Here is a 144,179-nt window from a genome sequence, read left to right as displayed (position 1 = left end):
TATTTATTTCTTTTTGGGTTTAAATTGCTTTTGTGTCAAATGGGGTCCATCATAATTAGTGATGAATTTTTTTCGCCAGGCAAAATTCCGCATTTTTATCATTTTCGATAAATCGGCACAAAAATTCATTGCAGCATTTCTTTTTGTCCCTCTTTGCATTTTGCATATGTTGAGTGGAAGCAGGAAAGTCTCTCTGTGAGTCCCAATCAAATTCCTCCATGTGTCCCAGGGCGGCCATATATGTAATCATAGAGAGCAAGCAGAAATGAAGCAGAAAAAAGCACATCCAATAACAGAGAGAATGCATATTATACACATACATACTGTACTTACATAAATTTATTTGCAAATTTTGACACAACTTGTTTTTGACATGCAGCAAATTTTAGCGGAAGTTTCAAAAATGTATTCCCCAATGATGGAAAAATTTGCTCATTACTAGACATAACTGTTCAATTAGTTTGCCTTTGAATCTGACCTGTGGGCTCACAAACTAACTGACAGTTATGTCCCATGTGCCCCCCCCTAAAGTCACTGACTAACTAAGAGGTTAGAGAGCTGAAAGCAGGAAGTAGTGTTCTGGCTATTATGTTAGAAATCTGCCCACTCCAGCCTTTATAGATTACATTTTGCCTAACTAACGATACTAACTTACAAATAGTTTTTATATTGCGCAGTCTGTCTATTTTACCCACTTTCAGTTTTACACTGAACTGTTCCTTTAATGCTGAGTTGACAATTAGGGCGACAGTACCCACAAGTACCAGCAGAAAGTGGACCTGGGCCGGCAGGGACCATCAGGGTTTTTTCCTGGTGTCCATCGGCCCACTCTGCTACTATGAATTCAAACTTGTGTTCTAATTGCAAATTGTGTTAATAGCATTTAAAATTGTGAAGTTTTGGGGGAACACAGAGGGGTTGCAGCACAAATGCAGGCCGCTCCAAACTTCAGGAAAAAGTCTGTTCATTTTTTTCAACTCAAAAGGCTTTTCAAGAGCAGCAAAAGGGCAACGGAAAACAGCTTGTAGTCAGCAACAGAGGTTCAACAGAAAGGAATTGGCTTACTATAGCTACAAAGTGTCCCACATTCAGTCCAACCATAACCAGATAAAGGCAGTCCAACCATAACCAGATAAAGGCAGTCCAACCACAACCAGATAGAGGCAGTCCAACCACAATCAGATAAAGGCAGTCCAACCACAATCAGATAAAGGCAGTCCAACCACAACCAGATAGAGGCAGTCCAACCACAACCAGATAGAGGCAGTCCAACCACAACCAGATAGAGGCAGTCCAACCACAATCAGATAGAGGCAGTCCAACCACAATCAGATAGAGGCATTCCAACCATAACAAGATAAAGGCAGTCCAACCACAACCAGCTTAAGGCAGTCCAACCACAACCAGATAGAGGCAGTCCAACCACAACCAGATAGAGGCGTCACACGTACGCACGGGCGCAACCTTATAAAAGGTCCTGTCGCCGCCATACGAGGAGCCAAATAAGGAGCAGGAGCCCAAGGCCTTTTGTGCAACTGCAGTTGGGGCAGATTAACTCAAACTCCATAATTTGTCATTTTCTTTATTTTTAAATTCGACTAAACTTGTTTTCCCGAATGTTTAATAATTACTAATAAAAGCAGCATCGAGAAAATTCGCGAATAAACTCGACTTTTTCGAACTGTCGTCGCAAAAAACCTGACTTTTTCGAAAAGTTGCAGCAACAATTCGAAAAAGTCGAGTTTTAAGACAAAACTCAGCATCAAACAAATGGATTCTGTAAAATTTTGAGAAAAAAGAAAGAACTTTAAGAAAATGGAAGGGACCTCTGCCATTGACTTCTGCATGGTCTTGACAAGTTAAACTCAGACAGTTGCTGACAGTTCATGCCTGTGGGGAGAAAATATATGTTTATATTTTACCTAAATGTGTAAGGAACTCAGAGACATGGAGAAAGGAAATCCATTCAATCCCTGTGCAGATCCCTGTACTTCCTTTCCTTTCCCCATACAAATTTCTATCTCTCCCAACCAGGTCCCCATGAGGAAACTGTAGCCTTGGGATCTCTTGTCATCTAAACAACCAGGTCCCCATGAGGAAATTGTAGCCTTGGCATCTCCTGTCATCTAAAAAACCAGGTCCCCATGAGGAAATTGTAGCCTTGGCATCTCCTGCCATCTAAACAACCAGGTCCCCATGAGGAAATTGTAGCCCTGGCATCTTCTGTCATCTAAACAACCAGGTCCCCATAAGAAATTGTAGCCTTGGCATTGCCTGTCATCTAAACAACCAGGTCCCAATGAGGAAATTGTAACCCTGGCATTTCCTGTCATCTAAACAACCAGGTTCCCATGAGGAAATTGTAGCCTTGGCATCTCCTGTCATCTAAACAACCAGGTCCCCATGAGGAAACTGTTGCCTTTGCATCTCTTGTCATCTAAACAACAAGGTCCCCATGAGGAAACTGTAGCCTTGGCATCTCCTGTCATCTAAACAACCAGGTCCCCATGAGGAAACTGTCGCCTTGGCATCTCCTGTCATCTAAACAACCAGGTCCCCATGAGGAAATTGTAGCCTTGGCATCTCCTGTCATCTAAACAACCAGGTCCCCATGAGGAAATTGTAGCCTTGGCATCTCCTGTCATCTAAACAACCAGGTCCCCATGAGGAAATTGTAGTCTTGACATCTACTGTCATCTAAACAACCAGGTCCCCATGAGGAAACTGTCGCCTTGGCATCTCCTGTCATCTAAACAACCAGGTCCCCATGAGGAAATTGAACTAGAGGTACCTGCAGGGGTGGCAGGCAATTGCACTGAAAAGGTCTTTAAGTCTTCTAATTAGTAAGTACTCTACTGATCTTAAAGCATGAAAAGGTTGTTGATGCTAAGGCTCATGATGTGCATGAAGTATTATCCACTGGGGGGGTTATTTGCCAAATAAGCTCCAGAACCTGGAAAGAAATAGCCTTGTTGGCTGCAGAGATTTATATTTTATTTTTTATTAATTTATTCTATAGAATTTTTTTGTGTTAAATTGTTTTTGCTTTACATCTAACCCTGATATATGGGTTATTCATTATGGGATGTTTGAGATATTTTTTGAGTATAGTGTCTTTGATGCTGCCTAGTAAATGGACAATCAGTTGGAATCTCAGCCTAGGGACAGGTTTATAGTGGGCACATGTATTTTTCTTTAAAATGTTCCTTCTTATCTCTGATTTTTTTTTTGTATATCGCATATTAAAGGTGCAATATTGAGCCTTTTTCAGAGTGGGACTATAACACTATTCTGGCATGGGATGCAGAATGCTAAGGACCTGGGGTTTTCTGAATAAGGGACCTTTCCATAATTTGGATCTCCATACCTTAAGTCTACTGAAAAAAGAATTTAAACATGCAAGAAACCCAATAGGATTGTTTTGCAACCAATATGGATTCATACAGCTTAGAGTAAAATAAATTGAAATTATTTGATTAAAATGTAGTCTATTGGAGACGAACATTCTGTAATTCTGAGATTTCTTGATAGCAGGTTCCCAAATAACAGATCCCATACCTGTACCAGCTATTTTTAAACACAGGCAATGTTGGCACCAGCATTGTAACCCAAAGCAACCAATCAACAGTGACTTTTCCTGGCTAGTGCTGTGGATTAAGGCGCCCATGTTTGTGCATAAGTCTGAATGCTGCTCTTGAGTAAAATGTGTAGGTGCTCAAGTCTTTAAAATAAAAACGTCTTATCATAAAAGAACCGTTTGCTAGATATGTTCCTTTACTCTTGTATGTGAAATTCCTAGCATGTGAATACAGTATTCCTATTCATGAAGCAATAAACAATGTCACATACTCACCCTTCCACAGGAAGACTAGAACTGTGAGGTATGGCCAAAGGAACCAGAACCCACTGGACCTCATCCTGATGGTTACTGTGGTTGGCTCTCTGCTTACTAAAGGGATTACATAAGGGGGCTAATGGAAACAAATATGTATAATAATACAGATATATTTAAATTACACATTTGTGTTTTTAAATAGATACCTTGTACTGGGATTTAACCAGTTTCTTGCATCTTGCATCAGTAACTTAAGCTTTAAGTAGTGATGGGCAAAATAATTCGCCAGGCATGGATTTGCAGCGAAATTCCACTTTCCCCATTGGTGGATTATTTTGTGAAATGGGGGACAAAATTTGCTGCATAAAATGTTTTTGATGCGCAACATTTTCGCCGTCTCGTGGATTTTTTGCCGAAAAGAAAATGGGACAGATTCGCTCATCACTAGCTATAAGTTTATGGTTATTTTTTACAGATAGTGGTTTAGTACAGGTATAGGACCTGTTATCCAGAATGCTCGGGACCAAGGGTATTCCAGATAAGGGGTCTTTCCATAATTTGGATCTCCATACCTTAAGTCTACTAAAAAATCAATAAAACATTAATTAAACCCAACAGGATAGTTTTGCATCCAATAAGGATTAATTATATCTTAGTTGGGATCAGTTACAAGGTACTGTTTTATTATTACAGAGAAAAGGGAATCATTTAACCATTACATAAACCCAATAGGGCTGTTCTGCCCCCAATAAGGGGTAATTATATCTTAGTTGGGATCAAGTACAGGTACTGGTTTGTTATTACAGAGAAAAGGGAATCATTTAACCATGAAATAAACCCAATAGGGCTGTTCTGCCCCCAATAAGGGGTAATTATATCTTAGTTGGGATCAGTTACAAGGTACTGTTTTATTATTACAGGGAAAAGGGAATCATTTAACCATTAAATAAACCCAATAGGGCTGTTCTGCCCCCAATAAGGGGTAATTATATCTTAGTTGGGATCAATTACAGGTACTGTTTTATTATTACAGAGAAAAGGGAATCATTTAACCATGAAATAAACCCAATAGGGCTGTTCTGTCCCCAATAAGGGGTAATTATATCATAGTTGGGATCAAGTACAGATACTGTTTTATTACTACAGAGAAAAAGGAAATCAGTTTTAAAATTCTGAATTATTTGATTAAAATGGAGTCTATGGGAGATGGGCTTTCCGTAATTCGGAGCTTTCTGGATAATGGGTTTCCGGATAAGGGATCCCATACCTGTAGTAATAGTTAAGTCGATACCCAACAAATATAACTAATTCAAACCACAGCACTGGAAGGAAATTGTCAATAGTGATGAGCGAATCTGTCCCTTTTTGCTTCTCAAATCTTTTGAAAGATTTGTGAAACAGCCAAAAATTTGCGAAAAACAGGAAAAAATTGCGCTTGTGACTTTTTTTCATGCGCACAAGTCTTTTTTTTGACACGTGGCATTTTTTTGGTCGCACAGCAATTATTCCAAGCCAAATTTTTTTACCCATTTCGCAAAAAAAAATTGTGAAATGCGGAAATTCGAACAATGATGCCCGAATTATTTTGCCCATCATTACTTGTGAAGCATTATTGATCTGACCATCCGTGACTTTGCAATGAGCTTACAACAGAACAGTGGATAAGCACTTACTTAATAAACAAATTAAAGAGAATTTTTTATAGCAGATAAAGCATGGTGAGTTTTCCAGTGATAACCATCTAAATTTTAACATGATTGTGTGTGTGTATTTATCACAAATCTCAAACGGGTTAATCGTGATTGCTTAAAGCCACAGCAAAGAACTTGATAGAAATAAAAAAAAGCACTTTTTCCTAATCATTTTTAATTAAGCTAAAAAAACAGTTTCTATTGACTTCTATGGCATCTCAGTGATTTCACGCAGAAAAAAGTTTAGGGCTGAAAACCATATATTTTGAAAAGTACACATTCTGCCGAAGCCAAAATGGGTAAATATTTCTTTCTGCTCCAAACTACCTAACTTCAGTGTTTTTTTTTCTAATAGTAGCCTCAAAGCTTGCAATCTACAGCATCGTATTTCCACCATGTCATTAGGTACTAAGAAAAAATATCCTAAATTTTAATTGCAGGGTCTTCAGCACCGTTTAAATATGCTTAGGTATTCCAAAGTATGTGCCATGTAGAGAGAGACTCAGATTAAAGCAATGCATACAAATTTCCATGGCTGTTGTTTCAGCTACTGTAAAATCAAAACAAAGCCTGCATTTTGTGTGTGATAAAAGCTGAATAAAGTCAGTTAATCCCAAAAAAACCATATCGTTTAGGAAAGAGAAAATTCTAACGAATCCAAAATTGTTAAATATGTATTTCTACTCCAAACTACCAAACTGTAAAGCTATGTTAACTTGTTTTTTATGAACACTATGTAGCATCTAAGCTCCCATATATCATTATGTGCAAAAAGAAAATATCCTAAATATAAACACCAGGGGACTTTGGAACAGTTTGATGTCCAATATGCTTTGGATTACCCAAGTATGTGGCAGTCAGAGACCCCAAAATGAATACAATACATATAAAATTGCATGTTTTATATTATAAAACCATTTTCAATGTAAGTGGACCCCAAAGCTATATTAAAGTTAGGTGCTTTTATGACATTTCTGTCACCTCAAAGCTTGCACTATACAGCACTAATCTCCCACATGTCCTACCTTACTCATACATAGAAAGTTAGACAATACAGACTTACAGTTAATGGACTGCTGTTTTGACTTCCTTCTGAGTAAATGAGTAAATATATTCTGCAAAACTTCCACACAGTTTATTAAAATGGGTGCTACACCCTTGGGTGTTTTTTTATAATGTGTTTCTTAAGGCCAGTGCTGTCATCGCACTTAGTATAAATATATGTTATGGCTGCTACAAGGAAATTAAATATCTCACACCTGTAAAAAGTGTTGCTTTTCTGCAAGATCAATACTGAGCTCCTACATGGGTAGAGAACCAAAAAGACTGGCCTTAGTAATGACAAGTGGCTAGCTGCAGTAGAAACCCCTAGATATGTATCCCTAACACTAATAACAAAAATATTATTTTTACAAGGCTTATGTATATTATCTATCAGTCTGCTACAATAAATAATAATATGTAACATAATAATTTTCTAATTTAATTTGAATTAAAAGAAACTATCAACCATTATAATAGACCTAATTCAATTAATTTCAGTATTGATGGCTGGCTGACTCAGGTGAACATTCAAAAGAGACAAGAACATTTGAAAGTTCTACATTATTAAGTTTTATGCAGAAGGTTGCTGCTTAGTTGATCAATTTAATTAAATTGGAAAACTGGGCAGCAAAATGGAAAATGAGGTTCAATGTTGACAAGTGCAAAGTTATGCGCTTTGGTAGAAATAATATAAATGCAAATTATACACTAAATAGTAGTGTGACTGGGTGGGGTCCTTAATTGTGAAATCTGGGAATTTTTGTGGATAACAAACTGTGCAACTCTAGGCAGTGTCAATGGCTACTAAAGCTAATAAAGTGTTACCTTGCATAAAAAGGGTATTAACTCATGGCAATATTAGACATGTATTTATATTACAATAAAGGATTAAAAACTACTTACCTGAATGAACTAGTTAAAAATAAACAAGTCACTCAAGAGAACCGCTTCTCATTAAATTTTTTTCGCAAAAAGGCGACAAAATTCGCCATGCGTCCAAAAATTCTCTTGTGTCAAAAGGAATTGTCTCTCTGATCACAAAAGAATTGTTGCACGTCATATATATATATCAGTAAATGTTGCCCTTCTACATCCTTTTTCACCCTTTTGTGATGGTCACATGACCAGAAATAACCATAACTGTAAGCTCTAGGAAGTAGTATGTGAGTAAAAGACAAAGCTCTGTCCATTCATTGGCTGATGGGGCCTAGCATGTATGTGTGCCTTGGCTTGTTTGTGTGCACTGTGAATCCTATGATCCCAGGGGGCGGCCCTTAGTACTTAAAATGGCAGTTTCCTATTTAGGATTACCCAATGGCACATACTACTAAAAAAGTATATTTTTATGAAAATGGTTTATTTAGATGAAGCAGGGTTTTACATATGAGCTGTTTATGCAATATATGTTTTATAGAGACCTACATTGTTTGGGGGTATAGTTTTGTTTAAGCAATCAGAAATAATTGGTCAAAGAAAGAACCATAATCAATACCCCTATTATAGGGGTGTTCATGGATCCCCATTTTATATAATAACACTCATTGGGTTCCATGATTCACTACTAGGATTTATAACTAAACTGTTGAAATCGAAACTGTTAAGGAAACTGTTAAGGAATAAACCATAGAAGACCCCTATAGTGTGTGTCTAACAATGTAATGGGTCTTTTAAGAAATGGGCTAATTGAACAAGTGGTACACTGTGGGGCAAATATGCTATTTATAATGTAAATTGTAAAGTAGCAGTTATTTCAGACAGATCTGGTAGAAACACTTATGACAATTAGAACTTGTTTTGGGGTGTTATTAATCAAAATTATTTTTTCAGAATAGGTAAGATTGTGTTACTCCATCTTTCTGATGTAAAAAAAAAACATTTTACTCCAGTTTCACCTTAACTCCCCTTGTGTGAACATGAGTACACTCTGCATAGTTCCAAACATGAATTAATTTGAAATATTTATTATTATAGTTTAAATATAAATCGCCAACATATTCTGTATTTCTCTAAATTCATAAATTCAGTAGGGCTGATGTAATAAAGGCACAAGATTGCACTGGTGCAGTTACCAGGAACAACAAATGAGCATTTGGTTTTGATTGGTCTTTTATAAGTAAGCAACCAAGATCTGATTGGTAGCTACTGGTTGCAATTTACCCTCCGTGTTAGTAGATCAGCTCCAATGTGTACATAATAGACCCAACCCAAGTAATTAGAAGAATTAGTGGTGGTACACATATTGGCATAAAGTAACAAGCATACAGCTGACATACTCAATGATAGGCAACAAAAATTCTATTGCTTTACAAATAATAATGAATGATTATTTTTCTAAATAAAACATTGCAAAAACTGTGATTGGGGGCATAGACCACTCAGTGGGATGTTTGATACAGTCACGGTGCTGTTCAAATCCACTGCGCCAACTTAGAGGTTCTAAAAAGAGATGGAGAGATTGTAAAGTGTGAGATTCAATATGGCAGTGAGAGATTCTAAACTTTACAAATATATATTAAAACAATGTGATAAAAATACTTATGCCCCATAGTAAAATCCTTACATACCTGTCAACCTCAGCAACATTTTCCTGGTGCCCCACTGCCTCCCACAATCCCAGTTTATTCCCCCATAACTGTGAGTGAAAATAAGAACTCCCAGCCTAGCCAAACTTGTAGGTTACTGGATTTACAGTTTTTCCCTAAACTGTAAAGTTTATTTTAGTATCCAATATCAGCTATAGATCTAATATAATATACATCTAAGTAGATGTACATTTTATTTGTACATCTACTGTATCTAACAGTCTCCTGTGGGACATGCCCTTTTCAATAAACTGGTATGCTGGGGTCCTCCTGCTGTCAGAGAGATACAACATCCTTCAACGTTAGACTGAGAAAACTTTGATCTAATCAGAGCTAAAGTGCCACCTAGTGATGGGTGAGAAAAACATTCTGCGAAACGGGTAACAAATTTTGTCGTGGAAAAGTTTGCAGTGCATCCAAAAATTGTTGTCCGCATCAAAAACGAATTGTCGTGCGGTAAAAACGAATTGTCTCTCATCAAAAGAATTGTCTCTCGTGTAAACAAGAATTGTCTCATCAAAAGAATTTTCTCTCACGTCAAAAAGAATTTTCTCTCACGTCAAAAGAATTGTCTGATGCCAAAAAGAATTGTCTGATGCCAAAAAGAATTGTCTCTCATCAAAAAAATTGTCTTTTCTGTCAAAAAGAATTGTCTTTAATCAAAAGAATTTTCTCGCGTAAAAAAGTATTGTCTCTCATCAAAAAAATTGTCTCTTGCGTAAAAAAGAATTGTCTCTCATCAAAATAATTGTCTCTCTCATCAAAAAAATTGCCTCTCATCAAAAAGGATTGTCTCTCATCAAAAGAAAAGAATTGTCTCTCTCATCAAAAGAATTGTCTGATGCCAAAAAGAATTGTCTCTCGTGTAAAAAAGAATTGTCTCTCATCAAAAGAATTGTCTCTCGTCCAAAAGAATTGTCTCTCTCATCAAAAAAATTGTCTCACATCAAAAAGAATTGTCTCTCTCATCAAAAGAATTGTCTGATGCCAAAAAGAATTGTCTCTCATCAAAAGAATTGTCTCTTGTGTAAAAAAGAATTGTCTCTCATCAAAAAAAATTTCTCTCACGTCAAAAAGATTTTTTTCTCATCAAAAGAATTGTCTGATGCCTAAAAGAATTGTCTCTCGTCAAAAAATTGTCTTTTATGTCAAAAAGAATTGTCTTTCATCAAAATAATTTTCTCACGTAAAAAAGTATTGTCTCTCATCAAAAAAATTGTCTCTTGCGTAAAAAAGAATTGTCTCTCATCAAAATAATTGTCTCTCTCATCAAAAAAATTGTCTCTCATCAAAAGAAAAGAATTGTCTCTCATCAAAAGAATTGTCTGATGCCAAAAAGAATTGTCTCTCGTGTAAAAAAGAATTGTCTCTCTCATCAAAAAATTGTCTCACGTCAAAAAGAATTGTCTCTCTCATCAAAAGAATTGTCTGATGCCAAAAAGAATTGTCTCTCAACAAAAGAATTGTCTCTCGTGTAAAAAAGAATTGTCTCTCATCAAAAAAAATTTCTCTCACGTCAAAAAGAATTGTTTCTCATCAAAAGAATTGTCTGATGCCAAAAAGAATTGTCTCTCATCAAAAAAATTGTCTTTTATGTCAAAAAGAATTGTCTTTCATCAAAATAATTTTCTCGCGTAAAAAAGTATTGTCTCTCATCAAAAAAATTGTCTCTTGCGTAGAAAAGAATAGTCTCTCATCAAAATAATTGTCTCTCTCATCAAAAAAATTGTCTCTCATCAAAAAGAATTGTCTCTCATCAAAAGAAAAGAATTGTCTCTCATCAAAAGAATTGTCTGATGCCAAAAAGAATTGTCTCTCGTGTAAAAAAGAATTGTCTCTCATCAAAAGAATTGTCTCGCGTCCAAAAGAATTGTCTCTCTCATCAAAAAAATTGTCTCACGTCAAAAAGAATTGTCTCTCTCATCAAAAGAATTGTCTCTCTCATCAAAAGAATTGTCTCTCTCATCAAAAGAATTGTCTGATGTCAAAAAGAATTGTCTCTCATCAAAAGAATTGTCTCTCGTGTAAAAAAGAATTGTCTCTTATCAAAAGAATTGTCTCGAGTCCAAAAGAATTGTTTCTCTCATCAAAAAAAGTGTCTCTCACGTCAAAAAGAAAAGAATTGTCTGATGCCAAAAAGAATTGTCTCTCATCAAAAGAATTGTCTCGCGTCCAAAAGAATTGTCTCTCTCATCAAAAAAATTGTCTCACGTCAAAAAGAATTGTCTCTCTCATCAAAAGAATTGTCTCTCTCATCAAAAGAATTGTCTGATGTCAAAAAGAATTGTCTCTCATCAAAAGAATTGTCTCTCGTGTAAAAAAGAATTGTCTCTCATCAAAAGAATTGTCTCATGTCAAAAAGAATTGTCTCTCATCACAAGAATTGTCTCTCATCACAAGAATTGTCTCTCGTGTAAAAAAGAATTGTCTCTCATCAAAAGAATTGTCTTGCGTCCAAAAGAATTGTCTCTCTCATCAAAAAAAATTGTCTCTCACGTCAAAAAGAATTGTCTCTCTCATCAAAAGAATTGTCTCTCTCATCAAAAAAATTGTCTCTCATGTGAAAAAGAATTGTCTCTCACGTCAAAAAGAATTTTATCTCTCATCAAAAGAATTGTCTGATGTCAAAAAGAATTGTCTCTCATCAAAAGAATTGTCTCTCGTGTAAATAAGAATTGTCTCTCATCAAAACAATTGTCTCGCGTCCAAATTGTCTCTCTCATCAAAAAAATTGTCTCTCACGTCAAAAAGAATTGTCTCTTATGTCCAAAAGAATTGTCTTTCATCAAAAGAATTGTCTCTGCTGTAAAAAAGAATTGTCTCTCATCAAATGAATTGTCTCGCGTCAAAAAGAATTGTCTCTCTCATCAAAAAAATTGTATCTCACGTCAAAAGAATAGTCTGATGCCAAAAAGAATTGTCTCTCATCAAACAAATTGTCTCACGCCAAAAAGAATTGCCTCTCTCATCAAAAAAATTATTGCGGGTCAAACGCAACAATTTTTTTTGACGTGCATCATTTTCCCCATTTCGCAAATTCATCTGCAAACTAACTGAACAGATTTATCCCATATGGCCCCCCTTCAAGTTGCTGACCGCTTTTAGCTAAGAGAAATATAAGTTAGATGTGAGAGAGATTCAAAGCAGGATGTAGTGTTCTGGCTATTATGTTACACATCTGCACACTCCAGCCTTTATGGATTATGTTTTTGCCCAACTAACTATATTGAAAACATTGTTTATGCACAGCCTATATATTTACCCAGCTTCACTGTTCTTTTAAAATGCGAAGAATCTTTTATTCAGTTGTGGAACACAATGAGTCTGTGGGTGCTCCTAGTGAGGCAGGGTGCAAAGTGTGAAACACATGGAGACTTGTGTCTGATTATTGCTCTTTGCACCCTGCCCTGCTATTTTTAAATGACCCCAAAATATGTCCTTGGATTTCCTTGGATAATCACTTTATTCAGGGCAAATATTTTGCCCAGCAGCCCCAGCTGCAAATGATAAAGAAACACTGAACTTACCATAAAGCACTAAAATACTTACCTGATATATAGACTTTTCCTTCATTGGGCTGACTCTTAATCCTTCTAAATAAATCAGAATACAGTTGCTAAGTCTTTTTATATATTATATACATTCAAATATAAATATTTATAGTCGTTAATCAGTGAGTGAAAGTTAGAGTTCACCATTTGATAAATATGCTTTTAACAATTTCATAGGAATGAATAGAAAGATGGTAAATTATTCTCTGGTGAGCTCTAATCTCACATTTTGTTAAATCTGCCCCTAACAGTTACATCTAGTTATATAAAGTGAAGCAAATAATCACTAACCCCAAACATTGGGGTAACAGTCACCCTGCTATAGTTCCAGGGGTACCCAGGGCACAAATAAGCACTCACCCCAAATCCCCCCCTAACTAGCCTTCAGGCTGGGCCCCCTTAGCCCATAACAAGGTTACAGATATATAGAAACATTGGGGTAACAGTCACCCTGCTATAGTTCCAGGGGTACCCAGGGCACAAATAAGCACTCACCCCAAATCCCCCCTAACTGGCCTTCAGGCTGGGCCCCCTTAGCCCATAACAAGGTTACAGATATATAGAAACATTGGGGTAACAGTCACCCTGCTATAGTTCCAGGGGTACCCAGGGCACAAATAATAGGGCACAAATAAGCACTCACCCCAAATCCCCCCCTAACTGGCTTTCAGGCTGGGCCCCCTTAGCCCATAACAAGGTTACAGATATATAGAAACATTGGGGTAACAGTCACCCTGCTATAGTTCCAGGGGTACCCAGGGCACAAATAAGCACTCACCCCAAATCCCCCCCTAACTAGCCTTCAGGCTGGGCCCCCTTAGCCCATAACAAGGTTGCAGATATATAGAAACATTGGGGTAACAGTCACCCTGCTATAGTTCCAGGGGTACCCAGGGCACAAATAAGCACTCACCCCAAATCCCCCCTAACTGGCCTTCAGGCTGGGCCCCCTTAGCCCATAACAAGGTTACAGATATATAGAAACATTGGGGTAACAGTCACCCTGCTATAGTTCCAGGGGTACCCAGGGCACAAATAAGCACTCACCCCAAATCCCCCCCTAACTAGCCTTCAGGCTGGGCCCCCTTAGCCCATAACAAGGTTGCAGATATATAGAAACATTGGGGTAACAGTCACCCTGCTATAGTTCCAGGGGTACCCAGGGCACAAATAAGCACTCACCCCAAATCCCCCCTAACTGGCCTTCAGGCTGGGCCCCCTTAGCCCATAACAAGGTTACAGATATATAGAAACATTGGGGTAACAGTCACCCTGCTATAGTTCCAGGGGTACCCAGGGCACAAATAATAGGGCACAAATAAGCACTCACCCCAAATCCCCCCCTAACTGGCTTTCAGGCTGGGCCCCCTTAGCCCATAACAAGGTTACAGATATATAGAAACATTGGGGTAACAGTCACCCTGCTATAGTTCCAGGGGTACCCAGGGCACAAATAAGCACTCACCCCAAATCCCCCCTAACTGGCCTTCAGGCTGGGCCCCCTTAGCCCATAATAAGGTTACAGATATATAGAAACATTGGGGTAACAGTCACCCTGCTATAGTTCCAGGGGTACCCAGGGCACAAATAAGCACTCACCCCAAATCCCCCACTAACTGGCCTTCAGGCTGGGCCCCCTTAGCCCATAACAAGGTTACAGATATATAGAAACATTGGGGTAACAGTCACCCTGCTATAGTTTCAGGGGTACCCAGGGCACAAATAACACTCACCCCAAATCCCCCACTAACTGGCCTTCAGGCTGGGCCCCCTTAGCCCATAACAAGGTTACAGATATATAGAAACATTGGGGTAACAGTCACCCTGCTATAGTTTCAGGGGTACCCAGGGCACAAATAAGCACTCACCCCAAATCCCCCCCTAACTGGCCTTCAGGCTGGGCCCCCTTAGCCCATAACAAGGTTACAGATATATAGAAACATTGGGGTAACAGTCACCCTGCTATAGTTCCAGGGGTACCCAAATAAGCACCTACCCTAATTAGTTTTTAGGCTATTGCTCAATCAAAAGAAGCTTAATGGAACACTAAATCTATCCCACTTTGGTCCCTGATTACATGCACTAAGTCCAAGACCCCCTTGACTCCAATGAGTCCCAGCTCAGACAAGATGTGCCTCTCAGCTACACAATGGTCCTACAGTAAAATTACATTTCAGCTTGCCGTGGTGACAGAATCTATCTTCCTTTTTTTTCCCTTCTTACACAAAAAATATTATACTTTTAATACTCATTAATTAATATTAAGTTTTAATACTCAATAATACCTCCATTTTGTTTTTCCATGGAGACTTTCTCTTCCATTTTCTTGTTTTTTTTCATGTACCAGCAGATTCCCAGGCCCATCAGAGTCACAATAATAATATTTTCAGCCACCACAGCAGGAATCACCATTGAATACAAACACGTTTCCTTGGGATCTAAAGAAGAACACGGCAAAGTAAATACATGTTGAATGAGTTATTAATTTAGCAACTGGGTATTTCTGAGGGGCAGGAGGGGGAGGCACATAGACATAACTCCTCCCATCCCCTTACTTGTGCCTCATTTTGATGTGCAAATTAAGGAGTAATGGAGGTCGCAGGCCGCAATGGAACCAGTACATACCTGTGTGTGTCAAATAGTCTTTGGTCAATACGGAAAGTAAGTTGAAAAGTTAGAAAAACAAATATGGACACTAACCAAAGAGAAATGGGGCACAAAAGGCAAAAGCGTAAGTCTAGATGCACCAACCCCAGACCCTCAGCACAGGGAGTGGCAAACATTATGGATATGTAACAAAAGTTGGACTTTCAGACATTCAATGGATTCCACAGAGCTACATTAGAATAGCCACCTTCTCCATTTTCCCTACATGTTTCCTGCCCTTTGTGTTCTCAGTAATGGCGTGAGTCTAAACAACAGGAAGTATGTATTTATTGGGTGCACAGCCAATAAGAAGCAACTTATTTTTACAAAATAAAAATGAAACCTAAATATAAAGACAGTAATATTAGTGAAGTCCCTTTTACTATCGCGGTTATATACAGTAAACAAGGAACCCATCAACAAACCATCTTACAAAAGTGCTTACTGCAGCCAGTTACAGAAGAAGACCTCCCTTGTGATAGCCACCACACTTTTATACAGACTCCATAAAACTTAAGTTGTGTCCAGCTTGAAGGGGTGTTGTTCAGAGAGTGATATTCTGAGACAAAAAGTCTTTGTGTGGCAGCTATACTTTGGGGACAGGTTTTTTATCGAGATTGTATCAATGTATTCCTGCCTTAGGATCTGAAAGACTATGGGGATGTTTAGGTTTACTCTTTTTCTCCCTTTTTATTTTACTGTTTGTATTTATTTATGTGTGTCCTTTTGTAAAAATTTAATTTTGTACGCATAAACTACCCACCTTTGTGGAACGTAAATATAAAATTGAATATGATGAAAGGAAGACTCACATACAACATTCAAGGTGATGCTTTTCTTAGTAGACTCTTGTTTATAAGTCACTGTACAGGATAAGGGGGAATTATGGTCCCTCGGTGATGGAGTGAAAGTGATATTGGACCAGTAGCTGAAGTTCCCATCTTGGTGCTGCAATGTATGGTTCTGTGTTCTTTCTGTATTTACACTTCCTTCCCATGTGAAGGTTGGAGAGAGCCCAGGGCAGTTTGTAGGAGCAGTGCAAGTCAGAGTCACTTCTTCCCCAGCGATCAGATCCTTGGTGGGAGATATATCAGGTTCCTTCAGGTCTGCAATATTATTGGCAAAGACTGAAACATTTTCAACAAAAGGAACTCATTTGGGGGATGTATATTGTGCTATTGCTGATGTATTTAAGGGTCACTAAAGCCTAACAAAGAATATGGCTAGAAATGTTTAACTACTGTATGTGTTTTTGGCCCTTGTACCAGCCCAAAGCCACCAAAGCTCTATAGAAATAAAGCCCCATGCCCCTGAAGATGCCCACAGTAGCTCTCCATCTTTTGCCTTGCCCAACTACTGCACATGCTCAGTCTGCTCTTGGCTGATGTCAGCAACCTGAGCTTAGGGATCGACAACATTCTTCTTTCCTATGCCAGCTTGCTCTAGTCACTGCCTGTTTACTATTAATCAGTGATAATCATAGTCCTGCCTATCTACTGAAGTCCTGCTCTGGCACTTTCAGCTTGGAGCAAGACATTAGCTGAATCCCTAGTTGTGTGACTTTTCTTTTCACCTCGTAATGGTCCCAAACGCTGAGCTGTGTTAGTGTTTCCCCCCTCACATGATCTAGGGCTCAGTTGCAGAATGAATGTATACAGGGAGAGAAGACCCATACATATACACACAAGACCCAAGTGCAGATCTTGGGGAGGAGCTGAGAAAACAGGTTGGAATACAGGTCATGGAACTCTGAGGTGATTTTACAACAGGGGGTACGTTATTTATTATAATATACATGTTTTAGTGAGTCATGTGACAGAAATGACATCACTAAGCTCTGATTGTAACTGATGTCAGCACTAAGCACCATTTATAGGGATATAATTTACAGTTTGGTCCCATAGGGAAATTACCAAACTGTATAATGTACAGGATATACCCCTTTCTTTATTCACATCTAGAGAATTTCTGAATATATATTGATATTTCACTCACCTGCCACAAATACAATTGGCTGTATATCAAGGTAGTTATATTTTAGAGGACCCTCAAGTCTGAATAGGTACCAGTCAGTATCTCCTGGTTGTGCATCACTGATAGAGAAGGAACAGTCTCCGGCACTCACTTTCCCAGTGAATATAAAGCGCCCGTTTGTTGTATCAGGGAACCGAGAGGAGTTAGTAGAAGCTCCAACTATGCCATTTTTATATCCATTAAATCCTTTATACCAGATTCCAATGGCATCTGTAGTTAAGGTATAACCAGGACCAACAGTAAAGTTACAGGGGATGCGCACACAGAGCCCCCTCTGCACTATTTTCTGTGCTGGTGCCTCTATGTTAAACCCAGACAGTTGCTGACAGTTCATGCCTGTGAGAAGAAAATATATGTTCATATTTTACCCATTAGTGATCTAATTCTTTATAGTTCTTTACAGATCATGGAAACAATCAGCGCACCAGAGGCCCCCCCTTTAGATTAGAGGAAAAAAACTTTTATTTGAAGCAGCGTAGGGGGTTCCTCACGGTGAGGGCAGTGAGGATGGGGAATGCCCTGCCGGGGGATGTTGGGTAGGGGGTTCCTCACGGTGAGGGCAGTGAGGTTGTGGAATGCCCTGCTGGGGGATGTTGGGTAGGGGGTTCCTCACAGTGAGGGCAGTGAGGGGGTTGGGGAATGCCCTGCCGGGGGATGTTGGGTAGGGGGTTCCTCACGGTGAGGGCAGTGAGGGGGTTGGGGAATGCCCTGCCGGGGGATGTTGGGTAGGGGGTTCCTCACAGTGAGGGCAGTGAGGTTGGGGAATGCGGAAATGTTGAGGAAAAGACACTTTGGCATTTTACACTGGGTGATAACTTAAGCACATTGGAAATACTGCACTATAAGAGTTCCTGATTTCTCTTTTGCTATAGGCGCTGATCTATTTTAGTATTCTGTGCTATTCAGTGCAGCTTGGTGACTGTGAGAAGATCGCCAAGCCTGAAAGACTAACACTCTCAAAAATATTTGCCGTGTACTTTTTCCAAATTGTCGCACTGATACCTCTACTTTTTCAATTGTCACACAAAAAAAAAACAAAACTGGTAGAAAGAGAAGCAATAACACCAAAACTACTGGCGAAGGCGGAAAGAACTTGGTCCTCCCATATTGTATGTAGCTGGGGTGTCCAAAAAACTTAGAAGTATTTTAAACAAACACCGCATCCCTATTTGCTTTAAACCCAGCAACACACAGAGGCAGCAACTAGTTCACCCAAAAGACCCAATCCCAAAGCATAAGAAAAATGACATCGTATATGCAGTACAGTGCAATGAGTGCTTAGACGAAGAGCTAGCTCCTCTGGTCAGGATTCAGTTGTGTATCTACATCTATAGGAAAAAGGACCCATTTGAAGACTGCCAGGTCCAGATTCTAGACTGGGAGAGCGACTGGTGTTGAAGAGGCCATATATGTGAAAACAGAAAAACCGAGTTTGATGCATTGGGTGCGACATATATTGTCTGCCAATGCTGTTTTGGCACCTCTCCCTGGGTGGTTTAATAACACCTCCAAGCTCCAATCATGCTAATACAGTCAACACCTCACCTTCACGTGATCCCTGACCCCCATGCTGGTTATGATAAGAAGATTATGCTGACTGGAGCAACATTCCAAGGTAGGAAGATCCTTGTACAAACCATTCTGAATTGAGAAGCCCAGTCGGATGACTGGCGATGGAATCTCAGCCTGGTCTATAGGGAACATGTGGCTTTTCTTTAAGTTTCTTCTCCTCATCTCCGAAGTTTTAATGTTTACATACCATATTAAGGGTGCCACATTCAGCTTTATTCACAAAAGGAAAATCTCAGCTATGTTCAAACACAGACAGGGTTAGTACCGTACCAGCATTGTAACCCAAAGCAACCAATCAGCAGTGGGATTTTCCTGGTTAGTGCAATGCGTTACAGGGTCTATGTTTGTGCATACGCCTGAATGCTGCCCTGGAGTTCAATGTGTAGGTGCCTTCAACTATAAAAGAGATACATTTGCTAAATGAATAATATTTTTTTTTTACTTCTAACCACATAAATACAATATTCCATTTATAACAGTGTCACATACTCACCCTCCCACTGCAGAAAGAGTAGAACTGTGTGCCTTGGCCAAAGGAACCAGTACTCACTAAACCACATCCCAATGGTCACTGTGGTTGGCTCTGTGCTTACACGAGGGCTCTCTTACCTTAAAAAAGATTAGATAAAGGAGCAAATTCACTGATCAGTAGTAGAAATAAGCTTTTGTAATATACAAAAATATACATATTACAAAATAAATTTTTGAATGAATTCCTGTTATTTTAACTGGGACTTTAACTTGTTGCTGAGCTTACATCAATAACATTAGCTTCAAGGATATAATTATGTCTGCACTATCCAGATCCTCTTCTATACATCTTGTAACTTGCTCACAGCTTCCTTATTGCTAAGGTAATGAAGTCCCTTGGAAACAGACAATAGTTTTAAGTCTATAGCCCAGAAATCTCAATGATTCAAAGTGCAGCATTTAATAAGCAAAATAAATGCCAATTATCCTCTATTATTATAAGCCATATTGGCATTATACAGAGATTATATTGCCTTAGTGGAGTTTACAAATAGTGATGAGTGAATTTTTTTTATGGGGAAATTCTGCATTTCGTCGTTACGGAAGTACGGAAGAGCAGTAGGGCCACCAAAAAAAAAAAAATTCTGGTGAATTATGACTTTTAAAAGTCATAGTTATGACTTTTAAACTCATAATTATGACTTTAAAAAGTCATAATTATGAGATTAAAAGTCATAATTTTGACTTTTTAAAGTCATAATTCTGACTTTAAAAGTCATAATTTCGACTTTTTAAAGTCAGAATTATGAGTTTAAAAGTCAGAATTATGACTTTTTAAAGTCAGAATTATGAGATTAAAAGTCATAATTATGACTTTAAAAAGTCATAATTCACCAGAATTTTTTTTTTTTGGTGGCCCTACTGCTCTTCCGTACGTCATAATCACACTTTTTTGTGAAACCGGCAAAAATTTGCTGCAAAAAAGAATTTGCAGAGAAAAACTGCCTAATGACTTTAATGCATTTAGGGTGATAAAAAAACAGCCTCTGACTTAATGTATTGCATGAATTTTTCACCATTTCGCAAATGTTTTGGCAAAGCAAAGCGGGATACATTTGCTCATCACTACTTACAAACGAATACAATTGTGTATAAAATATACAAAGTCTGTTTCAAGCCTAATTATAATCATATTAATATTGGCTGTCACTTCAGCTACTGCAAAATCAACACATTGTCTACATTTTATATATTATAAAAGCCGCAAAAAGTAAGTTAATCCCTGAAAACCATATATTTCTGAAAAGTCCTCATTTTTTTACATCCAAAATGGACAAAATATATGTTTCTTCTCCGAATGACCAAACTGCAAACTATACTAAAGTTAGTGTGTTTTTTATGACATTTCTAAGCATTGACTCAGAGCTTAGATTTTATAATTTATCTCTCACATTAGGAACAAATCTAAATCACCCTAAATATGAACACTGTGGATCTACAGTATTGAACAGTTTGACGCACAATATAAATTGGATTATAAAGTACTGTATGTGCCATGTACTGACCCCAGAATTAAAGCAAAACATACACATTTCCATGGCTGTCACTTTAGCTACTGTAAAATGAACAAACTGCCTGCATTTTGTGTGTGATAAAAGCTAAAAAATATGTTGATCCCAGAAAATCATATCTGACGAATCCAAAATGGGCTAATGTTAGTATTTTTTCTGAAATCGCTAAAAATGATTTCACTATATATTTGCACTATATATCATCTTAACTCCCATATATATTTATACACAAAGATAAAACTTCCAAAATATAAACTTCAGGGGGTCTCTGGAATATATTGATGCCCAATAGGAATATATAAGTATGTAGCCTGTAGAGACCTCAAAATGAAAATGTACATTTTCATGGCTGACTTCATCTACTGCAAAATCAGCTCCCTGTGTGTGTTTCACATAGTAAGAATTGTCTAATGTTTATTCTGATGAATAAAAATGGGTAAATCTATCTTTCTACCTCAAACTACAATGTATTACTAAAGTACTATATCTGAGAATCACCGCAACGCTTGCATTGTGCCCTTATACACCCCCATTCCCTGCCTCACTCATACTTCTACCAAGCAAGAAACGAACGACTTACAGAATACTGACTGCCGTTTTCACCTCCTTCTGTTTCAGTTTTGAGAAATGAACGAACGTTTGCTGCAAATTAATTTATTTCGATGGGTGCATCATCCTTGGGTAGTTTTTTTAATCAACAGGTGGTTTCTCAAAGTCACTGTGGTCATCACTCTGTTAAGAAAAACATCTCGCCTCTGTAAGTTTGAATGTTCTATAGAGGACATGAAACCTTTAACTAAGTTCATTTACTCTTTAATAATGTAATTAAGGTCGGGAGGATCATAAGAAAAGATTGTAAAATACTTATTATATAGAGAGTCACACCTAGACTTAATAATCAGGCACAATTTTATTAATTGCAAAAAGCCTTCCAACAGACAAAAACTTCAAAATTAGAACTCAGCACCATTGCCTTTTCCACTACCCCGATGCTCCATATACATAGTATTGAATAACATTAGCAAAAGGTAACTCCAATGTGGATCTCCAATATAAGGTGAAAAAGTGAAACACTTAGGGGCACATTTATCAAAGTACGATTGTTTTCGAATGCAAAAAATGTGTATTTTTTCTAAGCTTTTGTACTGTTCCTACAGCATCTCTTTCTGTTCTGTGTGCACTAGTGATGAGTGAATTTTCCTGCCAGGCAGGATTCGCAGCGAAATTCCGCATTTTGCCATTGGCAAATTTTTTTTTCGCAAAAAATTTGCAGTTACGTCAAAAAAAGGCACGGTCACGTCAAAAAGAGCACAGTTTCATCAAGAAAGGTGTTTCCCAAATTTTTGGGCAGTTTTGCAACTTAAACCCCACTATACCCCAGTATAATGTGCATTTTTGCCAAATGCTGTGTTCCCTTAGCTTGGTGAACCCAAATAAAACTCACTGTGTCCTCATCCGGTGCCCTCATAGCCCCTGTGCTCTGATGCAGGGTAATACTTAAACACTTCAGAATGTCCAACACCAACACACTAGTTGCCTTACTGTCATTAATTTACCCACAAATGTTTAAGACGTAAGTTGTTTTGAGTCATTGTATGACATAATCTCCATCCCCTACTATATACAGTATGGGGCTGATTTACTAACCCACGAATCCGACCTGAATTGGAAAAGCCTTTTTCGTAGCGTTAAAACTTAAAAGGTGCGAAGTTTCGCGTAAGTTTTAACGCTACGAAAAAAGCGCAACTTTTTGCGCAAGTTTTAACGCTACGAAAAATCTCAAGATTTTACGCAACTTTCGTAATGGCTACGAAAAACTCGCGTTTTTACGCAAAAATCGTATTGGTAACGAAAAATTCGTAAAGACGCCGAAAAAAATACGAAAAAATCGCAAAATACCGATCTTTACGAAAAAAACGCAATCGGACTCATTTCGACCCGTTCGTGGGTTAGTAAATCAGCCCCTATGTGTCTATGGAACTTAATTTTTTTTTTTTTTGTAAATTATGATATTTATTGGATGAGGACGTAATCACAGTAAACATACTTATTGTTCACACCCATTCCATAACCATAATCATAGGACCCCTTGTGTTGGTGTAATGTCCCCATCTGGGTGAAATATCCAACTGTGTTGGGGAAAGTTAGTCCTACAACCAAGCAATAAACATACCCAAAGTATTTATAGCTTGGTCTGGACCCCAGAAGCTGGGTAAGCTTGTGTACTAATTGGGGCTTGATCAATCTTAATTGTTTTATTAATTCCTGAGGGTTCTGAGATATGATCTCCCATGGAAACCAAACGTTAGAGTACAGTTGCTCCCTGTTAGTAATATAGGCTGTTATCTTTTTGAAGCATTTGTTGGTTTCAACATTGGAAATAACCTCAGTTATAGTGAGAACCTTTTGCAGTTTCCATGTGTAGGTATCACTAGACGGGATGCTATTGTAATATAGTTCACCAATTTTTGAACTGGCCATTCTAGCATTGGGGTAGACAGTGCTAGATGAATATGCTGCAATTTAATTTCAAGTATTGCTAAGTTGCATCCAATTGGGCGCAATCATGTCAAAAAAAGTCGTGTTTCACAATTTTTTCCGGAGTTTTCACAAATACACTTTTACATGCTCATTCCTGCCATCCTAATTTGATTTAAGGCATACCGGTGGGGCAGTTACTAAGGTTGAGAAGGAACTGCTCCACTGATATGGAATAAGATACATTTGCAGTGGATTTGAAGGATTACTTTAGAGAAAGGGGGTATAATGAAACTGATGTAGAATATGCATGTATGAGAGCAAGTAAAACCCACAGAGAATCATTATTGAGCTCTAAAACAAAAAGACAGGACAAGGTTTGGGAAAATAAAATATCCTTTATTACAAGATACAGTAGGCAATACAATAAAAGAGTGCAGATAGTTGAAAGATTTTTGCCAATACAGGTATAGGATCCGTTATCCAGAATGCTCGGAACCAAGGGTATTCCAGATAAGGGGTCTTTCTGCAATTTAGATCTCCATAACTAAAGTCTACTAAAAAATCAATAAAACATTAATTAAACCCTATAGGATTGTTTTGTATCCAATAAGGATTATTTAAATCAATAAAACATTAAATAAACCCAATAGGGCTGTTCTGCCCCAATAAGGGGTAATTATATCTTAGTTGGGATCAAGTACAGGTACTGTTTTATTATTACAGAGAAAAGGGAATTATTTAACCATTAAATAAACCCAATAGGGCTGTTCTGCCCCAATAAGGGGTAATTATATCTTAGTTGGGATCAAGTACAGGTACTGTTTTATTATTACAGAGAAAAGGGAATTATTTAACCATTAAATAAACCCAATAGGGCTGTTCTGCCTCAATAAGGGGTAATTATATCTTAGTTGGGATCAAGTACAGGTACTGTTTTATTATTACAGAGAAAAGGGAATCATTTAACCATGAAATAAACCCAATAGGGCTGTTCTGCCCCAATAAGGGGTAATTATATCTTAGTTGGGATCAAGTACAGGTACTGTTTTATTATTACAGAGAAAAGGGAATCATTTAACCATGAAATAAACCCAATAGGGCTGTTCTGCCCCAATAAGGGGTAATTATATCTTAGTTGGGATCAAGTACAGGTACTGTTTTATTATTACAGAGAAAAGGGAATCATTTAACCATGAAATAAACCCAATAGGGCTGTTCTGCCCCAATAAGGGGTAATTATATCTTAGTTGGGATCAAGTACAGGTACTGTTTTATTATTACAGTTTTAAAATTCTGAATTATTTGATTAAAATGGAATCTATGGGAGACGGGCTTTTTCGTAATTCAAAACTTTCTGGATAACGGGTTTCCGGATAAGGATCCCATACCTGTACAGCAGTAATGTACTTGGTGACTTGCCAAAAATGCAAGAAAACAATATGTGGGGTGCACAATGCGGGCCCTGAAGGATAGAGTAAGAGAACATATTAGCCAAATCTGTATGCATTTAAGAACAACGTTACTAGACATTTTGCAGAATGCAATAATAGTGATAAAAAATTATTTTCAGTACAAGCAATAGAACAAGTAAAAACTGGAAGGAGAGGAGGGGACACCTTTACTCTTCTCCGTAAGCGGGACGTATACTGGATTTATTTACACACACGTATTCCTTTAGGTTTGAATTTTACTTTTGATGTTACTTGCTTTGTGTGAAAAATTTTATTATTTATTTGGAAATATGTGTATTTTTACTTCATAACCCTGGGCCGTGCATTTTTTAACTTTTGAGAAATTGACTTTGTACCTGATGGAGTTAACCGAATGGAAACGCTTGTAGTAGTGGGCGTAGTATGTTGCTCCACATTGACTGGTTTTAATCCTGGTGGGTTTATGTTTTACCATATATATATAGATGTGTAAACAAACTTCTTTGAGCCTATGATTAAATGCTGGATTAGCATGAAACGCGTTAGGCTTTATACATGGGGTATGACTTTTAATGGATTATAATAAAAATTAATAAAATAATAATAATAATAATAAAAACATTAACTTTTGATTTTTGCGGACTTTATCTTTAAAACTGTAGTGTTTCCCTCTTTCTGGTCACTAGAGGGCTGAGTCTGCAATACCAATAACTCTAATTTTAACTTATTTCTACCATAAAATTAAGTACTTTCTATAAAATTATGTACCAGCATAAATGGGCTGATTTACTATAAAGATGCTGTGTTGCACTGGGGCAGTTAACACGGTCAACAAATAAACAATTGGTTTTGACTGGTCTTCCGTAAGTTAGGAAATAAGCAAAGACCTGATTGGTTGATATTGGTTGCAATTTAGCCCCTGTGTTAGTAGATCCCAATGTGTACATAGCAGATCCAACCTGAGTATATAATGATAAATCTTAGAAGAAATATAAAAAAAATAGTCAAAAAATATATTTGGACACGCAACATTTTACGCGTTTCATAATTTTTTCACCATTTTGCAAATTTTTTGCGAAATTTTTGGATGCCCGGCAAATTTTTCCATGGCAAATTTTTTGCATCCGTTTCACGAAAAATATCCACCAATGGCGAAACAAGGATATTCGCTGTGAATCTGTGCCTGGCGCAACATTTCGTCCATCACTACTCATCACTAATAACTGCATATTTTGGACTGAAGAAGCAAGGATGTAGCTGAAGGTTATATTTAATGATGGAAAAGATATCTATATAGTTGTACAATAATAATAATAAATACTTCAGTAATGCAATGCAAAAATTGTGATTTTGGGGGACATAGACCACTCAGCGAGTTCTGCTGATGTTTGATACTTTCACTGTGCTCTTCTTATCCAGTGCGCCAACTCAGAAGTTCTAAGAAGATGGAGAGAAGATGGAGAACCAAAAAAATGTCAGTGAGCGATTCTAAAACATTATAAATACATATAAAAACAGAGGGGGGTGTCCATGGTGGGACAAAGTGTGAAAAACATGGAGACCAACACTTTATTCAGAGGATGACTTCTTGCTCTGCAACTCCAATTACCAACAATAATAAGAAACATTGAACAAAATATACAGAACTAAAATACTTACCTGATATATAGACTCTTCCGCCTTTGGAGTGACTTTTGTTCCTCCTTAACAAATCAGAATACAGTGGATAAGGCTTTATTATCTAAACACTGACAGTTGTATTTACTTATAGGGAACAGCTATGAATTCTCAAGGAGACAAATATTTTTTTTAAAAAACAATTTTGCTTTAGTGTCATAGTTTTTGTCTATCTTTGATCTTTAACATGTATCCAGGGTTTCCCTAAGCTTATACCAAGGTTATAGATATTTAGAACCCTAAACAGTCCAATAAGTACTCAAATCTCCCCCTAACAGGCCTTCAGGCTGGGCCCCCTTAGCCCATAACAAGGTTACAGATATATAGAAACATTGGGGTAACAGTCACCCCGCTATAGTTCCAGGGGTACCCAGGGCACAAATAAGCACTCACCCCAAATCCCCCCCTAAGTGGTCTTCAGGCTGGGCCCCCTTAGCCCATAACAAGGTTACAGATATATAGAAACATTGGGGTAACAGTCACCCTGCTATAGTTCCAGGGGTACCCAGGGTACAAATAAGCACTCACCCCAAATCCCCCCCTAACTGGCCTTCAGGCTGGGCCCCCTTAGCCCATAACAAGGTTACAGATATATAGAAACATTGGGGTAACAGTCACCCTGCTATAGTTCCAGGGGTACCCAGGGCACAAATAAGCACTCACCCCAAATCCCCCCTAATTGGCCTTCAGGCTGGGCCCCCTTAGCCCATAACAAGGTTACAGATATATAGAAACATTGGGGTAACAGTCACCCTGCTAGAGTTCCAGGGGTACCCAGGGCACAAATAAGCACTCACCCCAAATCCCCCCTAACTGGCCTTCAGGCTGGGTCCCCTTAGCCCATAACAAGGTTACAGATATATAGAAACATTGGGGTAACAGTCACCCTGCTATAGTTCCAGGGGTACCCAGGGCACAAATAAGCACTCACCCCAAATCCCCCCCTAACTGGCCTTCAGGCTGGGCCCCATTGGTAGCCGTATTTCACAAATTTGTTTCTGTTTCATTAATTTTTTAGCAGTTTCGCAAATTTTTCGGTGAATCGAAATGGGACAGATTCGCTCATCACTACAATTGGGTCATGTGAATTTCATCTCCAAAACCTTTTTGCAGTGCAACTGACCAGTTCCTTAAATGGAAGCAAATTTTATGTTTTTTACATAAAGGGGGAGTTGAGGTTTAGGCTAATGCCACTCAGGGCTGATTCTCAGCTGGCAGTTAGACGCAGGCCTAGAATCAGGCCCTACACTGGCACCATTCCCTGCACCTGGAGCCATTGCCTCGAAAAGAATAGTCGCAGGCGACAATTTTTTTTTGCCGCGCAACATTTTACGTTCTTTTCGCAAATCTTTTGCAAGATTCGCTAATTTTTCGGCGAAGCGAAACGCGACAGATGTGCTCATCACTACTCATCATTGAGATTGACGCCCACCCAGTGGTGTCACGGACTGCCTCCTCCCTGTCCCAGTGAAGTCACGGTGAGCCTATTTTTTTCGCCAGACATGGATTCGCAGCAAATTTCCGCATTTCACCATTGGCAAATCGTTTCACGAAACTTCTGTGAAGATTCGCTGTGGAAAAATTCATCGCGCGTAAAAAAAATTTGTTGCACGTCAAATTGGGCGAGGTCACGTCAAAAAAAGGGCGTGGTAGTTTAAAAAACCGCGGCAAAAAAAAAAATGCTGGCGACCAAAAAAGATGTGGCCAACAAAAAAAAATCGCGCAACAAAAAAAAGTGCGACAAATGCGTTTCGTGAATTTCGCAAATTTTATGGCGTAAAGGGACAGATTCACTCATCACTACTGCCCGCCTACAAATGTCGGCCGAGGTGGCAACTCTCGTTATAATCCTATATCCTTACCAGGGAAGTCTTCCAAACCGGCTGTTTTCTCTCTTCTCTCTATTCCTGTCAGTGTCAGAAAAAAGAAACTGTCTGAGAACCGAAGCACAAATTCATTTTATTATTCATTTTCTGGCCTCTGTGATTGGTCTCTGGTTCCTTTCTCAGAATAAGGTTTTTTTCTAAAAGCCCATATGCCAATTGGCCAATTGCAAGTTCTAACTGCTTACCAGTATCTAGTGATCAATTGGATAAAAAAAATTGTGGGTGACCCTTAAGTTTACGTTGACCGTAGGTCACCCCAGGCCCCTCTATAGAGGAAGCCCACCCATGGCCACGGGGGCTGCTCCCTCAGCTCAGCTTCTCAACAGCTGCCCAGAGCCCACTGAGCATGTGCAGTGTCACTGACACTTTCCTGGATCATTACTGCTATTGTAATGCAGAAACTTTAAACTGGTGCAATAAGTTCAGTAGAAAAAGCATAGCATTTCAAGCCATGTCCTTTTTAGGTTAGTTCTCCTGCAGCTTGCAGGTGGTTTATAGAGCAATACTGACTTGTCCCTCTGGAATCTTTGCAGACATCTGTCACCCTGTATTCCTCTTCTGTTACATGTAAAAATATAATTTACTAAATACTAAATAATAAACCCATTGGGTATATCCATGTTACCTTTCTCTTGCATTTTCTTGGTCCTTTTGATGTACCAGCAGAGTCCCAGGCCCATCAGAGTCACAATAATAATATTTTCAGCCAACACTGCAGGAATCACTATTGAAGACAAAAATGTTTCTTTGGGATCTAGAGAAGAACACAGCAAAGTAAATACATGTTGAATGAGTTATTAATTCAGCAGCTGTGTATTCCTGAGGGGCAGGAGAGGGACGGCACATAGACATAACTCCTCCCATCCCCTAACTTGTGCCTCATTTTGATGTGCAAGTTGACAGTTGGACTGGGGCAGTGGTGGCCCACCAGGGGTGCAACTTGAAGGGCTTCACCAACAATCTCCAGGGGCCCATTGAGTTTTCTCAACCCTGCTGGCCACAATGGGTCCCGGTCTTTACTGCCTGCCCTATGGCAGATGGTAAAGACAGGACTGGTCTAGGCCTTTCCTGCGCTCTGCTCTGCACTTAAGTTTTTATTCTATTTATGTAAAAACAGCAATATTAAGTAGGAACGTTGATTTGGCAACTATGATTCCCTGAGTACTGTTCCAATTGCCTGGTGTGCCAGAAACATTGCGGGTTTGCTTTAGCTACTATAGTTTCTATAAATCAGCTGCTGTGTAGCCATAAGGGAACTCATTCAGTCTGAATAGGGCAATGGGGTACATGAGTAGACAGTAGTGTGTTAAATACAATTTAGTTCTACCACAGGAAGATAAATGTCAAAATGCCATCCATGGCTCCCTACACAACTATAGAATACTTTGAAAACTTGTTAAGCCCTGAGATAAAGAAGTCCTAGCATTTGGTGAGTTACAGTAGGAGCCTACAGGGGGGCAGTGAGTTCTCTTTAAATCATAATCTGGAAATATATTTACCATCATAGGATTCCTATATGGAATGTGTCCGGTTTTGACCTGGACAGGCAAGTTTTTGGAAGGGCTGTTTGGGTCAAAACTGCCTGCCTGGTTTTCCAAATTAGGAAAACTGGGAAGGACTTGCTTAGATCCATCCCTCCCCTCCCCCATGACATCACCACCCGCCCCTTCCCCACCCTGCGATGTCACTGCCCATTTCTCCCCTGTGACGTCAGCACTTGCCCCCTGCCCGGAGAAAGAATCCAGAAAAGGTGGCAACCCTAAGGGGCTGATTTACTAATCCATGAATCCGAATCCCGAATGGGAAAAAATCGAATTGGAAACGAACATTTTGCGACTTTTTCATATTTTTTGCGATTCTTTCTTCACCGTCGCAACTTTTTCGTAGCCGTTACGACTTGCCCGAATTGTCGCAACTTTTTCATAGCCATTATGACTTTCGTGAATTGTCGCAACTTTTTCATAGCCATTATGACTTTCGTGAATTGTCGCAACTTTTTCATAGCCATTATGACTTTCGTGAATTGTCGCGACTTTTGCATAGCCATTACGACTTTCTCGAAATGTCGTGACTTTTTCGTATTGAGCTCGAAAAATTTGCGACAATTCGCAAAAAAGTAGCAAAATACCGATCGTTACGAAAAAAAACGCATTTGGATGCTTTTCGGACGTTCGTGGATTAGTAAATGTGCCCCTAAATGTGATACCAATAGTATAACAAAGCAGTTGTAGATATAATACAATATTAGTTTCCAAATATGCCCCAACATGTGGGACTAACTAAGTAGGGGACAGGTAGAGGGGGGCAAGTGAAAGATGCTAAGCCCCGCCTGTCCCTCTTGGAGAACCTTTGCTAAACATGGGCAGTGCTGTACTCATTGGCCGAACATGTCTCTGTACCATTATACTAAGGGCAGGCCACACTTTGTATATGACCCCCGAAAGATGTGTTTCTAAAAAGCAAGATGAAGACTCACATACAACATTCAAGGTGATGCTTTTCTTAGTAGACTCTTGTTTATAAATCACTGTACAGGTTAAGGAGGAATTATGGTCTCTTAGTGATGGAGTGAAAGTGATATTGGACCAGTAGCTGAAGTTCCCATCTTGGTGCCGCACTGTATGGTTCTGTGTTCTTTCTGTATTTACACTTCCTTCCCATGTGAAGGTTGGAGAGAGCCCAGGGCAGTTTGTAGGAGCAGTGCAAGTCAGAGTCACTTCTTCCCCAGTGATCAGACCCTTGGTGGGAGATATATCAGGTTCCTTCAGGTCTGCAAGATTAATGTAAGAAGATTAATTAAGACTGAAAGGTCTCTTTGGCCAGTCAGAACATGAAAGAAGTAATATGAAGCTTACTTGTCTATAATTGCCAGGCTAAGATCATAATCCTATTTTAAATATAAGAATTACATCAGCTTTCCTCCAATCCATAGGTACCATATAGAATGAAAGCGAGTTTGAGAAATCAGAAATAGAGGCCTGGCTAAAACTGAACTTAGCTCTCTCAGTACCCGAGGGTGTATTCCATCTGGCCCAGGTGCCTTGTTCACATTCATTTTGAAAAAACATGTACCATGTCCTGCATCAGTTACTGACTACACTGAGCTGAGCCATCACTGTCCTAATCCGGTGGGTCCGGAAACTCTTCTCTTGTATACACTCATTAAGTGTATACTCTTCTATTGTACTGTTGACCTGCATCTGTTTATTACTGATATACTTCAAAAACTTTTGGGGATTAATCTTAGCCTCTGCTGCAATCTGCTCCTCATTTTCTATTGTTGCCCTCCTGATTGCTGTTTTACAACATTTGTTACAGTGTTTATAGTCTTTGAACACAGATCCCGCCCTTCTAATTTGTGGCAGAAATTACTTGAACCTTGCCAGATAACAGGGAGATGTCAGCAGGATGGAAACACCAACAAAAACCCTCATAGCTCTCAGCTGAGGGACATAATTAGCTTATTAGTTCCCTTTTATCATATACATTTCTGGGTTTATAGTGATAGTTCACTCACCTGTCAGAAATACAAATGGCTGTATGGCAAGGTAGTTATGTTTTTGAGAACCCTCAAGTCGGAGCTGGTACCGTTCAGTATCTCCTGGTTGTGCATCACTGATAGAGAAGGAACAGTCTCCGGCACTCACTTTCCCAGTGAATATAAAGCGCCCGTTTGTTGTATCAGGGAACCGAGAGGAGTCAGTAGAAGCTGCAACTATTTTTTTATTAAAATGTCCATTATATCCTTTATACCAGATTCCAATGACACCGCTGGTTATGTTATAACCAGGACCAAGAGTAAAGCTACAGGGAATGCGCACACAGAGCCCCTTCTGCACTGCCACTTGTTCTAGTGCCTTTATGTTAAACCCAAACTGGTCCTGACATTTCATGCCTGTAGAGACAAAATATGTTCATATGTTACCCATACATGATTTAATTCTTTACAGTTTAGCCGGGGATATTGGACCTCACTGCCTTTAGATTGAACAAATCTCATGTGTTGTGTTTTCATAGCTGAAACTTGTGGTGGGGATCCACATATCACTCCCTAGCAAAGGTAGTTTCATATTCATTTAAATGGAAAGCAAGCTGTGTCGCCCCTCATATCTGGCTGGATGTTTGTGTAGCCCACTTTTGGTATTTTCTGTGCTGCTACCTGCTGATTACTGTTCTTTGGCGCTACAGGAGTCCTGAGCCCCCGCTTACTATGGGGGTTAATAAGGATTTCTCCCTTAAAGGCGTGCCTCCACCCAGGGATGGTGTTGTGGAACTATAATCCACCCCCCTGGGAACTTAACAGTCTCTAGTACCTCTGCTTGGGATCCACACACAGCCCCCAGTACCTTGCCCCTCCCTGGGGTAGTAGCTTACCGGCAGGTAGGTGATCCTTGTGCAGGAAACAGTCTGATACACACTCAATATGATGTAGAAGATTGAATTGGTTTATTAGGGCAGGACCTCTCCAGGAGTGGCACATATCATTTCATACAGTAATGCAGGGCTTTACCTCCTCACTACTCATTGAGAGCTTTCTCCTGTTGGGCAACTCACGGTACTCACGCCAAGTGTCTCCTTCTAGGTGATCTCCCCGGTACTCACGCCAGAAGGCACCCCCTCTTGGGGCCCTTCCCGGTACTCGCGCTAGGCAGCATCACCACAGGCAGCCCACCCCGGTACTCACGCCTAAGCCCCCTCAGATACAGCCTCCTGGGCTAGCGGTGACCTTGTCCACCTACCTAACCACTTATGGCCCTGCACTCCGGCTGATGTAATGCCGGGAGGTCTTAACCTCACTTCCACTCCTGGAGGGGCAATGTCCGCCCATTCTAAACTCCTGGTGTCCTACATATCACTCCTAGAGCGACCTATTATAGAACTACTATCTAAACTGTGCCAGGGGAGCACACTACCTGAGCAGCCCCTGGGCTAAAATGTCTGACCCCTAGCACATGGCTGCATCCCCTTATATGGGCCTATGCACCACCCTGTGGCCAAATCCCGAACTGCAGGTATACACCCTGTTAACTGTTTAACCACCCAGTCATCCCAGTGTCCCTGTTTCCCAGCACCACCCTGTGGCCTGTCCTAGGGGTTCCGGTCCTAAGGGCCCATTTTTGGTAAACCCCTACATTTGTTATGAAGATTATTATGGGACGTTGCCTCTGGCCCCTAACTCCTTCCATGCTCTGCCCCTTCCCTGGGCAAATCATGTCCTGTTCCGTCCCTTTCTCCAATGAAGTTTCTGTCTCTCCCATTCAAGCAATCCTTGGCACAGATACTCAATTGCATCATGTTCGTATATCTCAACCTCACCTCTGGGCTGTCTCCAGCCCTCTTTTTTTTGTTGATCTTCATGGTGGTGAGGGGTGAAAAAGACACAGGCAGAGATACCTGCTGAAGCTTAGGACCTGAAAACTATGTGATTTGATTTTGTGCCCTCCCAGTATGAGAGCTGGAAGGCAGCTCCAAAACAATGGAAGTCAGGCGTGACACTTGACAGGGCAATTGCCTGGAGTCAGTCAAAATTGTGCCTCCTGGTGCTCGTTGTCATTCAAATGACACACAGGTTAAGGGACGGGTAGGGGGGGATGAGGGACACCTATGTGCCCCTAACTGACTAACGCACGGGAATGGTCTCTGTTTTGAGTTTATGCTGTCTAGATAAAGGGACAATTGGTCTATAGGGAACATTATCCTCACTTTTCGTTACGTTTCTCCTTCTTTTCTTTGAAGTTTGAAAGTTTAGATACCATATTAAGGGTGACACGTTGAACTTTTGTCAAAAAAAGGACTGGAACAAAATCCCAGCTATGTTCAAATGCAGGCAAGTTTTGAACCAGTATTATAATCCAAAGCAATCGATCAGCAGTGGGATTTGCCTGTTTAGTGCAATAAGTTAATGTGTTTTTGTGCGTAATTCTGCCGTGGAGTGAAATATGTAGGTACCATGTAGGAGATACATTTGCTCTACAATATGTTAAATATGTTTCTTTAATCTAACCAGATAAATACAGTATTCCATTTATATCAGCGCCACATACTCACCTTCCCACTGTAGGGACAGCACAAAGAGTAGAACTGTGTGGCACGGCCAAAGGAACCTACACCCAATGTTCCACATCCTGATGGTCAATGTGGATGGCTCTGTGCTTACAGAAGGGCTCTCTTGCCTAAATAAAGATTATATAAGGGAGTAAATTCACTGATCAGTTGGGGGATATACTTCAATTAAACATTTGTCTTTAAGGTTATTTTTATTTTTCCACTGTTCTATCCAGATCTTTTTCTGTTTTTAATATCTTAATTGATTGGTGAAAAAAACAAAAAAATTAACAGTATCTTGTTACAATCAAACATAAACATTTCTAAAGTTCAGTAGAGCATAATTAGTACAGATTCATTTTTCCAAATATTTTTAAATAAGTTATGACTTTACCATTTTTATACCATAAAAAAAACACAAACAAATCCTATGAAAAAAAAAGAATAAATAATAAAAAAAGACTCCATAATTACATATATACCAGGATATAAAGGTTTAGTATAACTTTTAATTAAGGTTATAATTAGAAGGCCTATAATAAAATATTGGCTTGTCTAATATTCTAATAACTCACAAAGCCTAAGCTCAGACAGAATTCAGTGATATAACTGAAGTGGAAAATGGTTATTCCTAGCATTGTAGTATTCCATGGTGTTGTTATTATTAATTAAAAAAAAAAAAAAATGTCACCAGTCGTTGGAATGGATGTTGATTTCCAGTTTCTTGCCAAAATCAAACGGGACGCTGACAAAATATGAATTATCAAACATTTTTTATTCCAAGAGATATGATCCAAATCTAAATTCAAAAGAGCCATTCTAGGAGAAAGTGTGAATGACATTTGAAGTATCTCTGTTAAAAGTGAGAATATTGAGGACCAGAATTGATAGATCATAGGGCAGTCCCACCAAATATGAATAAAAGTTCCAACCTGGTTACAATTTCTCCAACATTTATTTGATGCTGTATAAAGTTTTGCAGGGGTCATATACTATCTATACATTAGTTTCACACTGGTTTAAAGAAGACGAATTGATCTAGTAGATGATAAAAGGGCAAAAAAATGCCATGTTCCAATCCATAGTATCAATTGTTATATTCAATTCAGATTCCCATTTTTTAGTGAAAGATTCCACTTCTTGTAAATTTATATCTGACAAAATACCATAATAATGAGAGATTTTTGAGGATTGCTGTATTAAAGAGGTAAGCCGCTTTTGATCTGATGATAATATTTTTAAAGTCTGTAATGAATGCATACTATTTGCAGATAAGTTAAAAAAGTTACATTTGAGACATTCAATTTGTTCCTTAATAAATAAAAGGTTGAAATATCGAGTTATGGAACATATCTGAAACAGTAAGAATGTTTACCTCTTTCCATGGAGTTAAGTTCAAATTATCTATCAGTTTTTGAAATCCAGATAATGGAAATAGAGGAAATAGTCCATCTTTCAAATTACCAGAGAACATAAACATATCCCAGATTTTAATTGTAGCTATAGTGGTAGGTAAAAGAGTTTCTTGTCCAGTTCTTAATCGGGGAGGAATCCAGATATTGGAAATAATAGGATGCTCAGAATGATGTATTACTGAGTTTTCTTGAACTATCCATTGAGGAGGATTATTTATGTCAACAAATCGGTGCAAAAAATTAAGATGACTAGCTTGATAGTACTTTTTAAAATTAGGCAGAGCTAAACCCTTGCAATGACACAAAAAAATTAGCAGAAATAGATATTGGAATAGTTCTAAATAAATTTAAAATTTTCGGTAACAAATTACATTTGATTACAGCTAGCCGACCAAGCCAAGAAATATCTTTATACATCCAATCCTGTGTAAGTTTTTGAAATATTGCCAACATAGGAATAAAGTTATCTTTAAATAAATTCTTAACAGAAAAACTTAAATGAATACCCAAATATTTTATGGAAGACCGCTGCCATTCAAACTCATAAGAGGCTTTTAAACCCTGCAGAGTGTGATTTGGAATCCAAATAGGTAAAGCTTCTGTTTTAGTTGTGTTAATCTTATAGTAAGAAACTGCTGAAAACTGTTGGAGAATTTGAAATAAAGCTGGTAATGAATTAGTCGGATCAGTGAGTGTAATAATCACATCATCTGCAAATAACGAAGTCTTGCAAGTATGAGAACCAATTGTATACCCCTGAATTTCAACAGATTTCCGTATGGTTTCAGCCAATGATTCCATTATAAGAGCAAATATTAACGGGGAAAGAGGACAACATTGTCTCGTACCATTAGTCAAAGAAAATGAAGCAGAGCTAAAACCATTTGTAAGCACTTTAGCGGATGGTTTAATATATAGTGATAAAACACTGTTCAAAAAAAAATCAGAAAAAACAAATGTTATTAATACCGCTTTAATAAAAGGCCAAGCGACTCTATCAAATGCTTTTTCAGCATCTAAAGAGAGAATCAAACAAGGAATTTTGTGTAAATTAGTATGAAGAGCTATATTAATTAATTTTCTATTGTTATCTGGGGCTTGTCTAGTAGGAACAAAGCCTACTTGATCGTTTACTATTAGGGATTTTAAGACTGGATTCAATCTATTGGCAAGTATTTTTGCATACATTTTTATATCAGAATTTAATAAAGAAATAGGCCTATAATTAGTTACTAAATTGGGTTCCTTCCCTGGTTTTGGAATGGTAGTAATGGTAGCTTGGAATAATTCAGAGCGGGGAGAAGTATTACTGCTTAAATTATTAAATAACTGAACTAAGAATGGATATAGTAGAAAATATTTTTTTATAAAAGTTGTTAGTAAATCCATCAGGCCCTGGGGCTTTATTGTTTTTTAATATTTTAACCGCCTGCAAGACTTCATCTTCTAAGATAGGTTGATTTATATGATCCTTTTGCTGTTGAGAAAGAACTGGTAAAGTTAAGGAAGCTAAAAAATTATCAATAATAAACTGTGTCGGTTGTGGAGTATTAGGAGCATTGTGTAAGTTATAAAGAGTTGAGTAATAATTTGCAAATTCTTGTGCGATTTGATTTGGATTCGTCAAAATTTTTCCATCAGCAATTTTGATACTCTCTACTCTTGTTTTGGCTCTTGCCTCCCTAAGTTTGTTGGTCAGCAGTCTTCCCATTTTATTATCCTCTGAATAATACTTTTGTTTCAACATCAACAATTGGTATGAAATTTTTTCCGCATTTATATCATTAATTTTTTGTTTTAGCATTGCAACCTTTTGGGAATTAGCCTCAGTAGGTTTTTTCCTCAAATTAGATATCTCAATAGTCAATTGTTCATGAAGTTTAAGTAAAATCTTTTTGTCTCTTTTTTTTTAAATTAGAGGACAAAGTCATAATATGACCTCTTATAAAAGCTTTATATGTACACCACAGTAAATCTGGACTATAATCCGTCTGTGGATTAGAAGATTTAAAGGGCCTGATTCACTAAAGGGCGATAAAACGTGCGCTATTCTTATTGTGCGCTAAAATTTTTACCGCCGCTTAATTTTGGCGATTTTTCGCACGATTCACTATAAGCATACTCGCGCTTTTTTACGCGCGATATTGCAAGCGTTATTTAACTCGCGAAAGACTATTTCAATGCGGTATTTGCCTGTAAATGCGCTAAATTACGCGAATAATCGCCGAATATGAATGGTAGCATAGAAATAGTGTATAAAAATTGTGGAAGCATATAAATGGTGTATATAAATATTAGCCACATATAAATAGTAGATGCTTATAAATAGTAGCCACTAGTGATGAGCAAATGTGTTCTGGTTTCTTTAGTGAAAAATTAACAAATCTTTCGAAAGATCCCCGAAACGGCAAAAATGTTGTGCGGGCAAAAAAATTGTTGCCCGTGACTATTATTTTTTGACACTTGTATCAATTTGTGGATGTGCAGTGAATTTTTGCATGGTGAATTTTTTCATGCGTTTTGCCATTGGCGGATTGTTTTGCGAAATGCATGAAAAAATCCGCCGCGAAAAAATTCAACGCACGTCCAAAAATTCACTGCGAATCCATGCCTGGCGAAAAATTTCATCACTTGTAGCCAAATAGAAATAGTTGCGCAAATGAACGCACGCCATGTTAGCCATACACGCCAATACTTGCGGAAAATTACTGTATTAAAAATGAAAATTTCGCTGCAAACTGGCGGCTGCGTCACTCTGGGGGAAACACAGACTTCAATAAATAACACTGTAAGTCCATATTTTATTGCAAAAAATCATTTACTGTACTTTTGTATAATTTTTCGCATGCCTGTAGTAGGTGTTAATTTTCGTATAGCCGAATGCGATATTTAGCGCGCAAAAGTTATAGTGAATCATGCGATCGTATTCTTTTCAGTGCGGAAATTAACGCAAAACGGTAAAACTAGTGCGAGAAATACCCCATGCGAAAATGGCGATTTTTCGCACGCGATAATACTATGGTGAATCGCGCGCAAGTTATTTTGCGTTTTTTAACGCGAAAAAACGTGCAATCATTTTTATCGCCCTTTAGTGAATCAGGCCCAAAATCTTCTGTAAGCTTAACCAAGTGGTCTATATTTTTGGGAGTAGAAAGAATTGTATTGTTCATTTTCCATCTAGTACCTGAGCAAGGAAATGCTGTCAAATTAAGGTGGAGACCCACTGGAGCATGGTCCGTCCAGGCGGCAATGCCTATGTAAACTTTTTCCATAGACTGCAAAAGAAACGGATCTAAAAAAATTAGATCTATCCGTGAATGAGATAAGTGCACATGTGAAAAATAAGTAAAATCTTTATCAGTTGGATGACCTGCTCTCCAGGCATCATATAGTCCATATTTCTTACTTAGTTGTTTCAGGCCTTTGGCTAGGTTCATAGGAGTACGCAGCGCTTGGCCTTTAGGAATTGGAGATTTATCCAAGTAAGGATCTGGAGCCACATTAAAATCACCTAATACTATTAATTGCCTACAGTCTAAAAGAAAATCTGGTAGAATTTTCAGAGCTCTAGTTATAAACTTAACTTGATGTACATTAAGAGCATAAACATTAAGAATGGAATACTTTTATGAGTATTTCAAAATTTTGCAATAAAAATCTACCAAGTGGATCTTATTAGTATCTCCTTAAAAGAAATTGGTAAAGAATTTTTAACCAATATAGCTACCCCATTCTTTTTACCAGAAGCATTAGCATAAAATACCTCTGAAAAATAAAAAGAATTAAGCTTAATATGAGAATTTACTTTAAAATGTGTTTCTTGGAGACATAGGATATCGATTTTTGCATTCCTAGCCCAATTAAGTACAGTTTTCTTTTTCTGAGGATTATTAAGTCCTTTCACGGTCACTGAAGCTATGTGTAAATGCATTTCACACGTAGGCGTTATGTATACAAGGTGACAAAAAGATATGCAGATAAATTTTCTATATTACTAAAAGAAAAAAAACGAGACTCAAAAATCAAATAATATATCCTGGAAATTAATTATATCCAGATCTTTTTCTAAACATCTTCCATTGTAACTTCCATACCCTTCCTTTTTGCTCAGGTAATACCTTGGAAACAGATAATGGTTTCAAGTCTATATACCAGAAATGTAAATAATTGTGGAACAGATGAAGAACCATTGCCAGTTATTATCCTCTGTTATTATAAGCCACATTGACACATTGTGCAGAACTTTACAAAGATGATATTGCTCCAGCGGAGATTATAATCAGATATGATGGAGTAATAAAATGTGCAAAGTCTGTTGTGAGTCAAGTAAGCAAAATTCTGAATTTTTTGCTTTCTTTTGTAAAAAAGTTTTCCGTGACAACAGTTTGAAGAGCAAAAAAAAGTTGTGCCAAATAAGTCACGTTGGCATAAAAAAAAAGTTGCGCACGTCAAAAAAAAGTGGTGCCGTAGCCGAATTTCTCAAGTTTTTCAGCAGTTTTGCACCTTTTTTTTAGCAGAATGGGACAGATTTGCTTATCACTAGTCAACTTTTCAAAAGGCAAACTTTTTTTTGTGCCTTTTTATTCCATATGGGGGTAATTCCCTATATAATTTTGGCAACAGATGATGCATGGGAAGAACTTTACCAAAGATTAATATAAGCCTGATCTAATATCAGAATGCTAAAAAAAAAAAAACACTTCCCACTGACTTCTACGACTTCTTGGTAGGTTTTAGGTGGTATGATTTTGTATTTAATTTTTTAGTGTTTTTTCTTCTTTGAGAAATTTCAACTAATAGCAGAAAAATCATGATTATTAATACTTTTTTACAAATGCTTTATAATAGTGATAATAATAACTGTCACTTCAGCTCCTGCATAATTAACACATTGTCTGTATTTTATGCGTGATAAAAGCCATCAAAAAGTTAATTTCAGCATAAGGGGTCTTTCTGTAATTTGGATCCCCATATATAAAGTACAGGTATAGGACCCCTTATCCAGAATGCTCGGGACCAAGGGTATTCCGGATAAGAGGTCTTTCTGTAATTTGGATCTCCATACCTTAAGTCTACTAAAAAATCAATCAAACATTAATTAAACCCAATTGGATTGTTTTGCATCCAACAAGGATTCATTATATCTTAGTTGGGATCAAGTACAGGTACTGTTTTATTATTACAGAGAAAAGGGAATCATTTAACCATTAAATAAACCCAATAGGGCTGTTCTGCCCCAATAAGGGGTAATTATATCTTAGTTGGGATCAAGTACAGGTACTGTTTTATTATTACAGAGAAAAGGGAAATCATTTAACCATTAAATAAACCCAATAGGGCTGTTCTGCCCCAATAAGGGGTAATTATATCTTAGTTGGGATCAAGTACAGGTACTGTTTTATTATTACAGAGAAAAGTGAATCATTTAACCATTAAATAAACCCAATAGGGCTGTTCTGCCCCAATAAGGGGTAATTATATCTTAGTTGGGATCAAGTACAGGTACTGTTTTATTATTACAGACAAAAGGGAATCATTTAACCATGAAATAAACCCAATAGGGCTGTTCTGCCCCAATAACGGGTAATTATATCTTAGTTGGGATCAAGTACAGGTACTGTTTTATTATTACAGAGAAAAGGGAATCATTTAACCATTAAATAAACCCAATAGGGCTGTTCTGCCCCCAATAAGGGGTAATTATATCTTAGTTGGGATCAAGTACAGGTACTGTTTTATTATTACAGAGAAAAGGGAATCATTTAACCATTAAATAAACCCAAAACGGCTGTTCTGCCCCAATAAGGGGTAATTATATCTTAGTTGGGATCAAGTACAGGTACTGTTTTATTATTACAGAGAAAAGGGAATCCTTTAACCATTAAATAAACCCAATAGGGCTGTTCTGCACCCAATAAGGGGTAATTATATCTTAGTTGGGATCAAGTACAGGTACTGTTTTATTATTACAGAGAAAAGGGAATCATTTAACCATTAAATAAACCCAATAGGGCTGTTCTGCCCCAATAAGGGGTAATTATATCTTAGTTGGGATCAAGTACAGGTACTGTTTTATTATTACAGAGAAAAGGGAATCCTTTAACCATTAAATAAACCCAATAGGGCTGTTCTGCCCCCAATAAGGGGTAATTATATCTTAGTTGGGATCAAGTACAGGTACTGTTTTATTATTACAGAAAGAAAGGAAATCAGTTTTAAAGTTCTGAATTATTTGTTTAAAATGGAGTCTATGGGAGCTTTCTGGATAACGGGTTTCCAGATAAGGTATCCCATAACTGTATTCTAAAAATAAACATTAAATAAAATTAAAAGGATTGTTTTGCCTTCAGTAAGGTTTAGTTGTATCTTAGTAAGGATTAAGTACGAGGCACTGTTTGTATTATAGAGAAAGTAAATCATTTTTGAAAATTAGAATTGTTTGTCCTGTAGTTCATACTGTAGCTTTCTGGATAATGGGTTTCCAGATAGCAGATCCTATGCCTGTATCTTTGAAAAGTACTCATTCTTCCGAATCTAAAATGAACAAAAATGTCTTTCTTCCCCAAAATGAATGCTATGGGTCCATTGAACAGAGTAATGCAGAAAATACATTGGATTATCAAAGTATGTGCCATGTAGAGACACCACAATTAAAGCAATACATACACATTTCCATGGCTGTCACTTCAGCTATTGTAACATTAACAAACTGTGCCTGCATTTTGCGTGTGATAAAAGCTAAAAAATATATGTTTAACCCAAAATATCATTTTGGAAAGTCCATATTTTAAAGAATCCAAAATGGGTAAATGTGTCTTTCTACTCCAAACAATTAAACTTTGTGTTATAAACTTTCTAAAAATAACCACAAATGTTACTATATAAAATCTTAACTCCTACATCTCTTTATCTACAAAAATAAAACATCCAAAATAAACTCCAGGGGTCTCTGGACCATTTTGATGCCCGAAATGCATGGGGATATCAAAGCATTCAATGTAAATTTTCAGACTTCATCTACTGCAAAATCAGCTTTCTTTCCTATTGTAAGAAATAATAGTGGACCCCATGAGTTACATTTCTGATGAATAAAAAAAATGGGTCTTTCCACCCCAAACTACAATGTATTACTAAAGTTAACTTTTTGCTTTTATGAAATGTCTGAAAATCACCTCTTGCATTGTGCGGCACCTTTTCCCCCATGCCCTGTCTCACTCATACTTCTACCAAGCAAGAAACTACAGACTTACAGTGTATTGATTGCTGTTCTGACCTCCTGCTGTTTCAGTTTTGAGAAATGAACAAATGCCGCTAATTAATTTGTTTCCTTTGGTAGTTTCCTTTTGGTGGTTTTTCAATTTCAGTGTGGTCATCGCACAGTTTCCTTGACTGCAACAAGAAAATACAACATCTTACACCTATAAGGGGTGTTGCATCTCTGTATGTTTGATAAGCTGTATACGTTGCTCCTGCAAAACACTAACACAACTAGCCTATATGATAGTGAGGGGCTACATACAGCAGAAGCCCCTAGATACTTTATTGCTGTATCACTAACACTAAATAGTACATTTTTTACTTGACTTACCTTAAAGGAGACATATTGGATAAATGGGAAAACCCCCCCCAAAAAATTGTAGGCAATTATGAATAATATATGGTGCTGGTTTCCCTTTGGGCTAAACATTAATCCTATCTGTAAAAATGGCCCCTTTATTGGAGCTCCCTATAGATCCTATCACTTCTCCGTCCAGTGTGAAATGAAGAGTGGGCGTGTCCTAACGGTCCCTGCCAGAAGCACAGTAGGAGGGGGAGAGCCAATCACATCCCTGCACTCACACAAGCAAAGTCAGGCTTCAGTTGCCTATCAGGTCAGCCTAGCTGCTGATTGGTTCCTATCCTACAGTGCAGTGTATGGAGGGCCGCCGGCTCCCCAGCTCATCCAGAGAATTCAGCCAGCAGGAAGTGGAACAGATGGGCGGGGCTAGTGGGGTTTTTGTGGAATTTCTCAATAAATCAGCAGGAAACACAACTTTTTAAAGCACAATCCTTCAATATCTGGAGGAGTATAATTCACTGGTACATTCATAATTTTTATAGGATATGTCTCCTTTAATGATTTATGAGTCTACTAGACTATAAAAATATTTAAAATCTAGTTCCTAAAGCCAGAGATTCACATTTAATTACAACTATCAAAAAAAGAAAGAGACTATAACTTGTGAAAATAAATAAAGGTCCGTGATTGGATGGTATTCACCCCAGGGTACTAAAAAAATTCAGCTCTGTGATTGCCAAACCTCTATAGTTAATCTTCCAGCATACTTTGAAGTCTGGCATGGCACCAAGAGATTGCTAAAGTGGTGCCACTATTTAATAAGGGATCCCATTCTCAGCCTAAATGCTAAAGGCCTCTTAGTCTGACATTAGGGATAGCAAAGCTTTTGAAAGGGATAATATAAGTTACTTACTGTAAATATATTGCAAATTACATACTATTAGTTTGTGCCAGAATGCCTTTATGTGTAACAGGTCTTACCAGACTAATTTAATTGCCTTTTATGAGGAGGTGAGCAGGAACCTAGACTCTGGAATGGCAGTGGATGTGATCAACTTAGTTTGCTAAAGCACTACTACTTTGTTAAAGCATTGCATACTGTACTACACACGTAAATATATGTACTTGGCTCCACTCCAACTTGTTTCCTTTGCTGACCCCCTTCAACTCCAAGCAGATATTATAACTATTATTCTCCCCAAAAATCGGAATATATTTAAAAAAAAAACGTGATATAATTAGACTTGATAATGAAGTTTTAGTAATTTAAGAAACAATGTGACCCAGATTATTTTTCATTGATAATAAAGCAACTCTCTGTTGCTTGCAGGTTGTTATACCAATATCCATCAATACTTTATTCTAAAGTTTTATTGCTTGTGCAGTCTGTTTTATATTAAAGGGGTATTCGAGTTTTGGAATATCAAAAATGTAGGGGACTGGAAAATCTTGTCCCTTTCTCACTGGCAGTCCAGTGTTTGGTGTATTATATGAACATATTATATGAAAAGGAGACTTACATTCCACATCCAGGATAGTGTTATGATTAGTAGGGATTCGGATAGGGAAATGAAGCATCTCACACATATAAGAGGTGTTGCATATCTGTAAGTTATGAGGACGTTTGAAAGAGACTAGAACGTGTGAAGGACTAGATGGTATTCACCCCTAAAAGACCTTAAAATAGCTTAGCTTAGCTCCGTGATTGCCAAACCAGGATACTTTGATACCTGCCATGGTGCTGAGAGGTTGGGAAAATGCTAACCATTATCCAGAAAGGGATCCCATTCTCAGCCTGAAAACTATAGGCCTGTTAGTTTGACAACAGTGGTAGGAAAGATTTTGGAAGGGGTAATAAGGGATAGGGTACTTGACTCCATTGAAAATCACAATATTGTGAGTTTGTGCCAGCATGGTTTTATGCCAAAGATCTTGCCAAACTAATTTAATTGCCTTTTATGAGGAGGTGAGCAGGAACCTTGACTCTGGGATGGCAGTGAATGTGATCTACATGGAATTTGTTAAGGCATTTGATACAGTACCTCACAAAAGGTTACAGATTAAGCTAAGTAACATTGGCCTGAAATGTAATTTTGTACCTGGATAGAGAACAGGCTGTAGGATAGATTACAAAGAGTGGTGGTGTTAGGCCAGTGTTGTTAGTGAAGTACCACCGGGGTCAGTCCTTGGTCCTTGATTTTTAATTTGTATATAAATGACTTACAGGTGGGCATTGAAAGTACTTTTTCTATTTTTGCTGATAATACTAAAGTGTGCATAATTATTAGTTCCATGCAGGATGCTGCCACTTTGTGGAGCAAATTGATTTTAACTGGGAAAACTGGGCAGCAAACTGGAAAATTAGATTTAATATTGATAAATGCAAGGTTATGCCCTTGAACAAATCTGTGCCATTCATTAAAGCTGCTCCGTACACTCCAATAGGTGCCCTCGATTCCGCTGCATGTTCCCACCTCCTTTTCCAAAGTGTGCACCATGTGGGGGTAGTTTCATGGTTCCCACAAAGGCTGCATCAATAGTAACAGTGCCCCTGTGCAAAAAAAACTCAGCTGCCGATGTTATTTTGACACCGAAAACCAGAAATAACATCAAATGAGGAAAATTTCCAGCAGTGAACCCATTTATTATTATTATTATTATTATTATTATTAACATTTATTTATAAAGTGCCAACATATTCCGCAGCGCTGTACAATAGGTAAGTTGCATACTGGTTGTTAAACCCATTATGGTCAAGGTAGGGTTAAATGAGCTGCTCTACTGAAGTCTTTGTAGAATATCTCAGCTGATAATGTAAATGAAAATGAGTAGGAAATGGCTATCCTGGAAACACAACAAGCTACTCTATGGCTCATACTATACGTATTACAGGTAAATAATGCAACTGATGGAACAGACGAGAACATCACAGGAAAAGAGGAGAGCACCTTCACGCAGATGAACTGCTTCAGCCTTTATTCAAACCACAGCACACAACATGTGTCGGGCCCTTTCTCAAGTGTAACTAGGTGCTCTCCTCTTTTCCTGTGATATTCCAAAAAGCCAAGCGGTGGGCTATTGGGGATTGACGCATTGTGCCGTGTGAGCAGTAAGGCTGAGCGTTTATATATTCATTTTCCTGGAACAGACAAGAACGTTTAGATAACAATGCTTATTTCTGTCTTTTTGTCTTGCCTTTCTGTCCAATTTGAAAGTTACCCCCAATTTCAAGCCTCTGTAGCCCTCTGAAAATCCCCATAGAGGTCATTGCACTGTCCAAAGTGTACCCCCATGGCCCCAGGGTGCACTAAAGTGAAATACATAAATAACACTATTCCTTACATTCCTCCATTCCATTACATAGTCTACATAGCATATATGATTGAAGTTTGTGCCCCAACACAGTGTTGCTTACTGCCCACTGTGCCCCCAGTAAATTGTGCAGAACAGAATGCTATGTCCTCTTGCCCTACTGTACCCAAATAAAACTCACTGAATCCTCAAACAGTGCCCTTACAGCGCATTTGCTCTGAGTCAATGCCAATGTGATACATCCTGAAGAAGGCATGGAGTCCCCCCACCACCAAAACATTGATTTTTTTGTGGTACATTGGCATAATAAATGGGGTAAGCTCCCCAGCTGACATTTTGCTTGAGTGCAGTCTCTATTTCTGCTTTGTTCTATAATGGGATACAATGACCCACAACCATAAGGCTACTAAACCAGTTCTAAATGTCCCACTGGACAGTAAATGCAACAAAAAAATAAAACATTTTCCTGTTATTCATTTATTCAAAAAAGATCTTGTAAGTGTATTCTTAAGTGGAACGGATGAAAGGAAGCTTTATTTATGACTTTTACACAATGACATGGGCTTCACTCAGCTCTGCTATTAGTTGTGCCGAACATTTAGATTCATATAGAATCAAACCACTCCCCCAGCGTTTTTCTATTCTAACAAAGTCTGCTAAAACATATGCTTATACAATACAATATCTAGAGCTACTTCTCATGGAATAACAAACCGTTGTACAAAACTGCTATGAAGCTTGTTGCATGGGGATTTATTTAACAATTAAGTTTAGTGTCAAATTCAGAATTGGAGAAATTGTGCAACTCCAACTTTTCGATGTAAAAGGAAAACATTTTGGCATAGGGTGGTGCCAACCAATCGGCACTCAGTCAATTGTGAATTTGGTTTGGGATCTAAACAAATATTTTACTCTAGTTTCTTGCCCCTTGTGTGAATTCTCCCGTTTGAAACTGTCTCAATATCATTAACTATATTATATATAAATTCAGTTTAAAGTGAATTTTCCCTTTTAATAAACTTCCAAGTAGAGATAAAAACATGGAGACAAAATCAGTTCATTATCCTTCACAGGCGCAAACAAATAAAAAGATGTTGTTGTTATGGCTACAGACCCGCTAATGATCTGAGGAGCAAATAACAAGGCTTTGCAAAGATCCAAACATGAATTAAGTGTATAAAATATTATTTATTATCATTTATTTATAAAACCTATTCCATAGTGCTATAAAATTAAGTACCAGAATTACATAGTAACATAGTAACATAGTAAGTTGGGTTGAAAAAAGACATACGTCCATCAAGTTCAACCATAATGCCTATATATAACCTGCCTAACTGCTAGTTGATCCAGAGGAAGGCAAAAAACCCCATCTGAAGCCTCTCTAATTTGCCACAGAGGGGAAAAAATTCCTTCCTGACTCCAAGATGGCAATCGGACCAGTCCCTGGATCAACTAGTACTAAGAGCTATCTCCCATAACCCTGTATTCCCTCACTTGTACTGAGAGCTATCTCCCATACCCCTGTATTCCCTCACTTGCTAAGAATCCATCCAGCCCCTTCTTAAAGTTATATAATGTATCAGCCAGCACGAGGGAATTCCAGAACCTCACAGCTCTCACTGTAAAAAATCCTTTCCGAATGTTTAAATGGAACCTCCCTTCTTCTAAACGGAGTGGGTGCCCTCGTGTCCGTTGGAAGGACCTTCTGGTAAATAAAACATTAGAGAGGTTATTATATGATCCCTTTATATATTTATACATAGTTATCATGTCACCTCTTAAGCGCCTCTTCTCCAGTGTAAACAGACCCAACTTGGCCAGTCTTTCCCCATAACTGAGACTTTCCATACCCTTTACCAGCTTAGTTGCCCTTCTCTGGACCCTCTCTAACTCAATAATGTCCCGTTTGAGCACTGGAGACCAAAACTGAACAGCATATTCTAGATGGGGCCTTACCAGCGCTCTGTAAAGGGGAAGAATAACCCCCTCCTCCCGTGAATCTATACCCCTTTTAATACAGCTCAAAACCTTGTTTGCCCTTGCAGCTGCTGCCTGGCATTGCTTGCTACAGCCAAGTTTATTATCTACAAGGACTCCAAGGTCCTTCTCCATTATGGATTTGCCTAGTGCAGTCCCATTAAGGGTATACGGGGCTTGCATATTTTTACATCCCAGGTGCATGACCTTACATTTATCCACATTAAATCTCATCTGCCACTTAGCTGCCCAGATTGCCAGTTGGTCAAGATCCTGCTGCAGGGATGTCACATCCTGGATAGAATTGACTGGTCTGCAGGGTTCTGTGCCATCTGCAAACACTGATACATTACTCATAATACCCTCCCCTAAGTCATTTATGAACAAATTAAACAAAAGTGGACCCAGTACAGAACCCTGAGGGACCCCACTGAGAACCTTATTCCAAGTAGAGAATGTGCCATTAACAACCACCCTCTGTACCCGATCCTGTAGCCAGTTTTCTATCCATGTGCAAACGACTTCACTAAGACCAATAGACCTTAGCTTAGAAAGCAGTCGTTTGTGGGGAACGGTATCAAATGCTTTGGCAAAATCCTAATAGATGATATCTACTGCATCCCCACTGTCCAGCTTCTTACTTACCTCATCATAAAAAGCAATTAAATTGGTCTGACATGACCTGTCCTTCATAAAGCCATGCTGATTACTGCTCATAATGGCATTCTCCACTACATAATTTTGAATGTGATCCCTTAACAAGCCTTCAAATAACTTGCCCACCACGGATGTCAAACTTACAGGCCTATAATTGCCAGGCTGAGATCTTACTCCCTTTTTAAATATGGGAATGACATTCGCCTTCTTCCAATCCCTAGGTACCATACCTGATGAAAGAGAGTCTGAGAATATCAGGAACAAGGGCCACTGCAATTCTGCCCCTAGCTCTCTCAGTACCCGAGGGTGTATTCCATCTGGAATGCAGTAGGGCTGATTTACAAATAAAGGTTCTAGATTGCACAGGTGCAGTTACGAGGAACAATAAATGAGCAGTTGGATTTGATTGGTCTACAGTAGTGATGAGCGAATTTTTTCGACAGGCATGGATTCGCAGCGTATTTCTGCATTCGACAAATTGTTTTGTGAAACTTCTGTGAAAATTCGGCCCGGAAAAATTTTCACACGAAATTTTTTTTTTGCACGTCAAATTGGGTGCAGTTGCATAAAAAAAGGGCGCAGTCGAAGTGGACGCGGCGCATCAAAAAAAGACGTGGTCACGGCAAAAAAGCCCACGGTCACGCCAATATTGGGTGCGGTTGCCTCAAAAAACCACGGCATCAAAAAAATAAATAATTGTGCAACAAATGCATTTTGCAAATTTTCCGCTGTTTTGCGAAATTTTATGGCGGAGCGAAACGGGACAGGTTCGCTCATCACTAGTCCACAGTAAGGAAGTACACAAAAGATCTGATTGGCTTCCTCTAAGGGGCAGATTTATCAAAACCCGAGTTCGAATCCCGAATGGGAAAAATTCGGATTGGAAAGGAAAATTTCAGAAGATCGCAAATATCCCGAAAATGCTTATGAAAAAATCGTATTAGTCATGAAAAAATCGTATTGGCGATCCGAAAGTCACGTAATTTTCGTACCAAACCATTGCAAACAGCGGCAGAGTCTTTCCGAATTTTTTGCGCGGGCGCACGACTTGTCGCACGACTTTGTGCGCCCACGCGAAAACGCCGCGGCTGCTCGAAAAAATCGGGCGCGAATCCGCTCGGCGCGTTCGGACCCGTTCGGGTCTTAATAAATCTCCCCCTAAGTGTATTGTTATAAACTAGGGACAGTGTTAGTAGATCAGCCCCAGTGTGTATATAACAGATCTGTCCTGAGTATATAATAATAAAGCTTAGAAGATATAGTAGATTTTAACAGCTGCCAGAATAGCTTTAGCAGCTAAATGGAAATCCAAAGACCCTCCCTCTATATCCGAAGTAATAGCTAGAGTAAATAGCAATAGACGCTTTAAAGACAAAATAGCATTCTTGCAAAATAAATCTGCTAATTTCCAAATGATCTGGTCCATTTGGGTGTTCAGGGGCCTTGCCAAAGCTTAGTAGTATGCAGGACTATTCCCCTAATCCCGGCACATCCTAGCCATAAGCTTCTTTCTTTTGACTAACATAAACCCCCAAAACTATCAAGGCTGACAGTTATTGTTTTCCTTCCATTAATCAAGCTTTCCAGGTTTTCATATCTTTCTTACCCAACCCCCCCCTTCCCCTCTCCATGCCCCCTACTAAAACCATACTCTTTCTTGAAACTTGGACAATTTGCCCAAATATAGATTGCACATCATGTTGACCCTGTTCTAATCAATGTTTTGAACGGTATTCTACCAGAAGGTAGTTAAAACTGCTAACCCCCCTCCCTTTTTTCCTTCTATACCCCCTAAACTATTTTTTCAACAAAAAGATAATACAGTATATATTGGCATGAAGAAATAAGGATGTCGCTGACGGTTCTACTCAAAGATTGAAAACAAAAATTCTCTTGCTGTATAATTAATAAAGAATAATTCATGTAGAAACTATGATTTTCCGAGGGGGCATAGACCGCCCAGCCAGTTAATTTCATATTTGATACATTCACTGTGCTGTTCATATCCATTGTGCCAACTTCAGAAGTTCTAAAAAGAGATGGAGAGATGGTAATCATTAACTGATCATTTGAACTGAAGAAGCCACTCGGATGAGGGGTGAAACGTTTTCAAGAAAAAACTTAGAAAAGTCCAGTTGTTTTAGACTTAATTCTACTAGATACTGTACACTACAGTCTTGTTCCAGGGTATTATTTACACCTCCACCATTGAGCAGTTGTACTAGAAAAAATGTTGCTAGGGTTGATGAGTGGCTTCTTCAGTTCAAATGACTGGTAGGGAATTCCCCAGCATTTAAACCCTTGAGGGTAGTACTGAATAAGTTTAATGGAACCATTGTGATTGGATGCATGTGACTGTACTACCCTCAAGGGTTTAAATCCCGGGGAATTCCCTACCAATCATTTGAACTGAAGGAGCCACTCGGATAAGTGGTGAAACGTTTTTAAGAAAAAACTCAGAAAAGTTCAGTTGTTTTAGACTTAATTTTACTAGATACTGTATATCATGACCTGGATGAATGAGAATCTTCCTAGACAAGACAGTAGTGTATTGTGGGAATACTATGAAAATTTTGAAATACTGGGATATCATTTTTCCAACATGTTGAAGAAGAAGATAGCAGGACCAGGGTTCCAAAGAGAGGGGGTCCTCAGACAGAGAGGAAACTGGTAAGGAGCTGCGACTCCACCCACAATCCTATTCATTCTCTCTCACAAACTTTAAACTGTGAAATTATATTGTGTCCCCAATCTCAGCTAATAGATCTTTTATTTGCACGTCCTTTATTGTCTATAACAATGTCGTGTGGGACATGCCCCATTCATTATTTTATATTCCATAGTATGCTTGGCCCTCCTGCTGCCAGATACAATATCCTTCAGCCTTAGACTGAAAAAACGATGATTAGTAATGGAAAGCAAAAAATGGAGGACATGCAAACATTTCAAGAGATTAATGTAGGCAACCAAAAAGAGCATGTAAAGAGACTGGGATATCTGGCCTCGATGGTCAACAACACTAAACATCATAGATAAACTCAACCATGTGCTCCTCCCCTACCATATAAACCAATGTGTTTTAGAAAAAAATAGAAGAATCAAGCACCTGGGCTGCTCTTTTTTTATTTTTTTTATTACCCCCCTTTCTTTTATCTCTTCCACTTTCCTTTGTTGTCTTTCCTATCCTTTCCTCCTACAGTTTTCTCTTGTTCTTCTCAGTGTTCATGTCTCAATTATTTCTAAACTTAGGAGACAGTAATCTTGGGCCGTTTGTTTAACTACACAGTTTAACAGTAGAGATGTCTCTTCTTGCTAGCAGCTCCAACTTTAGAAAATAAAGAAATACTGAGTTTACCATAAAATCGCTACAATACTCACCGCATAAATAGAATCTTCAGTCTTTGGAGCAACATTTCTTACACCTTAATAAATCAGAATACAGTTGCTGAGACTTTTTGCAATTACTTTTGATATTTTTTTTAAAACAGTTGAATAAAGGCCATAGTTTTTAAACTTTATCATTTATCAAGAGCCCCCCTAAGCTTATTCCAAGGTTATAGATATTTAGTAACAGTTACTCTGCTATAAATCCAAGAAATGCAGCAAATCAGCACTCACCCCAAATCCCCCCCTAACTGGCCTTCAGGCTGGGCCCCCTTAGCCCATAACAAGGTTACAGATATATAGAAACATTGGGGTAACAGTCACCCCGCTATAGTTCCAGGGGTACCCAGGGCACAAATAAGCACTCACCCCAAATCCCCCCTAACTGGCCTTCAGGCTGGGCCCCCTTAGCCCATAACAAGGTTACAGATATATAGAAACATTGGGGTAACAGTCACCCTGCTATAGTTCCAGGGGTACCCAGGGTACAAATAAGCACTCACCCCAAATCCCCCCTAATTGGCCTTCAGGCTGGGCCCCCTTAGCCCATAACAAGGTTACAGATATATAGAAACATTGGGGTAACAGTAACCCCGCTATAGTTCCAGGGGTACCCAGGGCACAAATAAGCACTCACCCCAAATCCCCCCCTAACTGGCCTTCAGGCTGGGCCCCCTTAGCCCATAACAAGGTTACAGATATATAGAAATATTGGGGTAACAGTAACCCCGCTATAGTTCCAGGGGTACCCAGGGTACAAATAAGCACTCACTCCAAATCCCCCCCTAACTGGCCTTCAGGCTGGGCCCCCTTAGCCCATAACAAGGTTACAGATATATAGAAACATTGGGGTGACAGTCACCCCGCTATAGTTCCAGGGGTACCCAGGGTACAAATATGCACTCACCCCAAATCTCCCCCTAACTGGCCTTCAGGCTGGGCCCCCTTAGCCCATAACAAGGTTACAGATATATAGAAACATTGGGGTAACAGTCACCCCGCTATAGTTCCAGGGGTACCCAGGGCACAAATAAGCACTCACCCCAAATCCCCCCCTAACTGGCCTTCAGGCTGGGCCCCCTTAGCCCATAACAAGGTTACAGATATATAGAAACATTGGGGTAACAGTCACCCTGCTATAGTTCCAGGGGTACCCAGGGCACAAATAAGCACTCACCCCAAATCCCTCCCTAACTGGCCTTCAGGCTGGGCCCCCTTAGCCCATAACAAGGTTACAGATATATAGAAACATTGGGGTAACAGTCACCCTGCTATAGTTCCAGGGGTACCCAGGGCACAAATAAGCACTCACCCCAAATCCCCCCCCTAACTGGCCTTCATGCTGGGCCCCTTTAGCCCATAACAAGGTTACAGATATATATTATTTATACTACTATATAATACTAAATAATAGCCCCATTCTGTATTTCCAAATTACCATTCTCCTCCATTTTCTTGGTTCTTTTTAGATAGCAAAAGTTTCCCAGGCCCATCAGAGCTAAAATGATAATATTTCCAGCAACCATTGCAGGAATCAGTTTTGAATCTGAAAACATTTCCTTGGGATCTAAAAAAAAATAAAAAAGTGAAATTTATTTGTGTGTTGAAAAGGTTATTAACACATTCTTTCATTTCCTTACATTAAATATATGCATTAAAACAATGCATATATTACATGTACAGCAGTGGAAAGAACTAGGCTATCCCTATGACATTACAAACTGGGGCAGGGAGCAGAGAATTGAATAGGGAGATAGTGAGAGCACGTTTAGGAGGCGGCTTTAACAGCTGATTTTGGGTTTACATGTCAAGGCACACTTGGCACGTGGAGGGCACTTTAATAAACAGACACCATGGTCATATTACCCTGTTTATACAGTCCAATTAGGCTGTTATTCCTTACTGAAGATAGATTACTGAACATAGCACAGTTCAGTTCAAGACTTACATTCCACATCCAGGATGGTGCTGTGATTAGTAGAGATCCCTTTACAAGTCACTGTACAGGTTAGCGAGGTATTATGGTCTGTCTGTGATGGGGTGAAAGTCACGTGGGACACGTAGGTGACATTATCACTTGGTTGGAGCAACTGATAATTTCCTACATTAGTTATGTTTATATTTCCAGCCCATGTGATGGTTGGAGAAGTCTCCATGCAGTTCCCAAAAGTTGTGCAAGTCAGTGTCACTTGTTCCCCAGCGATCAGCTTCTTTATAGGGAATATATCAGGTTTGTTTAGGTCTGTAAGATAAATGAGGCAAATACTGTAAACCTGTAGACATTGTCTTCTTCCAGGGATTCAGTATATCATTCAGTACAACCATAAGAATCTTCTAAAAATCCATATTTCCATGCTGCTGTACATGCAAAGCAGAATGAATTCTGTGCTTTAAAACCCAATGGGTGAGGGTCAGGGTATTCCATGCAATGGAAAAAAAGCAATTTCTTTGCCAAAAGAGCTGTTTTAAAAATAAAATGGCTGTTTTTAATGGTCTTTTACTGAATCAATGAAATATCTGCTTACCATGAAAGTTCCACTAGCTTGCCTGAGGTGGATTTTAATAACCACCAAATGTATGTGCCAGTATAATATGTTTCTTAATATATAATGGACCACAGAGAGTGGCATCATGGATAGTACAGTTGCCCATTATGGTCTCCCCCATTCTTTACATAGAGAATATTACATATTGCTTTTAAGGTCTCTAGAAAGCAATAAACAGTATTGAGGAGAGGGTGGTTGTGCTCAATATATGTATCAGCCAGTACGACTGGTTCGGGGAGGGAATTCTCACAGCTCCCACAGTAAAAAATCCTTTCCAAATATTTAAACTGAACCTCCCTTCTTCTAAACAATTAATTAAGCCTACTGGTAATGCCAATTTTTATGGGAGACTTTTTTTCCATTTTTTTTCTTTAGGACATGAGAAAAGGAGCTAAGAAAACAAAGAAGGCTACTAGTTTTGTGTATGTATATAAAAACATGACTTACAATCAACATTCAAGGTGATGCTTGTCTTTGTAGACCCATGTTTATAAGTCACTGTACAGGATAAGGGGGAATTATGGTCCCTCGGTGATGGAGTGAAAGTGATATTGGACCAGTAGCTGAAGTTCCCATCTTGGTGCCGCAATGTATGGCTCTGTGTTCTTTCTGTATTTACACTTCCTTCCCATGTGAAGGTTGGAGAGAGCCCAGGGCAGTTTGTAGGAGCAGTGCAAATCAGAGTCACTTCTTCCCCAGCGATCAGACCCTTGGTGGGAGATATATCAGGTTCTTTCAAGTCTGCAAAATTCAGAATCAAAAATCAAAATTTTTCTTAATACAAGAAGCTAATTTGGGGGCTGTATCTTGTGCTACTGCTGATGTGATTAACCACGCTTAGAGCAGGAACCCATTTTAGGCTGGATCCTGGTAGGATTCCCTAGAACAGTGATCCACAACCAGTATCTCAGGGGCAACATGTTGCTCCCCAACCCCTTGGGTGTTGCTCTCAGTGCCCCCAAACCAGGGAGTTATTTTGAATTCCTGACTTGGGGGCAAGTTTTGGTTGCATAAAAACAAGATTTCCTACCAAATAAAGCCCCTGTAAGCTGATAGGGTGCATAGAGGCTGCCTAATAGCCAATCACAGCCCTTATTTGGCACCTCCATGAACTTTTATGGTGCTTTCTGTTGCTCCTCAAGTCTTTTTACATTTGACTATAATTCATTTAAACCAAAATGTTTATTAGCAGCTTTAGAATGATCAGCACAATGTATATACTATATAGTGTTTCCTTATTCAGATCTATGGCATTTCTGGGTTTATATTGTTATTCCACTTACCTGCCACAAATACAATTGGCTGTATATCAATGTAGTTATATTGCACAGGACTGTCAACCCTGAACTGGTACTGTGCCGCGTCTCCTGGTTGTGCATCGCTGATAGAGAAGGAACAGTCTCCGGCACTCACTTTCCCAGTGAATATAAAGCGCCCGTTTGTTGTATCAGGGAACCGAGAGGAGTCAGTGGAAACTGCAGCCATTTTATTTAAATGCCCTTTATATCTTTTATACCAGGTTCCAATGGCATCTCTGGTTAAGGTATAACTCGGACCAACAGCAAATCTACAGGGGATGTGCACACAGAGCCCCCTCTGTACTGTTATCTGTTCTGGTGCCTCTATGCTAAACCCAGGTTCTATCTCACAGTTCCTTCCTGTTGGGACAAGAAAAATAAGTTCATATTTTACCTATAAATGTTCTGATTCTTTACAGTTTAACAGGGAATTCTGACCCCACTGCCTATGAACAAAGAGAATGCTCCATTAGGACTGCGATGCCACAATAGATATACAGTTGAGTATCCGTCTTAAGTACAAGACTGCTGTAGTTGTGCAACTTAAAGTCCCCATACACGGGCCGATTGTAGTTGCCGATAACGGTCCCTTGGACCATTTCGGCAGCTTATCGGCCCATGTAGGGGCAGAAATGACGACCATACCCGACCGATATCTGGCCTGAAATTGCCCAGATATCGATTGGGCAGGTTAAAAGATTCAGTTGGATCAGGGACCGCATTGGCTCGTTGATGCGGTCCCTGAACCGACTGCCCCATTGCTGCCAATATAATTCGATCGTTTGGCCCTTAGCCTACACGTTCCCCGTAGGTGGGGTTATCAGGTGAAGATCTGCTCGCTTGGCGATCTCACCAAGCGAGCGAATCTTCACTTGTATGGGGACCTTTATTCTGGATCTGGCTAAAGATACAGGGCAATCAATTGTCCCTTTGTGCTGCTGCACTTACTTCAGGGGCAACAGTAAAGAAACCCAACTGTCACTCATAGGAATACCAATTCCCCATTTTACTATGCACGAAAAGTTTGCCAAGCAGTTGTGCCCAGGGCACACATGGAATATATTCCACCACTGATTTATATTTGGGAGAGGGACTCCCTGAACTGCCAGCATTTTCTTAGTGGACATCTGAAACAACCTGGACCTAATGAAGTAACTAGAGGAACTTTCAGGGGAGGCGGGTGGTTGCAACAAAAGTCCTGTAAGTGCTGGACTTACCCAAACAATTCTAATTAGTAAGTACTCTACTGGTCTTAAAGTGAAAAAAGGCTTTTGATGCTAAGGCCCACAGGGCTTGCAGAAACACTGTACTGAGTCCTCTAGCAAAAGAAACAGAGGATTTCTTGTCTCCTTTTCTTGTCTCTCTCCCTTCTGCTCCCCCTCCCATAAAAATTCAGAAGAATTCACTCCCCCTCTCATCAGAATGTGTAAGCTGAGCTATCAGGAAGCTACTGAGACCAGGCTATAATGGCAGCTACTATCTTAAATAAATAGAAGGATCATCTAGGGCTCTTTACTCAGGTATGATAAAGCTTTTCTGCTGAATAAATATAGTGTTCTAGGTGGCACTAATGTGGCTCATCTATTGGCAGTAAAATGCCTTCTCATTTACAGTGGCTTGCAAAAGTATTCGGCCCCCTTGAACTTTTCCACATTTTGTCACATTACAGCCACAAACATGAATCAATTTTATTGGAATTCCACGTGAAAGACCAATACAAAGTGGTGTACACGTGAGAAGTGGAAGGAAAATCATACATGATTCCAAACATTTTTTACAAATAAATAACTGTAAAGTGGGGTGTGTTCTAGGTGGCACTAATGTGGTAGTGGTTTCTAGTTTTATAAATAAAGTACCCCCTATTGTAAAATATAGGGACATTATAAGTTATAAATTATATGACTTCTAATATGCTCATAGATTACAACAGGGGGTACTTTGTTATAATATACAAGTTTCAGTGAGTCATGTGAAAGAAATTACATCACTAAGCTCCTAAGCTCTGATGAAATCGCTAAGCCCCATTTATAAGGATATCATTTACAGTTTGGTCCCATAGGGAAATGACCCAACTGTATATTATAAAAGCATAAACAGTGTCACATACACTAGACGCCCAGTAACATGCAGAATTATCTCTCCAATCCTGGCTCATCCCAGGCACAAGTTCCCTTCAACTAATATAAACCTCCAAAACTATCATGGCTGACAGTTACTGTTCTCCCTTTTGATTTTGGCTTTCCAGGTTTTCATATCTTTCCTACCAAACCCCCCTCCTCACCTTACCACCCTCTCCCTCTTTCTTTCCATCCCTACTAAAACCACCTTTCTGATAATTGGAGGAAGAGTTTAAATGTATAATGTGAACCATGTTATATATCAATGTTTTGAATGGTATTCTACCAGAAGGCAGTTAAACACCTCCCCCCCCCCTTTTTTTTTTCTTTTTGTACTATCCTAATGTTTCAATAAAAATGTTAGTTACAAAAAAAAAACCAGTGTCACATACTCACCCTCCCACTGTAGGGACAGCATAAAGAGTAGAACTGTGTGGCACGGCCAAAGGAACCTACACCCAATGTGCCACATCCCGATGGTCAGTGTGTGTTTACAGAAGGACTTTCTTATCTGAAAAAAGATTAGACAATGGGACACATTCACTGATCAGTAAGAGAAATAAGTATTTGTAATATATTCAATATACCAATACAGGTATGGGACTTGTTACCCAGAATGCTTGGGACCTGGGGTTTTCTGAATAAGGGACCTTTCCATAACTTGGATCTTCATACCTAAATCATTTAAACATAAATTAAACCCAATAGCAATTTTTTGCCTCCAATAAGAATTCATTATATGTTAGTTGGGATCAAGTACAGGTATTGTTTTATTATTACAGAGAAAAGGGAATCATTTAACCATTAAATAAACCCAATAGGGCTGTTCTGCCCCCAATAAGGGGTAATTATATCTTAGTTGGGATCAAGTACAGGTACTGTTTTATTATTACAGAGAAAAGGGAATCATTTAACCATGAAATAAACCCAATAGGGCTGTTCTGCCCCCAATAAGGGGTAATTATATCTTAGTTGGGATCAAGTACAGGTACTGTTTTATTATTACAGAGAAAAGGGAATCATTTAACCATTAAATAAACCCAATAGGGCTGTTCTGCCCCAATAAGGGGTAATTATATCTTAGTTGGGATCAAGTACAGGTACTGTTTTATTATTACAGAGAAAAGGGAATCATTTAACCATTAAATAAACCCAATAGGGCTGTTCTGCCCCAATAAGGGGTAATTATATCTTAGTTGGGATCAAGTACAGGTACTGTTTTATTATTACAGAGAAAAGGGAATCATTTAACCATGAAATAAACCCAATAGGGCTGTTCTGCCCCAATAAGGGGTAATTATATCTTAGTTGGGATCAAGTACAGGTACTGTTTTATTATTACAGAGAAAAGGGAATCATTTAACCATTAAATAAGCCCAATAGGGCTGTTCTGCCCCCAATAAGGGGTAATTATATCTTAGTTGGGATCAAGTACAGGTACTGTTTTATTATTACAGAGAAAAGGGAATCATTTAACCATTAAATAAACCCAATAGGGCTGTTCTGCCCCCAATAAGGGGTAATTATATCTTAGTTGGGATCAAGTACAGGTACTGTTTTATTATTACAGAGAAAAGGGAATCATTTAACCATTAAATAAACCCAATAGGGCTGTTCTGCCCCAATAAGGGGTAATTATATCTTAGTTGGGATCAAGTACAGGTACTGTTTTATTACTACAGAGAACATTTTTCAAAACTCGAATTAGTTGCTTATAATGGGATTTAACAGTAAAATGCTTTAAACAACACAAACAAATATACAGATTTACCCCTGCCAGTACACTTCTTATAAGCTAGACTCATCATAAGGCAACTAAGATACCAGGTTATAAATGATATAGACTCTCTGAAATGAGTATCATGTTTGGATTCAACAATTGGATACTCTTAGTAGTTGGGGAAATAAACCCTGTAAATATTCTTTTGTTATTTATTTGAATAGTGCTGTTCTTATGGTCCTACCTTTGTGCTTTTTTTTCTAATATTTGGAACTTCTTAAGAACATTACAGCCCTGGTGAGACATTCAGGTCCAGAACATGAGAATATATTGTTTGGAATTGACCACTTTTCTATAATAAGTATAAGTCAACGTATTCCCACATATATCTATATAAAGCATGGGTAAAATTTCGTGGAAACAAATTTTCATGGCGATCGTTTCAGCTACAGGACTTCAGAAATTCCCACAAAAAGTAAGTTCACCTTCTGAATTAGTGGTTTTTATTAAATTTCTGTGGATTGCCTCAGAGCTTGCAATTTACAGCATCTTGTTTCCCGCATGTCATAGTGATAAAACATCCTAAATATGTATGTCAGTGGTCTTCTGAACAGTTTGATGCCAATGTTTACCCATGTGTGTGGCATGTAAAGACCTCAAAAATAAAGCCATGCATATGAATTTTAACGGCTGCCTCTTCAACTACTGTAAAAGCAACACACTGCCTGCATTTTGAACGTGATAAAAGCTGAAACGGTATTCAGCATGAATTTCTCAAACTATGGTAACAGGTAGATTTAGGTTTTATTTTATTGGCTGCCAAACCATCGTACTCCTATAGTAAGAAATGCTAAATGTAAGTAAGTCCCATGAAACATATATTTTTGGAAAATGAAAGTTCTGACGAATCCAAAATGGGTAATTATATGTTTCTACCCCAAACTACCAAACTGCAAAGCTTTATTAAAGTGAGATGCTTTTATGCAATTTATGGATGTCGCCTCAAAGCGGCACCTTATCCCCCACATATCCTGCCTCACAAAGATTTATACCAAGCAAGAAAATATATACTTACAATTAAGGGACTGCTGATTTGACCTCCTTCAGTTTTGAGAAATGAGCAGATAGATGCTGAAAATCATCTCCATAGTTTATTTAACTGGGTGCTAAATCCTTGAGTAGTTTTTTTTATCATGTGGTGGTTTCTCTAGTTTAGTGTTGTCATCACACTGTTACCATAAGTATATAATTGGCTGCTACAAGGAAGCTAAATATCTTGCACCTACAAGAGGTGTTACATCTCTGTAAGTTTGAAAAGCTAAATGCCAACAGGACTAGCCTAATTGATAGTGTGTGTATCCCTAATAACAATAATAATAACTAATAACAATAATAGTAAAGTTTTTACAAGACTTGTTTCAATTATTCATGAATCAATTTCAGTTAGAAAAAACAAATTTTATTTGGGTTGAAAAAAAAAAAAAAAGACAACTCACCATGAAAGAAAAACAAAGGCTTACTTGTAATAAATAAACTAATATGATCAAGTTTAGCACCAACAGCTGGTTGGCTCAGGGGGGAATTTCAAAAGAGACTAGAATATGTGAAAGTCAAAAGGTCCAGGACCAGATGGAATTCAACCCAGAGTACTGAAAGAGCTCAGCTCTGTGTGTAAGGAAACTGGTAGGGGGCGCTAGAGAGGAGAAGGAGGGTGTTGAGTCTTTAAAGAAATACCGTCCTAGGAAAACATGTTTTTTTTTAAAACACATCAGTTAATAGAGCTTCTCCTGCAGAATCCTGCATTGTAATTTTCAAAAAGACAGATTTTTTTTATATTTTATTTTGAAATTTCACATGGGGCTAGCCATATTCTTCAGTGCTGCGCTGCAAGTTAGAATGATACCCCCCCCCACCCCCAGCAGCCGATCAGCAGAACAATGGGAAGGGAGCAAGATAGCAGCTCCCAGTAGGTATCAGAATAGCACTCAATAGTAAGAAATCCAAGTCCGGCTTGGGACTCCTCCAGTTACATGGGAGTAGGAGAAACAATAGGTTAGCTGAAAGCAGTTCTAATGTGTAGCGCTGGCTCCTTCTGAAAGCTCAGACTCAGGCACACTTTACTGCTGCGCTGCAAGCTGGAGTGATATCCCCCCCCCTCACCCCCAGCAGCCGATCAGCAGAACAATGGGAAGGGAGCAAGATAGCAGCTCCCAGTAGGTATCAGAATAGCACTCAATAGTAAGAAATCCAAGTCCGGCTTGGGACTCCTCCAGTTACATGGGAGTAGGAGAAACAATAGGTTAGCTGAAAGCAGTTCTAATGTGTAGCGCTGGCTGAAAGCTCAGACTCAGGTACAATGCACTGAGATGGCGCCTACACACCAATATTACAGCCAAAAAATGCATTTGTTGGTTCAAGAATAAAATTTTAAATGGTAGAGTGAATTATTTGCTGTGTAAACAGTTTCATTTAGCAATAAAAAGTACCGCATAAAAATCAAGACAGAATCGGGGGCTACAAGGGCTGTTAAAGTACAGACAAGAAAAGGGTGAAAAGGACTTAGATCCAGGGACAGGTAGGAGTACACGGTGCAGGGTGCAGAGTATGTACAATTCAAATCACAAAACTAAATACAGTCACAGCTACAAGTGCCCGATACAACTGTGAAATGAGTGCAATTATTCTGCTTTTTAAAGGTCTTTTGTGCAAACATATTCCTTGCACTTCTCCACCGTTGAGCCAAGAGCCAATGTGTCCATAGACTCTGCTTTAAATATTGGCCTGAAACATTATTGATGTACTTGGATAGAGAACTGGCTAGATTAGAAAGAGTGGTGGTAAATGGAACATTTTCTAATTGGACCAGTATTGTTAGTGAAGTACTGCAGGGGTCTGTCAATGATAATTGTGGCTAGAGGGTATAAAAGAAGACAGCACACAAGCCCAGGCACGTAATGGAGCAGCATTGGATATCTACAGGCAGAGCCATGCCAGCGCAAGAGAAAGTAGAACAGGTTTAGTTAGTGTAGGATGTATTATAGCACAGCGGTGTGAGAGAGAGTTCAGGCCAGTGAGCATTGGCAGCTGGAAGCCCCACCGAGGAGTGAGTGGGAGTAGCTTCCTAGCGGGACACATTGGAGTGCCTGGGAAGTGTTGATGAAAAATTTGTCATAAAGAAACAAGAATGTAGCTGACTGCTATACTCAACTAATAAAAAGAACAATTCTTTAACTTTATAGTATATAATGAATAAGTGAAACAATGCAATATCAGTGAGTTTTGGGGAGACATAGACCGCTCAGCAAGTTCTGTTGATGTCTGATACATTCACTGGGCTCTTCATATCCACTGCGCGACTTAAACGTTCTAAAAAGAGATGAAGAGATTGTAAAGTGTGTGATTCAGTATGGCAGTGAGAGATTCTTAACCTCATATTTAAACATATATTTAAACACTGTGTTACAACATAAAATGATAAAATCATTACAGAGGGGTATAAAACACTCTCAGCATTATTGGTACTTTTCAATAGAAGACATCTGTTTTGCTCTCAACCTGACCAACCCGTGTCACACTGTTCCTGCTCATGGTGGATACCAAATCTGTAGCTTTTGCCTAAACTGTCAAGTTCTTTCTGCCTCAAATATCAGTGATAAAATCTAATCATCAGTATTTTTATTGGACCTTCTTCTACTGTTTCCTACTCCTTTCTCCTACAATTTTCTTTTGTTCTTATCAATCTTCTTGTCTCAATTCCTTCCAAACCCAAGAGACAGGCAGTAATGTCAGGCCTTTTGTCTCGCTGCTCAGATCAACACTTGGGATATCATAGAATGTTTTCTTGCCCAGCAACTCCAATTACTGATGTTAAAGAAACACTGAATTTAACATAAAAGCACTTACTTACTACTTACCTGATATATAGACTCTTCCTCCTTTGAACCGACTCTTAATCCTTCTAAATAAATCAGAATACAGTTGCTGAGGATTTATTATATCAATTCTGAAGTTTGCATTTTCTTATATGTTAACCTAAAGATAAAATTATTATAGGTATGGGATCCCTTATCCGGAAACCCATTATCCAGAATGCTCCGAATTACGGAAAGCCTGTCTCCCATAGACTCCATTTTAATCAAATAATTCAGAATTTTAAAACTGGTTTCCCTTTTCTCTGTAGTAATAAAACAGTACCTTGTAGTTGATCCCAAATTAGATATAAATAATCCTTATTGGATGCAAAACAATTGGGTTTAATTAATGTTTTATTGATTTTTTAGTAGACTTAAGTTATTGAGATCCAAATTATGGAAAGATCCCTTATCCGGAATACCCTTGGTCCCGAGCATTCTGGATAACAGGTCCCATACCTGTACTAATATTCCTAAAGACATCAGACTCACAAGTCTATAGTTTCCTGGCTGAGAACGGGATGAAATAGAGTGGTCTGGCAACTGTATAGTAACCTGGCATGAATACTATCTTATATAATACTATCTTATTATAATTAGTGCTGTATTATTGGAGTTTATAGAAGATGGTGCTGCCCAGGCAGATAATACAGCAGCTCTCAATGCATAAAAGTCATACCCTAATCCTCCTGAATTTATAAATGGCAGGCAATTCCTACAGGCAGGGCAGTACCATTAGAAACAAATGTGAAGTCACATTAATTTCTAGTACAAGTGATATGCTTTCCATTCCAGATACTGGGCAAGCAATATATATTACACTATTTATTCATTTCTTAGCCATCACTCCTCATTGTTTTGTTACGTGAGTCTATCATATTTTATAATCCTTACCAGGGAAGTCTTCAGAACTGGCTTCTTTCTCTCTTCTCTGTATTTCTGTCAATATTAGAGAAAAATGAATTGAGAACCAATATTTATTGTATCACTCTTGCCAGCGATTGGTCTCTGGTCCCATTTTTGGATTAATCTTTTTCTAAAAGCCCATATGCCAAATATAAATTCTAAGTACTGTTCCAAATTTGTTATGGCAGGTTTACTCACTAGAGGGACAGTAAAGGCACTTATTCTTCAGGATAAAGTTTGGAGAAGGGAAGAGCAAAGTGCAAAATGTGACATCCCAACTAAGACACCACTGAACAAAAACCTGGCTAGGCTCTCTGTATTTATGGTATGTACAACAGGATTCAGGATAACAAGGGGAGAGAAAGTCACAAAGACAGTTTAGCACTTTGCTCAGTATAAGATATAGAGGAAAGTCACACAAGGGCCCTTGTGGCCCCATACAAGGGATTACACCAGTGAGACATGAGCAGAGGTTGAAGCAGAAAGGCAAGATTGTGATTGGTTAGCTTATATGCATGCTTAATAGTATATAGGTGGAGACTAGAGTGAGAAGGCAGAGGTATAAGGAACATAAAATGTATTTTTGCCTTCTTGTAAATATATTAACAATATACCCTCATTCTGTCCTTCCATGTTACCTTTCTCCTGCATTTTCCTGGTCCTTTTGAGGAGCCAGAAGAATCCCAGACCCATCAGAGTTAAAATCAAAATATTTCCAGTCACCATTGCATACAAAAATGTTTTCTTTGGATCTAAAGAAGAACATGGTGAATTAGATTTTTGTATTGAATTAATTATGAATACATTTTGAATTGCTTTAATGTGTATATTCTATGAAGTGTAATGGAAAAATTCTTCAGAAATATGTCGGGATTCTAAGAATTGCCCCTATTCTAAGGATTATTCCTATTGACAAAGCAAAACCATAATTATTATCTGTTGTAATGAGAATTGTCTATTCTGGATGCTCCGAAACCCAGTAAACATCTTCATAGTGATTGGCTGCTAGTTCTTTTGAAATACAGAAGACAACTCCCCTTGTTGTAGTCAATGCACAGACTCTGCGGTCATATTACTCCATTAATACAATCAGGTTTTTTTGTACATTACATAGTAAAATGGTCGAACATAATACAACTTCTATACATTCAAAGCTAGTGACTGCAATGTCTTCAGTTTATATAACCACTGGGTTTCTTCTTAAGAGATTATTCTTGTATTTACAGGTACAGGTAAGGGGATTTTTCATGGTCAACAGGGGAAAATGTAACCATATTCAGTTTTTTCTTATGTTTATTGTACGGTTAATAGAAGAAAATATTTAAAAGAATATAACAAACCACTGGTTTGGTCAGTTAACGAGAAGAGAAGGAGACTTACATTCCACATCCAGGATGGTGCTGTGATTAGTAGAGATCCCTTTACAAGTCACTGTACAGGTTAGTGAGGTATTATGGTCTGTCTGTGATGGGGTGAAAGTCACGTGTGACACGTAGGTGACATTATCACTTGGTTGGAGCAACTGATAATTTCCTACATTAGTTATGTTTATATTTCCAGCCCATGTGAGGGTTGGAGAAGTCTCCATGCAGTTCCCAAAAGCTGTGCAAGTCAGTGTCACTTGTTCCCCAGCGATCAGCTTCTTTATAGGGAATATATCAGGTTTGTTTAGGTCTGTAAGATAAATAAGATTATGTATTGACTAAAATAAATAGCCCATAATAGAGGTTGAATGATGTGAGACAGAGTAGCAAGAATAGGCTTTTGCTAGCAGGTGTCGCTGTCTATAATGGCTGAGAAGTTGCAGGGGAGGCTCCAGTTAGATAAGGGGCCTTATCCCATGGAACCTGAGGGTTGGCCATCGAGTTAGGTTATGGTTTTTTATTGAACCACAGTAATGACCACTTGCCATGGACATTTTATTAGCTAACCAAAGGAAGATTTCAATCACCACCACATGTATGTGCCTGGTAAATGTATTTCTATTAGCAATTATATAATGAGCCAAGGAGAGTGTCATCATCAACAGCATGTTGCACGGGACATCATCGGGGGCATGATTGATAATGGGGCAGATACTTTGATGTGCCAGTACTTTGATCCATTCAGTTGTGGGTAAGGACCATACGCAGGGGCAATGCAGTAGAAAGAGCTAAGAAAAACAATGGGTACTAGTTTTATGTTTGTATACAAAAAAAGATGAAAAGACTTACAATCAACGTTCAAGGTAATATTTTTCTTAGTCGACTCTTGTTTATAAGTCACTGTACAGGTTAAGGGGGAATTATGGTCCCTCGGTGATGGAGTGAAAGTGATATTGGACCAGTAGCTGAAGTTCCCATCTTGGTGCCGCAATGTATGGTTCTGTGTTCTTTCTGTATTTACACTCCCTTCCCATGTGAAGGTTGGAGAGAGCCCAGGGCAGTTTGTAGGAGCAGTGCAAGTCAGAGTCACTTCTTCCCCAGCGATCAGACCCTCGGTGGGAGATATATCAGGTTCTTTCAGGTCTGCAAGATTATTGGCAAATATTAATAGATTTTAGGGATAAATCTACTACAGCTGATTTATTCCAATTAGTGCATTTAGTGGCTAAATATAAATTTGGGTCCTGGTTGGAATCCTCTAGAAGGTTCTTCGAGGAAGGGTTGTTTCTATTTGACCCGGTAAAACATTAAATATTGACTCACTGGGATTATACAATTGAAATGAGTCCACTGACAAGGTTTAGCAGGTACAGGCTGGCCATGTAGATGATCAGTTAGAGACAGGATAACCAGAAGGGGTGAAAAGCTAGGGTTAAGTAGCATGAGCAGCTGTTGCCCCATTAAGGAGGATAATGGGGGTTTGTAACCTGGTGATTATGTTGCCAGGCAGGGACAACAATGAAAAGGCCAAACTTATTCCCAGAATTGCACAATGCATATACCTGTTTCTTTAATCAGATCTTGGGCATTTCTGGGTTTTATTAGTATTTTTTTTTCACTCACCTGTCACAGATATGAATGGTTGAATATCAAGGTAGGTATATATTAAAGGTTCTTTATCCTCAATTCTGAACTGGTATTGTGTAACATCTCCCGGTTGTGCATCACTGATAGAGAAGGAACAGTCTCCGGCACTCACATTCCCAGTGAATATAAAGCGCCCGTTTGTTGTATCAGGGAACTGAGAGGAGTCAGTAGAAGCCGCAACTTTTCCACCATAATATCCTTTATACCAGATTCCAATGACATCTCTGGTCAAGTTATGATTGGCACCAACGCTAAAGTTACAGGGGATGTGCACACAGAGCCCCTTCTGTACTGTCACCTGCGCTGGGGCCTCTATTTTAAACCCAGACACTTTCTCACAGTTCATGCCTAAGGGGATAAAAAATAAATTCATATTTTACCCATATGTGTTCTAATTCTTTACAGTTTAGCAGCAGTGTCTTCATTTTGCACCATCACATGTTGTGTTTTCTTTGCTGAAATGTGGTAATAATCCAAAATCACTACCTATCACAGGTTCTGCAGGCTATTATGGAAAGTTGCCTCTGGTCCCTAACTCCTTCCCTGCTCTGCCCCTTCCCTGGGCACATAGAGAAAGCAAATCATGTGCAGTTCCTTCCCTTTCTCCAATGAAGTTTCTGTCTGACTCTAATGTCATCATCTTAGTTAAAGAAAGTGGATGTAAATATCAGCCAAGTGACAGTTTATGTATAAATATTTAGGGGACACATCTGAGTTTAAACTTTACCCTCTTTACCCTGAGCAAGTTGCAGGGGAGGCTCTATTTAGATAAGGGGCCTTATCCCATGGAACCTGAGGGTTGGCCATCGAGTTAGGTTATGGTTTTTTTATTGAACCACAGTAATGACCACTTGCCATGGACATTTTATTAGCTAACCAAAGGAAGATTTCAATCACCACCACATGTATGTGCCTGGAAAATGTATTTCTATTAGCAATGATATAATGAGCCAAGGAGAGCGTCATCATCAACAGCATGGGGCACGGGACATCATCGGGGGCATGATTGATAATGGGGCAGATACTTTGATGTGCCAGTACTTTGATCTATTCAGTTGTGGGTAAGGACCATACGCAGGGGCAATGCAGTAGAAAGAGCTAAGAAAAACAATGGGGGGTACAAGTTTTATGTTTGTATACAAAAAAAAAGATGAAAAAGATTTACAATCAACGTTCAAGGAAATATTTTTCTTAGTCGACTCTTGTTTATAAGTCACTGTACAGGTTAAGGGGGAATTATGGTCCCTCGGTGATGGAGTGAAAGTGATATCTGACCAGTAGCTGAAGTTCCCATATGTGACGTTTTGGGGTTTAGATACAATATTCAGGATACAATATTCAACTTTAGGGTTGTAGGACAATCTCAGTTATGTTCAAACACAGGCACCAGCATTGTAACTCATACCAACCAATCAGCAGTGAGCTCCTTGTGGTTAGTGCTATGGGTAACAGGGCCCATGTTTGTACATCGAAACGCTGCTCTGGAGTGAAACCATATGAGACACATTTTGCTAAGCTTGCATGTGGAATTCCCAGCTCATGAATACAACATCTATTTATAAAACAATAAAATGAATACTCACCCTCCCATTGCTGGAACAGCAGAAAGGGTAGAACTGTGTGATACTGAAAACGGAACCAGCACCCACTGTACCACATCCTGATGTATAATGAGGTTGGCACTGAGCTTACTCAAGGCTCTCCTACATATAAAATATTAGATAAGGGGAAAAATTCACTTTTCAGTTGCAGAAATAATTACTTGTAATAACAAAATACTTGAATGACACAATTTCATGTTTAATAAATATCTTTTATTTTGTCTATTTTTACCTGGGTCTGTGTTACATCAATAACATTTCCACTGCTCTATCCAGATCCTCTTCAGTACATCTTCCAGTGGAACTGTTTCCTGGTTGCTTAATAAATATTACCCATGAAAAGAGTAAAAAAGGTAAACACAGCCATTGTTCCGTATAATAACCTCAGCACATACGTTAGAATAATGGAATAACACATTAGAGGTTAAAAATCAGAATTAACCCGTTAATGGTGTCACCGTGGGAAAACAGAGGAGAAGAAGCCAAGAGTGTTTGGGGGAAGTGGGAATGCAGAGAAAATAAACACCTTCAAGTAGATTAGAACAAGTAATAAAGCAATTGGATTTGTATTCTAACCTATACATTCTCTCTGTACTGACAGTTTGGGGGCAGGGGAGAGGGGGTATCTCCAGAGTTGAGCCCCACTAGACCCTCTAAGAATCTGTCAGCCAAGTCCCGCCAGAGCACAGCACTAAGAGAATTATATCAGTCTATCAGTTGGTGTATCCATATTATCTCTGCATATTTACCTTCTTTTTTTAGAACTTCTATTAGAAAAGGCATACTATCCCTTTAAACAGAAGGTTAAATAGAAGGTTCTCCCTTAGAGAACCTAAAATTGTATATAAACCTTCAGCAGGCTGTCTCTTTTTAGTAATAGTAAATTAGTAAATATAAAGCAACTGGACTTGTTGAGTAATCATTGATTCAATTATTACTTAGCAAGTCCAGTTGCTTTAGCTTTCTTTTTGAGGAGGTTAAGGCTCTACAAACATGTTTTTTATTGTTAATGATTTTTATGAAATTTCGGCAAATTGCATTTTGTAGCATCTTCTCTCCAACATGCCATTAGGTACAAAGATAACAACTATAAACCTAAATGCCAGGGGTATTTTGAACAGTTTATTGCCCAATGTACATAGGTTTACAAACACATGCAGAGACCCCAAGATAAAAGCAATGCATATTCATTTCCATGGCTACTGTAAAATCAACATACTCCCTGCATTTTGTGTGCAATAAAAGCTGAAAAAGTTAGTTGATCCCAGAAAACCCATATAGTTTTGTTAAAACCAAAATCTAAAGAATCCAAAATGGGTAAATATGCATTTCTACTCCAAACTACCAAACTGCAAAGCTTTGCTACTCAGTATTCTTTATTGACTTTCTAAAAGTAACCTCAAAGCTTGTACTATATAGCATAGTAACATAGTAACATAGTAAGTTAGGTTGAAAAAAGACGTACGTTCATCACGTTCAACCATAATGCCTAACTTGATCCAGAGGAAGGCAAAGAACTCCGTCTGAAGCCTACTTTGAAAGACATGCCCCATTATCTTTATGTACAAAGATAAAACATCCTAAATATAGGCACCAGGGGTTTACATAACAATGTAATGCCCAATATGCATAATTGTAACAAACTATGTGGCAGGTACTAGACCCAAAATGAAAAACTTACATATAAATGTCCATGGCTCACTTCATCTACTGCTAAATCAGCATCCTGCCTGAGTTTTATATTGTAAGAAATGCTAAATGCCGGTGGATCCCATGGGTAAATATGTCTTTTTATTATCAAACTGCAAAGCTTTACTAAAGGGAACTGCTGTTAACTGTATGTGCCTGAGGGCAGCACCTTATCCCCTCCAGTGTCCTCCCTCACTCGCACTTCTACCAAGCAACAAAATGTTCTTACAGAATAAACTTACAGTTTATGGATTGTCGTTTCACCTCCTTCTGTTTCAGTTTTGAGAAATGAATTTCTGTTTTGAGTAATAAACATATATGTGCTGCAAATCCTTCCTATGGTTTATATAAATGGGTGCTACACCCGTGGGTTGTTTTTTTTTTTATCATGTGGTGGTTTCCTTAGGTCAGTGCTGTTATCACACATTTAGTACTAATATCTGTTATGGCTGCTACAAGGAAATGAAATGTCCTATCTATAATGGGTGCTGCATCTCTGTAGGCCGGCCAAGCTAAATTCTATGCTCCTACATAGGTAGGACTAGCCTACGTGATAGTGAGTGACTAGATAAAGTAGAAGCCCTCAGATACTGTATGTGTCACTAACACTAATGCCAAAGATATACAAAAATAGTACATTTTTATAAGACTTGTTATGAATCTACTGCAGTTAAATCAATCAAGTTTAACTGCTGTCTTCTAAGAGTTTCAAATGCCCCCTAATTTTCTATAGATATTGCCAAAAAAACAAATTATAGATGCAAGAAAATTCACCCATGAGAATTCTACTGACCATTATAAATGCAAAATAATTCACCAATGAGAATGCTGATTCCCACCTTGCTGGTACCTTACATATAGAGATAATGATGGCATTTTTCCCGTCATTATATGGCACAGGAATCAGACATGGGGATAAAGGGACAGACTTGTTCAGTGCTGGGAAACTGTGCTTATTGCTCCCAACTCCAATTGCAGGAACAGAGAACAGGGAGCCGGATTTACTCACATTAGCTGGGATTCTCATTGGGGGATTTCTTGCATTTTAATGGGGGAAAGTTTTATTGTGCAATATTGCTTTAAGAATACAACCCTGATGTTGCTTGACTACAGCTCCCAGCATGCCTCAACCTTCATTATATGTTACATTGTTCTGTGATTTGTAGTCCAGCAACAGCTGAGTAACGTTTGGTTGAGCAGTGCAGTACAGCACGGTTTACTACTACTTCAACTTCAGCACCAACGACTTTTTAGAGAGCGCTGAAATAATTCATGAGAGCGCGGAGGGACTGTGGAGCCAGCCAGGGGCCCAATTCCCTCCAGGCACATAGGGGTTAAGTCAGCTTATCCAATTCAGTGGGATGAAGCAGCCTCCTCGCGTGCCCCCTCCCCCTTTTTCGCTGCAGCTCCCGTGCAGCGTCTCACCTCCACTTCCGGCAGCATAAGGAGTGGCATCTCCCTCCCCCACTCCCTGTTTAAGCGCATTTAGCGTGTGACCCGTAGGTCCATAATTTCTCTCACCTTACATGTTATATGTTTTCTTTACAGGATCTTTTATTAAAAAAAAAAAAAAAAATACAGCTATTTGTAAATTTATTTGGTTTGTCACAGCAAATGGCGGGTGAAAGTCCTTGGCCATTTAATTTTGGGTGTTGTTTGATGGTTTCCACATGTCCACTGCGTTCGCAGTGGCCAGCATTCGTTATAAAACAGCTAAAAGTTTGTTAAGATGTTTGGTAAAGTTTGAAATACATGGCAAGGACTATTCTGATGTTGGATTTCTTTAATAAAGCTGTGGCCGAACTCCACCCACAAAACAGTTTCAGTGTTTCTCCTTGTGTCAGCGGCGTATGTCTAGGTAAGGTTGGAAGGGAGGGAATAAGTCTCCACAGTCTTGCCCTATTTTGCTTAGGTAAAAAATTAGTGAAACTGCGAAAAAATTTGCGAAACAGTCAAAAATACACAAATGTTGGTACCTCACAATCTTTTTGATGCAATGACACCTGTTTTGACAAAGTCACACCCTTTTTTCACGTGAATTTTTTCTCTATCGGCGAAATGCTGAATTTCACTGCAAATCCATGCCTGGTGCAAAAATCCGCTCATCACTAGATGTGAATAGTGCTGAGTGAATTTTTTTTGTCAGGCATGGATTCGCAGTGAAATTCAGCATTTCGCCATTGGCGAATAGTTTTGTGAAACTTCCATGAAAATTCGCTGGGGAAAAATTAGTTGCACGTCAAAAAAAATTGCGGTTGTGTCAATTCGGGTGCAGACGCTTCAAAATAGGTGCAGTAGAGTCAAATTGGGCGCAGTTGTGGCAAAATGAGCAGGAGACAAAAAAGATGCGCGACAAGCACATTTCACTGATTTTCCGCTGTTTCACGAATATTCCTGTCATTTCACAAATTTTTCACCAAAACAGGACAGATTCGCTGATCACTAGATGTGAAAAATGGGCAGGTTGGGGTTTTTTTTCTTCCATCAGCTGATCAGTTGGGGTGTTCGCTGTGGGGGCACTTGTTGAAATCTGTATAAATGTGGCCTGGACAGTAGTGAGGGGAGGAGCCTGTTACCAGCTGTGAGGGCTGCAGACCTTAAGTCTCTTTTGTTAATTGCCCCACATGTTCCTTTTTAGTGGTGAGGAAGCAGAGGGCTGGGTATATCATCCCATTCCCATTCACTCATATTGCCAATATGCTTTTTGGACTTGCTCACCCATTTTCTTCTTCCTAGATCATCGGTTCTCAACCTGTGGGTCGGGACCCCTTTGGGGGTCGAACGACCCTTTCACAGGGGTCGCCTAAGACCATCGAAAAACACATATTTCCGATGGTCTTAGGAATCATTTTATGGTTGGGGGTCACCACAACATAAGGAACTGTATTAAAGGGTCGCGGCATTAGGGAGGTCGAGAACCACTGTCCTAGAGGCTCAGAGTAGCAAATGACCATGTTCAGCAAGTTCCAGACATGAATTTAGTATATGTAAAATAGTATTTATTATAGTTTATTTATACAGCAACATCAACTTCCAAAGAACTATAGAACTAAGTGCCAACATAAATGCAGTAGGGATGATTTACTAATAAAGGTTACAAGGAACAATGAATTGGTCTTGGAAATAAGCAAAACCCTGATTGGTTATTAGCAACTGCACTGTTGCAATTTAGCCCCTGTGCTAATAGACCAACCTCATTGTGTACATAACGAATCCAACCTTAGTATTTTGTGTAAAAGCGTAGACTTTATAAAAAGGGGCTGCAAACACACAAGAATGTAGTCAATTCAACTGGCAGCAGAAAACAAAAACTCTCTTGCTTTAATAGTAATAAATTCTCTAAGGGGCAGATTCATCAAAGTACAAATTTGAATCCCGAAATGGGTAGAATTTGGATTAGATACGATAATTTCCGATGATCGGAAATGTCACGAAAATGCTTATAATAAAATCGTAATAGTCACGATAATATCGTATTGGCGATCCGAAAGTCACGAAATTTTCGTATCCGAATGATTGTAAACGGCGGGAAAACCTTTCTGACTTTGAACTTTCTGTGCATGATTTTGGAAGCCTCCCATAGGGCTCAATGGCACTCTGCAGCTCCAACCCGGCCCAAGGAAAGTCTCCCATAGGGCTCAATGGCACTCTGCAGCTCCAACCCGGCCCAAGGAAAGTCTCCCATAGGGCTCAATGGCACTCTGCAGCTCCAACCCGGCCCAAGGAAAGTCTCCCATAGGGCTCAATGGCACTCTGCAGCTCCAACCCGGCCCAAGGAAAGTCTCCCATAGGGCTCAATGGCACTCTGCAGCTCCAACCCGGCCCAAGGAAAGTCTCCCATAGGGCTCAATGGCACTCTGCAGCTCCAACCCGGCCCAAGGAAAATCTCCCATAGGGCTCAATGGCACTCTGCAGCTCCAACCCGGCCCAAGGAAAGTCTCCCATAGGGCTCAATGGCACTCTGCAGCTCCAACCCGGCCCAAGGAAAGTCTCCCATAGGGCTCAATGGCACTCTGCAGCTCCAACCCGGCCCAAGGAAAGTCTCCCATAGGGCTCAATGGCACTCTGCAGCTCCAACCCGGCCCAAGGAAAGTCTCCCATAGGGTTCAATGGCACTCTGCAGCTCCAACCCGGCCCAAGGAAAGTCTCCCATAGGGCTCAATGGCACTCTGCAGCTCCAACCCGGCCCAAGGAAAGTCTCCCATAGGGCTCAATGGCACTCTGCAGCTCCAACCCGGCCCAAGGAAAGTCTCCCATAGGGCTCAATGGCACTCTGCAGCTCCAACTTTTTGTATTCGGAAACAATCGTACTTTGATGAATGTGCCCCTAAGTAAAAATGTCATGTTGGGGGCAAAGACCAATCAGCAAGCTTTGTTGATGCCTGAAGCATCATTCACTGAGTTCTTCATATCCTGTGTGCGAGCTTTGACATTCTAAAAAGAGATGGAGAGATAGTAAAGCATGAGATGCAATATTGACTATAAAATCCTTACTAGGGGTGTAATAGTCCTAATAAGAAAGACCCTGCACAACCAACACAATACAACCCCATGCTGTAGCCTATAAACACTCCCTGCACTGTATTTGGAAAGTGCAGGACCTTGATCTTCATCATAAAGCAAAGACCTAAACCTATGGGTGCCATTTCCATTCACAGTGCTTGTCTCCATTACTCTTTCTGATCACCTTTTAATCACTCTCTATTTTTTTCCTCTTCCACTTTCCCTTCTTTTCTTTCTTATCCCTTTTGTCCTACAATTTTCTCTTTTTAACTTGATCTTCTTGCCTCAGTTCCTTCTAAACCCAAGAGAAAGACAGTACCCTTACGCCTTTCTCCAACCTCCACAGATCAATACGTCTTCTTGCTCAGCAGCTCCAGCTCCAGATGATAAATAAAAGCTAAGCTTACTATAAAAGCACTGAAATACTTACCACATATACCGATTCTTGAGCCTCTGAACTGACTTTCATTTCACAGTCACCTTAATAAAACAGAATACAGATGCTAAGGCTTAATTATTTACATTCTGAAGGTTGCAGTTACACAGCTATAAAGTCTCAAAATTATTTTTCCAAACAGTTGCGTTAAGGCAGCATTCTTAAGCTTTTGGCCCCTCTTTGAGGTTCAACATTTATCTAGGGTCACCCAAGCTAAAACCAAGGAAATAGATATTTATCAGAAGTCTTGTTATAAATCCAATGGTGTGAATAGCAGCTAAGAACTCACCCCAAATCCCCCCCCTAACTGGCCTTCAGGCTGGGCCCCCTTAGCCCATAACAAGGTTACAGATATATAGAAACATTGGGGTAACAGTCACCCTGCTATAGTTCCAGGGGTACCCAGGGCACAAATAAGCACTCACCCCAAATCCCCCCCTAGCTGGCCTTCAGGCTGGGCCCCCTTAGCCCATAACAAGGTTACAGATATATAGAAACATTGGGGTAACAGTCACCCTGCTATAGTTCCAGGGGTACCCATGGCACAAATAAGCACTCACCCCAAATCCCCCCCTAACTGGCCTTCAGGCTGGGCCCCCTTAGCCCATAACAAGGTTACAGATATATAGAAACATTGGGGTAACAGTCACCCTGCTATAGTTCCAGGGGTACCCATGGCACAAATAAGCACTCACCCCAAATCCCCCCCTAACTGGCCTTCAGGCTGGGCCCCCTTAGCCCATAACAAGGTTACAGATATATAGAAACATTGGGGTAACAGTCACCCCGCTATAGTTCCAGGGGTACCCAGGGCACAAATAAGCACTCACCCCAAATCTCCCCCTAACTGGCCTTCAGGCTGGGCCCCCTTAGCCCATAACAAGGTTACAGATATATAGAAACATTGGGGTAACAGTCACCCCGCTATAGTTCCAGGGGTACCCAGGGCACAAATAAGCACTCATCCCAAATCCCCCCCCCAACTGGCCTTCAGGCTGGGCCACCTTAGCCCATAACAAGGTTACAGATATATAGAAACATTGGGGTAACAGTCACCCTGCTATAGTTCCAGGGGTACCCAGGGCACAAAAAGTTTGCTTTTAAATGAATATAGTGTGACATGGACTGTGTATAATTTGTCCTTCCTAATTGTTTTTAGTTTGTATTATTTAACTTTTTGCCCCAGCTCTCCAGTCTGGGATATCAACAACCATGTGCTTGCTAGGGTTCCACTTATCTAGTAACCAGGCAATGGCAGGCAGAATGAAGATGGATTTTTGAAGGCTTGAATGAAACAAACCAAAACAAAGAATAACAATAAAATAGCAGCCATACTAAGCAACACTTAGCAACAGGTACACAGATTTTTTTAAAGTAAAAAATCTATCCTACCCTGCTCTATTAATTGCCCTATCCTCACAAAGTTTATTATTTTCAATGCTGTATTAAAAGATTCCTTCTAAAACTCTGCTTCCGTTTTTTTCAAAGAAGTGATAGGGCGATATTCACTCTAAATTTTAGTATCCATGTTACCTTTCTCTTGTGTTGTCTTGGTCCTTTTTAAGTACCAGACGTTTCCCAGGCCCAGCAGTGTTAAAATAAGAATATTTCCAGCCACCACTGCAGGAATCAGTTTTGAATCCACACACGCCTTGGGATCTAAAGAAGAACATGGTGGTTATCAGTTTCTGTGTTGAAAGAGTTATGAATTTATTGGCTTTGCAGAATTCCCATTACTTTAATGAATATCTTGAGGGTAGAGGACTGGAAGAACTTGTCCCAAATACCTTTCTACTGCATATTAAAGGCATTGAGTCATATTCACTGGGGTGCCAATGTGTTAGGCCTTTTCCAGAGACTATAATCACTAAGCTTAGACCATAGGCTGGCACTCCTGACCAATAAAAAGTGCATTGACCCAGGGTACAATTCCTTGAGTGCCACGTAGTCATCTCTTCCAATGGCCTAACAATACTCTAAAGCAGTGATCCCCAACCAGTGGCTTGGGGGTAACATGTTGCTCTCCAATCCCTTGGATGTTGCTCCCAGGGGCCTCAAAGCAGGGGCTTATTTTGATTTCCTGGCTTGGAGGCAAGTTTTGGTTGCATAAAAACCAGATGTAATGGCAAAGAGAACATTCTGTAGGCTGCCAGTCCATACAGGGGCTACCAAATGGCCAATAACCATCTTTATATGGCACCCCAGGAACATGTTTTATGCATGTGTTGCTCCCCAAGTCTTTTTACATTTGAATATGCCTCATAAAAAAGGTTGGAGATCTAAAGAGTCCTGGAATTAAATGAACCTGGCTTTTACTACTGGGGCATCTGTGAATGAAATCGGTGGTTGTTCAGGGAATAGTTACATGGGATGGGGTGCACTTTTAATTTGATATAAGGCACACTTTATAATGGGTGGAGGAGAGTACTCACTTGTGTTTGGCAAGTTCCACCTGCTGCAAAAGTAGAAGTCGCTGAAACTACTAGTTTTGTGTGTATATGAAAAATTGATCATAGGAAGACTCACTTTCAACATTCAAGGTGATGTTTGCCTTAGCAGACCCATTTTCATAAGTCACTGTACAGGTTAAGGAGGTATTATGGTCCCTCGGTGATGGAGTGAAAGTGATATTGGACCAGTAGATGATGTTCCCTTCTTGGTGCAGTGATTTATACATTTGTGTTCTTTCTGTATTTACACTCCCTTCCCATGTGAAGGTTGGAGAGAGCCCAGGGCAGTTTGTAGGAGCAGTGCAAGTCAGAGTCACTTCTTCCCCAGCGATCAGACCCTTGGTGGGAGATATATCAGGTTCCTTCAGGTCTGCAAGATTATTGGCAAATATTGAAACATATTGAAAGAAAATGAACTAATTTGGGGGATGTGCCTTGTGCTACTGCTAATTGTCATGTTATGTTATTATTAAATGTAATTCTAGGATTTCCACACAGGGGGCAACAATGGTTTTAGGTTCCAGGGTTTTAGGATCCAGGAATCCTCCAGAAGGGAAGGAGAGTAGGTCCTCAAGATTCTATTAAAAGGGAAAGCATTATTTTGCCAGGTAGAAACCACATTGGGACCTTACATGAAGAAGTAGTTTAGAGGGTGCATGTTGGCTTAGGTGCAGGATTACCTAGAAAGAGGATAGACCAGCCATAGACCAGTAATAGAGGCAGGGCGACCAAGACTGGTTTGAATGGGCATCCGTTACCCAACCAGCAAGGTAAATGAGAGAGACACCCAGGTGAATGTATCACTAGACAGAGGCAACTATAGAAAGGCCTGGGTTATTCTCAGGACCTTGTGGGGGCAAAGTCCATTTTGCGTTGGATGGCCTGGGTCCTTTTCATGGAAGCACCCCTAATTATTGGGATTTTTTTAATGCAAAGATGGGGAGAAATTTGCTTAGCCACATCTGTATTGCAGTTGTAAATGACCCCTGCTACCTGAGACAATTATATTAATAATGGCACACAAGGCATTTGAGCATCGTTAGTGATGAGCGAATCTGTCCCGAAAAATTAGCAAAATGCATTTGTTGCATGACGTGCAAAAAATTTTTCTGCTCATCAAAATTTGCTCATCACTAAGCATCATGTTTTTCAAGTGGTCAAACAATGTGACCCAAAAGGACCTTACCATGTTGCCTGGATAGGCCATAATAATAGGACTGGAAAAAAAAACATCAACGTTGGGTTCTTCTATGCCCTGCGGTGCCAGTAGAACATGGTTACCTAGGGCCTAGGGCAGGAGCTGTGTCACATGGTTTTAATGATTGGGGGGGCAAGACTAACAATTCACCAGATTTGGCTTTTGAAATGTTGGCAGCTATGGCATTGTATCCCCAGATCCCCTAAGAAAAGTATGTCTGTTTCTCCAATACAGCATAAATTATTTGGGACTTGGACAATCAAATCACCTTTATCTACACCAGAATGTTGATTAGAAGCTTTAGAAGAATCATCAGCACAACAGCACAATGTATATCCTTGTTTCTTTATTCAGATCTAAGGCATTTCTGGGCTTACATTATTTTCATTATACAGGTATGGGACCCATTATCCAGAATGTTCAGGACCTGGGGTTTTCCGGATAAGGGATCTTTCCGTAATTCGGATCTCCTGCCTAAAGTCTACTAAAAAAATAAGTTAAACATTAATTAAACCCAATAGGATTGTTTTGCCTCCAATAAGGGGTAATTATATCTTAGTTGGGATCAAGTAGGTACTGTTTTATTATTACAGAGAAAAGGGACTCATTTAACCATTAAATAAACCCAATAGGGCTGTTCTGCCCCCAATAAGGGGTAATTATATCTTAGTTGGGATCAAGTACAGGTACTGTTTTATTATTACAGAGAAAAGGGAATCATTTAACCATTAAATAAACCCAATAGGACTGTTCTGCCCCCAATAAGGGGTAATTATATCTTAGTTGGGATCAAGTACAGGTACTGTTTTATTATTACAGAGAAAAGGGAATCATTTAACCATTAAATAAACCCAATAGGGCTGTTCTGCCCCCAATAAGGGGTAATTATATCTTAGTTGGGATCAAGTACAGGTACTGTTTTATTATTACAGAGAAAAGGGAATCATTTAACCATGAAATAAACCCAATAGGGCTGTTCTGCCCCAATAAGGGGTAATTATATCTTAGTTGGGATCAAGTACAGGTACTGTTTTATTATTACAGAGAAAAGGGAATCATTTAACCATTAAATAAACCCAATCGGGCTGTTCTGCCCCCAATAAAGGGTAATTATATCTTAGTTGGGATCAAGTACAAGGTACAGTTTTATTGTTACAGAGAAAAAGCAAATAATTTTTAAAAATGTGAAGTATTTGATTAAAATAGAGTCTATGGGAGATGCCCTTTCCGTAATGTGGAACTTTCTGGATAATAGGTTTCTGGATAAGGGGTCCGATATCTGTACTGTTTTTATTTTTACCAACCTGTCACAGATACAGATGGTTGGACACCCATGTAGGCAAATTTTAAAGAGCCTTTATCCTCAAGTCGGAACTGGTACTGGTCAGTATCTCCTGGTTGTGCATCACTGATAGAGAAGGAACAGTCTCCGGCACTCACTTTCCCAGTGAATATAAAGCGCCCGTTTGTTGTATCAGGAAACCGAGAGGAGTCAGTAGAAGCTGCATATGAAGTGTCCCTTATCTTAATCAAGATTCCAATGGCATCTCTGGTTAAGGTATAACTGGGACCAACAGTAAAGTTACAGGGGATGCGCACACAGAGCCCCCTCTGCACTGTCACCTTTTAAAGTCTCCGTCTGTTGCCGACAGTTCCTGCCTGTGGGGGGAAAAAATATATTTTTGTAAGACAAAATCTGTTCATGATACTTTACAGTTAAAAGAACAGAAACATCAACAAATGAAAGTGTTTTGAAATAATTAAAATACAATACAATTGCCCTGCACTGGTAAATGTTGTGTATTTGCTTCAGAAACACTACTATAGTTTATAAAATAAGCTGCTGTGTAGCCACGGGGGCAGCCATTCAAGCTAGAAAAAGGAGAAAAGGCAAAGGTTACATAGCAGATAATGGATAAGCTCTGTAGAATACAATGATGTTTTATAGAGCTTGTCTGGTATTTGCTATGCAACCTGTGCTACAGTATTTAGCCATGGGGGCAGCCATTCAAGCTAGAAAAAGGAGAAAAGGTAAGGGTTACATAGCAGATAACGGATAAGCTCTGTCAGTACAATGATGTTTTACAGAGCTTGTCTGCTATTTGCTATGCAGCCTGTGCTATTTAGCCACAGGGGCAGCCATTCAAGCTAGAAAAAGGAGAAAAGGCAAAGGTTACATAGAAGATAATGGATAAGCTCTGTAGAATACAATGATGTTTTACAGAGCGGGTCTGCTATTTGTTATGCAGCCTGTGCTACAGTATTTAGCCATGGGGGCAGCCATTCAAGCTAGAAAAAGGAGAAAAGGCAAAGGTTACATAGCAGATAATGGATAAGCTCTGTAGAGTACAATGATGTTTTACAGAGCTTGTCTGCTATTTGCTATGCAGCCTGTGCTATTTAGCCACAGGGGCAGCCATTAAAGCTAGAAAAAGCAGAAAAGGCAAAGGTTACATAGCAGATAATGGATAAGCTCTATAGAATACAATGATGTTTTACAGAGCTTGTCTGCTATTTGCTATGCAGCCTGTGCTACAGTATTTAGCCATGGGGGCAGCCATTCAAACTAGAAAAAGGAGAAAAGTCAAAAGTTACATAGCAGATAATGGATAAGCTCTGTAGAGTACAATGATGTTTTACAGAGCTTGTCTGCTATTTGCTATGCAGCCTGTGCTATTTAGCCACGGGGGCAGCCAGTCAAGCTAGAAAAAGGAGAAAAGGCAAAGGTTATATAGCAGATAATGGATAAACTCTGTAGAATACAATGATGTTTTATAGAGCTTGTCTGCTATTTGCTATGCAGCCTGCGCTATTTAGTTTAGGAAATGCTCTCTAGCCATAGCTGCCCCAATGGCTACACAGCAGCTTTGTTTATATAAACTATAGTAGTGTTTCTGAAGCAAACATGCAACTTTTACTAGTTCTTCACTATATTTTAAACAATATAGATATATTACTCAGTGCAGATCTATTTCCCACCTACCACCAACCATTTTTATATTATTGAGATTCACGTGATAAAAATTACAAATATTATCTGGAGTTGTACTGTCTCAAAATTAAACATAACAATGTTAAACACTGTACAATAATCATGTAAAATCTTTTCTTTGCCATAAACAACCCAATAATAAATGATGCTTGATTTCAGGTAAAAAATACTTATTATATATCTATTATACATTTTTTTTGCACATTGCTTGGTGTACTGTATATACATGGGAAATGTCATCTTGCTGCTTGATAACTATTGTAGGGCAGAGGGTTTGTGGTTAGTGATAGCAAGTTAAAAGACTTATTTGAAGCATTGCTGTGTCAGTAACCCAGTGATGATTCTGGGAGTATCTACGGTACCTGTTCACCTCAAGCGTCACCCTAATTGACCTGCAAGCAGGACTTCCATGGAATCTATAAGGAAACATAGACATGATCCAAAAGTCTCTCTGTCTCTGAGATAATGTATGTGATAACTTGTATGTGTCTATTAATGTATTGGGGTTTTTGTCTGTTAAATTGTGCCTTTTTATTTAAGTCTGAATGCTACCTGGGGTGAAATGCGTTGGGTGTGCAAATCTTCAACCACATAAAAGATTTGTTTTGGAATGTGTGTGTTCATTCACTCTCATTTCCTAACATATTAATACAGTTTTTAATTCATAAATCAATGAATAATGCCCAATACTCACCCTCCCACAGTAGGGACATCAGAAAGAGTAGAACTGGGTGGCATTGCCAGTACCTACTGTACCACATCCTAACGGTCAATGTGGTTGGCTCTGTGACTCTCTTACCTTAAATTAAACAAATTAATTTAATTCCAATAGAGAGATAAGAATTTATAAGAACATAAAATATATTCCAATTACTGACATTTGTGTTTTACAAATATATATATATATATATATACATCTATATATTGTATTTTTATTTTGGGATTTTTGCCAACCAAGCTTTCTTTAATAACATATTAGCTCTAACATTATTCCTAATTTAGTAACATAGTAACATAGTAAGTTAGGTTGAAAAAAGACGTACATCCATCACGTTCAACCATAATGCCTATATATAACCTGCCTAACTGCTAGTTGACCCAGAGGAAGGCAAAAAACCCCATCTGAAGCCTCTCTAATTTTCCCCAGAGGGGAAATAATTCCTTCCTGACTCCAAGATGGCAATCAAACCAGTCCCTGGATCAACTTGTACTAAGAGCTATCTCCCATAACCCTGTATTCCTCTCTTGCTAAGAAGTCATCCAGCCCCTTCTTAAAGCTATATAATGTATCTTCAGTGTAAACAGACCCAACTTGGGCAGTCTTTCTTCCTAACTGAGACTTTCCATACCCTTTACCAGCTTAGTTGCCCTTCTCTGGACCCAATTTGATGGTGCTTTACCAAGATTTTCTTTTATGTATGTTCCAATCTGACTTCCAGACTACTTCCTGGTTGCTAAACGCCCAGCAAGCAGATATAGTTTAAATTCCATATCCCAGAAATGTAAACAATTTATACAGCACCAACTGCCTCCTTTTAAAGCCTTTACATTATATTTTTATAACACTGAATCTACCTAATTATTATATTATAATTTTGTATCATTTGAGTGGTTATTTAACACACTACATAATCATTTACTTAATGATTGCTTTTAGATTTCTGATTTTATTATATAAAAGCAGTATTGCAAGCTCATTTAGCTGGAAAAATGATCATGGAACATTTACACATTTTTTCTCAACAAGTACCTCTGAACCCAGCACTTTCTACACCAAACTATAAAACTATAAAGCTATGCTTTTTATGAGATATCTGAAATTTACCTATGAGCAGGCAGTTTAAAGCATCTTAACTTTATGTCATAAGATACTATGAAATAACATCTGAAATATCAATATCTTTTGAACAATTTGATACCTACTATGCGTAGGATTTTCAAAGCAAGTCCCGACTATCATGACTTTCACTTTACTTACAGCAAAATCAACGCATTTCTTCCACTTTACATGAGCTAAAATCGAAAGCAAAGTAACCTCACTCCAGAAAACATATATATTTTGGGAAAATCCAGATTCTGCCGAATCCAAAATGGGTAAAGATGCCTTTATATTCCAAACTGACAAAATCCTTGATAAACTGTTTTTTTTTTTTTAATAAAAGAATTTAAAAAAGGCATCAAAGCTCAGAGTTAGGACATATGTCACCACATGTAGTAATGTATAAATTTATAAAACATCCAAAATATAAATTCCAGGTGTCTTTTGAAGAGATTGAAGCCTATATACATATGAATAATCAGGTATTTGGCATATAGAAATGGCAAAATGAAAATAATGTATACAAAATTTTATAGCTATCCCTAAACTTACCCTTGAAGCATTGAACATACAGTATATTTAGAAAAAAGCAAATTCTACTGAATCCATAATGGTTAAATGTGACTTTCTGCTCCAAACTTTTCTTTTTTCTTACTTTTGTGAAATGTCTGGACCTGAAAGCTTGCACTATGCAGCACTGTATCTCCCACAGGTTATTTGTTACCAAGATGAAACTTTCTAAATATGAATTCCAGCAGTACAGGTATGGGACCCGTTATCCAGAAAGCTCGGGACCTGGGGTTTTCCGGATAAGGGGTCTTTCCATAATTCAGATCTCCTACCTTAAGTCTACTATAAAAATTATTTAAACAGTATTTAAACCCAATAGGTTTGTTTTAGCTCTAATAAGGATTATTTATATCTTAGTTGGAATCAAGTACAAGTTTACAGTTTTATTATTATAGAGAAAAAGGAAACCATTTTTAAAAATGTGAATTATTTGATTATAATGGAGTCTATGGGAGACGGCCTTTCCATAATTCAGAACTTTCTGGATAATGGGTTTCCGGATAAGGGGTCCGATACCTGTATCTGAACAAACTGATACAAAATATGCCTAGGATTAAGTGATAGTTTGCAGAATAATGCAAATCATTACTTTGCAGTTCTTACCCCCACATGTCCTGCCTCACTCACACGTCTAACAAAAAAAAAATATATATACACTTACAGTAAACAGGCTGCTGCTTTGACCTCCTTTTGTTTCAGATTTAAGAGATGAATGCTGCAAATCTTCACAGTAGTTTATTTAAATGGGTGAGACATCCATGCATAGTTTGTTTTTTCATTTGGTGGTTTGTGCTGTTATCACACTGTTGATGTCAATATATGTTATGGCTGCTACCAGAAAATATATACATATCACACATACAAGAGTTGTTGTGTCTCAGAAAGTTTGATAAGCTTACTGCACTCCTGCATGGGTGGAGAACTAACAGGACCAGTCTAAGTGATGGCCAGTGGTTAGATACAGAAGAACCCATTAGATAGATCTCCCTGTTATCTTACATATAGAGATAAATATGTCATTTTTCCCTTCATTATATGGCACAGGAATCAGACATGGGGATAAAGGGACAGACTTGTTCAGTGCTGGGAAACTGTGCTTATTGCTCCCAACTCCAATTGCAGGAACAGAGAACAGGGAGCCGGATTTACTCACATCAGCTGGGATTCTCATTGGGGGATTTCTTACAATAATCAATCAATACAGGCACTGACACTAAAGAACTGTGTAAAATGTTTATTGGAAAATATTTCTTTAAAGGGGTTGTAAACCCAACAGTAATGCTGTCCTGCTGTACCCTCTAGTATTCTATAGAAGTTTTTGAAAAATGTAATTATGGATAAAAGAAAATTAACCAGTAAGAATTCTACTGACCAAAGGCTTAGTTACAAATGCAAAATAATTTACCAGTGAGAATGCTGATTAAAAGCACTATCAGAAAGATAATTGTGTAATTTTTTGTGTAATTTTTTTTCTATATAGATATATAGTATCCAGAAAGCTCCGAATTATGGAAAGGCCATCTCCCATAGACTCCATTATAAGCAAATAATTCTAATTTTTAAAAATGATTTCCTTTTCTCTCTAATAATAAAACAGAACCTGTACTTGATCCCAACTAAGATATAATTACCCCTTATTGGGGCAGAACAGTCCTATTGGGTTTATTTAATGGTTAAATGATTCCCTTTTCTCTGTAATAATAAAACAGTACCTGTACTTGATCCCAACTAAGATATAATTACCCCTTATTGGGGCAGAACAGCCCTATTGGGTTTATTTAATGGTTAAATGATTCCCTTTTCTCTGTAATAATAAAACAGTACCTGTACTTGATCCCAACTAAGATATAATTACCCCTTATTGGGGCAGAACAGCCCTATTGGGTTTATTTAATGGTTAAATGATTCCCTTTTCTCTGTAATAATAAAACAGTACCTGTACTTGATCCCAACTAAGATATAATTACCCCTTATTGGGGGCAGAACAGTCCTATTGGGTTTATTTAATGGTTAAATGATTTCCTTTTCTCTCTAATAATAAAACAGAACCTGTACTTGATCCCAACTAAGATATAATTACCCCTTATTGGGGGCAGAACAGCCCTATTGGGTTTATTTAATGGTTAAATGATTCCCTTTTCTCTGTAATAATAAAACAGTTCCTGTACTTGATCCCAACTAAGATATAATTACCCCTTATTGGGGGCAGAACAGCCCTATTGGGTTTATTTAATGGTTAAATGATTCCCTTTTCTCTGTAATAATAAAACAGTACCTGTACTTGATCCCAACTAAGATATAATTACCCCTTATTGGGGCAGAACAGCCCTATTGGGTTTATTCAATATTTAAATGATTTTTAGCAGACTTAAGTTATGGAGATCCAAATTACGGAAAGATCCCTTATCTGGAAAACCCCAGGTCCCGAGCATTCTGGATAACAGGTCCCATACCTGTACTGTCCTGAAGTTTAGCCAGTGGGTAAACTACCTATACTGTCTCCCAAAAATTTTTGGTGACTTCAGGCATTTCTCTGTCAGCTAAAATACGTTGTGGGAAACTGTCCCATGTGCCATTAGCCTCAACTACCTTGTACAGTAAAGGAGATATAGCTATACACACAGTATGCACTTGTAAATAATGGTACACTGACTTCTATGTACAATAACTTCAGATCCTAAATACAATATACACTGAGAAGAAGTGGTAGTGTCACCGAAAATACATTAAATACACTGAAAAGCAGTGGGAACTTTAGCACCATATACTTTAAATACAGTAAGAGACAGTGGAAAATGTAGAGCCAATACATTATATACAATGAGAGGCAATGATTTGTGACCCCCAAACCCCTTTACTCTACCAAAAAGCAGGTTTCCTGAAGGCTGGAGACGATTTCAGCATTGTAGAGATCAAAACAAATTCGGAAAATTTTTGCATTTCTAAATGTGCTCACATGCCACCTTGTGGTAGACATGAGAATAGCAGCCAAGAAGGAGAAACCCTGCTTTGCTATTAAGTGATTTGGATCATATTGGCAGAACATTGAGTATCTGAAATCAGTTCTAATGTGTAGTGCTGGCTCCTTCTGAAAGCTCAGACTCAGGAACACTTTACTGCTGTGCTGCAAGTTGGAGTGATATCCCCCCCTCCCAGCAGCCAATCAGCAGAACAATGGGAAGGGAGCAAGATAGCAGCTCCCAGTAGGTATCAGAATAGCACTCAATAGTAAGAAATCCAAGTCCGGCTTGGGACTCCTCCAGTTACATGGGAGTAGGAGAAACAATAGGTTAGCTGAAAGCAGTTCTAATGTGTAGCGCTGGCTCCTTCTGAAAGCTCAGACTCAGTCACACTTTACTGCTGTGCTGCAAGTTGGAGTGATATCTCCCCCCCTCACCCCCAGCAGCTGATCAGCAGAACAATGGGAAGGGAGCAAGATAGCAGCTCCCAGTAGGTATCAGAATAGCACTCAATAGTAAGAAATTCAAGTCCGTCTTGGGACTCCTCCAGTTACATGGGAGTAGGAGAAACAATAGGTTAGCTGAAAGCAGTTCTAATGTGTAGCGCTGGCTCCTTCTGAAAGCTCAGACTCAGTCATACTTTACTGCTGTGCTGCAAGTTGGAGTGATATCCCACCCCTCACCCCCAGCAGCCGATCAGCAGAACAATGGGAAGGGAGCAAGATAGCAGCTCCCAGTAGGTATCAGAATAGCACTCAATAGTAAGAAATTCAAGTCCGTCTTGGGACTCCTCCAGTTACATGGGAGTAGGAGAAACAATAGGTTAGCTGAAAGCAGTTCTAATGTGTAGCGCTGGCTGAAAGCTCAGACTCAGGCACAATGCACTGAGATGGCACCTACACACCAATATTACAGCTACAAATAAATTTGTTGGTTCGAGAATAAAGGTTATACACTGTAAAATATGCTCGCTTGGCAAGGTCGCCAAGTGAGGGGTTCTTCTCCCAATATCCCCACCTATGGGTGGGTGATATCAGGCTAATTAAAATCGAATTAAAACAACAGGCTTAGGCACTGCCAGATAGGGGACTGAATCAACGAGCCAATGCGGTCCCCAATCTGACGGAAAATTAAACCTGCCCAATAGATATCTGGCTAATTTCAGGCCAGATGTCAGTTGGGGATGCCCATTGTTGGTGCCCATACATGGGCAGATAAGCTGCCGAATGGCTCTAAAGGACTGATACTGGCAGCTAGAATTGGCCCGTGTATGGGCACCTTTACATTTTAAGTATTAGAGTGAATTATTTCAATGTAATCATGACAGAGCCTTTCAACTCTGATTGCAGGAACGGAAAACAGGGAGTCAGATTTACACAGATCAGCTGGGATTCTCATTTTGGAAAAGTTTTATTGGGCAATATCGCTTTAAGAAGACAACCCTGATGTTGCTGGACTACAGCTCCCAGCATGCCTCAACCTTCATTATATGTTGCATTATTCTGGGATTTGTAGTCCAGCAACAGATGACTAAAGCAGCTACCTTTATAAAATGTTAAATTATTCTGGGATTTTTATCACAGGAGGGTTTAGATCCTTTTTGAGTGATCTATTTTGTGTTACAACTGATTTAAGTCTTTCTATTATTTGATTTTATATTCATTTATCTGATGGTTAGTCACTAGGTGGCAGGGCTTCCCTATATATGCTTGCATTTGTTTGCATCTTGATTTATACGGACATCTATTTTCTCATTATTGGGCCATGCACAAGATAAACATAAATGGAACATTAATATATATATATATAACATTTTCTCGAGTGTGGCCATAGATTGCCCACATTTAGATATATAGCTATAGATCATGTACCCATGCCCAGACGCGGGGGGGATCGGTCTAGATTACTCCTTCAGCGTGAAACATTTTGGATAAAGAAATTAGACACATTGGGGCTCATTTATCAATGCATCGCAGCACACAAACTGACGCAATTATGATTATGCGCCATTTTGTGGGCACTAGCAATTGCAAATGCGTTACATTGCGTCGGTTCATTTATTTTTCCGCCAGTTCTTTTTATGCGCATGTCGCAAATACTGGGCAATAATGTCGCAAACAACTACATGTTTTTTGGGGGTGTGGCTAGGGGCGTGTTTTAAGTGCCCAATTTTTGCGAGAGTGCGCCCTTTGCGCCTATATATGTGCTGTTTGCGCTTATATAGGGGCAGATTTGCTCAGGCACGGCTGCATTGAAATCTTTACGCCTGTTCATTTGTGGCGTATTTCTGACTGCGCATTATTCAACATTTGCGCTACTATATTCGCAGATTTGCGCCACAATAAACTAATTTAGGTATGTCATTAATAAAACCATGTTAATGTTAATTTATGATATGTTGATTAGCATTATTAGGTTGCTAAGTTAGGAAGCATGTAGTTGGTACGGGTTTATATGAGCATTAGCTTGCGCCATCTATGCACACAATTTATGAAAAGTTTTGCGTTGTCATATGTGCAGTTTTGCGACATCATATGTGCATGTTTGTATGGGGCAGCAGTTTGCGTCAACACTAGCGCATGAAACTTTAAGTGACCGTGTTTGCGCTATACTGTTAAATATGCTTATGCGCAGGGCAAAAGTTTTGCCTCTGCGACTATTATAGCGCTGCGATGCGTTGGTAAATGAGCCCCCTTGTCTCCTAGGGGCTTGAATGAATATTGCTCCTTTAATTGCTTTTTGGCCATTAGATGAACTACGGTTATAATGAATTTTAATAATGTTTTAACATTGTTTTTTAATATGCTTGTAATATACTTCCATTTGTGTATATAGTAGTCCACGTCCCTTTAACTATAACCAGTGGGTGGTGGTTGGGGGAGGTGGAGCTGCCGGGTGGTTACGAAATGTTTGGAGGTGGGGGTTTTGTTTTGTTTTGTATATATGGGATGTATTGAAGTGAATTAATTAGTGGGGTTTGACATCGTGAACAAGGTCCTAGACCCGGACCGAAACGTTGATGTTTGAGCTATGATGTAAGTCAGGGGTCTCAAACTCGCGGCCCGCGGGCCATTTGCGGCCCTCGATATAATATTTTGTGGCCCGCACCAATGCCGAATGAATGGATCGCAATTTTTATTGCGATTCAAGGGATAATGCAAGGCACGGCGGGCGGGAGCTGCTGATTGCGGAAATGACGTTATGCCATCATAACAGTTATTATGGGAAGACGTTCTGTGTGCACAATTAGCTCCTTACGTCTTCCCATAATAACTGTTATGATGGCATAACGTCATTTCCGCAATCAGCAGCTCCCGACTTTTTTTTTTTAAATCCCTTATGCAGCCCAGCCTCATCCTGACTTTGCCTCCTGCGGCCCCCAGGTAAATTGAGTTTGAGCCCCCTGATGTTATTAATAAAGCTAGTTGATCTACGCTGGAGTGCACATAACTTTTGGAGAAATATATATATATATATATAAAGTTATATTAACTATATATTTATATATTAACTTTCAATAAGAGCTGGACAAATATAGAAATGTTAAGCCCATTGCCCTCAATAGGGGCAAAAATATGCAGCATTGTCAGGACTACAGATCCCATCATGCTCAGAGGAGCATATAACCAAGTCTTGCAAATTTCCAAACGTGAATTCAGTATATAAATCATTTTTATTATACTAACAGTTAAATAGAATACACGCCATGTGGCTGATGTACTAACCGTCACTGTTTACTGGTGCAGGTACTGGAAACAATTAATCAGTAATTCGTTTAATCAGTATTCTATAAGTTATAAATTAAAAAAAAATTGTTGCCACAGATGCAATTTAGACCTGTGTTACTAGATCAGCCCCAGTGTTAATATTCTATAATGATAAAGATTAGACGATACAGTAGAGTGCATAAAATGATATAAAGATACAAGGATGTTATACTCGGCCATACAAACCATAATCAATATTGCTTTATAGTTAATAATCAATGCCATTTTTAAATGATTTTAAATGTAAAGTGTTTTTGTTGGGGGGAGGCAGAAATGACTCAGTGAATCCTGCTGATGGTCGATACATTCAATTCACTGTACGTATTCTGGGTTTGATTATCCATTGTCTAAAAAATAGATGGAAAAAATGTTTAAAGTGAGATTTAATATGGCAGTAAGAGATTCTATATAAACATATGTATATAAATTTCAGGTATATGTATAGGATTCGTTATACCGAAACCCCTTATCCAGATTCAAGTTCTGAATTATGGAATTATAGACTCCACTATAAGATATTAATTACATTTTTAAAAAATGATTCCCTTTTCTCTGTAATAATAAAACAGTACCTGTACTTGATCCCAACTAAGATATAATTACCCCTTATTGGGGCAGAACAGCCCTATTGGGTTTATTTCATGGTTAAATGATTCCCTTTTCTCTGTAATAATAAAACAGTACCTGTACTTGATCCCAACTAAGATATAATTACCCCTTATTGGGGCAGAACAGCCCTATTGGGTTTATTTAATGGTTAAATGATTCCCTTTTCTCTGTAATAATAAAACAGTACCTGTACTTGATCCCAACTAAGATATAATTACCCCTTATTGGGGCAGAACAGCCCTATTGGGTTCATTTCATGGTTAAATGATTCCCTTTTCTCTGTAATAATAAAACAGTACCTGTACTTGATCCCAACTAAGATATAATTACCCCTTATTGGGGCAGAACAGCCCTATTGGGTTTATTTCATGGTTAAATGATTCCCTTTTCTCTGTAATAATAAAACAGTACCTGTACTTGATCTACAGTAGCTAGTGGTTAGTAGTGGGCTATGAGTTCAATCTAGGAGCAAAATGTAGATAGGCTAATGACAAAGAACAGTCTGTTGTCCCAACAAGGAGTGATTAGTTGGGGTAGAGCCCCAGGGGCAATTTTGCAATGGAAATAAGGAAATACGTATTCAGGTGTAGGTAAGGGAGGAACCTAGGGGCACATTTACTAATCCACGAACGTCCGAAAAGCGGCCGAATGCGTTTTTTTCGTAATGATCGGTATTTTGTGACTTTTTCGCGAATTGTCGTGAATTTTCAATACGAAAAAGTTGCGTCAATTCGTGAAAGTCGTAACGGTTACGAAAAAGTCGCAACAATTTACGTAAAAGTCGTAACGGCGACGAAAAAATCGCAAAAAATACGAAAAAGTCGAAAAATATTCGTTTTCCAATCCGCATTTTTCTCATTCGGATTCGTGGATTAGTAAATCCGCCCCCTAGGGTAGAGAGGCAACCTAGAACACTGTAATAAGACTGGGCTCCTGGAGACTTCACATTATTGCTATAAATAAATAAAAGAGTAGTAATTGTGTAACTCTTTTTGACCCAAGCCCAAATCCTGCTCTGTACAATTAAGCTATGGTCCAATATTGTGTTTTAAGCTGACATTTTTAAAAGTATGTCCTGTCCATTACTGCATCACTCCTCGTCAGAAAGATAACAGCAAAAATGCAACCCCCCCCCCATATGGTTCAAGGATTTTTCTCTTCTAACTTCTCTACTTTCCTATCCCTTTCTTCTTTTCTGTTTTGTTTAATTCTCCTCCTATCTTTTTAAAAACAGGAGACTGGCAGTAATTTCATGCCTCTTCTCATGTTGCACAGATTAAAACTTTATTCAGCACATTTCTTCCTGTGCAGCAGCTCTACAGCTGAGAAAGATACATTGAAAAAATCACTCTACATTCCTTACCTCATATGTAGGCTCTTCAGCTTTTGGCTTAGGACCTTCTTTTATTTCACCTTAATGGATGAAGAGGATCAGGTTTTAGCTTAATTAGGTTGTATCACTTTATGGGCAAAAATCAGGAATACTCCAATGCGGATTTTGCTTCAAGTGGCTAAATATATTTGCAAATCAGCTACTTCAGAGCAACAGTTTTTAGGGGTTTTAGTTTAAACCTGTTCAGCATCTACCTAGTGCCACCATAAAAAATGTTATAATATAAAAAATAGGGCACAAATAAGCAAATCTCCCCCTAACTGACCTTCAGGCTGGGCCCCCTTAGCTCATAACAAGGTTACAGATATATAGAAACATTGGGGTAACAGTCACCCTGCTATAGTTCCAGGGGTACCCAGGGCACAAATAAGCACTCACCCCAAATCCCCCCCTAACTGGCCTTCAGGCTGGGCCCCCTTAGCCCATAACAAGGTTACAGATATATAGAAACATTGGGGTAACAGTCACCCTGCTATAGTTCCAGGGGTACCCAGGGCACAAATAAGAACTCACCCCAAATCCCCCCCTAACTGGCCTTCAGGCTGGGCCCCCTTAGCTCATAACAAGGTTACAGATATATAGAAACATTGGGGTAACAGTCACCCTGCTATAGTTCCAGGGGTACTCAGGGCACAAATAAGCACTCACCCCAAATCCCCCCCTAACTGGCCTTCAGGCTGGGCCCCCTTAGCCCATAACAAGGTTACAGATATATAGAAACATTGGGGTAACAGTCACCCTGCTATAGTTCCAGGGGTACTCAGGGCACAAATAAGCACTCTCCCCAAATCCCCCCCTAACTGGCCTTCAGGCTGGGCCCCCTTAGCCCATAACAAGGTTACAGATATATAGAAACATTGGGGTAACAGTCACCCTGCTATAGTTCCAGGGGTACCCAGGGCACAAATAAGCACTCACCCCAAATCCCCCCCTAACTGGCCTTCAGGCTGGGCCCCCTTAGCCCATAACAAGGTTACAGATATATAGAAACATTGGGGTAACAGTCACCCTGCTATAGTTCCAGGGGTACCCAGGGCACAAATAAGCACTCACCCCAAATCCCCCCTAACTGGCCTTCAGGCTGGGCCCCCTTAGCCCATAACAAGGTTACAGATATATAGAAACATTGGGGTAACAGTCACCCTGCTATAGTTCCAGGGGTACCCAGGGCACAAATAAGCACTCACCCCAAACCCCCCTAACTGGCCTTCAGGCTGGGCCCCCTTAGCCCATAACAAGGTTACAGATATATAGAAACATTGGGGTAACAGTCACCCCGCTATAGTTCCAGGGGTACCCAGGGCACAAATAAGCACTCACCCCAAATCTCAACTTAATGTTAGCTTAAAAAAAATTCAGAGTGACAAATATAGCTGAAATTATTAATCCAGCTGGAGTTCAGGCTTTCTGGAAATATAAACTGTATCGGTGGAAATCATAAGTGAATTATGGCTTACTGCATTGTATATTCCAAGTTTGTACAGTAAAACTGCCACATTTCAGTCTACTCTTTAGGGAACAATATGCTGCATCATTGCAACACTAACTCCAACTACAGAAGTTGGTTTAATTGGTCCAACCCCAGTTGATCATACCCATAATTCCACCTGAAATTATACATTATATAAATAATATACAAGGATGGGGTGGAGCTGGGAACATGGCAATGTGAAACTGGGCCCTCCATGTTTTTTAATCTAAAAATGTTTTTGTTTGAAAGTTTAAAATGCATTTACCTCAACGTGAATAAATAAAAGACTCTTAACATCTCAGGATTCCCTTCAGTCTCAACATGCTCCAATAGTGTCTCTAAGGAGGTCAAGGGGTACTACACCAGAAAAAACTTTATATATTGCCATCAATTTAGTTAAGTAATTACTTTTCCATAGTAGAATATATTAATAGTAATATTGTATCAATGTAATATTAATTATTTATAATTTATATATATAGTTCTCAAAGTAATCAATTTATCTACATGTATAACATGTATTCTTTTTATTGATTTTTATGGGGTACATAGCAAATAACGCACTGCCATTTAAAATTGTAGTTTTGAACTAGCAAATGTATTTTTAAGCTGTAAAGAGCAGCAGTAAAAAGTGACAGAAGTTTATTAGAGCGCAGGTCACGTGCCTGAGGGCACCTGGGAAACTAAGAATATATACCCCCATTTCACATTTAAATATTATATATACATATACATTTTGTACTGGTGTAGTTCCCCTTGACCTCCTGAGGAAGTGCTATTGAAACATGAAAAGAGTCTTTTACTCTTTGATGTGAGAGCATTTTAGCTTTCAAATAAACACATTTTCGCACTTGGGGAACCTCTATTTTGCTGTTTTTAGCTTTTTTTTCCCTTTGTGGAGTGGAAAGAGGTGACACGACAATCACCAGATGAGTTGTAGCAGATCCTTACCTAGATCCTTGCTAGAAAGAGTTTGGTGGACCATTTGGAGGCTACAGCCTCCAGCTTTGTTATCCTGTCCAATGTATGAAACCCGCTTATTGTACAGCGCTGCAGAATATGTTGGCGCTTTATAAATAAATGTTAATAATAATAATAATAACCCTGGAACATGACCAAAACCTTCTGAAAAATACATTGGTGAGGTTGATCTTTCTGGCTGACTAGTGATTGGTTATTATGTATTGTACTCAAGAATAAATCTATCTAGTTATATCAGCTCCCCAGACAGTAGTCCCTTTAGTTGTATTATTTGTGCAGTAAATATGTCATGTGATGGTGCCAGATGAATAAAGAGCCCTACAGAGTTTGCCTTTGCCTGCTGCTTGCCCCTTCTGTCATGGAGCAACACTCACAAGTCCCTCACTGGTCTTACTGGGTTTTCATTTCTGACACAAAAATGATTGTATTGTTTGAAGTACTAAATAATATCTGCATTCTGTATTTCCATGTTACCTGTCTCTTGCACATTCCTAGTTTTCCTGAGGTACCAGAAGATTCCCAGGCCCATCAGAGCTAAAATGACAATATTTCCAACCACCATTGCAGAAATCACTACTGGATCCAAACACGTTTCTTTGGGATCTAAAGAAGAAGATGGAGTGAAATACATTTCTTTTCTTCAACATTTATTGTATATCTGCTATTTTTCTGCGCTTTCAAATTCAAACAGCTTTAAATTACATTCAGTTATTATGGGAACCTTATATGGTTGTCATGTTATTGAGGGAATCCTCATCATCCTTTTAAGCACGGGGCCCAAATTATTTTCCCATGATGTATGACTAATTAGTAATTAATATGGATGCACATCTTACACTAAAGATGTTTTGTTTCTATATATGGGTAATTAGACCTGGGGCTCGCTCTGCGTGTTATTAAATTCCCAACACTGAGTAGAGGAAAGTACAACAAATGGATTGTGGAAGGTAAACTTGCCTAAATAAGTGTGATATACTTGGGTTAAAGGAGAAGGAAAGGCTAATAAAGAGTTAATCTCAAGCTGCAGGCATACCTTCAGTTCTCTCAATAGTGCCCTTAAGTCTCCCCATAATAAGCTGCATAACCAAATTAGTAGCAATTCCTTATTGTATGTAAGCTATAGGGGCCTTCTGCTAGATGAGAGAAGAGTGTACGTTCTTGGATCTTGTTCAGTTTTCAGCACCAAACAGCAGTGGAAATATAGGGGCAACAATAACAGGGTTCAGAGAATAGAATATGGTTAAGAGTGTCACCTCTCTCTTCTAAATGACAATGTCCCATGATAACACTAATGCTTATGGGGCTCACTGTGTGATGGAGAGCACTTGCATGGGGTCAGAGACCCTAAAATGGGGTTTTTCTTGGGAACATGGGGAAAAAAAGTTGCAGGATATGAGGAAAAAAAGGGAAATACTAGTTTTTTGTACAGTACCGTATATACTCGAGTATAAGCCGATCCGAATATAAGCCAAGGTACCTAATTTTACCTAAGGAAACTGGAAAAACTTGAGTATAAGCCTAGGGTGGGAAATGCAGCAGCTACTGCTAAATTTCAATAATCAAAATAAATACCAATAAAATTATATTAAATGAGGCATCAGTGAGGCATATGTTTCTAAATATTTTTTTACAAAGAAAAACAGTAAACTAGCTCTGTAAGTGGAGAAGAAGGTCAACAAAAACAATATGGTATCAACAATGATTCCTTAAGAGTACTACCCCCTTAGCTCAATCATCAACCAAGCTATAACACAAAGGGGCTGATTTACTAAGACACCAATTCGAATCCGAATTGGAAAAAGTCCGATTGGAAAACGAACATTTTGCGACTTTTTCGTATTTTTTGCGATTTTTTTCGTCGCCTTTACGACTTTTCGAAAATTGTCGCGACTTTTTCGTAACCATTACGATTTGCGCGAAAAGTCGCGAATTTTTCGTAGCCATTACGATTCGCTCGTACTGTATCTTGTCGCGACTTTTTCGTATTGAGCGCTCGTAAGCGGCGGGCGAAACTTTCAGAGTTAGCATGATTTTGGAAGCCTCTCATAGAACTCAATGGCACTCTGCAGCTCCAACCTGGCCCAAGGAAAGTCTCCCATAGGGCTCAATGGCACTCTGCAGCTCCAACCCGGCCCAAGGAAAGTCTCCCATAGGGCTCAATGGCACTCTGCAGCTCCAACCCGGTCCAAGGAAAGTCTCCCATAGGGCTCAATGGCACTCTGCAGCTCAAACCCGGCCCAAGGAAAGTCTCCCATAGGACTCAATGGCACCCTGCAGCTCCAACCTGGCCCAAGAAAAGTCACCATACTGAAGCTTGAATGAATCCGAATCTTTTGTACTCTGCGCGAAAGCTGCAAAAAAGTCACGACTTTTCATGCAATTCGTAACGGCTACGAAAAAGTTGCGTCATTTTGCGAAACATTCGTAATGGCTATGAAAAAGTCGCGTCAATTTTCCGAAAAATCCTTCAAAACTATGGTTTATATAGAATATAAAGTGCAATTTAAAGTGCAGAATGGGACAGGTGAGGTTGGTAGATGAAGATGAATTTGGGAGCGGGCCAGGGCACTGGAGGGTCTGGTTGTGGGTGGCCTAATTTGCACACAAAGGAGAGAAGGTGCTAGTCTGGAGGGACCCATGGCACCCGACTCGAGTATAAGCAGAGGGTGACTTTTTCAGAACATTTTGGGTGCTGAAAAATTAGGCTTATACTCGAATATATACAGTATATACAAACATGATGAAAGGAACACTTACAATGAACATTCACGGTTATGTTTGCCTTAGCAGACCCATGTTTATAAGTCACTGTACAGGATAAGGGGGAATGGTCACTCGGTGATGGAGTGAAAGTGATATCGGACCAGTAGCTGAAGTTCCCATCTTTGTGCCGCAATGTATGGCTCTGTGTTCTTTCTGTATTTACACTCCCTTCCCATGTGAAGGTTGGAGAGAGCCCAGGGCAGTTTGTAGGAGCAGAGCAAGTCAGAGTCACTTCTTCCCCAGCGATCAGACCCTCGGTGGGAGATATATCAGGTCCTTTCAGATCTGCAAGATTATTGGCAAAGATTGAGACATATTTCACAAAAGGAACTCATTTTTCAGTGCTACTGCTAATGTAGTGTTTCTGTATTAGCCCTATCTTTAATGAGGACATTATTCAGCTTTTAGAACATTATTCAACTGTACAAAGAACATCATTTAACTTTCAAAGGCCTGGCATAAATACAGGTTGAATAAAGACTTCAGGTTAGTCAACGTATATATATATGGGTATAGAAAGAGTACGTATGCCCTAGAGAGGTGGAGACAGGGAATTGCTATTGAAACAAAGAGAATTAAAATGGATCTATAAATTAAATTCCCTCTCACCTGATGGTCTGAATGAGGACAGGGAATTGTCATTATTTTTCTGAGATTTTTAAGGTCTGTTGTATCACTATATTTAGGACTGGTGCTCTTGTTTGATCTTTTCTTGATATTCATTATGACATCAGCTTGCTTTACAAGTAGAGAATAATATATATATTTTTTTTCTTTAGTGATTTTAAATTGTGTGTGTTTATATGTGTATTTTTTTTGGATATTTTTGATCCTCCTGATAGGCATCCAACATGAAAAAATATATATACAGTGAGGAAATGGAAATTAAGTATGAGGAGTTTGAATTCTGAGAACTCTTTTGAAGCAAACTAATATATAGACTTGGAGGACTGTGAATGGTTTTAAGCATAATATGATGTGTATTATTGTATTTTAATAATGTAAGAGGATATCCATTAATTTATACACAAGCACTTTATATTTGTTATACTTACTATTTTATTGTGGGTTAAAATATATAACACTGACATTTGTGAATATTGATATTGACACTTTTATGAAATATATTTTTTATTGTATGATGTGAGAACACAGTTTTTATACAGGTATAGGACCCATTATCCAGAATGCTCGGGACCAAGGGTATTCCGGATAAGGGGTCTTTCCGTAATTTGGATCTCAATACCTTAAGTCTGCTAAAAAATCAATAAAACATTAATTAAACCCAATAGGATTGTTTTGCATCCAATAAGGATTAATTATATCTTAGTTGGAATCAATTACAAGGTTCTGTTTTATTTCTACATAGAAAAAGGAAATCAGTTTTAAAATTCTGAATTATTTGATTAAAATGGAGTCTATGGGAGACGGGCATTCCGTAATTCGGAGCTTTCTGGATAACAGGTTTCCGGATAAGGGGTCCGATACCTGTATTTGATATTAATGATGTTTTATTACTGTCACATGATTATACATTGGCATATTCTATTTGATGAGGCTGTATCTTGCTATATTTATTTATTTATATGGCACTTGTGTACTTTAGTCACATGATCATTTGTTCTATTATGAAATGAAGGCTTACTATAGAGAATGTTTATATATGCTTATATAACATACTGCTTTGGAAATATAATGTACTTATAAAAAAGGTTCAGTAAACTGGTTGCTAAGTAACATGCGCATAGGGTGCGTGCGTTTTTACGTATATACATTGTGTATATGATTACGCTTGCATGATTACGCATGAATGCATGCGTATGCGAAAATAGGCGTATGTAGTGTATAGGGCGCAACATCTCGGAAGCGAATATGATGTTTGTGGAAGTGATGAATGCGGAAGTGACATCACGGTATTCGAGCAGAGGAGAACGCGCGTTTGTGCAGTGATTTTTTGGTGCCATACAGGGTTTAAAAACTGTGTACTACACTATGGACACTAGAGCTCCCTTGACAAAGGCGTTTGAGCCGAAACGTTGGGGTATTCTCTCATCCAGAGTATCTGCCTTCATATCCTTTTGTTCAGTTTTTTCACTGGGTGTTATGTATTGAAAGGTATGAAAGATTGCAATAATTTAACAGAAAATAAATATACTTATGGCAATGAGCAACCAATCTAATACTGAAAAAATTTACGAAACTTGGGTGCCACATGTTTTTTTTTTATGCATGCAACTCTTTTGACATGACTGCGTCTGTTTTGCAGTGTCAGGGCCCCTTTTTCCAAAAATTCACAGTTGCATAAAAAGAGCCACAGCCATTTCAAAATAGGCGCAATTTTGACTTGCGGCTTTTTTTTAATGCGACCGTGAATTTTCAAACCAAAATTTCAGAGGTTTCACGAAACAATTCACCAATGGCAAAATGTGGGAATTCGCTAGGAATCCATGCCTGCCAAAAAATTCACTCATCACTAGTTGTGAGATATTCTCGCTCCGCAGCTGCTCAGTCATTTTACGTTCATATGGGTGCTGCAGGCTGCAGTGGTTTCTCAGGATTCCTGTGATCATTACAATACATTTTTGTGCAGAGCGATTATAACTTGCAGTCACCATGTGGGGACTCAACATTATCTGGGGCTTTCTTGGGTTTATATTGTTTTATTTCAATTACCTGTCACAGATACAGATGGTTGGGTACCAAGGTAGTTAAATTTTAATCCATCTCTATCCTCAAGTCGGAACTGGTACCAGTCAGTATCTCCTGGTTGTGCATCCCTGATAGAGAAGGAACAGTCTCCGGCACTCACTTTCCCAGTGAATATAAAGCGCCCGTTTGTTGTATCAGGGAACTGAGAGGAGTCAGTAGAAGCTGCAACTATTGATTTATTAAAAAATCCATTATATCCTTTATACCAGATTCCAATGGCATCTCTGGTTAAGGTATAACCGGGACCAACAGTAAAGTTACAGGGGATGCGCACACAGAGCCCCCTCTGCACTCTCACCCCTGCTGGGGCCTCTATGCTAAACCCTGGCAGAGCCTCTGTCTGTTCCTTACAGTTCATTCCTGTGGGGAGAGAATATATGTTCATATAGGTTCTGTTCATGATTCTTTTAAGTTTATAACTGGTTTGTGAACCTCAGCCAATGTCTGAATAAACAAAAATGGCTCTCTATTGAAAATATACACCTTTTTAAACTTGAGATTTATTTTGCACTGATGACACTGTTGGCCCAACATAAATCATTTTACATGGCTTGACAGGTAGATCCCATACATACACTCCTAAAAATCCCATAGGGATGAAGAGAGTGGGTGAATGTGATGAGCTCTAATCTCACATTTAGATAAATCTGCCCCAAAGAGTCAGTTTGCTGTTTCCATATTTCTGCAACAGTAATTAGGCTGCTGGCAGACAGGGACCTGATTTGCAGCAGACTGATCAAAGCTAATTGCTGACTGATTGCTATGGGTTATTTGGAGCTGCAATGCTGGTTATGCTGACAAGTACATATTAAAAATAATAGCCTTTAGTGGCCAATTTGTCATGGTGCTACCAACTTCCTGTACCAGTGCGCAGTGTGTGTAACATAGCTTTTTACAGAAAATTATATTTTTCCACTAAAAAAATATACTTTAAAGCTGCTCTTAAATATGTTAAACATAAATCCCAATGTAATGATTATCTAATGCAGAAAATAGAGCCAATAAGTCTTTATTTCCTTATGTATACAGTAAATATGTATATGATATATGTATATATGGATATATAATTTTTTTTTACTTCTTGCAGTTTTGTTTACCATCCCTCTCATTTTATAGATTATTAGGGCCCAACTAATAAAGAATAAATGATATAATTTGTTATATATTAACTTATAAAATAAATGTCAAATACACAAATTCACCAAAATGCATCTGTGGTTATAAAAATGCCCCATAATGTGAAATAGCCAGGTTCAGCTGAATATCATACTGTATATTAGGCACTGGTTGAAGTATGGCTCTATTACGCTACAGTTGGATGTTTTTCAGATGAGCTTCCTCTTGGTTTGAGTTGTTCCAAATGTCCCTAGTGTGAGAGATGCACTGGGCAAGGTTACTGTTTGGTATATCTAGTATAAATAATTCTAAAGCAACTGGACTTGTTAAGTAATCATTGAAGATGTTTCACTACTGATCTGAGCAGCTTCTTCAGTTCAACTGACTGGTATGGGAAGCCCTCAGCATATATACTCTTCCACTAATCCAATACAACTGACTGGTATGGGAAGCCCTCAGCATATATACTCTTCCACTAATCCAATACAACTGACTGGTATGGGAAGCCCTCAGCATATATACTCTTCCACTAATCCAATACAACTGACTGGTATGGGAAGACCTCAGCATATGTACTCTTCCACTAATCCAATCACAATGGCACTTTGTAACTCTTCAGAAAGGTGACGTCTGAAACTCACAGAGGTGTGAATGCTGTGGAGTTACTTTGAAAGGATTACCAAAGTATCATGCAACTTTTCAAAACAGGTGTTACTTGTTAGAGTTGCATGAATGGATGTGTGAAGAGTTCTGAAACTACCGGGGTACAGATGTTAGAACAGCATTGTATGTAGCAGGCATGTTGTGTCGAAGGCCCCCACCCCTGGTTATGGATGGTTTCTCCAGTTTAACATGAATTTGTCTTTTAAACCTCTTTCAAACCAGCGGTCTTCTTTGTCCAAAATGTGTAGATGTTGCTATTTTCAAAGGAGTGTCCCTTGTCTTTTAGGTGTAGAAATACAGCAGAGTCCTGGCCTGTAGAGTTTGCCCTCCTATGTTGAGCCATTCGCTTGGAGAGCAGTTGCTTTGTCTCCCCAATGTAAAGGTCTGTGCACTCCTCGCTACACTGGACTGTGTATACAACATTGCTTTGGTATTGGGTCCTTTGGGTGTACAAGTTTTTGTCTCAGTGTGTTGCTAGGTTTGAAAAACACAGGGATGTGGTGTTTGTTGAAAATTCTCCTGAGTTTCTCCGACACTCCTGCTACATATGGGATAACTATATTGCGCCTTCTCTCTATCTCAGGACGGTTATTTGTTTTAGTGTTCCTGTTGGGCTTAGTTGCTGTTGTTTTGACAAAGGCCCAGTCTGGGTAGCCACAAGCTTCCAGTTCTCCTCTGAGATGTTTGCGTTCCTTGTCCTTGGACTCTGTATCAGTTGTTACACTTTCCGCCCTGTGGTGTAGAGTTCTAATGACACCCAGTACTTCTATGAGTAGTGAAACGTCTTCAATGATTACTTAACAAGTCCAGTTGCTTTAGATTTATTTATACTACATATACAGCACTGAAGAATATGGGGTGCTGGGGGTGCTGCCTGTCTGTGTGAGGAACTCCCAGAGGGGCTGGGGGGGCTGCCTGTCTGTGTGAGGAACTCCCAGAGGGGCTGGGGGGGCTGCCTGTCTGTGTGAGGAACTCCCAGAGGGGCTGGGGGGGCTGCCTGTCTGTGTGAGGAACTCCCAGAGGGGCTGGGGGGGGGCTGCCTGTCTGTGTGAGGAACTCCCAGAGGGGCTGGGGGGGGCTGCCTGTCTGTGTGAGGAACTCCCAGAGGGGCTGGGGGTGCTGCCTGTCTGTGTGAGGAACTCCCAGAGGGGCTGGGGGGGGGCTGCCTGTCTGTGTGAGGAACTCCCAGAGGGGCTGGGGGGGGGTGCTGCCTGTCTGTGTGAGGAACTCCCAGAGGGGCTGGGGGGGGGGTGCTGCCTGTCTGTGTGAGGAACTCCCAGAGGGGCTGGGGGGGGGGGCTGCCTGTCTGTGTGAGGAACTCCCAGAGGGGCTGGGGGGGCTGCCTGTCTGTGTGAGGAACTCCCAGAGGGGCTGGGGGTGCTGCCTGTCTGTGTGAGGAACTCCCAGAGGGGCTGGGGGGGGGGGCTGCCTGTCTGTGTGAGGAACTCCCAGAGGGGCTGGGGGGGCTGCCTGTCTGTGTGAGGAACTCCCAGAGGGGCCGGGGGGGCTGCCTGTCTGTGTGAGGAACTCCCAGAGGGGCTGGGGGTGCTGCCTGTCTGTGTGAGGAACTCCCAGAGGGGCCGGGGGGGCTGCCTGTCTGTGTGAGGAACTCCCAGAGGGGCTGGGGGGGGGGCTGCCTGTCTGTGTGAGGAACTCCCAGAGGGGCTGGGGGGGGGGGGCTGCCTGTCTGTGTGAGGAACTCCCAGAGGGGCTGGGGGTGCTTCCTGTCTGTGTGAGGAACTCCCAGAGGGGCTGGGGGTGCTTCCTGTCTGTGTGAGGAACTCCCAGAGGGGCTGGGGGGGCTGCCTGTCTGTGTGAGGAACTCCCAGAGGGGCTGGGGGGCTGCCTGTCTGTGTGAGGAACTCCCAGAGGGGCTGGGGGTGCTGCCTGTCTGTGTGAGGAACTCCCAGAGGGGCCAGGGGGGCTGCCTGTCTGTGTGAGGAACTCCCAGAGGGGCCGGGGGTGCTGCCTCTCTGTGTGAGGAACTCCCAGAGGGGCTGGGGGTGCTGCCTGTCTGTGTGAGGAACTCCCAGAGGGGCTGGGGGGCTGCCTGTCTGTGTGAGGAACTCCCAGAGGGGCTGGGGGGGGGCTGCCTGTCTGTGTGAGGAACTCCCAGAGGGGCTGGGGGGCTGCCTGTCTGTGTGAGGAACTCCCAGAGGGGCTGGGGGGCTGCCTGACTGTGTGAGGAACTCCCAGAGGGGCTGGGGACGCTTCCTGTCTGTGTGAGGAACTCCCAGAGGGGCTGGGGGGGCTGCCTGTCTGTGTGAGGAACTCCCAGAGGGGCTGGGGGGGGCTGCCTGTCTGTGTGAGGAACTCCCAGAGGGGCTGGGGGTACTGCCTGTCTGTGTGAGGAACTCCCAGAGGGGCTGGGGGGGCTGCCTGTCTGTGTGAGGAACTCCCAGAGGGGCTGGGGGGCTGCCTGTCTGTGTGAGGAACTCCCAGAGGGGCTGGGGGGCTGCCTGACTGTGTGAGGAACTCCCAGAGGGGCTGGGGACGCTTCCTGTCTGTGTGAGGAACTCCCAGAGGGGCTGGGGGGGCGCTGCCTGACTGTGTGAGGAACTCCCAGAGGGGCTGGGGGTGCTGCCTGCCACTGCAAGGAGCAGAGGGAGCCATGACCTGATGTGTGAGGGCTGAGAAGAGTCAGCAGGGCTTAAGGTGAAGCCAGAAGGTCAAGGCTTAATGAGAAGCAAGCCTGTTCACAAATTCCTCACAAAACTACATGTACAGGCAGTCAGCATGTCACACTAGATCTAAAATTAATCTAAATAGTGCCTAGAATATCATACTCCCACCCTACTGAATGTGCCTGAGTGGTTTCCATTGGAGCAGAGCAGTAAGTGTGCAGTAGGCACAACCTGACCTTTAGTTTGTAATCTTTGATGCTGGAGTTTTTAATTTTTAAATCCAATTAGATGATTCATTTATTTGGCCTTTGCACTTACATCCCAAAGGAATATTGAAATGATGGAGAAGAAGTCTTGTGTTCTTAATGCTGCCCATCAGATAAGTTCCTTTACTGTTGTTCCTGGGATTGCTACCATATAAGCACAGTATGAATATGATAGTGTAACATCCTGCCTGGATTTGAACCAGGAACCCACTACTTCCTTACCTCTTACCCTACTGAGCAGAATGCTGGGTTCTTGGTTCCCTTCAATATTATCCTTAGTTTTCCAGGCAGGAATGTTTTATATAGGAGGTCTCTATTACCCACTCCTTTTCTAAATCTCCAATTATCCAGCCTATAAATCCCTACCACTCAGTCCCTTCCACGCCCATTATGGGCCTGCCTATATCCTGCCTGGACTTGACCCCTTTGCCTGGTTGACTTCTCTTCTGGATCCCAACTTTGTACTGTGCTGCTGTTGTGGTTTGGTCTGACTTGCCTGCCTCTGATTCTTGTAAGTAGCCTCAGTCCTCATCCTATGATCTGCTCCCCTTGCTCACTCAGAACCTTTGCCCTGGTCCTCTCACTTTAAGACCTGGTGGCGCCCAATCCACACAAAGCCAAAGGTGGCTGTTATAGGCAGAAGCGCAAGCTGCAACCAGGACCTTTGACAGTTGTTCTAGGTTTTGGGTTACCGGTCGTGACAGATATTCCGTATATAACTGTGCCATATACTCACCCTCCCACAGCAGAAAGAGTAGAACTGTGTGGCACTGCCAAAGGAACTTACACTCACTGTACCACATGCTATGGTTAATGCAGAAGGGCCCTGTTACCTAGGAAATAGGGAGAAATTGGTGAAAAGAGATGGGTATGCATTTATAATAAAAACATATTTAAACACCTTATACTTACATAGGGTTGAAAAAAGACCAGAGTCCATCAAGTTTAAACCTTCCAAGTAAACCCAGCACCCACAACCTATACTTACCAATCTATCCACTCACATACAGACCCACACTGACCTATCTATCCACTCACATACAGACCCACACTGACCTATCTATCCACTCACATACAGACCCATACTGACCTATCCACTCACATACAGACCCACACTGACCTATCTATCCACTCACACACAGACCCATACTGACCTATCTATCCACTCACATACAGATCCACACTGACCTATCTATACACTCACATACAGACCCACACTGACCTATCTATCCACTCACATACAGACCCATACTGACCTATCTATCCACTCACATACAGACCCATACTGACCTATCTATCCACTCACATACAGACCCACACTGACCTATCTATCCACTCACATACAGACCCACACTGACCTATCTATCCACTCACATACAGACCCATACTGACCTATCTATCCACTCACATACAGACCCACATTGACCTATCTATCCACTCACATACAGACTCATAGTGACCTATCTATCCACTCACATACAGACCCATACTGACCTATCTATCCACTCACATACAGACCCACACTGACCTATCTATCCACTCACATACAGACCCACACTGACCTATCTATCCACTCACATACAGACCCACATTGACCTATCTATCCACTCACATACAGACCCACACTGACCTATCTATCCACTCACATACAGATCCATACTGACCTATCCACTCACATACAGACCCACACTGACCTATCTATCCACTCACATACAGATCCATACTGACCTATCCACTCACATACAGACCCACACTGACCTATCTATCCACTCACATACAGACCCACATTGACCTATCTATCCACTCACATACAGACCCACACTGACCTATCTATCCACTCACATACAGATCCATACTGACCTATCCACTCACATACAGACCCACACTGACCTATCCACTCACATACAGACCCATACTGACCTATCTATCCACTCACATACAGACCCATACTGACCTATCTATCCACTCACATACAGACCCATACTGACCTATCTATCCACTCACATACAGATTCACACTGACCTATCTATCCAGTCACATACAGATCCACACTGACCTATCTATCCACTCACATACAGACCCACACTGACCTATCTATCCACTCACATACAGACCCACACTGACCTATCTATACACTCACATACAGACCCACACTGACCTATCTATCCACTCACATACAGACCCACACTGACCTATCTATCCACTCACATACAGACCCATACTGACCTATCTATCCACTCACATACAGACCCACACTGACCTATCCACTCACATACAGACCCACACTGACCTATCTATCCACTCACATACAGACCCACACTGACCTATCTATCCACTCACATACAGACCCACACTGACCCATCTATCCACTCACATACAGACCCACACTGACCTATCTATCCACTCACATACAGACCCACACTGACCTATCTATCCACTCACATACAGACCCACACTGACCCATCTATCCACTCACATACAGACCCATACTGACCTATCTATCCACTCACATACAGACCCACACTGACCTATATATCCACTCACATACAGACCCACACTGACCTATCTATCCACTCACATACAGACCCACACTGACCTATCTATCCACTCACATACAGACCCACACTGACCTATCTATCCACTCACATACAGACCCATACAGACCTATCTATCCACTCACATACAGACCCATACTGACCTATCTATCCACTCACATACAGACCCACACTGACCTATCTATCCACTCACATACAGACCCACACTGACCTATCTATCCACTCACATACAGACCCATACTGACCTATCTATCCACTTACATACAGACCCATACTGACCTATCTATCCACTCACATACAGACCCATACTGACCTATCCACTCACATACAGACCCACACTGACCCATCTATCCACTCACATACAGACCCATACTGACCTATCCACTCACATACAGACCCACACTGACCCATCTATCCACTCACATACAGACCCACACTGACCTATCCACTCACATACAGACCCACACTGACCCATCTATCCACTCACATACAGACCCACACTGACCTATCCACTCACATACAGACCCACACTGACCCATCTATCCACTCACATACAGACCCACACTGACCTATCCACTCACATACAGACCCACACTGACCCATCTATCCACTCACATACAGACCCACACTGACCTATCCACTCACATACAGACCCATACTGACCTATCTATCCACTCACATACAGACCCATACTGACCTATCTATCCACTCACATACAGACCCACACTGACCTATCCACTCACATACAGACCCACACTGACCTATCTATCCACTCACATACAGACCCACACTGACCTATCCACTCACATACAGACCCATACTGACCTATCTATCCACTCACATACAGACCCACACTGACCTATCTATCCACTCACATACAGACCCACACTGACCTATCTATCCACTCACATACAGACCCACACTGACCTATCTATCCACTCACATACAGACCCATACTGACCTATCTATCCACTCACATACAGACCCATACTGACCTATCTATCCACTCACATACAGACCCACACTGACCTATCTATCCACTCACATACAGACCCACACTGACCTATCTATCCACTCACATACAGACCCATACTGACCTATCTATCCACTCACATACAGACCCATACTGACTTATCTATCCACTTACATACAGACCCACACTAACCAATCTATCCACCCACATACATAAACTATATATACAACCAATAATACTAACTGTAGCTATTAGTATCACAATAGCCTTGGATATTCTGCTTGTTCAAGAACCCATCCAGGCCCCTCTTATAGGCATTAACAGAGTCTGCCATTACCACATCACTAGGAAGGGCATTCCCCAGCCTCACTGCCCTCACCGTGAAAAACCACCTACGCTGCTTCAATTGGAAGCTAATCTAAAGGGGCGATATTTGTGTTCCGGGGTTTAAATCAACCCACAAAGCTTATAGCGATAGCTTTTATTTGTAAGAAAAATTATTCTAGAATTTGTAAATAAGGTATGAGTGGAGGTCTGCCTGTCACCCCTACTTGTAACTGCTCACCACGTAACATAGGGGGGACACTCTAACTGCTTAAATCCATGCTGGAGAATTTTTGCTGAAATTGGCACCACTCTTTGTATATGGTTATCCTGTGCTATAGCCCAGAAGTAGTGGGATGACATATAATTCAATTTTATACTCAATGATAGTTGCAGTCTGGCACTTCTGAGACCAAAAACAACTTTACTTGTTCTCTATCTGAGAATATAACCCAGTCTTAAAATGAACTCCCTACAAATGTTACTTGAAAAAACACATTTGCTCAATAAGACGAACATTTGTAAAATGATATCATTATATTATAATAAAATGCAGTAAGAGCATAAGCCTTGACTTAACCCATGATGCAAACTTACGTGTCTCAAGTGTTTAAATAAATTGCTCCTCGTTTCTTCTTTTTGTCCTTTTTTCCTTGTTCTCCTCTCACTAAAACCACAATTTTTGTATTGAATTTACTCCGCTGTGAAACCCTCCTGTTTCACACAATGTTCCGTATATTAAAAGTAAAACCTTTATATGACACTTTGAGTTTATAAATGTCCATCACCGACTCATTATTTGCAAACACACCCATTGTTTATCTTTATTCTTCCTCTTTCTCTATCTCTGTCTTGTTTCATCCCTCACTGTAGCCTTATCCCCATCTCTAATACAGAGATCTTATAAGTGGTGGTTTTCCTTAAAAACTACAGGCCTTATTTACAATGCAGTGAGGCAAGTTAGGGGCATCAGGAGGCAGAGCCCGTATCGGGGAGTAAGGATTTCGATGGGAGATCTGAGCAGCACTGAGCATTACTGATACAGGGAACACTGACTACTTGAATTGACTTGTTTATCAATTATGATTACACAGAGATATCATTCTGATTAGTAAACTGGGGAACCTGTGTTTTTTTTTAGTTACATGTTGGGCACCTCTCTGGCAATAAAGAGGTTAATAATGGACTGAAGAAAGGATGGAAAGGTAATAACAAGGATAAAAAAGGTAAGATTGCCAGTCTGGACCTGCCCTGTAGTTAGTACTTAGGGTTTATATTTCATATATGTATAGATTCAGTGCCTCTGGTTACTCTTTCTCAACTGGGTTTTCTCATCACTTTCATTCTCATTGTTACGTCAGCCATGGCCCATGGGGTGTTCTTCTTTATATTGTGGGACTGTAGTAGAATTCCTACCAGAAAGCAAGACAGAACTGTGGTTGCATGTCATAACAGAAATGATCACTAATTAACGAAATGAGGGCCGAAGTCACAACACAGCAGGAAGTGACATTACATTACTGCAATTGTATACCGTTTTCAGCAATAGCAAATCTTTTTGTTTTAATTATGATTACACAGAGATACCATTCTGATTAGTAAACTGGGGACCCTGTGGGGTTATTTTTAAGTTACATGTTGGGCACGTCTCTGGCAATAAAGGGGTTAAAAATGGACTGTAGAAAGGATGGAAAGGTAATAATAATAACAAGGATAATAAAGATAGACCAAGAGCACTATAGTTATATTATTACCTGCTCCTATCTAACCAAATGTTACCTATTCTGCAAATAAACACCTGGGGGCCCATTCATTAAACCACAATTTTGTTTTTTGAGAAAAAAAATTATTTTTTCTAATTTATAAAACTTTTCCACAATAATTTCGTTGAAATTCCACGACTTTTTTGTGGTTTTCATTAACTTTCACGAAAAAGTCGTATTTTTTGCAAAGACTACGACCATTTTGGAATTCATTCAAGCTGACTATCTTTTGAGCAGGTTGGAGCTGCAGAGTGCCATTGAGCCCTATGGGAGACTTTCCTTGGGCTGGGTTGGAGCTGCAGAGTGCCATTGAGCCCTATGGGAGACTTTCCTTGGGCCAGGTTGGAGCTGCAGAGTGCCATTGAGCCCTATGGGAGACTTTCCTTGGGCCGGGTTGGAGCTGCAGAGTGCCATTGAGCCCTATGGGAGGCTTTCCTTGGGCCGGGTTGGAGCTGCAGAGTGCCATTGAGCCCTATGGGAGACTTCCCTTGGGCCGGGTTGGAGCTGCAGAGTGCCATTGAGCCCTATGGGAGACTTTCCTTGGGCCGGGTTGGAGCTGCAGAGTGCCATTGACCCCTATGGGAGACTTTCCTTGGGCCGGGTTGGAGCAGCAGAGTGCCATTGAGCCCTATGGGAGGCTTTCCTTGGGCCGGGTTGGAGCTGCAGAGTGCCATTGAGCCCTATGGGAGACTTTCCTTGGGCTGGGTTGGAGCTGCAGAGTGCCATTGAGCCCTATGGGAGACTTTCCTTGGGCCAGGTTGGAGCTGCAGAGTGCCATTGAGCCCTATGGGAGGCTTTCCTTGGGCCGGGTTGGAGCTGCAGAGTGCCATTGAGCCCTATGGGAGACTTTCCTTGGGGTGGGTTGGAGCTGCAGAGTGCCATTGAGCCCTATGGGAGACTTTCCTTGGGCCGGGTTGGAGCTGCAGAGTGCCATTGAGCCCTATGGGAGACTTTCCTTGGGCCGGGTTGGAGCTGCAGAGTGCCATTGAGCCCTATGGGAGGCTTTCCTTGGGCCGGGTTGGAGCTGCAGAGTGCCATTGAGCCCTATGGGAGACTTTCCTTGGGCCGGGTTGGAGCTGCAGAGTGCCATTGAGCCCTATGGGAGACTTTCCTTGGGCCGGGTTGGAGCTGCAGAGTGCCATTGAGCCCTATGGGAGGCTTTCCTTGGGCCGGGTTGGAGCTGCAGAGTGCCATTGAGCCCTATGGGAGACTTTCCTTGGGCCAGGTTGGAGCTGCAGAGTGCCATTGAGCCCTATGGGAGGCTTTCCTTGGGCCGGGTTGGAGCTGCAGGGTGCCATTGAGCCCTATGGGAGGCTTTCCTTTGGCCGGGTTGGAGCTGCAGAGTGCCATTGAGCCCTATGGGAGACTTTCATTGGGCCAGGTTGGAGCTGCAGAGTGCCATTGAGCCCTATGGGAGACTTTCCTTGGGCCGGGTTGGAGCTGCAGGGTGCCATTGAGCCCTATGGGAGGCTTTCCTTGGGCCGGGTTGGAGCTGCAGAGTGCCATTGAGCCCTATGGGAGACTTTCCTTGGGCCGGGTTGGAGCTGCAGAGTGCCATTGAGCCCTATGGGAGACTTTCCTTGGGCCGGGTTGGAGCTGCAGAGTGCCATTGAGCCCTATGGGAGACTTTCCTTGGGCCGGGTTGGAGCTGCAGAGTGCCATTGAGCCCTATGGGAGGAATTCAAAATCATACATTGAAGTTTCAAAGCCAGAAAGGTTTTCGCGCCGTTTACGAACGTTCAGATCCAAAAATTTTGTGACTTTCGGAACACAACCACGATATTTTCATACGGACGATAAAAGTAGTTTTGGTGACATTTTCGAACATCAGAATTAATCATGGTGATTTTAACCACCCAAAAATCGTGTTTTAATGAATGGGTCCCCTGGTATCTTATATACGGTATAAACCCCATATAGTTATTTATTTAAAGCCACCAGTAGTCAAATAATAGAGTTATGTTTCTGCATAACACATTCCCTTAATGTGGCCCACCTGTTCCACCATACTTGTCAATAAACAATGGATCAAGAGCATCATCAGTCAATTAGTATTTAACCCCTTACGTGCCACAGGTTACTGTGCAAGCGCTGTAGGTTCTACATTTCTGGGTTCCTTTTCATTCAATGCCGGATGTAAGGGAGCCCTTAGTCTCCTGGTAGCCCTGGCTTAAGCCAAGCTTGGGATGAGCCAAAGGGTCCCCATGTGGCACCAAAGTCCCTGCCTGTCCGTAAGGAGAGCTGCTGAGGGGGTGAAAGAACCGATTATTTGCACCAGCAGGAAATTTCACTTTTCACTTTCTGTAAATGAGACAGAAGTAGTGTGGGAGGTTCCTTGTGTTACCAACAATGGTAATTTATCCTTATTTTACCATGTAAGTTATTGCAATGTATCAGTGTTCCCATTGTCTGTTTCCAATGAAGTTTATACATAGCACCATCATATTTTTATAAGCAGTGTTTATACTTAATCATTCCTTTATTACTAAGGAACTAATGTGTTGTTTTACATTACACAAACTGAAAGTGTTGCATTGTATTAGTGTTTAATGATACAAAATTATAGTTTATTTTCTGAAAACAAGTTCCTCTTTGTGCATTGATTTATTGGTCAGTTACTAGGCAATGGCATCATTCCAGTAGGATTGGCTCTCTAAGTGTGCTCCTAGTCTGTACAGAGAGGTACTAGAGTGGTAAAATCATAAATATTTTCATTTACAAAGCTGAAACAACTCTGAGGGCTTGCCCATATCCTGTACAGAGAGATACAATAAAACTATGGCAGCATAGGCATTCCCTTGTACTAAGCACAATTCAGCAGGAAAAGCCCCCTAAGTTTGCCCATAGCCTGTACAGAGAGATACCATAAAACTATGGCACATAGGGATTCCCCTGTACTAAGCACAATTCAGCAGGAACAGCCCCCTAAGTTTGCCCATGGCCTGTACAGAGAGATACAATAAAACTATGGCAGCATAGGGATTCCCTTGTACTAAGCACAATTCAGCAGGAAAAGCCCCCTAAGTTTGCCCATAGCCTGTACAGAGAGATACCATAAAACTATGGCACATAGGGATTCCCCTGTACTAAGCACAATTCAGCAGGAACAGCCCCCTAAGTTTGCTCACAGCCTGTACAGTGAGATACCATAAAACTATGGCAGCATAGGGATACCCCTGTACTGAGCACAATTCAGCAGGAACAGCCCCCTAAGTTTGCTCATAGCCTGTACAGAGAGATACCATAAAACCATGGCAGCATAGGGATTCCCCTGTACTAAGCACAATTCAGCAGGAACAGCCCCTAAGTTTGCCCATAGCCTGTATAGAGAGATACCATAAAACTATGGCAGCATAGGGATTCCCCTGTACTAAGCACAATTCAGCAGGAACAGCCCCCTAAGTTTGCCCATAGCCTGTACAGAGAGATACCATAAAACTATGGCACATAGGGATTCCCTTGTACTAAGCACAATTCAGCAGGAACAGCCCCCTAAGTTTGCTCATAGCCTGTACAGAGAGATACCATAAAACTATGGCACATAGGGATTCCCCTGTACTAAGCACAATTCAGCAGGAAAAGCCCCCTAAGTTTGCCCATAGCCTGTACAGAGAGATACCATAAAACTATGGCACATAGGGATTCCCCTGTACTAAGCACAATTCAGCAGGAATGTTACATGTTACAGCCTGGAATTTTAATGGATTTAATTTGAATTGTTACCACTTGATTTACATTACATACTTTCTGAATGGATCCTTTTCTCTCTTCCTTCTTTTTGATATATTCTTTATTTTTTCAAATTTTCCAAAATGTGGCAAAAGGATACAGAAAACAAGAAGGGAGGGTGGGGAGTAGGGGGGAGTGAAAACAGTCTAATAAATTACATCAGCAACTTATGTACAAGTCATGGCAACAAGTTCCCATCTATACACTGTATAGTAACACTTTGTATTATGAAATATTGTTTGTTCATTTCTGTCCTATGTTGGGCTGTTATTGTTCCCCTGGTTTATATAAAGGTGAACCATGGTTCCCATATTTCCCAGTATTCTTTGCTTATTTCCTTTAGTTTTCTTATTTCTTCTACTAGGACAATCCATGTAGAACGCAGCGAAGGCCGAGAAGACTTCCACCATCTCTGGATCAGAGGTTTTCCAGGTAATATAGTATTTTGGGGTGTCTGTAATTTTTACTGGAATTTGGGTAATTGTAGAAATAGCCCTGAGAACATCATTTTTAGAATATATAACGGCAGGAGAACCATATATGACGATGTGTGCCTTCTTCAGCTCAGCATTTCCAAGTTAGGGCTACCTGGGTTTATTGTTGGAGTTTAGATGGAGTGTAATTCCACCTAGTGGTGAGTTTGTAATTCATTATTCTTGTTCTTATCGCACTACAGGACTTATCGATTGGGAAAAAAAAATGATTTCCCCCATAGGTGTTGTAGGTATATCACTGCCTCGGTCTGTTCCCCAACTTTTACAGAATGGTTGGGAAGGAGTAGCTAGAATTATTTTGTATAATTTTGAGAGCAGGCAATTAAGGGTCTGTCCCAGTCACTGTTTTGAGCATTTTGAATATAGTTATTATATACTTGGTGGTATCCCCAGGTGCCCCTAGGGTGGAGTCCCCACTTTTTTTTTTTGATATCTGCTAATGGTATAACCTTCTTGTTCTTGTTAAAGTCACTCAGTCTGGTTGTCCTGTTATTTAGGACTTGCCATCTGTCAAATATTTTAGGGTCTAGGCTTTGTATAAAGTTTGGGTTTAGCGTCAGTGGATACAGTATATGGGGGGCATGAGAGTTTTAGCTTTTCCCTGTTCTTATACCAAATTTGCAATGTAGCATTTAAGGAGAAGGAAAGTCATTTTGGCATTTTACTGCCAATTGATTAGCCAAATCAGTGCCACCTAGAATGTTATATTCATTCAAAGCTTTACCATACCTGAGTAAAGAGCCCTAGAAGCTCCCTCTATTTGTTTAAGATTGCAGCTGCCATTTTAAGTAGCTTACTGCTGCAGCTCTAGCCATTGTAGCTCAGATTACGCATTCCTAAGGGTGGGGGGATTTTTATAAATCCTTATGGGGGGGGGGGCGGCAGGAGAGAGGACAGACTCTGGCCCCAGGAATGAAGGATTTTTCTGAGAGAGGAAGTCAGATACCCTAAGAACATATTTACAAAAAAGGAGACAAGAAATCCTGTGTTTCTTTTGATAGAGGGCTCAGTGCAGCGTTTCTACGAGTGCTTATGGCTGTATTTACATAGACCTTTCTGATAAAGTTTACTTAGTTTATCTTTACTTCTCCTTTAATCAGTGGGTAAGACCCTAACACTTTCGGTATAGCATATTTGGTACACCATAACAAATTGGTGGAATTGTGTTACATTGATGTTCCAAGTCTAACCATACTTTCTTTTCTTTGCCAGGGACCCACATCAAGGAGTCAACTGATAAAATAGATACCAGATGAGAGTGTTTTAAAGTGGTGTGGTGTTCTTTTAGATGCAGCTCAACAGGGTATTTACCAGACAATACTTACTTGCATCGTGCCTATCACATTGTATATTCTTCATTCACATGTCAAAAAAAATATATGAAATAATACCCCCATTCTGTCCTTCCATGTTACACCTGCATTACTTGCATTTTATTGGTCCTTTTTAAGGAGCCGGAAGAATCCCAGACACATCAGAGTTAAAATAAAACATTTTCCAGCCACCATTGTAGGAATCAGTTTTGAATCCAAACACATTTCCTTGGGACCTAAAAAAGAAGGTAAAAACTTTTATGAGTTGAACAAAAGTATTAATACACAATCTTTGCATCATTGTAGAAATATAATAATCCTAGTACAACAATTCTTTATACATAATTGTGTTCACATATGCTAAAAGGAGAAGGAAAGGTAAAAACTAAGTAAGCTTTATCAGAAAGGTCTATGTAAATACAGCCATAAGCACTCGTAGAAACGCTGCACTCTATCCTCCATCAAAAGAAACACAGGATTTCTTGTCTCCTTTTTTGTAAATATGTTCTTAGGGTATCTGACTTCCTCTCTCAGAAAAATCCTTCATTCACATGATTTTTTTTCTTCTTTTTTGTTCACATGTTCTTCTGTGTCAGACTTCCTGCTCTCGGAAAAATCCTTCAGGGCACAGGCATGACTGCTCCATATAGAACAGCATTATCACCACTCCCAAGATGCCTGACACCACTCCTACCATATACTGTAGGTGTTTCTCATTAACCTAATTCAAAAATAATCAGTAATAGCAGTGCAGATATTATGGGGTTAATTGCTTGCTGGGAGGAGGTAAAGATCATTATTTGACATCTGCCTAGTTCTAGTTCTGTATTCTTTCAAAAAAGGAGATACCCAATGGCCAGCCAAACAGAGGGCCAGAGTGATTGGGACACAGCCTCCAGAAATAAGGGCAAGTCAAGCAATTTACTCAACGCGTCTCACACTTTACATACCTATGAAAAGAAAAAGTTCAAAAAGGAAAAATCATATTTTATTTGAAAATATACGAACCCCAAAATACACTGCCTAACGCGTTTCGTACCCCAACGGCATAGGTTCCAAAGCATATATTAAAACACAAAATAACCCTCCCCTCATTAAAAACATTATTAAACTGCTCTCTTTATCCCAGGAAGAATTTTTGGGGTACGAAGCGCGTAAGGCGGAGTATTTTGGAGTTCGTATGTTTTTAATATGGTTTTCAAATAAAATATGGTTTTTCCTTTTTGAACTTTTTCTTTTGATCGTTTGGTAAATTAGTTCTAGTTCTGCACCAGCAGCAGAGGGTACTGCAAATATTTGGGCATAGACACTTATTTTACCTGCTTCATGGTAACAAATATAAGCATATTACAATGTTTGTGCACTTTTTGTGCCACCCAGGCAGCCACTGTTAATGGAAGGAGTCTAACAAATAGGAAGCTACTGGTTTGGGTAATATATGAACAAGAAGAGAAGGAGACTTACATTCCACATCCAGGATGGTGCTGTGATTAGTAGAGATTCCATTACAAGTCACTGTACAGGTTAGCGAGGTATTATGGTCTGTCTGTGATGGGGTGAAAGTCAAGTGTGACACGTAGGTGGCATTATCACTCGGTTGGAGCAACTGCTCATTTCCTACATTAGTTATGTTTATATTTCCAGCCCATGTGATGGTTGGAGAAGTCTCCATGCAGTTCCCAAAAGTTGTGCAAGTCAGTGTCACTTGTTCCCCAGCGATCAGCTTCTTTATAGGGAATATATCAGGTTTGTTTAGGTCTGCAAGATAAATGAGGCAAAATTCAACACCCATATGCATTTTTAGGGTTTTCTGGGACTTTGATCTTTGTTCTCAATGTAATTGCTTATTGATTTGATTGGATTTTATTGTTATTTTATTGATTTTATTGCATTCTGCATTGTTTTATACTTTGTTTTTTTCCTATAAGAATTGTGTGTACTATTTGCATTTTGGGGCCTCTACATGACACATACTTGTGTAACAATAATGGATACTGCCCATCCAACTCTTCAGAAACCCCCCCAGAATTCACATTTTGGGTGTGTTATTTTTATATGGTTTTCAGGTGTCCACATACTGTTTGGGGCTCTTATTAAACATACTGTAAAATGAATGCAGAGTATTTATTTTGAAGCAGTCAAAGTGTTAACCATTTATATTCATTAGTTTCATTTTGGAGGCTCAACGTGCCACATATATATATATATATATATATATAGGTAATCCTATATGCATTGGCTTTACATCAGTTCAGAAGACCTATGACATTCATATTCTGATGCTTTAGCTTGCTATGTAAGGGTATCTGAGAGATATGATGCTGGAAATGGAAAGTTTAGGGCAATATTTAGACATATCATGAGTTCACAGGCCACAGGTTGGGGCCATGGAAAAAGCACTTTTTTCTGGGAGCCCAGAGCCTCTAAGTTACACACCTGCATGGACGCATGACTATTGGTTACCTAGTGCACAATGACATCTATCAAAACTCATGCAACTATCTTTTTCAAAGATCAATCAAGTATTCAATATTCAAAAAATCCACAAGGAAATAAGATTCTTTTCCACCCTTTTCCGCAGTAACAGAAGAGACTGTCTCTTTCCTTCTGTCTAAATCTCATATTAACATCTGCTCTCTTGATCCTATTCCTTTTCATCTCATTCCACCACTTTATTTACCCCAGCTCTCACTTCTTTCTTTAATCTTTCTCTCTCTGCTGGCATATTCCCACACCAGGCACAATTCCTAAATAGTCCCTGGATCCTACAATTCCATGTTAATGGAAGTAATCTAACAAAAATAAGTAGCTACTGGTTTGGGTAATATATGAACAAGAAGAGAAGGAGACTTACATTCCACATCCAGGATGGTGCTGTCATTAGTAGAGATCCCTTTACAAGTCACTGTACAGGTTAGTGAGGTATTATGGTCTGTCTGTGATGGGGTGAAAGTCATGTGTGACAAGTAGGTGGCATGAGTACTCGGATGCAGATACCAATCATTTTCTACATTAGTTATGTTTATATTTCCAGCCCATGTGATGGTTGGAAAAGTCTCCATGCAGTTCCCAAAAGTTGTGCAAGTCATTGTCACTTGTCCCCCAGCAATCAGCTTAATTTTAGGGAATATATCAGGTTTGTTTAGGTCTGCAAGATTAAAGAAACAAATAACAAATCATTTTTAATACTAATGTAACCCGTTTCTTTCCCACCAGGGCTTAACTGGTGTAGAACACCAGTTACATCAGACCCTCAGTTTCAACTGGGTCCTGGGTTGTTCAACCATTAACCAATATTTAATAAGTACACAAATAAAGTACCATAGCACCAATTATTGAGACGAGGTAAAGTGGTCACAGCAATATACTTTTCTGAAAAAAAGACTTGGCAGGAACCCACTTTAACTCCGTGACACCTATTAGTAGACCTGCATCACCTCCAGAATCTATGGGGAAATTCCCAAACCTGATTCCATATGCACTATGATCCCAGTAAAACATACCTCCAGTATATCACTCATACCTTGTAGCTCAGAATTGGTCTCTCTAACTCAACCTGTCTCAGCTCCTAGAGTGTGCAATGACAGAAGTTCAACTATCGCTATCTATATACCCCAATCACAAGGTCCCTGTTCCCCAACTTCACTAAGGGCTTTTTTTAGTGGGGCCTTGTGTCTCAGGCTCCCCAGCACAGGTCCACCTTGTTCCAAAGGTAGAGTCCATAAAGAGGAGTAACCTGCTCTAATTCACTAAATTGAACTCCACAGGAAGTGGTTACCACCTACCCAGGCCAATAGGGAACACATCCTGCCTAGGTATCCAGGTAACCAGTATCGGGACTTTCTAAATGAAAAGAGGGAAAACCTAGTATGAGAATAGTCAAACCAGTAGAGGGGTTAACCCTATGGGTCCATACACTTATGTTCCACATCCAGGATGATATTTTGCTTAGTAGAGATGCCTTTACAAGTCACTGTACAGGTTAGCGAGGTATTATGGTCTGTCTGTGATGGGGTGAAAGTCATGTATGACACATAGATGACATTATCACTTGGTTGCACCAACCAATAATGTCCTAAATTAGTTATATTTATTTTTCCAGCCCATGTGATGGTTGGAGAAGTCTCCCTGCAGTTCCCAAAAGTTGTGCAAGTCAGTGTCACTTGTTCCCCAGTGATCAGCTTCTTTATAGGGAATATATCAGGCTTGTTTAGGTCTGCATTAAATCACCTTACTGGTCTGGTATCTGCCTGTTAAAATCAATTGACAATTACATGTTGCATGATTCCCAGTAGCTTAATATATTTAGGAATGTCAACAGATTTTATCCAAATTACCTAATGTATCCCTTATAGGGGTGCAGGCACACATGGTGAAATTCAGAGAGAAACTGCTTGTGTATGTAGTTTTGAGTCAAATTCCAACGTGTGTAACTGCACATGGACTGACGCAATGGCTCCGGGTGCAGGCACCACCAAAAGCTATTTTTGCGAGTTGAGACAGATAGCCCCTACAGGTCGAGAATCAACCATGTTGTCCTGGCCTAACAGTAAGGCAAGTCTTACAGGGCCAATGGCAAGGCTGAAGGAAAAGAGTAATCTGTGTTATTTAAACTAATGGTGACATCAGACATTGAAAAGGCTTTTTATGAAGACCTATTATAGAAGGATCCGAGGAAAGAGAGGAAGCTACTAGTTGTAAATATATAAAGATCATGATAAAAGAAAGACTCACAAAGAACATTCAAGTTGATGCTTGTCTTAGTAGACTCTTTTTTGTATACTATTGTACAGGTTAAGGGGGAATTATGATCCCTCGGAGATGGAGTGAAAGTGATATTGGACCAGTAGCTGAAGTTCCCATCTTGGTGCCGCAATGTATGGTTCTGTGTTCTTTCTGTATTTACACTCCCTTCCCATGTGAAGGTTGGAGAGAGCCCAGGGCAGTTTGTAGGAGCAGTGCAAGTCAGAGTCACTTCTTCCCCAGCGATCAGACCCTCGGTGGGAGATATATCAGGTTCTTTCAGGTCTGCAAGATTATTGGAACAATATGATTCAATATTTAGATTTAATTTAGATTATTGGAAAAGACTGAAAAATAACTATTTAGGGGATGCTTGTTGTACTAGAGCCAGGGATAAATCTGCCATCAGGCAAAGGAAGCAAATTGCCTGAGGCACCACATTGCCAAGTGTAGCAACCCCATCCCCTTTAGTAATTTATAAGAACAAAATTTGTTGAAATTGATAGAAGATAATAGAACAAACAGTTTTATATAGAATCTCATTTATCAATCAATCACCTGTCACAGATATAGATGGTTGGATACCAATGTAGGAAAATCTTAAAGGAGCTCTGTCCTCAACTCTGAACTGGTACCGGTCAGTATCTCCTGGTTGTGCATCACTGATAGAGAAGGAACAGTCTCCGGCACTCACTTTCCCAGTGAATATAAAGCGCCCGATTGTTGTATCACGGAACCGAGAGGAGCCAGTAGAAGCTGCAACTATTTTTTCATTTGAATTTCCATTATATCCTTTATTCCAGATTCCAATGGCATCTCTGGTTAAGGTAAAACCAATCAAAAAACATCCAATTACAAGAAATTTGCCAAAAATAAGGATAATGAACCTTTGACGTGTATTTTGACCTATAGTCCCCAACAAAAAATGATAGAAAAAATAATTAACAATAACCTAACCATTCTAAAAACGGACCCAATTCTGAGACAAATACTTAACAATGGACATAAATACATCACTCGAAAAACTGAAACTTTAAGTAATCTACTGTCACCAAGTTTAATCCACACTAGAAAGCCCACTACCACTTGGTTATCTACAAAAGGGTGCCACAAGTGTGGATCTAGACAGTGCATTACTTGCAGCTATATACAAAAAACAAATTCTTTCACTTCATCCATGACTATGAAAAAATATCAGATAAAACATTTCATAAACTGTAACACCAAAAATGTCATTTACCTCCTTACTTGCACTAAGTGCATGAAACAATATGTTGGTCAGACAGGTAGAAAGCTCAAAGATAGGATAAGGGAACACATACTGAACATTACCAACGTTAACAGTCTTACCACTGTTGCGAAACATTTTTCTGAATGTTCAAATAGATCCCTGCCTTTTTTACAAGTTACAGGGATAGATAGAGCTATCCCTAGTCCTAGAGGGGGAGATATCTCTTCAGTGTTAATTAGAAAAGAAACTAAGTGGATTTTTTACCTAAAAACTCGACAACCACATGGACTTAACTACGATTATGATGTCACTTGCTATGTATAATTACGTAAATCTAGCTTTTTTATGGTTATATATAAATTTAATGTATACTATGTTTAATATATCCTTATGTGAAATTAAGACTTTTTATCCACTCTCCCTAACCAAATGACCAATCGGTCTGATTGGCTGATTGCAAAATTTATCTCATTGGTCAATTTGTCTTTAAATATTGTGTATTGTGTTTAATGTATCCAGCCTATGACTAAGTACCCTATTGGTATGAAACGCGTAAGGCTATTTGCTTTTACATATGGATAAAATAAAATTTATACTTTTTTAATTTAACTATTTTCTACTGGCTGAATTTATCTACTTTTGCAACAAATAATTCGGAGTGCCTGCCCATCTTCATATTTGATTTCCTGTGATGGCTCCCTTTGCTGAATGGTCTGGGGCATGAGCACCCGGACCCACCGTCACTGTGGGTAAGAGTTTACATCCACAAAAAAGTGTGATCATACCCTATTGTGTTTTTAAGGTAAAACCAAGACCAACAGTAAAGTTACAGGGGATGCGCACACAGAGCCCCCTCTGCACCCCTGCTGGGGCCTCTATTTTATACCCTGGTACGGCCTCTGTCTGTTCCTGACAATTCCAGCCTTTGGGGAGAAAATATCCATGTTTTACTTATGTAAGTTCTCTATACTACAGTTAAGCAGTGAATTTTGAAAGGCATACGTCTATACTGTATAATTGGACAGGAATACTGTTATGGGAAAACAATTTTTTTTTCAAAACCCATCAGTTAATAGAGCTTGTCCAGCAGAATCCTGCATTGTAATCTGTTTTTACTAAGGGGCTAGCTATATTCTTCATTTCCCAGGGTGCCACAGCCATGTGACCTGTGTCACACTCTACTGCTGCGCTGCAAGTTGGAGTGATATCCCCCCCCCCTCCAGGCAGCCGATCAGCAGAACAATGGGAAGGGAGCAAAATAGCAGCTCCCAGTAGGTATCAGAATAGCACTCAATAGTAAGAAATCCAAGTCCGGCTTGGGACTCCTCCAGTTACATGGGAGTAGGAGAAACAATAGGTTAGCTGAAAGCAGTTCTAATGTGTAGCGCTGGCTCCTTCTGAAAGCTCAGACTCAGGCACACTTTACTGCTGCGCTGCAAGTTGGAGTGAAATCCCCCCCCTCCCAGCAGCCGATCAGCAAAACAATGGGAAGGGAGCAAGATAGCAGCTCCCAGTAGTTATCAGAATAGCACTCAATAGTAAGAAATGCAAGTCCGGCTTGGGACTCCTCCAGTTACATGGGAGTAGGAGAAACAATAGGTTAGCTGAAAGCAGTTCTAATGTGTAGCGCTGGCTGAAAGCTCAGACTCAGGCACAATGCACTGAGATGGCGCCTACACACCAATATTACAGCTAAAAAACATATTTGTTGGTTCAAGAATAACATTTTAAATGGCAGAGGGAATTATTTGCTGTGTAACAGTGTCATTTAGAAATGAAAAGTACCCCATAAAAATCATGACAGTATGCCTTTTATGTATATATATATAGCGAACCCAGGGTGGCACTCTGCTTCAGCTCTTACCTCGGGTGCAAGGTAAATGATTTAAATATCTAAAAAAAGACCAGCAACACCGAGTTGTATTCCAAAAACAATCAATCGTGTATTAAAAATGCATGAACAGCTGTTCATGCCTTTTTAATAATGGATTGTTGGTTTTTGCAATACAACTCGGTGTTGCTGGTCTTTTTTTAGATACATATACAGTGGTGTGAAAAACTATTTGCCCCCTTCCTGATTTCTTATTCTTTTGCATGTTTGTCACACAAAATGTTTCTGATCATCAAACACATTTAACTATTAGTCAAAGATAACACAAGTAAACACAAAATGCAGTTTTTAAATGAGGGTTTTTATTATTTAGGGAGAAAAAAAATCCAAACCTACATGGCCCTGTGTGAAAAAGTAATTGCCCCCTGAACCTAATAACTGGTTGGGCCACCCTTAGCAGCAATAACTGCAATCAAGCGTTTGTGATAACTTGCAACGAGTCTTTTACAGCGCTCTGGAGGAATTTTGGCCCACTCATCTTTGCAGAATTGTTGTAATTCAGCTTTATTTGAGGGTTTTCTAGCATGAACCGCCTTTTTAAGGTCATGCCACAACATCTCAATAGGATTCAGGTCAGGACTTTGACTAGGCCACTCCAAAGTCTTCATTTTGTTTTTCTTCAGCCATTCAGAGGTGGATTTGCTGGTGTGTTTTGGGTCATTGTCCTGCTGCAGCACCCAAGATCGCTTCAGCTTGAGTTGATGAACAGATGGCCGGACATTCTCCTTCAGGATTTTTTGGTAGACAGTAGAATTTATGGTTCCATCTATCACAGCAACTCTTCCAGGTCCTGAAGCAGCAAAACAACCCCAGACCATCACACTACCACCACCATATTTTACTGTTGGTATGATGTTCTTTTTCTGAAATGCTGTGTTACTTTTACGCCAGATGTAACGGGACATGCACCTTCCAAAAAGTTCAATTTTTGTCTCGTCGGTCCACAAGGTATTTTCCCAAAAATCTTGGCAATCATTGAGATGTTTTTTAGCAAAATTGAGACAAGCCATAATGTTCTTTTTTCTTAAAAGTGGTTTGCGCCTTGGAAATCTGCCATGCAGGCCGTTTTTGCCCAGTCTCTTTCTTATGGTGGAGTCGTGAACACTGACCTTAATTGAGGCAAGTGAGGCCTGCAGTTCTTTAGATGTTGTCCTGGGGTCTTTTGTGGCCTCTCGGATGAGTTGTCTCTGCACTCTTGGGGTAATTTTGGTCGGCCGGCCACTCCTGGGAAGGTTCACCACTGTTCCATGTTTTTGCCGTTTGTGGAAAATGGCTCCCACTGTGGTTCGCTGGAGTCCCAAAGCTTTAGAAATGGCTTTATAACCTTTACCAGACTGATAGATCTCAATTACTTTTGTTCTCATTTGTTCCTCAATTTCTTTGGATCTTGGCATGATGTCTAGCTTTTGAGGTGCTTTTGGTCTACTTCTCTGTGTCAGGTAGCTCCTATTTAAGTGATTTCTTGATTGAAACAGGGGTGGCAGTAATCAGGCCTGGGGGTGACTACAGAAATTGATATTGAAATTGAAAATTGAAATTGATAAACCACAGTTAAGTTATTTTTTAACAAGGGGGGCAATCACTTTTTCACACAGGGCCATGTAGATTTGGAGTTTTTTTTCTCCCTTAATAACGTAAACCTTCATTTAAAAACTGCATTTTGTGTTCAATTATGTTATCTTTGACTAATAGTTAACGGTTTTTGATGAGCAGAAACATTTAAGTGTGACAAACATGCAAAAGAATAAGAAATCAGAAAGGGGGCAAATAGTTTTTCACACCACTGTATATATATATATATATATATATATATATTTAATTTTTTTATACCATGCTAAAATTTTCTATTTAATTATTAGGGCACAGTGACACAAACTCACCCCCCCACTGCAGGTTCAGCACAAAGAGTAAAACTGTGTGGTACTGACAAAGTAACCGGCACCCACTGTACCACATCCTGATGGTCAATGTGGTTGGCTCTGTGCCTACAAAGGGACTTTCTTGCCTAAAAAATATAATACATGAGATTTTCTGGTCAATAGGAGATATAAGCACTTACAATACAAAATATACATTTAATATTAATAATATCTATGATTCTCTCAAAAATTTACATTTTAATCTTACAAGGATTTGAATCTTTTATCTCCCAAAAGTCAGATATGCTTACTGTACATTAATAAGGAATGTCTTTTGAATACAGCAATAGAAAGTTTTTGTAATCCTGGTAGCCAAATGCTTGCTCAGATACAGCCTCCAAAGCTCCCCCTCCCCCCCCCCCACGCACTTGTTTTCTGCATTTTCTCAGAAGCTCCCTTTTGATTATCTTATTTCCATATATAAAGCAAGGATTGGCTGGTACTTAACCAGCAACAATCAATAGACCACTGGGAAAAAACACAGTGTGGGCCCCACCACCCCTTGGAAGGGGTCCATTGGGGGGTGTAAGGGCCCCTGAGACACGGGAAGACTTTTTAATTGCCTTCTGAATATATTTGGTACTGTCAAATAGCAAGTTTTATGCACTCTGCTCTCTAACCTACTACTGATGGGCCAATATATATACAGTATATATATATTGTGAGAGATGCAATGGAAAAGATCATGGTTTGGTGTATTTCCACCAGTGTCAAAGGTGGGATACAAATAGCACCAGGTAAAATGCCTGTCTGTGTGAGGAACTCCCAGAGGGGCTGGGGGTGCTGCCTGTCTGTGTGAGGAACTCCCAGAGGGGCTGGGGGGGCTGCCTGTCTGTGTGAGGAACTCCCAGAGGGGCTGGGGGGGCTGCCTGTCTGTGTGAGGAACTCCCAGAGGGGCTGGGGGGGCTGCCTGTCTGTGTGAGGAACTCCCAGAGGGGCTGGGGGGGCTGCCTGTCTGTGTGAGGAACTCCCAGAGGGGCTGGGGGGGCTGCCTGTCTGTGTGAGGAACTCCCAGAGGGGCTGGGGGTGCTGCCTGTCTGTGTGAGGAACTCCCAGAGGGGCTGGGGGTGCTGCCTGTCTGTGTGAGGAACTCCCAGAGGGGCTGGGGGGCTGCCTGTCTGTGTGAGGAACTCCCAGAGGGGCTGGGGGGGGGGGCTGCCTGTCTGTGTGAGGAACTCCCAGAGGGGCTGGGGGGGCTGCCTGTCTGTGTGAGGAACTCCCAGAGGGGCTGGGGGGCTGCCTGTCTGTGTGAGGAACTCCCAGAGGGGCTGGGGGGCTGCCTGTCTGTGTGAGGAACTCCCAGAGGGGCTGGGGGTGCTGCCTGTCTGTGTGAGGAACTCCCAGAGGGGCTGGGGGGCTGCCTGTCTGTGTGAGGAACTCCCAGAGGGGCTGGGGGTGCTGCCTGTCTGTGTGAGAAACTCCCAGAGGGGCTGGGGGGCTGCCTGTCTGTGTGAGGAACTCCCAGAGGGGCTGGGGGTGCTGCCTGTCTGTGTGAGGAACTCCCAGAGGGGCTGGGGGGTGCTGCCTGTCTGTGTGAGGAACTCCCAGAGGGGCCGGGGGTGCTGCCTGTCTGTGTGAGGAACTCCCAGAGGGGCTGGGGGGCTGCCTGTCTGTGTGAGGAACTCCCAGAGGGGCTGGGGGTGCTGCCTGTCTGTGTGAGAAACTCCCAGAGGGGCTGGGGGGCTGCCTGTCTGTGTGAGGAACTCCCAGAGGGGCTGGGGGGCTGCCTGTCTGTGTGAGGAACTCCCAGAGGGGCTGGGGGGGCGCCTGTCTGTGTGAGGAACTCCCAGAGGGGCTGGGGGGGGCTGCCTGTCTGTGTGAGGAACTCCCAGAGGGGCTGGGGGGGCTGCCTGTCTGTGTGAGGAACTCCCAGAGGGGCTGGGGGGCTGCCTGTCTGTGTGAGGAACTCCCAGAGGGGCTGGGGGGCTGCCTGTCTGTGTGAGGAACTCCCAGAGGGGCTGGGGGGGGGGGGGGCTGCCTGTCTGTGTGAGGAACTCCCAGAGGGGCTGGGGGGGCTGCCTGTCTGTGTGAGGAACTCCCAGAGGGGCTGGGGGGGTGCTGCCTGTCTGTGTGAGGAACTCCCAGAGGGGCTGGGGGTGCTGCCTGTCTGTGTGAGGAACTCCCAGAGGGGCTGGGGGGCTGCCTGTCTGTGTGAGGAACTCCCAGAGGGGCTGGGGGTGCTGCCTGTCTGTGTGAGAAACTCCCAGAGGGGCTGGGGGGCTGCCTGTCTGTGTGAGGAACTCCCAGAGGGGCTGGGGGTGCTGCCTGTCTGTGTGAGGAACTCCCAGAGGGGCTGGGGGGTGCTGCCTGTCTGTGTGAGGAACTCCCAGAGGGGCTGGGGGTGCTGCCTGTCTGTGTGAGAAACTCCCAGAGGGGCTGGGGGGCTGCCTGTCTGTGTGAGGAACTCCCAGAGGGGCTGGGGGGGCTGCCTGTCTGTGTGAGGAACTCCCAGAGGGGCTGGGGGGCTGCCTGTCTGTGTGAGGAACTCCCAGAGGGGCTGGGGGGGCTGCCTGTCTGTGTGAGGAACTCCCAGAGGGGCTGGGGGGCTGCCTGTCTGTGTGAGGAACTCCCAGAGGGGCTGGGGGTGCTGCCTGTCTGTGTGAGGAACTCCCAGAGGGGCTGGGGGTGCTGCCTGTCTGTGTGAGGAACTCCCAGAGGGGCTGGGGGGCTGCCTGTCTGTGTGAGGAACTCCCAGAGGGGCTGGGGGGCTGCCTGTCTGTGTGAGGAACTCCCAGAGGGGCTGGGGGGGGGGCTGCCTGTCTGTGTGAGGAACTCCCAGAGGGGCCGGGGGTTCTGCCTGTCTGTGTGAGGAACTCCCAGAGGGGCCGGGGGGGCTGCCTGTCTGTGTGAGGAACTCCCAGAGGGGCTGGGGGGGCTGCCTGTCTGTGTGAGGAACTCCCAGAGGGGCTGGGGGGCTGCCTGTCTGTGTGAGGAACTCCCAGAGGGGCTGGGGGTGCTGCCTGTCTGTGTGAGGAACTCCCAGAGGGGCTGGGGGTGCTGCCTGTCTGTGTGAGGAACTCCCAGAGGGGCTGGGGGCTGCCTGTCTGTGTGAGGAACTCCCAGAGGGGCTGGGGGTGCTGCCTGTCTGTGTGAGAAACTCCCAGAGGGGCTGGGGGGCTGCCTGTCTGTGTGAGGAACTCCCAGAGGGGCTGGGGGTGCTGCCTGTCTGTGTGAGGAACTCCCAGAGGGGCTGGGGGGTGCTGCCTGTCTGTGTGAGGAACTCCCAGAGGGGCCGGGGGTGCTGCCTGTCTGTGTGAGGAACTCCCAGAGGGGCTGGGGGGCTGCCTGTCTGTGTGAGGAACTCCCAGAGGGGCTGGGGGTGCTGCCTGTCTGTGTGAGAAACTCCCAGAGGGGCTGGGGGGCTGCCTGTCTGTGTGAGGAACTCCCAGAGGGGCTGGGGGGCTGCCTGTCTGTGTGAGGAACTCCCAGAGGGGCTGGGGGGGCGCCTGTCTGTGTGAGGAACTCCCAGAGGGGCTGGGGGGGCTGCCTGTCTGTGTGAGGAACTCCCAGAGGGGCTGGGGGGGCTGCCTGTCTGTGTGAGGAACTCCCAGAGGGGCTGGGGGGGGGGCTGCCTGTCTGTGTGAGGAACTCCCAGAGGGGCCGGGGGTGCTGCCTGTCTGTGTGAGGAACTCCCAGAGGGGCTGGGGGGCTGCCTGTCTGTGTGAGGAACTCCCAGAGGGGCTGGGGGGGCTGCCTGTCTGTGTGAGGAACTCCCAGAGGGGCTGGGGGGGGCTGCCTGACTGTGTGAGGAACTCCCAGAGGGGCTGGGGGGGCTGCCTGTCTGTGTGAGGAACTCCCAGAGGGGCTGGGGGGCTGCCTGTCTGTGTGAGGAACTCCCAGAGGGGCTGGGGGGGCTGCCTGACTGTGTGAGGAACTCCCAGAGGGGCCGGGGGTGCTGCCTGTCTGTGTGAGGAACTCCCAGAGGGGCCGGGGGTGCTGCCTGTCTGTGTGAGGAACTCCCAGAGGGGCTGGGGGTGCTGCCTGTCTGTGTGAGGAACTCCCAGAGGGGCTGGGGGGCTGCCTGTCTGTGTGAGGAACTCCCAGAGGGGCTGGGGGGGCTGCCTGACTGTGTGAGGAACTCCCAGACGGGCCGGGGGGGCTGCCTGTCTGTGTGAGGAACTCCCAGAGGGGCTGGGGGGCTGCCTGTCTGTGTGAGGAACTCCCAGAGGGGCTGGGGTGCTGCCTGTCTGTGTGAGGAACTCCCAGAGGGGCCGGGGGTGCTGCCTGTCTGTGTGAGGAACTCCCAGAGGGGCTGGGGGGGCTGCCTGTCTGTGTGAGGAACTCCCAAAGGGGCTGGGGGTGCTGCCTGTCTGTGTGAGGAACTCCCAGAGGGGCTTGGGGGCTGCCTGCCTGTGTGAGGAACTCCCAGAGGGGCTGGGGGGGCTGCCTGACTGTGTGAGGAACTCCCAGAGGGGCTGGGGGGCTGCCTGTCTGTGTGAGGAACTCCCAGAGGGGCTGGGGGGCTGCCTGTCTGTGTGAGGAACTCCCAGAGGGGCTGGGGGGCTGCCTGCCACTGTGAGGAGCAGAGGGAGTCGTGACCAGGTGTATGAGAGGTGAGAGGATTCAGCAGGGCTTAAGGTGAAGCCTGCATGTTCACGAGTGTGAGAGTCACCGTGGTTATGAGAAAGTATCTGGGGATGGTGTGAAACCTTGTAAAGCTTCCAGAGTGTGGAAGTAACGCTGGAAGGTGAGAGTCCTGAAGAAGGGCAAACAATAACCTGAACTGTTTGTGAACTGACTTATGTTTATGTTGGGATGAATTGGCCCTAAATAAACCTGTTTTGACCTGAAGAAGTTGTGTCCCTGTCTCTATGCTACAGATGCTCTGCTTGCCTGCCTGCCTACCATAGCTAATTTTCCCAAAAATTATGTGTACAGGCAGTCAGCATGTCACATATGGAGTTCTGATGCAGGCACTAAGGAGCTGTTAAAGAGACCTACACGTTTAAAGGGCTAGTGAGCCCTAAGAGACTGAGACAAAATGGCGCCAGTGAGTGACTGGTTTGCTGAAGGCAAAAGTATGTGGGGAAGTGTGTTGGGACACCCACAGCCAAAAAGTGAGCGTAGCAGGGTGCTACAGGAGCTGCGAGACTGGCAGCAGTGATTTAATGACAAGTTTTGGCAACAGTTGTGCTTGCACTTGGAACAGACGGGAAAGGAAGTGACAGAGACGTCGCAAGTGGCAAAGGTGGTCGCTTTGTCTGCATTCAAGCCAGGAAAAGAGTTTCAAGGCCAAGGAGGTCGTGCCCCAAGGTTGGAGCCCATAGAGTTGGCGCAAGGAGAGTGGTCGTGCTGGTTTCACAGTCTGGCCTGGAGAGGTTGGCCAGAGTTTATCCACAGCAGTTCAGAGAGGATGCCCTACAGGAATGGTAAGACTGTTCTTAAAGGGGTGGTGGTAAAAGACTGGGGGGCCGATTCACTAAAGTGCGATAAAACGTGCGCTATTTATAACGTGCGGTAAAAATTTTATCGCGTCTTAATTTTCGCGACTTTTCGCACAATTCACTATAAGCATACTTACGCTATTTTACGCGCGGTATTTCATGCGATATTTTTGTCGCGATAAATAGCGTGCGCGGTATTTTTCGCATGCACGCTATTTATCGCATGTGCTAATTGTCACGGCATTACTCACGCGACAATCGGCAGCATAAAATTGCCGACATTTTGCCCTGGGAGAGCGCAGAAGTGCTAGAGAGTTGCTGTATAAATGTTTGTTTGCAAAAAAAAAAACCCCAAAAACCAATAAAAATATAAGTAAGAAAAAAAAAAGAAGTGCTAGAGTTATCACACTCGGCAGAAAATACGCTACGTACTAATTAACGCAAGTTGTTGCCCGCGACTATTATTTTTTGAAGCCTGTGTCAATTTTTGGACATGCGGGGAATTTTCGCGTGGCGAATTTTTTTATGCGTTTTGCCATTGGCGGATTGTTTTGCGAAACGCATGAAAAAATTTGTTGCGGAAAAATTCGCCGCAGGTCAAAAAATTCGCTGCGAATCCATGCCTGGCGAAACATTTCATCACTTGTAGCCGCATATAAATAGTTGCGCAAATGAACGCACGCCATGTTAGCCATACACGCCAATACTTTCGTAAAATTACTGTATTAAAAATGACCATTTCCCTGCAAACTGGCGGCTGCGTCACTCTGGGGGAAACACATACTTGAATAAATAACACTGTAAGTCCATATTTTATTGGCAAAAGCTCATTTACTGTACTTTTCTATAATTATTATACCTAGTAATGTATTTTGTGCGACTAAATATTTACCACTATTGTACTGTATATTTTGGCGACTAAATTTTTACCACAATTGTACTGTATATTTTGGCGACAACATATTTACCGCTATAGTACTGTATATTTTGGCGACAACATATTTACCGCTATAGTACTGTATATTTTGGCGACAACATATTTACCGCTATAGTACTGTATATTTTGGCGACTAAATTTTTATCACTATTGTACTGTATATTAGTAGCGAAATTCCATACATGCCAAGACTTTAGTAAAATTGAGTAAAAAGACACAGACTTGAATAAATAACACTAAGTCCATATTTTATTGGCAAAAAATCATTTACTGTACTTTTGTATAATTTTTCGCCTGCCTGTAGTAGGTGTTCATTTTCGCATAGCCGAATGCAATATTTAGCGCGCCTAAGTTATAGTGAATCATGCGATCGTATTCTTTTCAGCGCGGAAATTAACGCATGCGGTAAAACTAGCTTGAAAAATACCGCATGCGAAAATGGCGACTTAACGCACGCGATAATACTATGGTGAATCGCGCGATAATTATCGCGACTTATTTAACGCAAAAAAGCGTGCGATGATTTTTATCGCACTTTAGTGAATCGGGCCCTGGGAATTAAAGGCAAGGTCCTGGAAGAGGGCTGTGACAAGAGAACTGTATGTCTGACTTTTGAAACCACACAAGGGACAGTTGGTCACTCCCTTGTGGTTTCCAGTAACCGTAATGAGGAGTTGGTTCTGGGAACAGACTTTCCCCTATTCTGGGAGTTATGGGGAAAAGACAAAGTTTTGGTTGAGGAGCAATCAAACTAATGGGTTAATACTGTTTGTTCTATGCAAAATGTTAATTGTAATTTTGCTGTGAAATGTCCTGATGTGAGTAATGAGAATGTGACTGTGGGGTGTGCGGTAACACCCATGGTACAAAGTTTAGGGGTGACCCCTGGTATAAATGTTCCCCTAGAGCATGTGAGTGAGGTAATACACAGTGGGAAAGCAGAGGAGTATCTGCAATTAAATTTCTTAAGTAAACAATGAACTAGTGTTGTGCCTGAGGTAAAGGGAGTAGGGGTGACCCCCAATGTAAATGTGTCCCTAGCAGGTGTGACTGATGCAGTGAGTGTAAACTGCTCTGTGTCTGATAAAACAGAACAGAATGTTACCTGTGTGATTGGTAATGATTGTGCAGCTTTGTTTCAAAAAGATGTTGCAACTGATGCAAGTGAGAGTCTGCATGTAGAACTGCTGAGCAGAGTGTGCTCAAGTTCTTCAGTGAACAAGGGGTTAAAGGAGAAGGAAAGGCTAAGTCACTTGGGGGTGCCAAAATGTTAGGCACCCCCAAGTGACTTAGAGCGCCTACCTTGTACCCCGGGCTGGTGCCCCTGTACGGAGGGAACAGCACCAGCCCGGGGCACCTGTAGACACCGCTTCCTCCTTCCTTTGCGCGCTGCCGGCGAAATCCGCCGGCCGGCGCATGCGAGGAGGAAGCGCCGGCAGCTACCCCGGGCTGGTGCTGTTCCCTCCGTACAGGGGCACCAGCCCGGGGTACAAGGTAGGCGTTCTAAGTCACTTGGGGGTGCCTAACATTTTGGCACCCCCAAGTGACTTAGCCTTTCCTTCTCCTTTAAAATCATGTGGTGAGAGTAACTCTTTGTTGCCCTGCTGCAGCTCATTTCCTGAAGGTCTTAGGCTGATGCCACACGTGGCGTTTTTACGCTGCGTATTTTCTAATTCTCTCGGCGGCTGAAAAACGCACAATTTCATCATCCATAGAAATAACTTGAAAAGACTCGAAGCAAACCACACAAAGCGTAAATACGCTAGAAAACGCCTTAGCACGGATTTTTCAAGCGTTTGCCGAAATACACCAGTATTTGCACAGCAACCTATTCCTATGTATACGCAAAGGCAGCTGTCAGACCTAGCGGAAATACACTATTAGCACCATGGAAACGGGATTTGCTACGTCATCAGTACTAGGCTGAAAAACGCCATAGTCAGGGGCTGCGCGGCTTGTACAGCGTTTTTAGGCTGAGAAAATAGTGTGGCATCAGCCTTAAAGGGGATGAGTGTACTAATGAGCAGTCTCAGTCAAATGATATAGCTAGATCAGGGGTGTCAAACTCAATCACATAAGGGGGCCGAAATCTAAAACACAGGCTAAGTCGCGGGCTGAATTTTTTTAGTTACTATGTGAGGAGAATGGAAATTGATCAGGTTGGATGGTCAGACACACTCACCAAGGGCCACATAAAACAGCCAGGTGGGCCGGATTTGGCCCGCGGGCCTTGTGTTTGACATATATGAGCTAGATTGACTGAGCTAATTAAAAGGGAAAGGTGTACCCACTGTTATGGTACTGGGCATGTTACTGCTAACTGTTCTGTATATGCAGCAATGCAAAGGTCACTAGAAGCCTATAAGGAGTGCTGGGGCAGTAAGAGACCTGAGAGAGTGTTCAGTGACAAGTCAGGGGAACTTCCAAAACTTATTAAATGTCAAGGTAGGTGTGTGTGTGTACAGAGCTGTTGAAAATGGTAACATGGCAGTGAATGGTGGTAAGCCAGACGGTGTGTCTGAGGAGGTAAATGAGGAAAAGGTAAAACTGCCTCCTGATTCTGTCTGTGATATTGTGCCGGCCACAGAACTGGTCTCCAGTAAGCTGAATTGTGTGAGAGTGGAAACACAATGTGCTGGAGGAGAAAATGTGTGTGAGGGAATGTTTAAAGGTGAGGTGAAACATAAGCCCTGCCCCATGTATGACTGGTCTGAGAAATGCTATGCTGGTGTGTTGCTCCAGATGAAGGAGGCATCTGACCAGTACTTAAAAACTAAAGAGTCATTGTGTGAGCAAGTTGATGCAGGTGCAGGTTCCCAATCCATTAATAGCAAACTCTTAGAGGTACATGATGAGACAGGTGAATGGGTTGAGCTGAATGAGTGTCAGGTTTTGAGTAAAAATGGAACTGAGTGTTCCGAGGTAAGTGGCAGCCACATTGCCAATGAGAGTAAGCCAGATGGAATGACTGTGGAGGAAAGTGGAGTTACTTTGAAACTTCCAAATGATGTGGAAGGAGTTTTTCAGACAGAAAATATCTGGCAGAGAGTGTTAATCCAAATGATGCAAAAGTGCTGGATGTTAACCCTGATTGTGTGCCAGTCTGTAAGGTACAAAACAGTGTGCAAAAGGCAACAAATGCGGTCAGACAGCAGACTGTGTCTGGGGAGCAAGTGCTTGAAGTTACAGGAAAGAGGTTGTTGCAGGCTGAGGAAGAGCCCACTGAAGGTTTTGAAGTGGTGAGTGATGATTAAATGGTGCGGGTGCATGATTTTTACAAAAGTGGAGAGACTTGAAATAGAAATCCCTTAAAGAGAAAGAGAGTTTCTGTTGGGTTTGCAAGGTGTTTTGCCCCTGGGTCAAAACAAAGGGGGGGGGGGGGGTATATGTGAGAGATGCAATGGAAAAGATCATGGTTTGGTGTGTTTTCAACCAGTGTTAAAAGTGGGATACAAGTAGCGCCAGGTAAAATGCCTGGTTTTGCAGCAGGTCATCCTGTGTGTAAGTTACTGGCTTAGGAAAAGCCAAATTAATAGGTCCCTGGAGTGAATGGAGGGAAAGCAGGAAGGACCCTCCATTCTGAACTCTAGTTAATGTTTTCAGTTGGCCGGCTGTAGGGAGCTGCCTGATTAGGCTGCAGGTGAGCAGCAAATAAAAGGGCTGTGTGATTACACAGGGTATTGAGAAGGAGGTTGATCCTTGACTGAATGAAGGTCGCTGTCAGAGCAGGGCACAGGGCAGGAAGGCTGCCTGCCTCTGTTAGAAACTCCCAGAGCAGCTGGGGGTGCCTCCTGCCCCTGTGAGGAGCAGAGGGAGTCGTGACCAGGTGAATGAGAGCTGAAAGGAGACAGCAGGGCTTAAGGGGAAGCCTGAGTGTTCATTAGTGTGAGAGTCACTGTCTCTATGCTCCAGATCTTCTGCTTGCCAGCCTGCCTACCATTGCTAATTCCCCCAAACTTACATGTACAGGCAGTCAGCATGTCACAATATATAGGTTCTAAAAACTTCTGTCTCCAATCACTACCTCCTTAAGTCATTCACTAGACAGAAAAGTTCCAGAGTACTGGAGAATAATTACAAACTCCTCACTAGATGGTACAACACCCCCACCAAATTGAGCAAAATTTTACCAGAAGGGTCAGACAAACTGGCCCTGCAGAAATGGGCTTGTTACATTGCTACACATATTCTGGGAATTTACTGCCATACAAAGGCAGTATTGTGATCAATGCACTGGCAAACTGCAACTAAATATCAGTATGGACCCTGGGTACATAATGCCATTTTGGGGTCTTCCTACAAAAATCTCACACAATGTGCAACTAAAATCTTTGTCCCTCCCAGATGGAAATCTACAACCCCTAAACATTCAGACTGTATTAATGAGATGGAAGAGTTTTAAAAGTTTTAGAGAACTTATGCTGACTCACACACAGTACCTTCAGAGCCTTTCCGAATTACTGAAATTGTGTAGTGAATCAGTTAGTCCCAGGGTTTATTCTGCCAAAATTGAGAGAGTTCATTTTTGGGATATCTCCACATCTTGTATTGTCTTAACAATAATCTAGGAGGCAACTAATTAATTCAGTAATTTATAATTAATCTATATATTCATTTGTTCAAGCACTGGCACTAAAACAATGAAGTTACGAAGATACGTACTCATAGGCCTATTATGAAGTATTTTTGAATGCGAAACGCGTCAGGACTTCATTGTTTTAGATCTCTACAATAAAGACGAGTTTTAGTGGATTAAGGAGTGCGTGCCATTTCTCCTTCAGTTGATGTTCCTTCACACCCCAAGCTACGGGTTCGAGGGTGCTGCGCCTGGACCACCACTTGACTTTGGTGAGTGCATTTTCCCTATAGTTTTGCCGGGAGGGTTTTGAAGTCACGTATTGGAGGTAGAGGGTCTGGGGTTTGTACACCTGGACCATATAAGTCACTGGGTAAGCCACCCTATTTGACATATACATATTAGATAGCAGACTATTGAAACAGCACAGATATTTGACTGTTCATTATGGGATAGTATTGTGATATGCCCCTTTTGCCTCTTTTTTCCTTCACCAATATAAGTAGGGAATTTTTTTTTTTTTCACTATTTAATGATTTCCATTTATCTTGCATCTACAAGTTATGCACTGCTCTTTTACTGGTTGGAACATCTTTGAATATAATTACCCCTTATTGGGGGCAAAACAATCCTATTGGGTTTAATTAATGGTTAAATGATTCCCTTTCTCTGTAATAATAAAACAGTACCTGTACTTGATCCCAACTAAGATATAATTACCCCTTATTGGGGGCAGAACAGTCCTATTGGGTTTATTTCATGGTTAAATGATTCCCTTTTCTCTGTAATAATAAAACAGTACCTGTACTTGATCCCAACTAAGATATAATTACCCCTTATTGGGGGCAGAACAGCCCTATTGGGTTTATTTAATGGTTAAATGATTCCCTTTTCTCTGTAATAATAAAATAGTACCTGTACTTGATCCCAACTAAGATATAATTACCCCTTATTGGGGCAGAACAATCCTATTGGGTTTATTTCATGGTTAAATGATTCCCTTTTCTCTGTAATAATAAAACAGTACCTGTACTTGATCCCAACTAAGATATAATTACCCCTTATTGGGGGCAGAACAGCCCTATTGGGTTTATTCAATATTTGAATGATTTTTAGCAGACTTAAGTTATGGAGATCCAAGTTACGGAAAGATCCCTTTACGGAAAACCCCAGGTCCTGAGCATTCTGGATAACAGGTCCCATACCTGTATTACTTATTTAGTTACACATGCTCTTGGCCCAAAAATCTATATGCTTTTAGGTAAAGATACAAAGCAAAACAACACTAATAAAGACAATACAGTAATTTAACAGTAACTATAAAATATAGAAATATGCAAACTTACCTTCTCTGATTAAGGATTATGGGAAATAGATTAGACAGCTATAAGTGCCACAACAAATCTTGAAACCTTGTTTTTTCAAAAGGAAAAGCTGAACAAATAATTGTATTTTAGAGCTAAAAAAATGATTCTTTTCTGTCTCTTGGAATTGATTTATACAAATAATACACTTAATTTGGGTAACTGTATAATAATAACCCTGCAAATGGAAACAAAATGGTTTAAGTATCTTGCCAACCCATTTGCTCTATTTCCTGTGGACTGAACCACATAGCATAGTCACAGAATTTCCTGCTATGTATGTGTGGTACACTGAAAGGCAGTTGGGCCCTCATAGAAGTGGGGGAGGAAAGGTGTTGTAGCTGAACTATAACTCTCATTTAGGGAGCAATAAGAAATAGTCTAAAGGAACAGAACAGGAACAGAACCCACATTCTAGATGAGGAAATCATTAGTATATTTGTAATAACATTTTAGCAAGTGAGAAGATAGAGGGACTGATTTATTGCCCCCTGTTGGGCAAATTGGAGAGGCTTCAGATGGAGCATTTTTGCCTTTCACTGGATCGACTGGATAGATGAGCGGCAATTCACGAAAGGCAAAACACATTGAATTCAATTTTTAAGTGCAACAAACTTTACGCGCAATTTCTTTTCTCCAAATGCATTTTTTGTATCTGAGACATTTTTGTCTTGGCAACTTATTTGTTGGGGCAAATTCTTTTCAAATTTTTGCCGATGGTGAAATGTGGAATTTCGCTGTGAATCCATGCCTGGCGAAAATACTCGCTCATCAACTAGCAGTTGCCACTTCTGCCCGGGACACCGGGAAAATACCCGGTGGGCCCCAGCGGCCCAGACCCCATACGCTCACAAAGGCGCATTCAGGGGAGGACATCCGGGGGGGGTTAGGGGTGCGCAGCCGGGAGTGCGTACTTTGGGGGTGTGGGGCTGGTAGGAATTGCTACTCTGTGCTGGGCCCCTTCTATTTTTTTTGCAGGGGGGCCCAGCCCAGAGTAGTTACGCCACTGTCGCCTGGTCTGCCTGTACGTTCCAGTGTACAGTACCCTCTCGCTTCCCTGACCAGACAGCAATGTCCTTTAAACAGAGAAAGCATTCTCTGTAACATCTGCCTTAAAGGTAACCTCTCCCACTATGGAGAACTTAAAGGGAAAACTCACCTTTTGACTTATTTCTTTAGTCATTTTACCGCAGAGCAAACAAATGCACAGATACTATTATTAGACATACAGATCCCTTTAATGCACAGTAAAGCATAAAGCCAACAACAAATCAGCAATTAGTTTTGATTGATCTTCTATACGTTATAAAATAAAAAAACCTGCTTTGTTGCTACCGGTAACTGCACGGATGCAGTTTAGCCCCTGTGTTAGTGGATCAGCCCCAGTGTGAATAGATTTGACCAAGTCTATAATGATAAAGCTCAGAAGATATAACAGAGGTGCATATAATGATATAAAGATACAAGGATGTAGCTGCCTTATCCGACTGTTATACTCAGCAATGGAAGCCAAAATCAATATTGCTTTATAATTATTATTATTATTATTATTATTAACATTTATTTATAAAGCGCCAACATATCCCGCAGCGCTGTACAATAAGTGGGTTACATACATTGGACATACAGAGTAACATATAAAGCAATCAGTAACCGATACAGGAGGGGAAGAGAGCCCTGCCCAAAAGAGCTTACACTCTACATTATTGTTATTAACATTTATTTATAAAGTGCCAACATATCCCGCAGCGCTGTACAATAAGTGGGTTACATACATTGGACATACAGAGTAACATATAAAGCAACCAATAACCGATACAGGAGGGGAAGAGAGCCCTGCCCAAAAGAGCTTACAATCTACAAATAATTACGTAATTTAAAAATGGTGACATTTGGGGATCAGAGACCACTCAGCGAGTCCTGTTGCTGTTTGATACATTCAGTGTGCTGTACGTGTCCTGGGCTTGGGCTTTCAGGGTCTAAAATAGGTGAAAGAATTGTAAAGAGTGAGATTCAAAAGTGAGAGTGAGAGACAGTGAGAGATTCTATATTAAAATTAAATTTTCTATTAACATTTCAGGTACTAGGGCTGATTTACTAAGGTGCGTTAAAACGAGCGTTATTTATAGCATGCGTTAAAAATTTTGTTGCGTCTTAACCCGTGATTCACTAAAAGGATATTTGCATTAATTTAGACGCAATGCTGTTTGTGTTATTTAAGTCGCAAAGACTATTTTTGTGCGGTATTTGACGCAATGCACGCTAATTAATGCAGCACACTACTTATCGCACACACGCCATATTAGCCATACACACCATTACGTTCGTAAAACTACTTTTTTTGAAAATGCCCATTTCCCTGCAAACTGGCGCCTGCATCACTCTGGGGCCAACACAGACTGAATAAATCCCACTGCAAAGTCCATATTGTGTTGCCAAAAGCTCACGAACTTTACTTTTCTCTAATTACCGCCTGCCCCAAGTAGGTGTTAATTTTCGCACAGACTAATGCGATATTTAGCGCGTCTAAGTGTTTGTGAATCATGCGTTAGTGTTATTTCTGTGAGAGAATGCGACTTAACGCATGCGATAATACTTTAGCGAATCATGCAGGTTTTTTTTGCATCAATTTTAACGCAAAAAAGCATGCGATAAGTGTTATCGCACTTTAGTGAATCAACCCTACTGTGTCTTATGTTTATAGCAGCAGGTTGAAGTTTGGGAACCCTGGCATCAAACAAATAAAATTCAATAGGTAAAATCTGATTGGCTGTTGGTGGCTCTGCCCACTTTTTAAAAAAAACTTGAATACGTAGTCACCCAGTAACTGACTGTGCAAAGTTTGGGAACCCTGGCATCAAACCAATAATAATTCTATAGGTGAAATGTGATTGGCTTTTGTGGCCCCTCCCGCTTTGGGGTCATTCAACAAATGTCACTGTTTCATTTGGGGTGACCCTACGATTATGTTATTCAATTTTGGGGGGTGCAGCTTCAAAGCTGTAAGAGTGGCAGCAGTTTGAAAATCTTCCCTGTCAAAGTCAAAGGGAAAATTGGGGGGTTCGGAGCGGCTCCACAAAAAGATGGGGGGCGCAATCGCTTAAAAAAGCACAAGCAGCCTGCTCCGCTATAGGGTGAAGAAGTGTGGGGAGTTTGGGTGCTGTACCCCTAAAACTGTAGGAGGAGTAGCGTTTAGAAAATGGGGGGCGCTAAGAATAATATGTGAGTTTTTCAACCCAACATAATTCCACTTAGTTACTTACCTCATATTCAGCCTCTTCAGCCTTCAGCTTGGGATCTTCTCTTATTTTACCTTAATGAATTACAATATCAGGGGGTATAATGTGAATTCTGCATCACTTTATAGGGAAACATTAAGAATTCATATTCATAATTCAGCTGCTTCAAAGGAGCAGTTTTTGGACCTGTTAGTCTACCATCTACTCCCTATGCTCATAACAAGGTTACAGATATATAGAAACATTGGGGTAACAGTCACCCTGCTATAGTTCCAGGGGTACCCAGGGCACAAATAAGCACTCACCCCAAATCCCCCCCTAACTGGCCTTCAGGCTGGGCCCCCTTAGCCCATAACAAGGTTACAGATATATAGAAACATTGGGGTAACAGTCACCCTGCTATAGTTCCAGGGCTACCCAGGGCACAAATAAGCACTCACCCCAAATCCCCCCCTAACTGGCCTTCAGGCTGGACCCCCTTAGCCCATAACAAGGTTACAGATATATAGAAACATTGGGGTAACAGTCACCCTGCTATAGTTCCAGGGGTACCCAGGGCACAAATAAGCTCTCACCCCAAATCCCCCCCTAACTGGCCTTCAGGCTGGGCCCCCTTAGCCCATAAGAAGGTTACAGATATATAGAAACATTGGGGTAACAGTCACCCTGCTATAGTTCCAGGGGTACCCAGGGCACAAATAAGCACTCACCACAAATCCCCCCCTAACTGGCCTTCAGGCTGGGCCCCCTTAGCCCATAAGAAGGTTACAGATATATAGAAACATTGGGGTAACAGTCACCCTGCTATAGTTCCAGGGGTACCCAGGGCACAA

At 40.7% G+C, this 144,179-nt stretch overlaps 2 protein-coding genes across 2 annotated transcripts in view; both read right to left on the bottom strand.

The window, feature by feature from the left end:
* Window positions 1–54,759: 54,759 nt before the first annotated feature.
* Window positions 54,760–118,080, bottom strand: LOC105947864 (sialic acid-binding Ig-like lectin 16). The gene is made up of 6 exons (XM_031906563.1): window positions 118,075–118,080; window positions 107,648–107,744; window positions 102,207–102,602; window positions 67,534–67,827; window positions 66,701–66,994; window positions 54,760–55,064 (listed from the first exon to the last, which is right to left on the bottom strand). The coding sequence occupies exons 1-6, from the start codon at window positions 118,078–118,080 to the stop codon at window positions 54,760–54,762; spliced, it is 1,392 nt and encodes a 463-aa protein (XP_031762423.1).
* A 23,937-nt stretch (window positions 118,081–142,017) lies between these two features.
* LOC101733090 (sialic acid-binding Ig-like lectin 13) overlaps window positions 142,018–144,179 on the bottom strand; it is a 7,890-nt gene continuing 5,728 nt past the window's right edge. The window contains exons 5-6 of the mRNA XM_018095763.2: window positions 143,371–143,420; window positions 142,018–142,086 (exon numbers count right to left, since the gene is read on the bottom strand). Of these exons, the coding sequence (XP_017951252.2) occupies window positions 142,018–142,086; window positions 143,371–143,420 (119 nt within the window). The remainder of the gene's footprint in view (window positions 142,087–143,370; window positions 143,421–144,179) is intronic.

This window comes from Xenopus tropicalis, chromosome 7 (genome assembly GCF_000004195.4).
Source record: "Xenopus tropicalis strain Nigerian chromosome 7, UCB_Xtro_10.0, whole genome shotgun sequence".
In the NCBI taxonomy this organism is placed as follows: domain Eukaryota; kingdom Metazoa; phylum Chordata; class Amphibia; order Anura; family Pipidae; genus Xenopus; species Xenopus tropicalis.
Note: the sequence above shows the minus strand (reverse complement) of the source record. Positions and strands in the feature narration are given on the sequence as shown.

Coding starts and splice junctions, on each gene's coding strand:
- LOC105947864 (XM_031906563.1), bottom strand. Junction 102,603..107,647: donor ACTCTTTCTGCTGTGGGAGG/GTGAGTATATGG, acceptor CTCTCCCCACAG/GAATGAACTGTAAGGAACAG. Junction 55,065..66,700: donor CACCATCCTGGATGTGGAAT/GTAAGTCTCCTT, acceptor TTTATCTTACAG/ACCTAAACAAACCTGATATA.